Raw genomic sequence first — 144,179 nt, 5'->3', positions numbered from 1 at the left:
TATTTCTCAGGCTGGGATAGAAAACTCTCTCATGAGACTCCGAAGGTAGTTCTGAGAAGTTCACCTAGACAAAATTATTCTACCAAAACTGGCAGGGGATTAGTTAATGTAAAAAATTGCCGTAAGTTCTCTGGTTGCACCAGGTGACATACTTAGGACAGCCAAAATTGAATTTATATTTTAATTCATATAGGCGAATTGTTACTAAGCACCTTTTGTTTGTAAACCTGATTTTGTAATAACTAGTAGTTGGAGAAGCAGATGGTTCTTCTCTGTTAGCGTGAGAACCTTCAGGGAATCGCGTGTTCCGGAATAGCAATAACAATTAAAACCTCGATGCATTTTCTTTAGCCTTCTGCTTTGAAGGATGTTTTTCCTAACAAATTTTCATTGCTTATTTTTGAAGCGGTGGTCAGAGATGATGAATCTTGCAACCTCAGTGACACAGTTAAAAGTAGATACAGCAATTTTCTTAATTAATTTGCAGATTCAGGCACTTGTTTCCAGATGGGTTTCAGGCAACATCTCTGTCCTTGGTCACCTCGGCTTGGGCTGCTCTGTTTTCTCTGATGACCCCGTGGGACAAAGCAGGCAGGGGTGAGGTTGGGGCTGGACAGTCATCGCCCTTCAGAAACAGCAATTCTGTTCTAGACAGCGCTGTCTTTGTACTTTCAGGGAGAGGCAGGAGTTGCAGCTGAGCCTGACACAGCAGGACACCCAAAGCCAGCGTGATTCAGTCTTTCTCTATAATAGAGCTCAATAATTTTGGGCTTGAAGTATGTTTTCCTCTTTCCAGTCTCTGCTTGCAAAGCTGGGTAAGAGCATGTGCTAGTGTTTCCTTCTTGGGAGGTACAATTTCTGAAGCTTTTCCAACTTCCAGGAACTTTGAGTGGGGAAAAAATATAAAGTTTTCTTCTGATAACTGTGTATAATTTGTATTAATTTCTATTTGCTGCCTCAATAATTCATTTGAAAAGCTCACCCTTTACTGTGGCAGAGGATTCATCTCACAAACCCAAATGCGTCCATATGCTTATGTGTGAACCTGACACACTGCAGCGCTCTTGCTATTAACTTTACCATCAGGTGATGGAAGCTGGTACCCTTTAATGCGGCACATCTGACTTTGACTATTATCAAAAATTTAAGGTGGCAGTAAATAATGAAGCAGCTTTGTTTTCTCTCCAGCTCCGAAGAACAAACAAGGCAGGGGTGGGGAGAGGGAAAACAAGAACATTAATTTTTTAAGGTGTTTCTCTTTTTGCTCAGCTTGGAGCGAGGCGAAGAGAAACCCAAAGAGCTCAATGAAGAGATGATGCTTCTGCATCGTTCTCCTGTGGTGTGGTGTGCACAGTGCTCTGCTGAAGCCCAGGGCACTTCTCTGTGCTCACCCAGCCTGCAGCAGGACTTTCACCAGTACTCATTCAGGGCTCTTTAGGGCAGGGGGAAGGAAAAAAAAAAAATAATCTTCATTTTCACATCATATGTCATGTTCTTTCTCAGAGAAAGATGTAAAGCCAAGTTCAATGTACCTTGAGCTGAGATAGCAAGAGGAGACTATCAGTTAGACCTTGTCCCAGGAGTGAAAAACTGAAATTCTTTCAGGCTTTTCCAATGTTTTTCCTCCCCTGACACTGGCAAGTAAGGAAAAACAATGACTCCTGGCCCTCAGAGTTCTGCCTGAGCTGCTGCTTAAAGGGCATGCCTATGGCATTGATTTTCTTTGGATTTGTTTCTATTTAGACCACCTTTGAATCTGAGACTGCATCAGAGGATTGGATATTAGGACAAATATCTTCACAGAAGGGGTTATTGGGCATGGGAACAGGCTGCCAAGGGCAGTGGTGGAGTCACCATCCCTGGAGAGGTCTAAAAGCAGCAGAGACGAGGTTCTCAGGGACATGGATTAATGCCAGTGTTGGGTTGATGGTTGGACTCAATGATCTTGAAGGTCTTTTCCAAGCAAAATTGTTCTAAATAATATAAATAGCAAATAGAGACATCATAAATTGATTTTAAATAAAATCCCAGTACATCCTCAAGGAGGAAAAAAACCCCAAACCCCACACTTTTTTATTATGAATCTGTAATTTGAAATAACGTCCTTGGTCAGTATTTGCTGGATGCTGATTAAGTACAAGCCAACGCTATTGGTATTTGTGTGGATCCACGAATGCCTTATAGCTGGTCGCAGTGAGATGGGTCATAGCTGATGATGTCCAGAGCAGGAATTTACGGTGTGGTACAGGGAACCCGAATTCTTATGGTGCTGTGGTGGCAGAAAGAAGCCATCAGAGGCAGGGCTTGAGTGTGCTCATTGCTTCTACGCGACTGTAAGGTGTCCAGACCTGAGCTGGCCTCGCTCAGCTCTTCTCCAAGCATCCCCTCCATGCTTCCAGCTACGAGAATGGCACAGCAAAGTGCAGAAGTTTCCACCTGGAAAAGTCCTGAATCTGCTTTCTGCCACCAGCGTGGTCAAAAAAAGAGCAAACGATTATAAAACTGGATCCCATCTGTGTGAATGCCATGGAAAATGACTCTAATGGTTTGTTGCTTTCCTTGTTGCTAAACACTTCTTTGCTGTTCAGCAGGAGAAGCGTTTTGTGTGAAGCAGTTTGGATGATGGCTCCGAGCGCCGGGGATGCTCGCTGATGCAGCAGCGGCTGTGCTGTGTCAGGCCGGCTCTCCAGAGCATCTTCCTTTGTGTGGATACAGCACTCTGCCAAATCTGCGCTTTTGTCCTGCTTTAAAAGTTACCCCAGCTCTGCTAGAAAACAGGACTTTTAGAGGAGAAACGACTAGAGTGAAGGATCAGCTGTGGGAGCGATAATGAGTTTCATATTCTGCAGAGATCAAAAATGGAGTGACACTTAAACATCAGATATCTGAACATTTCAGGTGTTTAAAGATGATGCAGCTTTAGTTCAGTCTGGAGACAGTCTCATTTCTTTATAACCAGAACGTCAGTTCCCATTTGAAACGTATTTTCTGGACTATAAATACCTTTACCACTCAGGAAATTTTACATAAGCTGCTGTTTTTATGGCTGGACGTGCTACACATCGCTGCTCTGTAGTTGGAGGCTCCCGTTTCAGTTTGCACAGGCTGCTGTCTGCATTTCCCTCTGCCCAGTAACTCTGCAAATTGCTTTTACCGTAAATCAAAGACAAATTTGAGCAATGTTTTTTTTCCTATTCTGTTTCCGGCATTAAGGTTTGTGGCCTTCTCTGGACATTGTACTTGCAAAGGCTTATTAGTGAAAAATGCAGAGGTACTTGTCTGTCTATATATTCCCTTTCCCATCACTAAGAATAAAGATGAGATGTATTGCAATGGCCATCAGCTCCAAAACTGGCCATTTCTAATTCTGTAGCTACTTAATTTTCATCGTTTTTTCTATATGCTCTGTTCCAAAGTTGGTAGAAATTAGTTAAGTCTTTAGATTTTCTTCCTATTCAAAAGGGGCGAGCATTTGAGAAGCTTTTCTCTTCGTTTTTACAGATATTTAATCAAGGGAAAAAAAAGACCAAGGGGGTGTTATGCATTCATGTTTCAGGGAGAGGAAAAACTGCTCCATACCATTTCAACTGGTATCCTGGTTTTATTTGGAGAAAAGTTGCCAGTTCAACAGCTAATTTTTATCCAAATATAAAGGTGTTTTTAATTGCAAGCAATCCGGCATGATTGCTTTTATTTTAGAGCATCATGATGATGAATCACGCTGAGATAATTGGCTTGAATAAAATGCAAATAAAAGATGGAAAAATTGGATCTATTCGGAACACGTGGTGTTCAGGCAGGACAGAAAAGCTTCCAGTGATACTGAGACTGAAGGCTAAGATTCCTGCTCATCATCTACACTTATTAGTGCTTTAAAAATTTTACTTCAAATGTAAAATGTGTTGGAGTATTTAATTTTTTAAAACAAATCTACAGTGCTGTAAATACCATCATCCCTGTTGAGCACTGAGTAAAATCTAGAATAACTTCTGAATATCGTGCAATTTTCCTGATCTTGTTCAATTGTTGGTAATACGTGTGGGAGAGTTACTGCAGACAAATACCGCTTGGAGCTTTAGTCGATGGTGATTTGTTCTTCAAGATTTTGATTTTGTGGGGGTGTGTTTGTAAGGCTTAAGACCATTTGGAGAAATTTAATCACAAAGAATTAATACAACTTAAAAAAAAATATTTTTTTTTTTTTAGCAGAAAGGGTTGTCAAGGATTTTGCAGACTTATTTTCTTGTCTCTATGATGCTTGTGGCTGTAAAGTATACACTTTTTTTCTTTTTTTCTGGCAACCCCTGTGAATGCATCGAGGCTCTGAACCTATTTCCCAATTGCAACTCACTGCTTCAGTCTGCTGAGAGGTGAATGTGCTCCCAGGCGCACATCTCCTTTCTCTTTCCAGTCAAAAGTAGTTTTATGTCAGACTAGATCATGCAATTTAAGAAAGAAATCTGTTACAGAATGATCATCAGAAATATTAAAGTGTAATTGGAAGTGTGAGACTGGAGTTAAGAACATCAAGATAATTAATTCTTATTGCATAAGCACACAGAAATGGCTGTATATACAACTTTAAAAATCATTTTATCTAAACGGTATCATTAATTTTAGAAATATTTGGCTAGGAGACAGCAAAATTGCTGTATTTAGTATGAAGCTAATGACTTAGTCAGACTTCTATTATACCTAGAAAAAAAAATACTCAGTAAATGACAAATTATTAGTATTAAAGAGAGTGGGTACTTTTTATAATTATTTTTCTTTGCACAATACAGGAGAGTCTAGAGGTTCATAATAGATTTTTCTAACAATAAAGAGAAAATTTGAATCCCTACCAGTAACCAGGTAACACTGCCACATGGTAATGTGAAAAATGAGATCTGAAAGGAGAGCTATCATTCTGAGCCAGCAGCCCCATAAGAGATTAGATTAGAATAGCTTAGATAGAAAACACTAGAAAAAGTCATGACTGTGGACGGATGAAAAAGGATGAGTAAGAGTTACTTGGTAAATGAAATGGGAGAAATAGGAAACGGGATGAATGGCAAAGAATGAGCTGGATTTGGAGCTGATAGACTCATGCGACAGAAATATCACCTGTCCGTGAGCTCGGAGGGGGACAATGAATAACATCCGTCTGTGACAACGTGTTGTCGCAGGTCTCTGGAGAAACGTGGCTGTGGTTGGGTCTGTAAAGAGTCACAATAAACATGTAAATTTGAGTACCAAAGCGTGTTGTGTAACTGTGCTCCGTTTCCCAGAGAAGGTGGCCATGGCTTAGCATTTTGGAGATATTTGGAGTTTGGAAACATTGGCTGCAATGTAACGAATGCAGAGCTTGTATTTATGAGATTACATACCTTTTTGCTTAATATTCCTTTCCGTCCTTTCTTTTTTTCTACTTTTTCATATTAATTTGCCTCCTCTGGTACAGAAAACAGTGATAATACAGTGAGAAGTGGTAAGAGCCTTTAATCTTCTCGGCTTGTGTGATGTTTCTCCCTATGCTCTGAGGCTCTAGAATAAGTTGTCCTTGGGCTGTTAGCAAACCATACGTACTATAGGATTACTTGTCCCTCCAGCAGTGACTCCTGCAGAAACCCAGATTAGCTGAGGGTTTATGAGGCTGTGCCATCTCTTCAGCAGCAACAGCTCGGGGCTGGTGGGATGGAATTGTTATCTTCACGTTCCTCCAGCTTTGTGCTGAAAGACAAGTTCAGTGCAATTAGTTGGCTGGGATCTACCATTAAAATATCTGGGCTGATGGATGCTGAGGGACAGAGCTGTTTGGATATAGGTGGGACTCGCTCCTTTGTTTGGTTTACCCAAATACATAAAGGTTTTTGGTGTCTCTAAGAGTATGGAGGTAGCAGAGTGCAAACTGTGCATGCATTTTGGAAGGGGCTGTGAAGAAAAATGTGAAGTTTGCTGTTTTAGTTCCACTTCAGAGTTCGTGTATTCCTATCAGCTCTCTGTCAGAGTTGCTCACTTTCAATTTATGCCTCAAAGACACAGAATAGCTGTGTGTGGGCTGAGAAGCCTGGCTAGACAATTGTGTGCGTTTGTGACTAAGTGGCATGAGAGGCACTGAAATAACTGATTTTTTAATTTGATGTGCTTATTGTTTGAAATCTGAGAATCATTTTCCGCTTTATTCAGTGGTGAGCTTTTTTCCTTCTTTCTTTTCAGACACCAAATGAATAAAGAGCTATAACAAACATTGAAGGTTTAGAATTCATAAGACAGCTCATGAAAGTATTGCTCTGACTTTATAAATTGTCCATTCAAAAGATTTTGCTCTAATTACTTGAAATAAATCGGAGTCTGAGGTGTATTTCAAGCAGCGTTTCTCTGTGCACAACAAAATAGCTGCACGAAATACCACTGCGTTCTGAAGCAGTTAAATGTACCGAAAGGAACAATTGATCGAGAACCCCAAATGTATGGTGCCCTCGTTGAAATCAATGAAGAAATTGCTGAAGATGTCATAATTAACTTGAAGTGGGCACATCGCTGCTCCAGAAAAGGTGTTTCATGGAGATTGAATTGTTTTGGCGATGCTCTTTTCTTCTAATTGATTTAGCTCTCGCGTGCGTTCTCATCGTTCATTTGAGCTGATGGCAGCACCAGCAGCTCCAGCTGGACATGAGGCAACTGTGTCGTGGGTGCAGCAACAGCACATGTGCTCGCTGCCCATCAAAACGCTCAATAATTCCGTGGTGTGACAGATGACTGAAAGCATGTGAGGGTTTGTTGAGCACAGCACCTATCTCAGTGATATTTTTTCTGTTTATGAAGCTCATGCGCTATTGGAGTGGGGGGGAAAGAATCTAAAGATAATAACCATAAGATTATTCTGCCGGGGATAAAACTGTTCACAGCTCCACAATGTCATGATTCCTGATCATGCAATTTTTTTTTTTTGGTCAGAGAATGAAGCATAAATAAGATCAGCAACCCTGATTTTTGCAGCCACCTGTGTGTCATGAGTTAAGACTTGTTGCAAATGTGGCCTTTTAGTGTTCCCTGATCCATATTCACCTGTGCTAATCTGTGGTTTATTAATGCTGCTTGCCAATCAGACTGTGCACATGTGTTTCCTTCTGTCATCTTCAAGGCAAATTCTCACAGTGCAATCCTTGTGAATGCATTGGAATAGCATTTCAGATACATCTGTCATCTGGGATTAAAGTCTGCGCTATCCATTAATGCAGACGTACCCTTGACCCAGCGCTTTGTTTCTGTCATAAAACTAAGCATAGTGATCAACTGCATTTGCTCCTGATGCATAAAGTTTTTGAGTTAAGTGATACAGTAAAAAAAAAAAAAGGGCAAATTGTTTTAAAATGTGCACTAAGAGCAGACACAGAAAATACTTGATCAGAACCAGACTGAAGCAGCACAATAAGTGAACAAAAGGGTAGATAGGGTTGGCTTCTGAGAGAAGTTTTTTGTTGTTTTTTTTTTTTTAATACAGAGTATGTGCACATTAGAGTTACTTAGCTGTAACAAAGAGAGATTCCTTCATCTTGATTTTGCCAAGTTAGGGAAAAGCACATAAGAGAAGGACATAAAGAAACTTTTTCCCTGCACTCCCTGCTCTGGCTTATGTGCAGTCACGGTCTGTATATCCAGCTGGCATCAGTGCTTAGGGAAAACAAAGCTGAAGATGCCTGCTTTTCTGGTTTGGGTTGTCTCATACTGTTGCTGCTTTTTTGCCGTTTTGTTTTGTTTTTGTAGAGTAGGACAACCAAGTGGTCTTGTGCTTCAATTTCCTGGCTTCCTGTTGAGGGCTTATTTATTGGAAGGATTGTCTCCAATATCGTTATGTTACAGAGGCTTTTCTCTCTAGCAGAGAAAACCACCCCAATATGTAATCCCTGCCACCTGAGGCCTGGAGGGTGCCCGTGCACCATGTCGAGGAGCTTGGTGCCAGCCTCTGGCCAACTGGACCCAACACTTCCAGGTCTCAGGGGGGCTCAGCACAGTATCATTAGAGTGATTTAATTTCAGCACTGCTGATGTGTTTTCTAAAAGCTGCTTCTATCTCTACATGCTTACAGAAGCACAACCTCCTGGCCCCTGGACTTCAGCCCTTGGGACAGCTGATGGCCCTTTGCATGAAGCAGAGCACGGCCTGTGTGTGTGGCTCCGGCCCGGTGGACGCCTCCCTTGTAATTTGAGTCCACCGCTTTAAAGACACAGACTAATCCAGAAAGCAAACATTTAGGGGCTAAGAAAATTGCTTTCTGTGTATTTTGCTGGAGGCATTCAGGGCAAAAGTATCGTATATGGTCTGAGCATCTGGGAATGCTTCAGAGAAGCTCCTCATGGAGCTGGTGTCTTTTCGCTGTTGCGTGTGACTTTTTTCAAAACATGGTGTTTTTCTCACTTGCTTACCTTCAGTATTCAAACCAGGCTGCTGCTCCTGCCAGATCTCTGTAACCTCTCCAGCGAAACAATTTCTTCTTTAATATGTCCCTTCACCTGTTTCCACGGCAAAGAATTGGCACCTTTTCTTACACTGATTCCCTGATGAGTTATTCCCTTTCAGGAATTAACACTAGAGAGATTGGTTTGTGGTACGTGGCAGACTATTCTTTGTCCAGAAGAGCAGTGAATGAATAGATCACCATCAGGATTTAACTGCAGCTTACTCTTAGGCCTGACTCAACAGCTCTTGGGCTTTTGGTTGAAGGTGGAGGTGAGAGGGCATCAGGAAGGCAGACAAATCAAGTCTGCCCATGCAAAGAGGAGAGCGCTCCATAACACTTAGAAAGCAGAAGCTCTACCCAAGGTTTTGGAGTTTTTTGGCGTTTTTTTAGGTTGTCTCGGCACCACTGATAACAAATTAATTTTTTATGTAGATTGCAATTTGGCACTTACAGATGTTAATATTAAGAAACAAAGTCAAAGTAGATCTTGAAGATGGTTTGCTTAACAGTCTTCTAGGTTTTTTTCCACTGTTGCTTGTATTTCCAGTTTTGTTTTTTTGGCTGGCTGCTTCCTTGCTTGTCTAATTTCATGATGAATCAGTGCTTTGGGCCACCACGATGGAAGTAACAAATGTGTTGACCAAGCAGTTCTGCGTGCGCTACTCCCCCGAGTTTTTTGCAAGCCATATGGAAGGAAATCACATGTTGAGAAACAGATCTCCGTAAGCGAGAAGAAGCTATGAACTAAACTAAACTGATGATCATGACTCGGCCAAGAGTCTGTGTTTGGGTCTGTCAGTGTATTTGGCTTTGTTGCTACACAGCGGAAGGAAGCTTGGATAAAAAATATCCTGTAATTTAGCCTAATAATTAAGAGAAAATGATGCCCTGTAGCTTAATGTCTAGTGGGAGATGGAGCTGAGTGACAACCAAACAGGAGCCAATTAGGTCAACCAGCACGTTTTTCATTTACTTGTTTTAGGTAACCTGTAAAAGAGGTTGGGAATGAATATACAGAAATTGCTGCAGGTGGAAGCTGTAATTTGGGGCAATGCAAAAATGTAGTAAACTGAATGCTATCAACAAAATTGTCTCTCATAAGGAGGGGTTTGATGCTCGACTGAAACAGGGTGTTCCATGAGTGATAAACTGGAAGAAAAGAACAAAACACCCCCCCAAAACCAAATGCTTAGGATGGATTATACAGTTATTTCTGGAAGATGTGGAAAAATAGCTAAGCCTGCAATGAAGGAGTGAGTGAGGAGGAATAGAAAAGCAAGTGGGGAAAGAACTGAGTTTATCGCAGTGATAACCATTAAACCAGGGCTGTTTCCCAAGGCCTCCCACTGTAAGGTGGAGCAGAGAGAGTCTTCTGGACCAGGAGATGATGTTCTTGTGTAATTCTACATGGCACCATTGAGCTGCAGGGTTAGAGAAGTGCCCATCAGCGGCCTAAAAGTAGCCAGCATGGAAACACCATGTTATTGCACAGTTGTCATCACTGGGCAAAATCCTGAATAACTATATTAAAGAAAAAAAAAAGTGGCTAATTTTAGCTCTCATTCTGAGATCAACGTGGGACAGAATAAATCCAGCACATTTAGGAGAGCCTGGGGCTTTTTCAGTGCATGAGGAATGCCTGATGCACATTTTTGAAATTCAGCAGATAATGTTTTTCCATTGCTGTTATCACTGTAAAGATAACTCAGCCTCCTCCCTGTCTTTTTCTTGATGTTAGTTCTGATAAGTGTGCATTTCTTTTTATAACCTACAGCAACTTTCAGAAGTATTGGTCTTTTTTTTTTTTTTTTAAATTTATGTATTTTTCAACCACGTAACAGAGCAGCTGCAATCACAGAGGTCTGCACGTGTTCATCGAGTACGGTGTCTACTACATAGAGAACCTACTCAATCAATAAGCCAGGAAGGGATGCTGAGTTTTCTGTACACGGTTTGTGTGCTAGTCATTAAGGAACACTTCATATATAACTTATCAAATCTGGTAGTTAAAATTAGCCACCTTCAGAATGGATAAAGCAGTTGTGCGGAGGAATATGTCCTTGCACAGGACAAAATTGCTGTTTTACAGAGGTAAGAGAAAACTGCGTGTGAGGAGAGAATAACGTCTGAGTTTTAAATGGATGTATTTGTTGGATGTGAGTAGAATCTGCATCCTATGAGTCGCACTAAATGATACACATTTAGCGAAAACCAAAAATACTGCATGAGCCTTCCCTAAAAAACTAGCTTAGCAGCTGTGTTTTTGTATTATGAACCAAGGTTTATTAGTTAAAACAAAACCTCTCTGCCTCCCCTTCCAGCTGTCAGTGGTCCAGGTTATCTCCATCGGCATGAGGCAGTTGGGGTGGCCTTCAGAACAACCTTTTGCTGCAAATCCTCTTCCTGAGACCACATCTCTGTCTTGAAGGTGGTAGACATTTCACTGTTTGTCTTCCCTAAACTATGTCCTTTTTCTGTCTCAAATAAGAGAGTCAAAATTCAAAACCAGACTCTGATGGTCATGAAAGCCTAGAAATGAGACTGGGAAGATGCTGGCAGCAGCTCCTGGGGTTGCACATCCCTTGCAATAACTTGAGGCAATGTCATGTTCTCATTTGAACCGAAGTTTATAAGAACAGGAGATTTTTTTTTTTTTTTTAAATTTTCAGGAGAAAGGTAAAACTGGAGATAGGTAGGGCTGTTCACCGAGACACCTGTTAAAATTCACAATGGGCAGTGAACTAAAACAATCAATTATTCACACAGTTCTAGTCCCAGGGCTTTCTCTTCAAATCTGGGAACACTTTAAATTCACTTGCCTGTGCTGTAGAAGAATATTTTTGGTAAATTTATTTCGCGTATGACAGAAGGTGCTTAACTATAGGATTTATGTGTGAATCCACATTTTATTTTTGTAAAGCAGAGTGTTTCAGCTATTGTTTTTTGCAAAAATAAGTGGCCGAACAAAACTCAACAGCCCTGCTTCTCACATGCATCCATTTGGGAGGAAGATGGTTCATTTGCCATCCAGAAAGAGATGAAAAAGAACCCAAAGTGGCCTCAAGCTGTAGAGCACATGTCACAGAGGGGAAACCTCTGTCCTTCTGGGCCTGAGGAGAGAGATTCTGTGAAGCTGAACCCAAAGCCTTTACACTAGGGATAACCAGCCGTTTAGAATAGACAGCCTCAAAGAAATTAAAGAGCTAGGCTTATCAAAGGAGCTTGGCACCAAAAATATATCCAAGGAAAGTCCATTTCCACGTTGTCTTGGGAGGGAATAGTCTGTCTGGAGACACCAGTCGAGTTTGGCATCGGTTGCTTGGAACATTCCCACCATGGGCACTTTCTCTCCTGATGATTATGAAGGGTGAAGTATCTATTTTATTACAATATACATCACCTTCAGCAATCAAAAACTTTTCTTAGCCCAATCCGCATCAAATAAAATCAGAAAGCTTTCTTTAAGATACTTTAAGAAAATCCTTATGAAGTTGTACTTCATATTATTCCGGTAGGAAAAATACCTTTTTTTGACAAAGCGTTAGAGAAACTAGATGCCTGCTGTGGAAATCTATAGAGAAAGTCAAGATAGCTTATCATCCGCTCTTATAATTCTACCTTTTTAAGGTCATTTTTTAAATCGCAATTCAATTCATGCAAATGCTTGAAGTTTTGGGTACTTCAGTTTCTTGCCTTTCTAGACAGTGTAAGAATATCCGTATATTCCTTGTATTTGCAGGCAGAAGGGGTGTAAGAAGCCAACCATTTATTCTCTGTTGTTCCAATTTAACCGTCAGGACAGCACTTTCCTGAACTATCAGAAGTCGTGAATACATGATTTTTTTTTTTTTTTTTCTTCAGATGCAGCATTGAATAAAACCAAATTTTGCTCAAGCAATGAGGATCAGCACAAAGTATAGTTATTTTCTGGTCAGCTCTAATATTTTATGAGCCACCTTTTTACATCTGGTTAGGATAATGTATAAGATATTAACTTGGAAGGTTAACTTTATGTTGTCGCTAAGCCTGTTGTTTGGCTTTTGTATAACTATCCATAAAAAGTATTAATACAACAAAGAAATCTCATTTCTGTTTGTGCTTTATGATTAATGTGTTGGAAAGTGATTCACGGGTCTCTGAAATCAACACAAAAACGCCACTTACCTTGTTTTCTCCCATTGATTTCAATAGACATTAGATTTAGACCCTTAGACTTTCACATCGGGAAAGCAACTTTCATAATTCTTTCAGACAAAAAGAAACGACCTGTTCTTAAATATTAAGTCAATTTTCTTCTAATATCGTTAGAAAGGGTAGAATATAATGTCCGCCTGCCCGTGCACTCGTCTGTGTGGTCTCCTTTGCTATTTCGGAGGCTGAATGTACTTTCTGAGGGAAGCCTGTCAATTATCTCTGAACCGCTGTGTTGGCTGACTCACAAAATGCCATTGCAGGGGAAAAAAAATACAAAAGCATTGAGGATAATGATATTGATGGGAACCATGACCAAATAATAGTGTCTGGAAAATAAAGCTGTACATTCAAGTCCCCTTAGGAAAGTTTGGTAAAGGACACTGGAACTGGTGAACTACTTTTACAAGAGAGGGACGCACTTTGTTCTTGTACATATTCTTACAAAATGATATTTTTCTTTTTAAGTAACCCTTGAAGTTATTTTGTCTGGATAGCTATTTGTAACCATCTAATATTTCCACATTTGTAGCTGTTTTTTTGTCTTCTATCCATCTTTTGAACTTGATAAGGCACTTCCTTTTGTTCTGATTTTATACTCTTTTACCCAAGAGAGTCGTTATATCTGGTTTCATTTTCTTGTCTATTGTTTTCCTAAGCTAATCTTCTTGGTTTTTTTATGTCTTGTTGATGTCTTTCTTATTTCGGCTCGTTTTTCTACATGTCTTCACTTACAAGGCTGCCTTTATCTCATTTTGCTTGAGAAGAATCGCTCATATTGACTACGGTTGTGAAGCTGGGTCTATTCTTCCTTATGTTTTTTATTACCATGGCATATCTTTTTATTTAATGGTATCTTGTTAATGGAAAGAGCATACTGTTATCTGTTGCTGCATCTTCTGAGTGGGCAGATGCCTCGTCTGCTGAGTTTCCTCGTGCACGTTGTATCGTCCGCTACAAGCATCAACTTGACGTCCTTAAACGACGTGCTGGACGTTTGCTGTGACCAACTGTAATGTTTCTCTCTAATTTTTCTTTTGAAGTATGTGTGTTTTCTGTCTTTGAATTATCTGCTGTAATTGTGGCCATACGGGCATTGAAGGTGCGTTCATTCAGTGTGTAAGGGAGTGTGACACTGTCCCACGTACAGGATGCTGAGTCAGTGCTTGGTAGGCGTTCACACAGTCATGTATGCTAATGACGGTTATTTTCACAAATTATAAGCAAAAATCTATTTTTACATTTGATTGAAAATTCATTCCTAAAGTTACACTTTTCTTAAGGCTGAAAACTTCCCTTTTATGCGTTGGTTTTTTTTCTCAAAAAAATTTCCTTTCTCACTTTTTTTTTTTCTTAATATTGCATTACATGTCTGTTCTTAATTCTCCATACTTTTTTCCTTTATTCTTTTCAAATCTCAGCTGTAGCTGCTTTCAAAAGATAACCAAAGCTAGCATTTCACAGGGAAAGACCCTGGGCCTCATTCATTTTCTATATCGCGAGGAGTGAAGAGACAGTGTAAAAGGGTTAAACCAAGCATTCGATATTGTTAAACTCAGAATTCAGAACCTCCAACATATTCAGAGTATTTCTGGAGAAACTTTGATTAGGCAAAATATGCATTTTGAACTCTGAGCTTCTATAATAGTGTCATTGGTATTATTCCAGAAATATGCTGTAAGATGCAGTTTTGGGGAGTGAGTTATGTATGGTATCTTTATAGATATACTACATAAATCACATGTAAGTAAACTTTATGCTGAAAGTACACAGGGATCTTACTCTGAAGGTGTTGCATATAATTCACAATATTTTAACCAGTGGATGCAATGCATAGATGTCTTATGCACCAAGTTGGGCTTCACAGAAAACCAAGTCAGAAAATTGGGACTTTTATTGTAACAGAAATTGAACTTTATGTCTAAAAGATGCTAAGGCTCTACTGAAAATCTCACTAGACAACTAATGAGTTTCATTCAAACTTCTCAGTAGATTTGGAAAGAAATCCTATAGTCACACAAGTGCTTTTAAGCCTTTAATTCTGTAGGAGAAAATGATGCATCTATGAAATTAATAGGAGTATTGTCATTGATTTTGTGACCAAAGTTTTCCCCTCTATATTTCATGCCATTGGTTATAGCAGCCCTCTGCTATCTGCCCCTCCTGCAGCTCTCTCGTGTGCTCTTATTCCGGCAGTAAGAGGGTCCTGTACAAGCCTGTATGGACCTTCTGCTCCTCCAGACCCCAGCTCAGGTGGAATTTGCCCAGAAATTAGACCCATTTAGCGAGCAGCAGCCTGTGATGTTTTAGGACCAACATAAAATGCGTGAGAGAACACACCCACCTCGACGTTCATAATTTGGAAATTGCTCTTAAGTCATTCCTAGAGTGAACTCCACATTTATTACAGAAACGTGCATGTAAGGGCGATAGTTTCTTAGCGCAGGGCTGCATTACCCACATAGGTACATCTATTTAATATAACATGTCAGCATAGATTAGATATCATTAAAAAGCTATAGCGGGTGATGTGCTGCCAAACCTGAGGGATGCGAACGCTTCTGACAAGATTAACAAGATGGGGAAACTGGAATCTCTGCATTGATCCGCAGGTTGATAGGAAAGCTGCCATGGCAACGGGAGGGCAATATATTGTTTTCATCTATCTATCAGCTCTCTGGGCTTGGCTGGGAGATGTTGAGGCTGCAAAGGTATTTAGACGCTGCTTTAAAGCAGGATGTTCGGCACATGCTTGAAAATGTAATTGTATTGTGCTTTGTCCTTTGAGCTCTTACACATCCCATTGGATGTCTCATTTCAATTCTGCTTTGCTGCCAACGTGTTTTATAAAGGTGCACCAAATAGCTCTTTTATTGATACGTATCTATATCTGTCTATGTTTCAAGAGGTAGCCACCGAGGCTGGAAGTAGGACTCCTACAGACCAAGAGGAGCTGAAGTCTGGGAGTGACTTGTCAGGAGTGAAAAGGTTTTTCTTGTAAAACTGACAGGTAAAGGATCCAGTCAGTAGGATAGTTCCTTCAGAAAAACCCATGAATTAACACTTGTCATCTGTGACAGTCACAGGTAATTCCCACACTGGCAGGTCTTTGCATGTGCCAAATGGGTTCCCCTTATTCCTTTGATAACTGGACCATGTCATCTAATTTTGCCAGGAGAGAACATGGTATCACTGTTTACGCCAGGTTTCAAAAGGCGTCAAAATGAGCAGAATGTTCCTGCAGCCGGAGAAGGGATGAGTGTGTAAAGCACCAGGAGCACACAACTGCCCCTCTAGGACAAGCAGTATTGCACTGACAAGCAGCAATAAGTAATTAATTACAAACAGCAAATTGGTCTTAAGTGTTGAGGTCATAATTAAAAAAAAAAAAACCAAACAACCAACCAAACAAAAAAACCCACAAACAATTTATTGATCGTTACCTGCAATGAGGTAATAAATAAGTGAATGCTTGAAAGGCAACAGAAAACAATAGCTGACTTTCATTCTGTAAAATATTTATGATTAATGAAATTGATGGTGCAATCCTTCACACACAAGTAGTTGAAGCCACTGTCTTAGTAAGAGAAACTACTTGTTCTTAAATGGGAATAGGCTAGGAAGTTTTGTGCAGGTTTGGAATCAACAGTGACATTAGTAATTCAAGAATACTTCCCATTTGCCAGAAGATCAGAATTATCTATTAAAGAGAGATACATAGTACGTGCTTTCCTTAAACACCACAAATGCAAATGTCCCAGCAGCTACTGAGTCAATGTGTACCCCACTGAAGTTGATGAAATTTCTGGGTTTGGGTTCAGTGAATCTATTCCTGTGTGTGTGAGACACACGGGAGCTTCAGGACATCACGAAATAACTACTCCAGTTGACACCATCTTCTCAAGACTTAATTATCTTTGTTGCTTCATACGCACTGACTTTTTCCCCGAGATCGCTTGGTCAGACATGGATTTTGGAATGCCTCCAATCCTCGTTTCAATTCATAATGTGCAACTGAGCATATGCTTTTAAATATCTTAAAGGACAAACATGGCATGAAGGCCGAAATGATGTGTGCACACATGTATTAATTGATTAATTAATTGAGCAGGAAGCTTGAAATGGCCCAAGCATGAGCTCCTTTGCAGCCATGATGGAGCTTACATACACATTTTCATATTTCGGGACTCATGAAGTAAGTCATTGATGCTAATAACATTGGGATATTACGTGATCTTTTAGCAAACAGAGGTAATATTGACTCTAAAAGGAGAGATCTTCACCTCATTTCCAACAGAGCTCTCCAGGGGATTTTTCTGGAGGAAGAGAGCGTAGAGGTTCAGGTGAACTATCCGGGGGAGAAGGAAAATGATGCAGCAGGATGAGAAAATTTTCTTCAAATGTAATTGTAAAGTGACTTTGCTACGCAACTCACCAGTAACTCCCTCTTGTCCATCCTTATCCATTTCTCAGTCTGTGTATCGATACTGGTGCCTTGCAGACTGGTGCTCTGATTCCACATGATGCCTCTGACAAAATTAATGACATAAAGGTGCGTTGCTCCTACAAGGCAGCTGACGCTGGATTCGATATATTTTTTTTCTACTTTATCAGCAAATACCACTCCCATCCCTTCTGTGCCTACCATCTTAGATACAGCATTTCCTCCAATAGATGGTTTCACTGTTCCTTTCCTAGTTGATGATTTCTACGACTATCAAGTTTTGCCAGTGTTAAATTTATCATATTCCGTAAGACAGCAACTTTACACTTTATATTTTAGAGTTTTCTGATGCTGAGGTTATAGTAGCATACATACCTTGTATTTGTCAGTCCTTAACGTACCACTGCCTGCTGTGATTGATGTACTTTTATATCTTGTAATTTGTTGGGTCTTGCCAACCTTCTCCCACCTTCTTTTTCAAGAGCAAGAAAGACTCTCCCATAAAAACAGTTTATATATCAATCAACAGTATATGTGAATTTGGTCTTAACGTTTGTGAAAAGTGCAAGGTGTGATGATGTTCAGAGAATGTATAAAGCTGTAGAAAAATTTGTTCTTACCTCCAGTCCATAAATATCCATTCTACATAAAAAAACAGTGCTGTATCTGTGGCATATAAGTGCTAAAGTTACTCCATAATATTCTTGGAAGGTTTTTCCTTGTCTATGTAACTTGGATTTGTGTGTGTGCGTATATGCATTTAACTTATTTTTGCAGCTACTATTGCTGTTTTAACCTTTTTTAGCTGATTTTATTGTATTGTAAACTTTTCTCTTTTGCTAGAAAGCTGGGTAAGTTCACTTCCCTTTGTATGAGAAACATATGGTAAAAAATGTGACTATTAAGTAAAAAAAAAAAAAAAAAAGTTTTGCGTTTGCCCCCAGCCTGCTTTTCATTTTGCCTTCTGCAAGCCTTTAAAAATATCCGTAATACACTAAGAAGCCATTCGATTTGCAAGGACGGTTTTTCAATTAAGTTTCTTTTCTTGATCGAAGTGTCAGCTGATGTCAGGATTATGATTAATATTATTATCATCATTATACATTACCTTCTGAGCAGGCAACCTGGTCTGTTCAGAAGATCACAATTAGATTCTCTGTCCACTCTCTGTTTTTTCTGCAATTTTTCATTTCCATCTCAAAGTTTTCAGAACAACTTCAGGTATAACATTGAAAGCTGGTCAAGAATGTGGTGGAGAACTGAGATAGTGTTACATTTATCTTTGAGTAAGAATTTGGCCTGGATATGTAATTAATATTTTTTTTGCATTGAGGTAGCTATAATGAAAAAAAGGATAAGGAACATCTAAATACTGTAATACTTAAAAAAGAAATTAAAAAAGAAAAAAATTCAAAATGCTGCCACCACAAACAAAAAATCCAAAATGTATAGGTAATTTTTAGAGATTATTTGCTATGTGAAACCTAGAAAAGGATGACTATCACATTTGGAAAAAAGTAATTGCTACAATAATAGGAATGATTGTTCCGAGAATGGGAAGAAAAAAAAAATTATGTAAGTGTTGAAAAATGGAAAGCTAGAAACATATGTTTTTCAAAACTTAAGTTTATAAATATTATTCAAAAAAATGCAAAGTCGTATGAATTGAACGTATGAATTTGACAGTTCCTACTGGATCTCAGAAGATTTTAGTCTTCTGCCAGAATACAATGTATGAACTAGAAAGTCTGAATGTTTATTTGAATGCAGATGCCCAGAGTGTTTAAATCCAATCAAAACAATGTTTTCTCATGGTAGCTGGTGTCTGGCCAGTGGTGCATTTAAAGTAATTTACCATTTTTATCCTCAAAAAACTTCATTTGAGTCACACCTCAAAATGCCAAATGTTCTAATTTATTTCATAGGAACACTAAATCCAGTTATTTTTATTAAAATATTTCACATTTTTAATATGAAAACCTCCTAATTTAAAAATATTAATAGAAAACATGTGATTCGATTCTCCTTAAATATCCATTTTAGTTGATTATGAAAATAAAAAAATCTTTGAATAGATTTTGTGTAACAACTGTATCCTTTTTACACTTAAAAGTGGGGGCGTTTGTTTTTTTTGTTTTTCTTTGCTGTGTTTCTTTTATTGTATCCAGCCAAGCTTCCAGCTGTTCAATGCAATAAGTCAAAGATGGTTAAAGAAAAATATTGATTAAGAAACTACTAAAAGACAGAACAAGTTAGGAATGAAGTTATCATTTTTCTCCGGTGAAGGTTTCTCAGAGACGTAGCCTCCAGTTTTGTTCTAGGGTGGCTGGGTTTAAATGTGGTTTTTAACGAGCTAAGGGAGAGTGTTAAAGAATAGGAGAAAAAAATAGGCAGATTTTATAAAATGCTTCAGATTTATTTGGCTGAATAGGAAAAAGATGTTGGAGGGATCTAGAAGAGCCAGATGAAATAGTAGGAGGATAAAACATGGAGATGCTTTATTAAGGTTACGAAATGGTTAATGGATTCGGAAAGGGAAAATGATTCAACAGTGCTGGATGCAAAACCAAACAAGGATTTTTGCCTATTTTGGTGCTGCTCAGGAAAATAAAAAAGGGTTAAGTCTTTTTAAATTACAGGAGGCAAACAATATCTCAGTTGTTATAGCAGAACTTATGAATCAATGGCTGGACCTGTTTAAATCAGAAACAACTAAGATAGATGATTTTGGTGGTATTGATGGTACAAAGAAGCGAAGTTTCTCATACTTGCTGTGTTTCATAATTCAGGAGTCAAGTGAGACAGCAGGAAATGTAAAAATGATTAAAGGAGATATTTGTGCTATGGCAGTGGGAAATTTAACAGATTTAGGTCAGAAACAAATTCATAATCCTAGTGCCTAAAACTCACCCTTGAATCTAGGACAAGCAAATATTCTCAGGATCACATGTAACATCACAGATGGTCAGGGAAATACATTTTTCAAATTTTTTTTAGATTTTCTGGCCTCAGCCATCTCTTCCAGGAGACGTTACCACCTCCTGACTTGAGTGACTTCCACCTGCACAGCAGGTCATGTTAGAATGCAGTCAGAAGAGATACTAATTGGATCAAGCTTCTCAATGAAGACACAGTTATATCTGACGGGGTGTGTGTGCGACTATTTCTAACACACCTCAACATCATATTTTGCCAAAAGACCTTTGTTGTGATGAGGATGCAAAGATACCACACCTCCTGAGTTGCTACAAACACTTCTGTTCTCTGGTCCAGTGATGGCAATGGATCTTGAGATACGATTGCTCCTCTAGTGAGGTGGTAAAAATGGATAATGAGATGCTGGGATTTCTGAAGACTTACTAAGAGCTATTGTGGTCAATTGCTCCATATGATCTTGCTTACAAGATTTCTAGACTTAACAATCAATAAGAGTCATGACTCACGTCCTGGTATTTTCCTGACTACTTTCTACTCTCTCAGCACTGTAATTTCTCATACTGCACTTAAAAAATTGGCTTTTTCAAAAGCCATTTCTTGAAGTGGTTGAGGTGAATATTGCTATTCGAGATCAGCCCTTGAAAGAAATAAGGTTTAAACTCCAAGTGAAAAATGCTTTACTGATATACTGCAACTTGAAATTTTAACAATATATTCACCCGCTATTTTCAGGCTGTTCTCGAAGACTTTAGGGTTCATCCTGGAACATCCTTAGAGATTTGGTAAAGCAAATACAGAAAATGCCAGTATGTGCTTTATAAATGTATAGTAGAAGTATGTTTCAAACCAAAAAGTTAATCTGTCACTATGGGGAAAAGCAATATTTAATACACTGGGGATAATTTTTACAATGAGAGCTCTTGATCAGATCATTTTGCTATTAACTTGGACCAGGCTGAGCAGACATTCTTTAATTTTGGTGAAAACTCTGTACAGTTTTACACATTCTCTGGCATCTTTCCTAAGGGGGCAGCTGTTATAAACACCTGATTGCTACTTGAACAGCTACTGTTAGTTGCTTTGTTTGTTATTGCAGAATAAATTGATTTTTAGAAGCAAAACTTCTACCACTCATTATGTCCTCCTTGGCCTGTTGTCATCTCGTTGCTTACCAATAAATTTAACGTACTTTACATCAATGTATTAAACCCCAGTGAAACGTGTAGTCTTGTTCTGTATTCTAGTAGATCTTTCTGGAAAATGAATCAACATGTAGAGTTCTGAATATGGGTATTGAATCAGTGGGTTCATTTTACATCGTTGTAGTAAATCTACAAAAAGTCCAAAGTCTTCCATCATGTTCGAGTATTTGAAAGCAAAAATTTAATACAGACAAGGAAATAATACCAGTCAAGTTTCGCGGGCCCCTTGACCATCCTCACGTTTGGATATGCGTGAATGCCTGACATAAAGAACTGATACTCTTTCCCCTTGAGCTGTCTTTCAAAAGGGATTAATCTAATTTACTTCACTGAATCCTTGAGATCCATTCAAAGACATCATGTGTTTCAGGAGGAATGCAAAATTCTAGAAAAAATTTAATTCTCCTGACTACTCCCAGGTAAATCAACTCAATGAGTTATATTTAGCAGCATGCTATGCTTCGAAAGTGGTGAAACAAATTTGTCTGGGCTTTCAATGGGGCTCAGTAATGATGAAAATTGATGCCTTGAATGCAATTTTTTTTGTTGTTTTGTACTGTGCACTCCGACTTTATGAACTCTTGAAAATTGCTATAAATACACTGGTGCATAATACAGCATAACCAGGGGAAAGCATAAAAGTATTATATGTATTTTGCAGTTATATACGCATTATGTTTGAAATGCTTATTTAAAAATTTGGATTACCCATTGTATCTCTGTAGTGGTCAAAACATGAGAGAGAGAAAAACAGAGACTATGAGGGATTGTCATTCAGATCTGGAATGTCACCAGTCCGAGAGAGGAACCTAACAGGTGAAGACAAATATGCAACTGCATAAAAATAAGCATTTTGACCCCTTCATGTGTCAGTCATTCATCCTGCCTATAGTAAAACGACGCACCTGACAAAATATTGAATTTTATTGTTCTGCGATGTTACTTTCAGATGCTCCTAAATAACCCTTGTTGTTACAGCTGCCAAGACACACCTGATAAAACATGTTTTGATTCAGTTAATCATCCCCTTCTCTGGAGTCATAAAAGTAAGGCAACAATTCGTCTTTTCTGAAGGGTAGAAAATAGAACTTAAAGCCTCTAAGTCTGTTGTGGTGTTAGTTATTGGGAAACTGTTCCATGCCTCATTTGTACAAAATTTGGAAACAGAGAAGAGACAGATACTTTGGGGTGTTCGCTAAACTGTGTAGCCCTAGATCTCTTCTGGAATTGAGCAATTCAATCTAGGAAATAGGGGATAACATTCCCTCTAGATATGTAGCCATGTATCGTGACCTTCTTAAAGATAAAGGTCTACTTCTTTCCTTTGGTGGGCAGAGCAGTCCTGAAACCCTAAGAGAATAAAAGTATTTTTAATACAGTTATGTTTTGGGCACAAATTAGAAATGTCTTGAAACGATGGCTAAAAGTTATTTTTTTTCCCTCTTTTCCATCAATTCCCCCTTTGGATAGCTAGCTTTCTGGTTATTTTCTGAAATTTAAAAATGTTTATGGTCCTGGTCCACATGACTGTTTGCCCTTTGAGGCTACTTCTCCTTGGTGGTTTTGATGTTCAAGGCAAGAATCAGACCTCTCCGAGTATGAGAACATGTCATCTGAATTAGATAGTTTTGTTTGTTTGTTTGTTTTGGGTTTTTTTTATCATCTCGGGCAAGTTTCAGAAGCCCCTTCAATTGGCAGGAGAGGTCAGGATAGACAAACTTTACCTGGGGGTACTGGTGCAATTTCTGTAATGAGGATGAAGGGCGAAATAAATGACCACCTTTGGTTGTCCTCTGGCAACATCAGCAAAGAGCGTTTGCATTTAATACATCATGCAAGACTTGGAAGAAGAAATTAGATTAAGTAAGAACTGCTTATCACATGAGGCTTCTTTCTCGAGAAACTCTTCAATTGTAGTTTCTTTAGTAATTGGATTATCTCTACTGCTGGGGTGGAGTTGTTTTTCACAGAAAGTACAAATGATGATTATTTTTGCTTTTGAATTCCATGCGTTATTTCTAAAAATGTCTTTTGTGACCACCTCCCTTTTTGATCACACATATATCTTTGTGCACTTTTCACCAAAAAGATTCCCAAAATAGTCATTTTACAGGTAGATGATGACAGTAAAAAAACCAAAAGACAAAAAACAAGTCTACTTCAAGGATAGTTTCTGCAAATGCATGAATTCTCCTGGACATGTAGGATGACTGCCACCAGCAGGAATGTCACTATTTAGATGTGAAGTTTGAATGTGCGCGTCCGCCACAGTTTCTCAAAGCCTGCAAACTACACATTTATTTCTCACGTGGTGATTTCCAGTGACGTAAAATACAAGGGGTGTAAGATATTTATGTACGTTTAGTCTTACATGATTAAATTCTGAAATCATAAACTCTTCAAAACAGCAGTTTAATTTTGTATGATTGCCCAAAACTGCTTCTGTTCTTTAAAATGTCTGAAAGAATATAATCAAGTCCTACAAGTGGCCTGAGTAAGAGACAGTGCTTTGCTGGAAAAAATGAGGGAAAACTCATTGGCCAAGCACAAAACTGCCTTGAGGGCTTGTGTCGGACTCGCTGTCGTTTGCGATGTTGTTTCCGTACTTTTCTCTGTGTGAAAGGGGACACCGAGAGTATTTTAATCCTCTCTTTTTTGATCCCTGAGCACAAAGAGATTTCTACAATCCTTTAAAAGGCCGTGTTTTTCCTTGCACAAAATGTGTTCTCTGTATGCTCCCATGTAAAAATCTATTATATTTTAGCATGGATCAGAACAGTGCAGAAACACTGTAATTTGTTTCATTGATCTAAGTAAGCTGTTTTAAACAGCTGATGCTTTGATCTGGCTTGCAGATGAGATAAAAAAGCATTTCCAAGCATTTTGACTCATTCTTACTTGCAAGAATAAGGCATTGTCTGTAAACAGCGGGTCTACTGGTTAGCATAGTATATTTGTATAAATAACACATTAAAAATGACAGTTTGCCTGTTTTCCTCCTCCCCTACTTGAGTCGCAAAACCAGATTGAATTGCAATGCATGCATGAATTAAAAAAAAAATATATTACTAGCAGTTAAAGTAATTAGAGATATTCTTTAGAGTATATGTAGAAATGCTTGTGAATATGGCATAGATATTCACAAATCAGAATATTAAATTAACGATAGCCCGTTTTCTTATATAATGTTCTATTTGTTGTTCTGTATCTGCTGTTATAAATCATGCAGGATGCTCCTCCAGCTTCTAAGATAAACAGGGAGTGGCTTTTGCTAGGTCATGAGTTTAGGAATTTGTTTTTGCGGAAAGCATCTGGTTTACATGCTCACCTTCACCCCAAGTGAGAAATGGCATGAGGAAAACATCATTATCATTGGAATTGTGCTTGGTTATTTGTACAGAAACCATGCCCTTATTGAAAAACATGAATATTGCCAACTGCAGAAATAGCACAGTGAGTTGGAAGCAATGGAATGACATGCTCAGGAAAAAAAAAATAAAGGTTTGTGGAAATGAAAAATTAAAGCTTGACTTCTAAATACTTCCCCCTGTGCAGCAGTCAGAAGGAAGACAAGGGATGAAGTGAGAAGTGTGAGACTATTGCAGTGGAATAATCTGAGGATTGTATTTAAGCGTAAGGCTATATATGTTTAAAAAAAATAATAAAAAATATAGAATACTGGAAAGTGCTGATATTATTGGCAGGAGAAATGAAGCTGCTGCAGCCTGTGGTGTTGCAGCCAAGATGCTCATGTTGCCATGGGCAAGCCCATGGAAATGATCTTGTAGGTAAGTGTTCACAGCGTGAATAAGAGCCATAGTACTGAGCTCTGAGAAACTTGTATTAGAATGCATAAAGTTGTCTTTTCAGGATGGTTCTTGTAAATGTTTTTCTCTCTTTGGTCTGCATTGTGAGCCATTCTTCAGAAAGAGGCAGGAAGTTATTACATTGCAGCAAAACAGAAGAGCTGCCACATATCGTAAAGGGTCCCTTGGTTTCCTTTATGTTCATAAGAATGGCAAATTTCTCTTTCTGGGTTGGCACAGCTGTCCATGCTGATGCAGAGGTGAGGAGGTCACTCTGACCCCCCACATATACACCCCAAATAAGATTTTTTTGGAAACCTGATATTCCCTTCATGCATTGTATCATCCATGACCACAGCCATCCCACACCTATATTCCTTTGTTCTGTCTGGCCTTGGCACTACAAAGCCTCTGTCTTGCAAGAGGATTGACCTGGCTCTGGAGAGTATCTGGACATTTATGAAAACCTCTTTCATTGTGTCGTTGGAAGAAAAGAATGGAGGAGACGATTGGGGCGGGAAGAAGCTTTGGTTGAAAGCAAAGGTGAGGGTTTAATTTCTAGTCGCCGAAATAATTACTTTTGCCTTTTTCAATCACATATTCAAATTCCATTTTGGATCAAGCAAAGTAGCATAGGCTATCAGTAGATTTTATCTTTTAGGCTGCATTTCTTTATATCCTTGTATTTCATATGATTTCAAGAGGCAACGTAGCTGTGGAAAATGGGCTCTTAAATGCAACTTTCATTGAACTTAATGTCTTTGTACTACATTCAATTTTGGATTTACTACATTTTTAGCATTTTGCAACCAGAATCTCGCATTGTAGAAAACTTGTACTGTTGGTAATACAGGTATTTCCCTTGTTAGCTCTAGCTTATGGTTTTTATGTTTTTGATGTAATGAACTAGTTTAAAACCCCAAAAGGTTGTTTTCAGGTTCCCCTTCAGTTGCTGCCTAAGAAATAAAGTTACTGTCACACAAAATGTAAACCAAAAAAATGTAATAGAAAAAGTTTTAATTCTCAAGAGCTTGAAGAAATGTGGCATTGCAGCTGTGCTTAATTTTCACGCATGTCAGATGGAGGGCACAGACTGATTTATACCAAACTCTAAGCAGGAAAAACTCAAAAAATGAACAAAATACTCAGACTGTAAAATTCAAACTACTTTTTAATATGATGTTGGTTGTGCTAGTCTCTGACTTGATACAGACAAGGAACGGGAGGAAATGTGCCAGTCTGCCTTGGACACAATGACCCACCGCAGTTACCAGTTCTGTTTTCCTAAATAGGAATATGCTCTGAAGCTGCAGAAGAGCCCAAATTTGAAACTCATTTTGTGATACTGGGGGAGATTAGTGGGTTCTGCACCCATCCTGCTGCATACCCACGCCAAGAGGTGATAGTCCCGTTTGGATCAAACAGAAAGCTCTTCTGAAGTTCCAATTTACTAAATCAGCATAAGCATATCAAAAGATGTCCTGAAATCTATAGTATATCTCTTACTTGTGCCATAGAATACTTCCTTCAGTTTTGCAACTGTGCTTTTAATTCCAACTGTACCTTTCATGAGTTGACTTGAAGATGACAATTCGTCTCCACTATTTAGGAAAAAAAATTAAAAGCGCATAAACCATGAGAAGTCCGTAATTTGGCAAAGATGAAAACACAAGTTTAGAAAAAATAGATCCAAACTCTCCCCTTCTGTCCTAAAATGTTCCTTACTCTTAAATAAACAAAAACTAGATTAGGAAACGCTGTCTATCTTGTGACTGATTTCAATACCAAGCAGAGTGTAACTTTACCTCCCAATTAATTTTTATTCCGTGGTTAGAAAAATCTTATGGGCTTACTTCCATGTGAATTTTCTCACAGTTCCAGTCTTTACCTCGGTAGCATCCTTTTCAGGATTTCTCTCTGCTCTTTAGCAATGAGTTGGGTTGAAATGAGTCAATGTGTTCACAGTTGTGAGGGTGTGGGCAGAAGGACCTGCAGGCAAATGAGAGATGCTACAGACAGACTAGATGTGAAAACGTACACATTAGGAAAAAGGGCTGCAAAATGACTACAAAACTTAACAGTTGCTCCTCTTAGACTAAAACAGAGATTTTTACACCAAATTTCACCAATATTTGTGCACAAAACAGGTACATAGATGAAGAAATGCAGTCTCTACATTGAATATAATGGCACTGGACGGATGTCGGTCACTGATAAAATCTCTTTTGGGCTGTTGGGTGTTCTGGTGGTAAGGATTTAAAACAGGAACTGGAGTTTAAACATTTTTAAATGGTTTTCAAAAAGACCTTTGAAAACTTCATCATCGGTCTGGGTACAGGGAGGGTTTCAGAGGTGGGAGCAGCCAGGGAGCTATTTGGAACAGTTGGTTCCCATGTGGGTGGTGAACAGTTGTGGAAATAACTTCTTTCTAAAAAAAATATAGTGCAGTATGTGAATTTAGAATACAGTGAAATGTGTTGGTTTTTCTTTTCTCTCTCTCTCTTTTTTTTTTTTTTTTTAAACCAGAAATTTCTACCCATACATTTGAAGAAAAAATATACCTCAGGGAACGTCAGGTACAATGTGCAATAACAATTAATTTTTAAATGGGAAATAATATGAGTAATTCATCATTACCGACTACCAGAGCAAAAGTTTATAGCAGTTTCATTTTTAGCCATTAATAAACAGGCTAATCATTAACATTCATTACCGAGGAATGCATTGGATATTATATTATTGAGTTATTATTGCATTATATTATTGAGCTGTTATTCTGAATACACGGCATGCTAGATGTGGTATTTAATTGTAACTTATTGCTTCATTGCTTTGTATTCTAAAGACATGATACAATATTTCACAGCTTTAGTTGTTTATATCTTATACTTCGATTTTCTACCATGCATTTTTGAAAACTCTCTTTCCGTAGGACCTGTGTTGCTGTTCACTGTTTTACTCCAAATCACCATTTTGATGAAACCTGTAAGAACTGAAGATGGGAGGATAGTACTTTAATGTTTCTTGAAATGACATGTAATACTTGGAAGAATCACAGGACTTGTGTTAGAGCCTTCATGCATGATTTCAGAATATCTTTTCGTATAGAAAAGCTGAGGAAACTAACAGCTTTTTCACTTTTAGGGGCATGAACACATATAACTCTTCACTGCGAAGAGCACAATTTTAACTTGCTAAAAAAAAATTACTGTTATTATTTTACTATTTTATAAATGTATATCTACTTATAAGTGTGGGATATCCATTTAGGATTATGTTAATGGTAAAGTTCAGCTTCACAGGCAACAGGATACTAAAAGTCATTGCATTTCAGACTTGGGTGCAATTTGGGTATATGTAAAACTCGATAAAGTGGGTCACAGGATGACAGCTGAGCGCCTGGAATACAGGCTGCAGATTTGATCCTTGCGCTCTTTGCAATACAGGAAATTTACTCCAGTGTTGGAAGATATTAAATTTCTGAGCTTAAAAATTGATTACGTATCTGCATAAGGGAATATTAAATTCAATATACCACCTGAAAGTCAAGGCTCTTAGCAGCTGTGAAAATCAATATAATATTGTTGCTGTTTAGTTGGGTGTGTGAAATGAGTTTGCGGTCTTGGCCCGGTTCTTCTCTTGACAGGGACCTGGGTTACCAAACCACACATCAGCTCTGTGGTTTTCATCTGGTCTTTCATTTCAACAGGGAAGAAAGTAAATGGAAAGTGAATCCAGGTACTTACATGAGAAGCTGGCATGACCAGCGAGCCAGGTGAGAGATATTAATTTCAACCCCAAAATACTGCATTTTCAAAGTCTAGGAAGTTGACACAGTTGACACTTGAATTTTATCCAAAGAATATTCTCAGCAGTGGGGATCCCAGTAGCAAGAATATTGGGGGCAGCAAGGAGGCGGAGAAGGAGTTTGTGGAGCTCAGACCTGTAAAATTGTCATGCTTTTGCTTCTGTCTTAAGTGACTACAGAGTTGAGGTCACTGGAAGAGCAGAAAGGAATAAAAAGAAGGTTAAAAAGAGATGATGGTTCTAGTCATAAAAGTTGCAGGAGAAGCATGACTTGTTTTACTGATGTAGAATTCCCTGAGTGACTTCACTTCTTAGGAGGAATCTTAGAGCTGTTTCTGAAGGGGGTTATTGTAAGTGAAATCATCTATCTGTGAAGTGCTAAAACCAGATTTCCTCTCCAGTTACTTCTTTAACTTTAAGGTTTCTGGTTTTGGCTTAGGTAAACTATGTTTGACGTTCCTGTCTTCTGTGCCACGTCTATGGGAGGTCTGGTTCTTAAAAATACGTGCTCTTATGAGAAGCAGGAAGATTTTTGTTGGCTTTTCCCTTTTGCATGAGAGTTTGTTCCTGCTGTCCTGCAGCTTCAGGACCTTCTGCCCCTGCATCCCAGGGACACGTACGTGGAAAAGATGTGCTGATAGTTCTGCAAGGAGACCAGACTATTGTTGGAAAAACTTTGGCGTTGTGAGCCTGTTTATTGTACAGAGACACACTGGAAATCTGGGAAAACTTGTATTATCCCTTACAAAGGCCTGTCCCCAGGCAGTACAAGCCAGCCTCAAGGTAGGAGGGAAAAGCAGAATACCCAAAAGATGCTCAGGCATGTTGCCTTTCTGCCTTCCTCTAAACATGATGATATTTTAGTATACACTTTAGTACATAAGCCAACACTGCTTCTCCCCTCCAGACAAACTGAGCTCCTTTTCTTTTCCAAGGTAAGCTCTTAGAAGTCGCCTTGCTTTGATATTCTGTACAGAAAAAATACCCCTATATGCTAATGACACAATCCTTCAACAGAAATGAACTACTGGTACATAAAAGGTTGTTCCTGGCAGTACAGTGCCACTTACAGAAGCTCCTTCTCTTTTCAGAAGGCTCAATTACCTTTCTGAAACCACAGGGACATCACAAGGATAATGCTGCCTTTCAAGAAATCTCTCTCTTCAGGCTTCCTACTGATGGGAACCCTGTGTTGCTGAAAGGTGGCAATTAATCCTTAAACAAAGATATATTGCTTGTCATAGGTTCCTGCTGGTCTCCAGTTACACGAGAGCCATTTCTATCCGCTAAAATCTGACTTTCTTATGTTACTGTCTGTTCCTGTCTTATAAACATCTGACATTTTTTTTCTTCCAAGTAAGAATTTCTTTTTCATTTTAGCATTGTGGCAGCTCTAGGAGGTGTTTTTTATTTCATAGCATCCCTCTGGACAAAGAGTTAATAGTAAGACTAAATTCCCTAAAGCAATTTTCTTTGATATCCACACCCTCTCCTTGTTCTTTTGGTACAATCAGAAGCTTGAGATGGATAAAAGCTAATTGGTTACAAGTTCATCTCCTGTGAGTTCAAAAGTTGCTCTTTATAGCTTATTTCCAGTGTTTTGACCAATCTGTTACTTCAAAGTTTATTGTAGCTGTCCGTTAAGAGAGAGAAGTTTCTCCTGTTATTCTGCAAATAATAAGATGTAGACATTAACACCTCGTGAATACATTTAACTTTCCATTTAGCTATAGCTTTATTCAGCATGACTGTAGATAAGGGTAGCAGCAAATAACCATTGGAGCTTAAAGAACGTTTTTAAAATAAGTACCAAGGCCTCATATTTGTTCTGAAACTGTTTGTTTTATTTTCAGGGAATACTGTTTAGTTTAATTGTTTTGATTTTTTCATTCTCCTTATTTCACCACCTTTTTCCCTCCAACCCCCCCATGTCTGCTTTCTTGCAGTTCGAAAGTAGAGAACCAAACACCATTAATACTTGCAGGAAATAAGTCTTTCTGGCAAGAACGCAACTAATTGTGGAAGTCTCATGTAAAGCGTATAAAATTTGAATTCTTAACCTTTAAGACACAACAGATTTCTTCCTAGGTATGAAACGTGAAGGCTGCTGGAAGAAAAGTGCAGCCTCACGATCCTGTTGTCCCTCAGATTGCTCTAAGGCACTATGTCTGGCTGAGCAACGTGAGACAAATTAATCTGACAACTGTTGTCTTCTCGATAGGTTTTTCAGGGTTCTTCTTTTGTTTGTGCATGATAAACATTTGTGGAGGAGAAATTTAGACAATTCTGCTTGCACTTTTCACTGCCCCTCATAGGGTTAGCAGCTGTCAAGGCCACAAGCAAGTCAGGAATATGTCCTTTTGTTGAAAGGAAATAAAACATTGATGCTTCTGGAAAATGGAGTTGTAGGACATGCCCTCAACCACGAGCTTTCCACTTGAGTCCCTTTTTGAAGGAGCAGAGCTGCCTTCCAGGAGGATTGTCCTCCAGCCCTGGAGGGAAATGGGAGATGGCAGGCAAGTTGTGGCAGGTGGAAAAGCCAAACCTCGTGTGTGGACAGCAGTGTTAGGGAAACGTGGGTGAAATGGCAGGTAGGAGAAGGTTAATAAGCAGTGAGAGATAAAGGAAGAAGAAATCAAAGTACAGAGAAACCTCTTATCTATCTCTTTCAGTCCTTTGGCTTAGAGTCGCTAGCTCTGGTCTGCCTCCCACTTTTCTTTCAAATCTATTCATAGCGATTTATTTAACACTTCTGTTTGCTTTAAAAACTGAAAGTACATCAAGGCTAAATATAAGCATATCTCCAGCTCTTTGTTCTCTCTTACAAAGGCTGTAGCTAAGATTCTTCACTACCTTGCACCTTGAGATACTAATTACACATGTCAAATGAAGTGTGGACTGCTCCCACCAACATCAGAGGAGAGTTTTGTTTGATGTCTTACACCTTCCCTCCACAGACTGAAATCACTGCCAGAGGTGCAAGACATTCTAATACCTACCTGTTTATGTTGATGGAAAGCTCTCTGGTTAAAGCACGGGATAGAAACAGTGCACTTTGGATACACTCCTTACTTTGGACATACTGCTTTTATTAAGTTAGGTAAGTTGATTAACCATTCCTGTTCCAGTCCATCTCTTGTGAAGTGTGGTCAGATGAGCACACGGCATTTACCTGAGGCCAGTTTGCAAGTTTAGTTCCATCACAATTGTCATGTGCCTTTTTATTCTTGTGGTAGATGTGATAGAAAGAGAAAACATTAATATTAAAGGTAAGATTTACACATTTTTTCACTGATGTTTTTTTTTCTTTCCGTAAAACCCCCCTAATGACCTATTTCTTCAGTACCTAAACAGCTGTAATCATCTTGTTGCGCCTCCGTGACACGACGTGTTAGCCAGCGTTCAGCGCTCTAGAGCAGATTTAAATTCCTTCGTGCTCTGCTGATGTCCTTCCCTGCGTTTCTTTCCCGTTTGCTCTTTAACGTGCACCCAGGACCCCATTTCTATGGAGACTCTCTCACTGACCTGTTTGCAGCGGTTAAGGTTAAGCAGAGTCAGGAAACTTGGGACTCCAGCTCATATGTTCCTTTAATTTAGCCGCTCTTTATGTCTGTCTGTTCTTCTGTGTAAATAATAAATAATAACAAAGACAATCCTAAAGAAGACATTTTCCCTTTGAACATAACCTGCAGCGCTGCAGAAGCGAGGATAACAAAAAATACCATTGTGTTTAGAGAAAAGGGACAAAACTACGTGTCTTGATAAAGCGTCGGGGCCATCCGTGTGTGATAAGATTACTGAGGACTGGGTATAAGCCTTTAGGAAATGTGTCTTATAGTAAACAGATTTCAAAGAGACAGTTGTTACAGAGCTGCTGCTATTTCAAATGTGGGCAATAAATACTGCAAATGTAAATTGCTATTATAAAATGCAGTAATTTTGATTTCCAAGAGTTTTACTTTCCTATTTTATCCTGCTGTTTATACCCAGCCTAGAGCTGTAGCAATATAAAAATACACATATTTGTTCAAATGCTCACTAATACACTGTTTAATTCAAATTGCTTTTAAATAGCTTCCTAAATTCTATTTCATTTTGTTATTTTTGGATTTATTACTGCTTTCATTCATAAAACTGCTGCAATTGCAGTCCCTCTATTTTTCTTTACTACAATAAGTTGTGTACAAGTATTCTTGATTACTTTCCTGTAGTTCCTCGTGAAATAATAAAATAACGGCTTTTTATGCTCTATTTAAATTTTGAGTGCCAGCCAAGATTCTTCTCTCCCTGTTTTTAGCATCCATTTAAAGTGAGTTTTCTAATCAGCTATGCCCTCCACATCATAAAGCCTCCTCTCACTATCTTTGCTGATAACTCCAGAGATTTTTCAGGCTAGGAAATTATTGGTTATGCTTCCCTAGTCGTGTTTCCCCCAGGAATCTAGCCCTTAGGAAATTCATGCTCTGTACTCCTATTCTCTGATCTCAAGAAATATACAGATTTCGTGAGCAGATGGTTATATGTAATTTCGAAGGTCAGCGTTCAAGGTTAGAAAACTTTAACTAAATACTTACATGCTCTACAACTTCATTCGCCTTTGTTTTCAGTAAATTTATTTAATTGATCTTAAGCTCATTTTCTCTCTAAGTGGTCTCTCTTACTTTTCAATAAAAGCCCTGAAAGGATAACATTCGATTTTAAGTGCAAACATTAGTTTGAATCAAGACTCCTGTTGATTTAAAAGAGGTTTCAATACCTAACCAGCCCGTGTGTTCGATAAATAACAGGACGACTTTGCACGCTTAAAACTGTGGAAGACAGACAAATATATTCTTGCGTGCATGTGCACATATATGTCAAAAAATTTACAATTTAAACTATGGGTGCTTCTGCCCAAAGCTCCGCTGTGCAGAGGGAAGCAAAGCCCTTTTCACCCTTCTTGTGGCTCCTCGTGGTGCCAGCGTTTGCTCCTCCAGCAACGCTCAACCGCGACTGTGCTGTGCAGTGTCTCTCATTCAAGTCATACGAGGTAAAAATAAGGCAGAGTGACTCTGGAAAATCAGAACATGACTGTGAGGCTTCAAAGGATGGGGAAAAAAATTGCAGAACTTAAAGTAACCCCCTTCAAAACTGCAATGTATCCCCTCAACCATCTTCTCTCGCAACAAATTTCTGAGAAATTACAAGCAAGCAAATAAATTGAGAACTGAAATGCACCTCCACACATCCTATTTTTTGTTATATTCCTTAATCAGCAATGGACTGATGTTACAAATGGAAAACTTGGATTATAACTGTGAAAATAAACTCTGCCGAGAAAACATCAAACTGCAGTCGCATCCAAGAAGTGGTGCTTAACTCAGGCTGTAAAATGAAGAGACAGTCAACGGCAGAGAGAACTCATCATTGTCTGCTGGGTAATTATGTTCATATTTGACCATTCTCAAGCGTTCAGATGCGCAATGTGATTTCCGAAGATGCTCTGAAAAACCGATTCACTTTTAGAAGATGCTACAATGTGTATATCCCCACAAATAGTCAATAGATAATCCCGATCCTTTCTCTCCCACCTTCTTCTTATGGTTAAACAGTATTAAGACCTTTATTCATAAGACCTTTTTTCCTATGTTTTCTGAGATATACCAGAGAAGCCTTTATGTTAAATAGAGTATAAATTTTAGTATTGTAGTTGATATTTGTATTTCATCTTGTTTACAAGAAGCTCTGGTTTTTAAAGAATGGCTCTAAAATTGTTATCTGGCTCACGCAATAAAGTTGAATAGATATGAAAATACTTCTACCCTTCCAGCAGTACCTTTAGCAACCTTCCTTTATTCTACTACTTTCAAGGTCAGATTGCTCCTCATTTATAGAAACAAACTTTGTAAATCTCCTCTTAACAGGTCAGCAACATGGGATTTTGATTGGTTCTCTCTTTGTTCCTGTATGCTTTTGCCTGGGCTTTATAATACATCTACTTGAGGATAAGAACTCTATAAGGCATGACAAGGACAATAGCCCCTCAGGCTTGCGTTGCAGACAGAGGGTTAAAATGTTTTTTGTGCCATGAGTTTCGCTGTAACTTGCAGTTCCCACCGATACTCCGTCGTCGCAATCTTTCACTCTTTCCTCTGCTGCCTACTACAACTCTTTCTCTTGCTTCGGCTGGTTTCATCCTTTTTTTCTTTTGCGTTTGAAGGCAAGGTCAGAGAGCCGCTCGTCGGCATGGGCTCCCAGCAGAGCAGGAGATAGCTGACGTGGAAGCCACTCGGAGCTGTGCGGGGGCACAGAGGATGCTTGAAAGGGAAGTTCTAACAGGAAAGAAGAAAGCTGGAAGGACCCAGAGGTTTAAGGCATAACCCTTTGGAAACTGGAGGTCACCTAAAGGTTTAAAATTATATATAGTTTTTTTCTGCCTTTGAGGGAAAGTTCCTTTAGAGCCCAGCTGGAAGAAAGGACTCAGAGTGATGGGAGGGTTTGCAAGAGCGTTGGTTTTTCTGCCTTATCATCACTATTGCACACTTTGCAATATCCAAAGTCTTTTACTTTGCTGTTCAAAAGTCTATGGAGAGAAGAGTAAATTATACTCTTCAATGACAAATCGACTGTATGAGTAAAGCGCACACACAAAAAATTAATTATAACAACTTTGGCTCTGAAGCTTTCCTCCTTCCTTCCTCCACCCAAAGAACGACCGAGGGAACATTGCCTATAGCAGCTTCCAGCACTGTTAGTTCTCACTTCATGTAGCTACATGTTGTGCTTTGAACGTAGGTCATATAATGTGGAGAGGTGAGGATGCTTTGAGCTGGGTACCCGGGACAGCTCCACAACCCACTGGGCTGAGGGGACCATCAGCCGCTCTGAGTCTTTATGAGTAATACAATGTACTCAAGTGAAACACATCAAATAGTAACTCTTCTTTTCATTTAAAAAAATCTAATCTACAGACTCTTTGTACAAAAGATTGTGCTTTGGCAATTTCTTTAGGTTTTCGCTTTTTCTTTTTTGGCAGCACAGTTGCAAAAGAGTGATACTCTGACATTCTGCAAAGAACTGTAACCTGATTTTCTGGTTCAAAACTAATTTTGGTTTCAAATATGACCCAAACAGACATACAAATCTTACTTAAACTTGTCAAATGCTGGATAAAATATTTCATTTGATAGAGACTGACATTTTTAACCAATATGTTTGATTTGTAAAAGTGTTTTCAATTCCAGTTTTTTCTTACGAACTGTGAAGGGAATAGTTTTAGACATGTCATTGCATATCTCAGTGCCCAGTGATTCACTGAATCACTTTACACGTGTGATATATGACATAACCAAATCATGGGGCTTTAATTGCTTATATTTTGTAAATGCAAGGATGAGATTTTAACTCTTAAAGTTATTAAAAGAGAGCATTTATATTTGCTGGAATCAGCTGAACAAACTCCAGCTGTTTAGATAGAAAACCCAAATATGTGAAATTTGTGGTTTCACCTCTGTCCCTATTCCTGATTACTTCTTAAGAAAGAAAGAAATCCTTCCTTCATGTGAGGTATCCCTGAATACATGGGCAGCTCAATCGACTTCAAAGGGATTAAGTAAAGGTTTGCACATTCAACACCTAAATTATAGTATTTTGAGCCTAAATTACTTGGTCTTTTTTATCATCTGGGTATTTTTTTTGTTTGTTTGTTTTTTAATATATATATTGGTCAGTCTCATTTAGAAAGCAGAATAGATTGCACACCCTTACATTTCTAGAAAAGCTATGTTATAGTGGCTTCAGTGATTTCACCTTTGTACCCATTGTGAGATGCTTTACAATCACCCTATCCAAAACCTGAAATATTTGGCTGTGAAAACCTATACAGCCAGTACTGGTTTTTGCATTGTTTTTGTGAGAATTGCCGAGCAATTATTTATGCACAAAAGGTGGGTGGTGGTCGTTTTGGTTTTTTTTTTTTTTCTTCTGAAGTGTAACTATAAAAAAAGAAAGGGTTGAGAAAGTTGCAGTGGTTTTTTTTGGCCTCTCTACAAAAATGTCTGATAAGATTTAAATCAACTGCATGGAGGAAAAATCCAATGCATTGAAGCAGACAGCTTGGGATGCTCTACAACAAAATATTCCAACCCACTGCAAATGTTTATAATGAAAATGAGAACTGAACTTAAGTTACACCAGAGCAATATGGGAGGTGGAGGTATGAACATACTCTGATAGATAGGTTGGGGTATAGGGCCGTGTGTGCCTTCCCATGTTTTACAAACACTTATGCACAGTCAGAAAGTCCAGTTGGCTCTTAATAGAGAACTAATTTGCTGCTTTTAGATAGTACTACTTAAATTGTTCTTGATACATAAATTATTGGCTGAATCGAGCCCTAAATTTACATATTGTCTGATCCTAAGTTGTGCATTCATTATTCACAAGTGTTTGATGAACAGTTCATGAAAAAAACAAACACTAACTATGAATTTTGTAGGATGATTGACTCACAACCAGTGAGAAAATTGTTTTTCTGTGATTGAATAGCAAAGCTTAAAAAAAAAAAAAAAGCAGCAGCTTAATCATAGCAGTGCTGAACACAGTTATACATAAGTGCATTTGTTCAGACAAATAAAAATATTTATTCTAAGAAAAAACAATTATCAGTCACTAATGGAAGTAAAGAGCTGTGGTAATTGTGGTTATGGAGTTTACGACTTACTTTAGCATGCTCACACTGAACAGTGGCTTGAAGCTGAAATATCAGGCTGGAGCTGATCAAAACATGTAACTGAGCAGCACAGAGAAATTGTAAATAACCATAGCAGAGGGGAAATAAATAATGTATAGACCAAGAACTGATTGCTTTTGAAACAATGTGAGGTAAACAGGACTGTCCTAAGTCTCATCAAACTACTAATCCCGAATTCAGTTCAGTTCTACTGACTTGTGTTTTTCACTTTATCCAAAGACTCAAAGGTCTAAGGCTATGGAGGAGCCATTGATGCATTTTGTAGTGGTTATATGGTCTGCATTGAATTTCTAAATTTTAATTAGTAAGGTATAAAAAGTCTTTTAGCAAGACAAATCTATAATACTACTAAGGCTGACCAATGTCACAAAATATAAATCCATAAGACGGTACTGGAAGTCTTTAGGAAAACTTTGTGTTATTAATGTCTAAAAGGCTCCTAAACATGTGAATAAGCAGCAATGACCTGGTTATATCACAGAATGTCAGGGATTGGAAGGGACCTCAAAAGACCATCTAGTCCAATCCCCCCGCCAGAGCAGGAACACCCAGAAGAGGTTACACAGGAAGGTGTCCAGGCGGGTTGGAATGTCTGCAGAGAAGGAGACTCCACAACCTCCCTGGGCAGCCTGGGCCAGGCTCTGGCACCCTCACTGAGAAGAAGTTTCTTCTCAAATTTAAGTGGAACCTCTTCTCTTGTGTTCCAGTTTGAACCCATTACCCCTTGTCTTACCGTTGGTTGTCACCGAGAAGAGCCTGGCTCCATCCTCCTGACACCCACCCTTTATATATTTATAAATGTTAATGAGGTCACCCCTCAGTCTCTTCCAAACTAAAGAGCCCCAGCTCCTCAGCCTTTCCTCATAAGGGAGATGCTCCACTCCCTTCAGCATCTTTGTTGCCCTACGCTGGACCCTCTCCAGCAGTTCCTTGCGCTTCTGGAACTGAGGGGCCCAGGTTGTGACAGGATTGCTAGCGCAGAAGAAAGATTATTTTTTTCAGATTTATGTTATTGTAAATGTATTAGGGCAATGTCTGTACTTATTTATAGCTCATGTAGTGCCAGTGAATGTAGAAGTACTAAAGAAGTATAGAAATTGGTCTGTTGGGCTTGTGTTGCTCTTCGGACAGCACTCGGTAATCAGAAGTGACATCCAGCTGAGCAATCACAGAGAGCAGTGGAGCCAGAACACGGTGCCTTGGCAAAGGCGTATTCCCTTCGTCGGCACCTGGTTATTGAAGAGGCAGAGAAGTCTGTGTTGCAGAAATAAAAATGTGCATTTGTGTTTGTACATACGTATCTCTGCGTACACGCATGTATGGACATGGATGGTAAAGAGTAGGCAGCTGCTGGATGAGAGGACGAAGCTAAGCACAAAAGAGAAATTAGTAATAATCAGTGATTTTCACACCATTGAATTAATATTTTTATGTTCTTTTTGCTGCAGTTAAGGAAATGCATAGGTTCTACATTGTTTTCTTATTTTATAGGTGCTAAAAATGTCTTGTTGATGTGTATCCCATATTTGGGCCATGGCAGCCCGGTGCTGTGCTCCAGCCCTATTCAAAACCTATTAGAGGAAATCTTTCTTATTGATTCCAGCGGCATGTGAGCTGCACAGAGAGCTGTGCTGAGCAGTCCAACTCATTTGCCCAGGGAAGTGGTGGAGTCACCATCCCTGGAGATATCTAAAAGGCATTTAGATGAGGTTCTTAGGGACATGGTTTAGTGCTGGAGTTAGGTTAGGTTATGATTGGACTCGATGATCCTGAGGGTCTCTTCCAACTGAAACAATTCTATGATCGTTTTGAAGTTATTCACATCCTTGGGAACCTTGTGTAGCTCTTTGATGAAGGGGGAAGGTACAATTCTCAGGTCTAGTGGTTTTGATTAGGGAAGTTGAAGTGTTATTTCTTTGAACTCGGCAAATCTTAATTCTTGGCTATAAAAAAGTGAAGTGGCGTATAGACCCTCTGACAGCATAGCTTGCACTTGGGTGTGTTGCTGAAACCTCAGTCTGAGTCTCTCGGGCTGAAGGGAAGAAACTTCTGTAGGTTATTTCTGATTTTAGATCAATGACTTTTTCAGGCATGGGCAGTTTTAATATTTCTCCAAGATTATCTTGTAGAAACAGCTGAAAAGTGTATTACGGGGCATACAACATCTTAATTTACCATGCAAGGGGAGCTACCACAGATGTAGCTTTTTCTCCTCCTCTAGAAATAGGTCAAAACTGTTTATAAATCTTCAGAAGGTTAATTTACAGTGCTTACTACGACATGACTCTTCTAAAACTATACACCCAGTCTTCGAAGTATATTTGAAGTGTATTTGCTCCTTACACAGACACTCAGAGCAATGAGAGAAGATGTTGCGCACCCGTGTGCAGAATGAGGAACGAGGTGGTGGAATCCACTGCACCAAGAGAGGGACTAGTACAAACTACAAAATAAAGAAATCGAGGGTCCACATTGATAATCAGGTTCCTAAGAGTAAAAAGTGCTCCCAAGCCTTGTAAAATCTTCACCCCTTTGCTTTACAAGAATATTTTGACATGCAGTGTGTACCTGGTTTTGTTTTTATTTCACATGAGGCTACAGTTTATAGACTATGCTCAACCTTACCTTCCCCTGTCACAGCTAAATCCATATTAGAGGCTGCTCAAGGAGAGGTAACAGAATTCCTTAAATGCGATCACCCGAACCCTCATCCCCACAGGCAGCTGGGGAAGAGCTGGGGCAACTTCTCTGGTTGTTCTCACACTGCCTGGGGGTGATGGGTGATGGTCACCAGCTGTGCTCCCCAAGGAACCGCAGTGATGTACCGAATGAGGTGAGTCCCGTGGGCATTTCTGTAAGCTGCAATTTCTAAATGTGATTATTTTTTTTTTTTTAGTGATCTATCTCTCTGCCAATATGTCCTGGAGAAAAACATTTACCTAAGGCTGTCTAACCACTCTGCACCGTACTAGGTGGACTAAAGAGAGGCTGAACTGGAGAGATGGGAAGATACACATATTAGTATCATTTTGCTCATTTAGACAGTGTGAGGGATGCTCATAATTCCCATTTCTAGATTATATATACACACAAAGAAGTTATATATATCCTCGTGTTAACCACACGTGCTTCTCCCACTGCCAGGAAAAGGGGCTGCATCACATTTTGCAAAATAAAAGTGGGAGAAGCTGGTGTGAATGGATGGAATAAAAAGGTTTTGCTGCTCCTGGTTGTCTGCGTTGGTTCTGGCCTCAGGGCTGTGTCTTCATCGCCTGGCTGGCACCCTGTCCCTGCCCCAGGCTCTGTGCTGCACAAACGCTGCTCATTCCTTGTCTTGGCTTAAACTACAGCGTTACTGCTTCGGTGTCACTTTATATTAATTTCCACGAGGCTGGCAGAATTCAAACATAAATCTGTGTTGCCTGTATTGATTTATTCCTTCTCGCAGTTACTGCAAGTTTTCATTGCTTCAGCAGTTTTCCTGGCTGTCTCTATCTTGTTTTAGTTTTGTGCTGCACTGTTGTTCCCTGTAGTTTTAGTATTTTTCTTTTCTCTGCAGTTCCTTGTGTTGAAGGAATCATTGCCTGCTTCTTTGTCACCGCTCACCTGCGCTGAATCAGGCAGAAATAAGGTAAGAAGGTACAAGGATGCAAAACTTCATGCTTATGATACTGACACATACCCCAAAAGCTTGATTTGAAACGTGGATGGTACTTCTATTTTTTTTTTTTTTTTTAATTTTCAAAACAGCAGCTCCCCTGCCAAGCTCACAGCTGACTCTGTAACTATTACTTTCACAAGACCAGTAAATAAAAATGAGAGAACATTGTCAGCATTGTCAGCCTTGACCCACGTACATTTTATCACCATATCTAAAGAAAAAAGCCAAGAGAGATGCTGACCTTTAAGCTAAAAGTGATGTCATTGTAATTCCATGAGTTTGTTTTTCTCAACAGAAAAAATGGTTAAGGAGAAAGAACATTGTGGAGTCAAACAGGGGAACATTCTCCAGCGGTAGAAAAGTAGACTTCAGATTAAATTATTTCCTCAATTTGTTTAGAAGAGAACAAATGAAACCTACCATAGGACACTGGCTGCAAACTGTTTTCTTGGATATGTTTAGGAAAAAATGGAGCAAGAGTATTAAAAAAAGTAAAATTATAAAGCTGTGCTTCTTTTTTAGTGGAGACTGCACAAGTAATAAATATAAATAAGTCTGTTTAAAAAAATTCTAAGCTAGTCATGGTAAATGTTCAAAGATTCAGAAATGGCTGAGCTGCTTTTATATACACATACTTTTATTTAATTCAGCTTTTTCATATGTTCAAATTAAAATAGGCTTAAAGTAGTTGCTCTAGTACAAAGGCTTTTATTCACCTTTAGATCAGTTCTCCACTTTTTGAGGTGTTGATCACCTGTGAAACACTAGCTATAAATGCGAAAATACAGCCCTTTCAATTTTGAACAGGGAAGGTAACATTTGAAATGCTACATTAAGCTTTTGAGCAGGGTATTTCTAAAAAGAAAGATAAATAAAAGAGTTGGGAAGAGTGCAAATAAAAGAGTGAAAGGTTTATAATGTCGGACTGCAGGAAAGCTGAACATACTCAATTTAGATGAAAGGAATGACAATAAAGCAACAGGCTGCAAATCCATAAAGTGATTTCACGGGAAAGAAAGGCACTAATTGCTCTTGTCAGTCTTGAAGGTGAAATGAAGGAGTTATGGGGCTAAATGAGAAAACATAAAACAAGAGGTCTTGATGCTTCCTGCTATAGGACTGTGTCTTTAGTTACTAGAAGTTTAGCTGAATAGTGATGCCATAGGTTAATTCATTTTTTGATGGAATTGTATTGTGCAGGTTCTCTAACCCCCAAATTTCAGTTGAAGTTGCCCACTTACAATAATAAGATTTGGTGAAGTTATAAGGAGTAGAAACTATTTTCAAAAAGCAATGGTTGCCCATGTTAAAATGTTTTGGTTTTGTGCCTTAAAGTTAATTTTTAACATTCTTTCTCTTTAATTAGGAAGGGTAGCAAAATAGGATTTCTTCAGGGGAAAGCAAGAAGATATCTTTCCAGATTTTGAGAGTGCTTGGAAAATTAAGAAGCAGTAATAAAGCAATAAGGCAGAAAAAAAATGTATTCCCTCTACCCCATTTCTCCTCTTTGTCTTTTTCAATTCTGGCATCCTTCAAAGCACCCAGGGAAAGTGTATTGACAATAACCATGGTTTTTTTAGTTACCTTCAGTGCCTCGGTGATAAATCCATGGCCCCTGGAGATCTGCTAATCAGGGTCTGAAAACAGCTATCTAGATAATAAAAGCTGCAGGATAACTCATTTAAAAGTTACTTTGCAGAAATTATGATTACCAAGTCTTGTAGCAATATACATACGAATTGTCTCTTGACTTTGATGGAGTCAATTAAAGCCACTTAATTAGCGCAGTTAGTAATCATCTCCTAAAATTACAGACTTTCTTTTCCGTTATGATTTGTCTATTTTAATACCATTTAAAAAATGAACCTGTGTGGACAAATTTGGTTAAGCATTTTCTCTAGTTTGCACCTTAGTTTTGCACTGAACAGCTATTCATAAACATTTATCAGACCTGCTTTTATCCCTTGTTATCACTCGCTCTTAAACCTTCTTCTGAACTCTGAGACATGTGCATCCATTTCCCTTTGCTTGGTTTTTGGTTTTGTTCGTTTGTTTTTTTAATTGAATTTGTTAATGATGAAAGGCCGGCAATCTTCGCTTACAGGAGACTTGTTTAATGCACTGGATTGCACTTTGATTTTGGAATAAATCTGCTCTCTCAAACAGTTCTGGTACAGGGAAGCCTGATAATTCTACAGTCAACATATATGTTGGGAAAATAAGCAGTGGAAAAAACAGATGTTGTAAATCCCGGCACAGTGCTTGAGAGGCAATGGGCTTATTATTGCCCAGGAGTTTGGCTCACGAAGTAGGGTAGGCGGAAAGGGAATCATAGTAACAAAGCTTTTTGATATTGCTTCCTCTTAACTTCTACAAGCAACCAAAAATGTTTTCACGCTTAGCAAGAATTCTGTTAGTGTACCCAATTTGAATGCTTATGTCTAATGTGTCACCTGTGGCATCCCCAAATGGGCAATTTTTCTCTACCGAGGAAATGATTCTCCAGCACACAAAGCACTCTTACAGAATGTGGCTCATGTTATGTTCTGGAGTGGATTCTGTGATGACAAATCCCTTTAATTTTGACTTGCTTGTATTTATCAAACAAGTGGGAAACCAAAATATTGCAAGAATTATTGTCAAGCGAAGGATTTGTTTTGACAGTATTGAAAAAAAGGAGAGATATTATCCTGTGACAATATATCTTTTTATGCCTGAGAGGCATTGATTTACAGCAGAGGCTTTTACAGCTCTTCACATGCAGCACGCGCCTCAAAAATTGTTTACAAGAACAAGCAACATCTGCCAAACTGACCTGCGAAATTCTGAGTGTTTTTTTTCTAAAACAGTTATTCCATATTCATGCGCCCGTGAAAGGATGGGGTGGAAGATGGCTTTGAACCATCTCTGATTTCTTTCTAGCTCCCTGTTGATATCAGACCGGTTTTAGGTACCAGCTGAATAGCCCAGGAAATTAGGGCTCCTGAAGAAATAAGATCCCAACAAAGGATACAGCCCAAGAGCACCAAGTGCTCATGGGGAGGGAAGCAGAAGGTGCTCCAAAGGTGTCCTGAAGCCAAAGCATCTCCTCGTTTCACTTTTTTTTCTTGTTTTGTTTGGTTTGGGTTTTTTTTCTTTAAATTTTTCTAGTTCTGCATGCTCCTTTCCCACCCCCCACCCCTTCTACATAGATAATAGAAGCGTTTGCGCTTCATTGGAGAGTTTTGGTTCCCAGAGGTCTCATCATACTTAGCCTCAATTTGTTCAAAGTGGAGATCCTTAAATCTTTCACAAAGAAAACTGTGGAGGGAACTGTCTTCACTTGAGCAAATTCTCTTCTCAGTTGCGTGGGTGTATCCAGAGGAGTCAGACTGAAGCCAATAAGATATTTCAGATTTATTGTGGCCTTAAAATCCTAAATCTGAATTTAAATTCAGATTCATAGTATAAACCCAACCCAAACGAAAGGTAATTTAAATAAGTGTATTTGCTCAACACATATTATTTTGGTTTTTAAATATTTCTCAGGTTTGAGTAATATAAACCCATATAGAAAGTTCTTCTTACATTTCATTTGCTTTATCGATGCATGCGCATGATCTTGCCCTTGTGGGAAATGTGTCCAGGCCTCCACTCCGTAAAGCATCACAGCAAAGTCAGTAAACGTGTATTATATCCATGTGACAGACTGAATTGTAAGAATTGTTATAATACAGAGACCAATAACACGTTTGAATGCTGTTATTAAATATAGCAGTGCCAGTAAATGAAAAACCACATCAACTTTCTATGAACCAATGTGTTTTAGAGGCAGAGTAAGCCGTAGATCAAGCTTTGACAAATTCTGCTCCTGTTGAATAGATTAATTTTTTGCTCCAGCCTACATTCCACCTATCGGAGAGAAAGGAAAGTAATTCATCCTATGAAGACAAAGTGATTTCAAATGAAGCAAAGGAACGCACAGCTCTGAGCAGAAAGATTTGATTTAGAAGCAACTTTGCTCAAATATTGATGCATCATAAATTTTAAAATGTGTTCATTTCCACTTAGGGATAATTCCTGTTTTGGAGGAAAAAATGTTCTTTTTTGTATTTGTGACAATCTGGAAAAATAAAAATTAAGTCCTGCTGTCTTTTTGCACACAAAATTGCAATTCTGTGGAATTTTTTTCTTCACAAGAAGAAAATATAATAGTAACATTTTAAATTTTTCAAAATGCAGTATAATTGCCATCTTTTTTTTAGCTAGCTATTCTCATTTCATAATTGCTTTGCCAATGGGAAGTTCTTACAGATCTCATTTCTCAGGATTTTTTTTCGGCTTTTGTTTGTTATTATATGTTGACCTTGAGTCTGAACTCCAGCGTCCATGTCCTCTGTTTCCATTAAGTTCAAGCTTGAAGGTCCTATTTCCTCCTCAAAAGGCGATTGGTCTTGTTTTATAGATTAATTCAAGAAAGAGATCTTGTAACGGCAAATTCGATTGTGAAGGGATCACTGTCAGTTGGACTCGAGTGATCAAGTGGAGCAACTTGGTTCCTTATATTTGTGGACCAGACAAGACTTTTTTTGGCTTTATTTACGGCTGATTTTATGTTACTGATATGTTTCTGCATTGGCAGTCATTATTAAAAGCATTTTGATGTTACTTTCCTTACTGTGCTAATAAGTTCACATTAATAAGGAAGCCACTAAATTGCTGGATATAATAATTAGTGAAATAGTCTATACTTTTGTTAAATACTATTTGGAAACAAAGCATTGGTAGTTCTTATGAGTAAAAAAAATGGTTGTAGCAGCGAAAAGAACTAGAGCAATAATTTTTAATCAGGGTCCTGTTATTCCTTGGACATTTAAGACCAACTTTAAAAGGACCTTTAAAACCCATTGATGGTATGTTTGTGTTCCTTCTAGAGCACTTCTGCTGCAAGAAACCTAAATAGATGGCCTTATTTAAGGAATATTAAAAATCACCAAAGGTGAGTGCTTTTAAAAATTCTGTGTTTTCTGGAAAGACATTATAAATTTGATAAAAACATTAAGAAATTACTTGGTTTGTTGGTGGGGTTTTTTTGTTGTGTGTTTGGGTTTTTTTGTTAGACATTGATATTTGTTTGAAATTCTGCAAGCCTATTTTCACCATGCTCCAAAACTGTTTATCCAAAAAAGGATGCCTTGATTATAATTTTCTGTTTGTAGACTTCCTGAGAGGTCATGTTTTTCTGTTAACATATATTACCAACTTGTTATTATTTGTAGGCATCTTCTCACTTATGGTAACTGCAGGGTAAGCTGAAAACAATTTTTCCAAAAAGGTTTGAAATATTATATCCAGGTAAAAAAAAAAAAAATGTAATGATAGGAAAAGGACCTGCGTTTTTTCAAACACTGTATTAAGAAACAACCCAAAAGAGGAGAAGACAGATAGGAGGAGATATTAGAGAAGATAAGCAGAATACTTAAGGTGATACTAGTAAATAATACTTAGGGATCTTTTTTAAATATCTAAAAGCATTTTCTGAAATATTGGTTTACCTATATATAGTCCTTCATTCCCTGTGTATATATTCATTGCATGTCCCTATAAATCCCCATTATCTCTATTTACTAGTGCTCCATTTTTTCCTGTACTTGTGACTGACAAGCAGAAGAAATATAATCTCAGAAGTGATAAAACCTTACTTGATGGTTCAAGAAGTTGCTCCCGATACATCCCCCAGAAGACATAACAGCTAGATTGCCAGCCTTGCGCTCGGTTATCTTCCTCGCCTCCAAATGATGTGAAACCATTTTAATAAAACCCGATGCAAAATAGATTCGCTTTCAAAAATGTGCATTGCGGCCTAAGATATCAGTGGAGATTTTTTTAATCAAAAGATATTCATTCCTCTATGAGTTTGATATTAAAATGAAAACGAATGCTTTCTTTTTATAAATAAGATCAAGAAATGTAGGCCCTTCCTCCATCGACAGGTCTTTGTGGACACAGGATGTTAACATGTTGATAGTTAACGATGCAATTATAACGGACCTTATCTGCTTTCTCCAGTAAATTGAATATAACAGTATGTAGGTAGTGTCATTTATGCAAAAAATGGAGGAGCACAGGCTGGAATGGAGGCAGGAGCATGGAAGTGAAAGTGCTGCCAACCTCCTTCAGTGATGGACACTCCTCACGGCCCTCAGCAAATTGCACAGGTCATTTTGTGGAGCTCCAAACCATGGTGCTCACCTCCAGATCTGCCCTTGCTTCTACGAACTTGGCCCTTGAGTGCGATGTAGGTTGAGGAGCCACTTTTCTCCATCTGAGCGTGCTGTGCTCCCTGCTCCTCTGCTGGGTCTATTAGCAGTGATGAGGTGGCTCTTGGCAGCTTCCTATGGGTGAAGGTCCTTCATTCTCTCTCTGAATAAATTCCTCAAGCTGACCCTGGCCTGTGGGGACAGCCCATGGGAGTAATGGCGGCCATCTACCAGCTGAACACCTGGGAGATTGATGAGCTGGTACAATTTCAGACCAACTGAATGAGCTGCAAAGTGAGCTGAGCATTGTCCTCTGAGGTCTCTCACATTGAACCCAAACTACCAAAGCCTGGAATTACTCGCCAGTGTCAGTGCAGATGTTCCTCTTCAGTAAGTGGGAGCCCATTGAAGATGGAGATAACTTGCCACCATCAAGGCCTCTTGCGCAGCTGTGGCCCTTCAAGGCAATGAGAAGAAAAGAAGAATTTTAAAACTAAATACGTCCCTAAGCTCTTTTTCAGGCTTCATTTCAAGTTTGTAGGGCACATTTAAACCATGGCAATTTGTTGCTGTGCTACTCTCCCACTAGATGTGTTGGAATTAAAGCTTCCCTCAGGTGGTTTGGCATGGTGCCTTCCTACCCACTTACCAAAAGTGAAAGAAAGGAAGTGTTTTTAAGATGTAAACCTATTAAATGCAATAGCTGCGTAATCTCATACCTGCCAAAAATGATCTCGTATCATAGGACAACACATGCAAAATGATACCTAACCGTAAATTACTTATCCATGCCCGCAGAATTAAATGGCTGTATGTGTCACAGTGAACACTTTCAAAGTGTCCGTAGGCTACAGGACAGCACCAACCAAACTATTCTCTTTATAAGAATATTTCCCTCAACAGTTAAAATAATAAGCCTTTTTCTAGTAGTTTCCCCACTTCTGTAAAAGGAGGTGCCCACATTTTCTCAAATATCAGTAAGTTCGGTTAAAGGTTCTTACATCCCACTGTCCATCAGCAAGGGCTATGGAAAATGCGATTATTTTTGTATATCTCCTTTGAAAGGTTGGTTATCAGTCATAGTTGTTTACATGTCAAATACAACACCTGAAGTCCCCAAAGTCCACCAAATAAGCACATGTAGTCAAAATATCTTTTAAAATGTGAAATATGCTGCTAAGATGCCTCTAGATTATGTCAACAAATATAACACAGAGGATAACTCTTCCTATATAGTAAATATATTATATAAGCAACTATGAAAAACTTTGAAACACAAGATATTTGAAATCTCATTTGATAGAGATGCTTCTCACTAAAGCAATTTCTCTCAAAGAAATATGGATCTATTTTGCCAACTGTGATTTGATAGAAGAAATATATATATTGATTTTTTTTTTTTTTCCCAACACAGGGTAGATTTTACTCCAGAGCAGGGGAAGAGGAAAAGGGATAAAAGTACTCAGTTCTTCTCCCATATTAATACTTCATCGAAGGCTCCCTGTAAGTAGAGACGTTCCCCTCTATAGATGCAACAACTCCATACATCTCCAAATGGTTTATTTTTAAACCGTATGTAATATTGTATGTCATGATCATCTCCTAATAAAACCTGACTGTAGCCAAAGGCTTCTGTAATATCCAGTCATTTAGCTTAATTACAGATTCATTTTAGATTGTCTTTTTAAAGGGAGAGTTTTTAAAATGAGCTGGTAAGAAAATAACATCTTGCCAAATGTTTCACCATTTTTCTCCATATAATGAATATGTTGTAAGATCCAACAGCTGTATTATTCATCTATACAAGATAACATGAGAGGAATACAGCAAATTTTGGTGGGGTGTCATGAGGAGAGGATGCACTGAGAAGTGTCTACATGAGTCCTTCTGTCAGGACCATTAAGACTTACTTTGAATTAACGAAGTGTTAATTTGAAGTACAATGGAAATATGCGACACCATCTTTTTTCTTAATATTTTTTTCCTGTGTTTTCCATTTGCCTGGAGAACTGGAGACAGGCACACTTTTGGAGTGGTGATTCTCAAATTTTAGTGCGAAGCCACCAAAACTAAAAAGTTCAAGCATTTGTCCCAGGTTTTGTGATTCTCTCTGCAGTCAAAAGAAGAGGCATAACTGAAAGTAAGATTTTTCTTTCACGATATTCAAGAGTACAGTTCTCAAGCGTGAATTTTTGAAGAAACTCCTTTGATCAGATATCATTTGGGGCAAGGTGAAGCTGAGCTTTGTCCTTGTAATCTGCTATTTTAACGATGCTACTTTGGAGCCTCACAAGCTTTCCGTTGTCACCAAGTCCAAGGAAGATATGAAAGAGCTGGGTAGGAATGACAGGGAGATTAATGGACCAAGAAACCCATGGGAAATCTCCAGGTGTTTTACTTCAAGGGCTTAAAACTCATTTTGTACGTGGCCTCACCAAAGGAGCTGGTGTTGTCTACCTTACGTCATGGTGTTTTCTTTGTAATTAGGTGCTAAAAAAAAGAAGAGGGAGAAAAAAAGCTTGTTAACCTTAATGACTCATGTGTAGAGCAAAGCACTTAGTATTTATTATTTTTCTTGACTCTAAATTTTATTTATGATACTGTTTTTTCTTCGTCTTACAAAGTCTGCTATTCTCTGTCTAGCTCAGTGCTATAAAAAGAAACAAAATCTTCAGCTTTTCCTACGAAATTCTCTTTCTAGTTTGAGTATTTGCCCTCAGACTGTGTCTGTTATTCCAGCGATGTAAATACTTAATTTTGCTGTTCTTCAACTTGGATATTAAAGTCTCCGCTTTGATATATGCACAAAAACTGGCCTTGTTTGAAAGCAACAGTATGAGAGTAGAGCACTTATATTTTGAATCTAAATCAATTTTTTTTGTTGTTGTTTGCTATGCAAACTCCATGCTGCATTCTGTAGCTAAAGGCAGATCCTCTTTACAGTGATTTTCAGATGCTATGAAGCCAGAATCACACTCTGTACATCCTTCACTGCATTACAGGCCAGATAAACACATGCTGATGGGCCATTCCCATGCCACTTCAGTCGTGGTATTTTTTTCTCTATTTTTTGATTCCATAATATGATATATGAAGCAAAATCAATAATGCTTGCTTTTAAGGTTAAGAGCACAGCTAAATAAATAATTCATGAGTCATTTGATCAATGTGACTTTGGAGAATATCCACCAGCAGAGAACAATTTTCTCAGATATACCCATTATTTGAAATTATCTGACTATTGTCTTGGGTAAATTTTTGAGTCTTTATCTTGACCAGAAAACTATTTTAAATAAGCACTTGCTATTTGTGCACTGCTACTTATTTGTGACCTGCCAGCTCTGAGTCACCTTGTGCTGCCTGGCTGATTGGATCAGCAGCGCAGCTCTTCCCTGCAAATACTTGATGAACAAGCATGAATAAGCTTGAAAAGAAAAGAAAAAAAAATATTGGTTCTGGTTGCAGGCTAAAACTTGGCTGACGTGAACTGATTTCAACAAGAGATTGAGGACTGTTCATCCAGTTCTGGATGAACAGTCCAGTGGCATCACCCCTGGAGCACAACAGCCTCTCCTGGCCACTCGGTCCATGGGACCAGGTTAGAGCTGGATGAAAATAAAGCATCCAAAATAGCACAGGCTGGTTCTGTTCCTGGATCTGCTTCTGACACATTGCAATGCTGCTTACATTTGCATTTCCAAATTTTACTTTCTGGGACTGGTGAGGACAGATTTGTCCCACCTGCTTAAGCGATGCCTTGATGGTAGGACAGCATAAATTATGTATGGCGTGTATAACTGTATCCCTATATTCATCTTGTTCCATACTGGAGTTTCCTAAGCAGTTAAACGATTTTTGTACAAAACAGAAAACCTGGATTCCCGTTGAATAGCATCAGTTAAAGCAGCAGGGCCAAGAGCACGTGAGCTTTCAGACCAGGCTCCAGGGGAGGTTTGAAAGACTCCAACGAGAATTTTGTCTTTCCAATTCCTTCCTCCGATTGTACCCCCATAATAGTATCACTTGGGGATAATTTCTCCCACACTTGTGGAGAGAGTGGACCTATATGGAAGATGTGGTGCCTTCCTACACCTTCTGGAAAGGCAATTAAGCTTATGCGGGGACCTGACGTTTAATTGAGATAGGATGCTCAAAGGCATGAAGAATTGGTCTTGCCATGCTAATCATAACAAGATTCAAGGCAAGAACCACAGAGTACTTTTGCATTTCAGACAGATTGTCAGCTGAAGGTTGATTACGTGTGTGTGTTGAGTCTGAACAGAATTTTTTGAGGAATTTCCATCCAGTGAATTGGTTTTTTTCACCTGCAACCCAATACAACTGCTCTGTGCCAGAACTGCAACACACTGTTTCTTTGCAAACTGAAGTAAGACAAACAGTGAAGCATGCTCGCCAGGGGAGCATGCAATGTAAGATCTTTTGTATCATGGTTTGGAGAAATACGCGTAATCCCTTAAAAATGTTTTTCAAAACTAAGGAAAAAAAAAACTCTGACAGGATTGTTGTAATTCCCTTGTTTGGTCTGTGAAGAATGGGTGCACCCGTTCTCTTACTAAACCCTACCTGACCCCTGACAGGTGGTGACGCTTTACCCAAGGTAGGACCTTCTTCTGCCTTCACCGGGCAGGAAATGGGTGGGTGAAGTGGTAGAGAAATATCCAATTTGTCTACTAAATGCAAATGCGTAATGGCAGAGGAGAATGAAGGCCTGTAATCAAAGTGCTAATAATGCTGCTAATATTTAAATATGCTCCATATCAAGCACTTTACTTTGTCGAGTTACATACTTTCCATTTACGTTAAGAATAGCTGTTTAGGGCATCAGCACATGTTTCTTTTGGGGGTCTTTCAGAGCATGTATGCAATTTCTTGAAACATGCCATAGGAATGGAGAAAATATCCGTGTGACTAAGAATAACACAGCCCTTTTCAAGTGATATATTTTAAGGATATATTGTCTTGGCTAGCAATCTGTCATCCTACTTATTCTTTATAGTTACAAATGTATTAATATTTCTGCACTCTTTTTTTAACAATTCATTCTGGAGTACATAATATGTTCATCTCTCAGTCCCATGGGGCTGATCTGAAGATTATTGAAATCAATGGAACAATTCACGGTGCTTTTGGGGAATAGCGGAAATGCATTAAAAGGATTCTGGGAGACGTTCAAGTTGAAGATATTTCCTGCAACGTAAAATTCAGCAAAATGTCTGTGCTGGTGAATGGCAGAATCCACTTTCAAAAAATTTAAATTCAGAAATTAAATGTAAAGATGGAAGCACAGTAAAAGGAGACATTAATCAAAAGTTATCTAATATTCAGCCTTCACTTGCGTACTTTCTATACTTGGTTTCTAATACACATTTCTGCATGTCAGTCTTGTCCACTTTGTCTTTTGTCCCAATCAGTTATTTTTATCCAGCCTTGACAAGTGCTCTCTTACCCAATAGAAAAACCTGATCATGGTGAATTTCCTACTCCATTTCTTGGAGCATATAATCTATTTCTATGAGTTTTTACCTAGGTTTCCATTTTAAATTGTTTCAAAAATACATTTATTGTTTCTAGTGCTATTAACAGCTTATACATCCCTGAATTTATTATTTCTCATTCAACTTTCCAAGTCTGACTCCTGTCATGATGATACCTGAACAGCAGCTCCAATGAACAGCTAAAAGATATTCAGTCATGAAGTAAGTCGTGCAGTTCTTTGCTTGTCTGAAAATCTACTTCTTTATCTTCTCACAAAACTCTTAAAATTGTTTTCAACTGTTATATTTATATTTATAAAAGCAGAGCCAGGATGCTAATGCACTCTGACCATTTTCTTATTCTTTTGTCCTTTATTTTCCTGTTTTGGTGTATTCCTGTCTTGTCTTTTTGTCTTCTATTCCAACAGCAAATTCCTGGCCTGGGGAACTTCCCTTCCGAGAGATACAATTCCTTGTGTCCCCATTCCATGACCAGAGCTCCAGGCATTGTATTTATGCAGATTATAGATGATCTGTCATATGTCATATATAATGCATTCTAATAGACTTTAACTTGGAGACCATTTTGTAAGTTATGTGTAGGAGCGTCATCATCAAATCCTGTTTGTATTTTGGATTTCTGTTCTAATTCCCACAAATCCCTTGGTAAATGTTCTTTTCTTCACAGAATAATGTCAAACAAATTTTCTGATTGCTGGGTATTGTTTCTCCTGGAACATGATGGATTCCTCTGAGGTAAGATTTGTCAAGTTTTTACTTCTTCTTCTATTATAATGACTGAGAGTATTAGAAATATTTGTAATTTTTGCGTGCTTTCTTTGTCCTGAGTTTCTTTATGAATAAACTCATGGAAGTTTTGTTCAGCAGACTGGGATGTAAGATACCAATTTTGAATGCTAACTTTGAGTTCACTGTGATCTTGAATGTCTCAGACTTGTTCTAATCACAAGAAATTTTGCCAGGTGTCTCAAGGGATAAAATGATTTTTAGGACACTAAGGCACCTGGTGCAAGAGCAAAAAGTTATTTTGCCAGAATAAGTGACTTCCCTGATCAAAAATAATTATTGATTACCAGGATAATTATTGGTATAATCAGTTTGCAGCTACACTAGAAAGACTGTGCTGGTATAAGTGCACAGACAGAGATCTGCACTTTGAATAAGGCTTTAGCATTTCTGTATTTCCATTTCTAGTCTATAAAATGGAAACTTCCTGTGGGGGAATAGCATAGTTATCAAAAGATTCATTTTATATAATACACTGGTGATGCAACAAGAGCTAACCTAAAATACTAACCAATCAGCAGCCTGATAAACCACATAACTGATACTGAAAAACCAAAGTAAATTCTCTATCATTTACATTCAGAAAAGCACCTCTGTTGATGTGGTCAGCACTAAGACAGTATGAAATGCTACCGCACAAAGATGATCCAGATGTCCTGTGATTGAAAATGTTCCTGCTACATTGCTGTACAGGCTGGATTTTTCTCTTACGTTGATGCAAAACCACTAAAACTGGTGAGGTTCCACATCTCTGATCAGTGGGATGCAAGAATTAGATCCATACAGGGCAGCAATCGTAAGTAGTTAGTTAAACTAACTTATTGGATAGCCAGGATTGTTTTGGATTCTGTGAATGAACTATTCTTCCAGTGTGCAGTTTATTACTAGTTCAGGGCTACGTACCTAAACCAGTATAATCCAAATATCACGTGCTATACGTACCCCGGGTTTGCTGACTCAGGTCTCTGCCAGTGTAGACATCTCCATTGCCCAGGATAAACATATCCTAAGATTATGGGGTGCATCCAGACAATTACATCACCTTTTCTTCTCTAGAGTATGCTGTGCCATAAGCCGTCATTTTATCCAGTCCTTTATGTATTTTTAACTCTTTCTTCAAATGCCCCAGTATTTGTCAGACCATTACATCTTACTCCACAACTGTGATTACATTTTGGAGAACAAAACAAGCAACTTACATTTTAGAGTTTATGCTTTTTTCTTTCAGAAAACATGATTAAAACTAAGTTCTCACTGTTCTGATGGCTTAAATTATTTGTCTTTCACAGATAGATTATTTAAAGTCCCTAATATTCAAATGTAAATATTCAAATATAAGTCCTATTTGCTGTAGATCTTAAAATGAAATCTTTGTTTCTTAAATCTTTTTTACAATAGAGAAAAGTATCTTATGCCAAAAAAAAAAAATATAGAAAGAAAAAAGCATTTGTGGTTTATCTTTTGAATAAGACTATTACAAAGCTATTTGAAGCAAAAATCCAACATACGAAAATGCATATTGTGTTGCCTCAGGTATATAAGAATGAATTACAGGATTTGAGTCTTATTTATTTTCCAGAACCTCTTAAGAATGTTAAAGAACAAGTTAAGAAGTAGTCACTTGTTTCTTTGTTTGTGGTTTTGTTGTTGAGGGGCTTGGAGGATTTGTCTGGGTTTTTTTTCTTAAACTTTATCAAACCAGAATATGAAAGTAGGTCACTGCAGCAGAGTAAGGGCTTTGTACAGCAGAAAACAACCCCACAGCTACCGGGGATGGAACCACGTCAGGTGTGTGGTGTCACACTGTGGTTTGGGAGCTGGTTCTGCATGAGCAACACAGTCTAACAGCTCTGCAGTGGGGACTGGACTAGATGACCTTTGAAGGTCCCTTCCAACCCAAACTATTCTATGATTCTATGAGCAGGGACATCTTCCCCCAGCTCAGGTTGCTCAGAGCCCCGTCCAGCCTGGCCTGGGATGTCTCCAGGGATGGTTCATCCACCACCTCTCTGGCCAACCTGGGACAGGCTCTCACCACCCTCAGGCGCAACAATTCCTTCCTCATGTCTAGTCTGAATCTCCCCTCTTTTAGTTTAAAACCATCACCCCTTGTCCTATCACAGCAGGCCCTGCTAGAAAGTCTGACCCATCTTTCTTATGGGCCCCTTTTAAGTATGGAAAGGCTGCAATAACCTCTCCTGGAGCCTTCGCTTCTACAGGCTGAAGAACCGCAGCTCAGGCTGTCCTCCCAGCAGAGCCGTTCCAGCCCTCGGATCATTTCTGTGGCTCCTCTGGCCCCTCTCCAACAGGTCCATGTGTGCCCTGTGCTGAGGGCTCCAGAGCTGGACCAGCGCTGCAGGGGGGTCTCACCAGTGTGGAGTAGAGCTGCAGAATCACCTCCCTCAACCTGCTGACCACAACATATGTTCTTCTCCACCCTAGGCAGTTTTGACCTGAGTATTTAGGGGCTGAGATTGTCAGCTCCCATATGGGTCTAGAAATGGCAGGTCTACATATTGGCCACCATAATGTTTTGGAGAAGGCATTGAAGTACAGTGATGCATGTTTTCCTTCTTGTTATTTTTTTCTTTTTTTTTTTTTTTAAATGTCTGTTACCTACAGAGTGGACAAAAACTCTTGGAGAGGATTAGCACATAGGGTAGTTATTTAACACCGTTTAACCCTGGGGCAACACGTCACTTCTGTTGAAAGCCGCCTCGCCTTTGATGTCTGCAGGAGCTGGGAGTCTGGTGAAAAGAGGAGCAGGTGGGACACTGGAGGAGAGCTGCTTCCTTTGGAAGTCTGGATCCATCAAACAAAACCTTAGGACATTGTTTTAAATGCTAAAAACAACGCAAAACCCTGATAGGGCAGGCTGCTTTATAGAGTTAATTTGTGGAGTTTACAGATTCCCTAGAGGACAAGGGGACTGAGGAACAGAATTGCTTTCTTAAACTATTGCTGTGGAGCCAGACACTTCACTTTATAAGTCCTCCACAGCAGTGGGTTCTTGTCACAAAAATTCACATCCAGGATCTCTGGTAAAAGTAGGGAAGTTGTGAGTATCTATAGAAGAGGCAGCTCCAAAACAATTGTTTTGTGCATATAAATGCAGAGTGCATCATTGCCAGAAGAGGTAAGAAAAGAGTTTGAAATGTAGCTTCAAATCACAGCGATTAAATAATAGTCTGATCACAGACTGAACAAGAGCATGTTGGTGAAATAAGAAGTAAATGCGTGAAACTTTTCAGACTGTGCCAGATATTTGCGCATAGATTCAATGGTCGTCTTCACCGGACTGGGTTACTCGTCCAGACGCCTTCCATAGTTATGGGCATACTGAAGAATTTCACTTGAAATCGTAAATTTACCTCGGATTTTTAACAGTACTGTTAATGACAGCTATAAACTCAAATGGATTTCACCAAGGGCAAGAAGCTTGGCAGCTCTGTTAATTTTCTTTTTATCTAATGCAAAGTAATTTTGGAAATATTCTTAGAAATTCCCTGTCTTGAAGTAGTTCCTGGTGAAGACAAAATAAATGTCTGGTTCTGTTACATTTAACAAGCAGAGAAATCCTTTATAGGGATAGACAAATGATCAGTGAATTTCTTATGTTTTTATTTTAAATGTGTCTACATATTAGGAGGAATAGAGAACAGACTGACAACTTTCTTGCTTATATTAACTTGATATTTATATTAAGTTTTAAAGATGCGTTTTGACACGGAATCAGCTTTAAAATTGTTTTCAGTTCCCAGAGTACAATCATTACTTTATGAACATTTGAATTTAATCACATTGAGTAAGTTATTGCTAAATTATATGTACTTTTCCACAGATGTTCTGTGCTCAGACTCGTTTAACTGCCACACACAGAAGCCCATCCTGCATCAGATGTTATTTTTATTAGCATTGAAGAATGGACATTTCATTTGACCTCTTTTTTATTTTAAGTTTAATATTTAGCTTAATTTTAACTTCAGGTTTGATATTTAGTTTAACTTGAAAGCATACTGCTTTTGTAATGCTCCTTTCTTGTATGGCTGTGAGCTTGTTTGAAATTCAATTTCACAAGTTCAGACATATTTGCAAATAATTATTTTCGGTGTCTTGCTGTTGCATTCAAATTTGTTAGTACAACTGATTCTCAGTTTCTTTAGAACCAGATCACTTCTGCTCAGAGGTGAAGCCTCATTAGGCTTCACAAAACAATATAAAAGGGAAATGTCTGAAATGATATGATTAGAGATGTGTAAAACTGCTTGCGGAAACACAGGCGCTTGACAAGCTTGACAAGCATCATTAAAAATATTCAAAAATTCAATTTCATCTGAAAATGAGAGACTTGTTGTAAAATGCTTAAAATATATTTAAAACCTGTAACATAGCTTGAAAATGTACAGTGAATTTTACTTTCTAATGTGGGCCATTGACTGCCACACTAGCAAAAGAAAAATATCGATACTTAAATCAAGTTGAATGGCAGGCTGTAACTTCTCCCATCCATAGAGGTATTTCATGTGTAAATTGTGCAATGGAAGTATACAAAAATCCCCTTAGGGATACAGTGGTGCGGGGACTGCAGGTCTGCTCATACCAAAGGTACAGCAGTTGTAAAAATGCCGTTTCACCAAATGTATTCAAATAATTTTATTACAGAATTTTGCTCTTAGAAATTAAGAGGAATTCTGTCAGGTTTAAATCAGCTGGAAATTGGAGCCTGGCAAAGAGGTGTCCATCTGCAAGGACAAATTTTAAAACTTGTGACTTATGAATCTCTCTTGTGCCCAGACCGGACAACCCTGTTTAATCCATAAGGATCCAGATCACCTTGGACTGCTGAAGGAAGAGTCTTATCAATCTGGATAAAACCCAAACATTTCATCCAGGTGCTGGCTGTGCATCAGATGCCCCACAAGCGTGGTGGGACGAGTGTGTTTGCATCTGAACTGCTCAGCTGCGGAGAACATAGACATCCCTGGCAAAAACAGTGGCTCCAGCAATGAAATCCTGATTGATGAAGCTCCCGGGGTAATTTGTTGACCTGATCAAACTCTGCCTGAACACCCCATGGAGTGAACCATGCCTGGGTTCTGCAGTTGCTGATCATCGACGTGCCCATGTCAGATGATGCTCCGTGTGCTGCGGAGAGTCAGTGATCGATGGTCCTCACTGCAGATCTCGATGGAGTAAAAGGTGTGGTATGGGCTCCTGTGCACCTGGTCCCCAACCCAAAGGGCAGCGTTCGGTCTCGGAATACGCTGTCTACCTGTTCAACAGACATCTTGCCATAATCTCTCAGCAGACCCTTGCGGCTAATCTCTCTATTGATTTTTGCTTAGAAACACCTAGAGCTATTTGACCACTAATAAAATCTGAAGAGTTCAGTTTAAGACATTTAACTCATTTGGAGGCAAGGCTTATTTATCGTCTGATGGGCAATCGAATAGCTGTGCTCATTTCTAAGTAAAGGCATCATACAGACAACTGAAAACCAACTCAAAATCCAACTACACTGAATTCTAGCCCAGAAACCAGACTGAATTTGGGCTATTAGTGTCCACGTATCTGGCTAATTTCTTCTTTCACTTCTCTTTTGGTCTATTTTCCCAGTTTAAATGGGAAAAATGCATCTATGTATCTTTCTGAACCTCCGTTTCCTTAACAGCTGACACTGCCATCATGAATACCACGTGGCAAATCTCAGTGGACATGATTTGGAAGAAAAAGAAACCTTCTGATTGCCTTTTCATTTGTTTTCCTTGTCTCCCCTTCTGTGATTTTTCTCTGCCCTACTGTGGATCCAGATGACGTTTTGTCCATGGCTCCTTGCAGACTTGCTGAGAAGAATGCAAGGTGAGACAAAGCTGTAGGTGCAAAGTTTGGTGTGGGGAGGATGAGGTGTGAAGATGGGACCGACCGCTGGGGTCACCTTCCTGCATCCAATACCGGCTGCCCTGGCAGCCAGCCCACTTTGGTGCTTATCTTTTCAGGAAAGGTGGAAATTACCAAACAACAAAGGTAGAGTCGACAGGGAAAGAACACCAAGTCACCTCACTCTGGGGCAGAAATCATTACGGGCACAGGGAGAAGGCTAAGGCGTGTAAATGGAAAGAATACAGGGAGATTTCATGTCTTCAGGTACTTTCTTTACCTTTAAATAAGGCCAAGTTTTCGGTAAAAAAAATAATGTCTTATTTAATTGCAAGTCCCTCGGGACCCTTGCAAAAAAAGCTGTAATATTTCATTACATAAATGATATGCCTAAATCGATATCAGATGTCTCAGTTTTCCATTTATTTAAATGATGAAAGATGGTTTATTACGATTAAGATAATTTTCTGACTTCTTTTCTTTTACATTTTCTTAACAGGGATGACATTTAGGCTAGGGGAAAAAGTAAAACGAGTCATCGGTAAGTGATTTTATTGGTTAAATTTTAATGTTATTTTTAAGCAAATAATGAATTATTTTGACAATAACTATAGAGCCAGACGTGATTCATTCTCATAATTACTTTGGCAGCCACCATCAACCCTGTAGTTTTAGTTCATGTGATTATAAAATCTTGTCTCCTTTTCCCATATAACACCTTACCAAATTGCAATCCATGAAATACGACGTGCTTGCTGGGGCTTTGTGCTACAATTCTCCTTTGCTTGGAGATTCCTTGGAATAAGTTTTGCAATTCCAAAGCCGTAGTGGGTCAGTGCCCAGCCCTAAGATTCAGGCTGGAGCCAAAGTGTGGGGAATATTGACAATCTAGAATAGCTTTTGTCCTTTTTAGATCACGGCTAATTTTGCAGAAGAGTTAAACCATGGAAGCTTCAGAAGCAAATCAATCTCTCTCGGAGGAGCTGAGCACAGCCAAAGCACTTGCACTTGTTGAGCATATGCCAGCAGCCCTCGAGGGGACCGAGGCAACATTACACTCCATTTAATTACTGCACATACGTTTGGCAAAAATAAATTACCTAGTACATGGCAAGAGGCTTTCACGTGTTCTGGATAAGACAGGTGGTGATTTCTCAAATGCTGGCCTGTATGACAGTGATTCAAAATAACCATTGCAAAGAAGCTTTCTCTTTTCTTTTCACGAAGACTGCCTACCCAGCAATAATGTTGAATATTTAAGGAAGAGAGATTGGCTTATTATGGAAATTGATTGCAACTATTTTTAATAATTTCCTTGATTAACTTTTGTTTCTAGAAAAATATATCCATGTACGTTGAGACATTGTTACTTCTATAGCTAAAAGTATATTATCGACCTTTGCTCATAGTCCCATCAGGAAGAGGAGTTATTTGAACCTTCCTGGGAGTTCCCACAATAGCTTGCAAAGTGTTTGTCATGTTGATGCGTAGGAAAATAAGCATTTATTTACTATCAAACTATATAGTATTTTTTTTTAAAAGGACTTTTTTGGCACATCTTAATAGTATATAAGCATATCACTTAATCATGAGCTGGTGCTGCTGCTGTTAGGCAGCCAAGTTTCCTTGCTCCCGCTGCAGGAAGAAACATTTCTCTTATAACAACTGGGTCACCTTCTTAACTGTGTTTTTGTACTGTAGTTCACACTTTTGCTTGTTGACAGATTTAGAGCACTTTGTGAAAGCAATAATTGGCCTGGGAATATAGCTGGCACGCTTCCCCAGAAAAAGAGCCTGAATTAGATTGCCTCAGGTCTTTCATTAACTGGTAAAACTAATGCAATGTGCTACCGCAACTGCCATGCTGGTTCAGGATTGCGCTGAAATCCTGCTGCAGGAGCAGGACTTTTTTGGCAGCTGTTGCAAACATTAGTAATTTTTAGCATTTCCGTAGTGGTTCTCTCGTGGGATCTCCCAAGCATCCCCCAGCTGACACGTCCCATGGGAAGGATCCGTAGCTCCTGCTTCGCATGGGGGCTGAGACAGACCTGTAGCACATGGTTCATAACCCTGAGGTGTGTAAAGGCAAAACTACAGAGAGTTTTCACTCATCTAAAGGTGCAGCCCATCATGATCTCAACCTTTGGACTCTTATGAAGGATCTGAGAAGGCTGTGATGTCCTAAAATGCAGGAGGGACCCACAGCTGGGTGCTGGGTTGTCGTGGGTGCTGGGCTAGTTGTGGGTGCTGTCACAATGAGCCCAGAGGTGCTGAGCTGATCCATCTTAAGGAAGGGATGCTGAAGACGGGAAGGGATGCTGAAGACGGGCAACACTCCCCATTCTTTGTCAGAAAAGAAGACAGAGTTGGCCAGCGGTGAAAACATTCCCTTGGGTTTTGGGGTTGGTTTATTTTGGTTTTGGGTTTTTCAGTTGGATTTTTAAAATTTATTTATTTATTTTCAGACCGACTCTATTATTTTTGAAAAAAATAAAACCTCTTTTCATGACTTTCTATAAAGATGCTTCAGGAATTTAATGTGCTAGGTCATATTCTAGCCATTAATATTAATGCCTTAATCCTGGATTTGGAAGTGCCTTCTAGAACAAGACTAGAAAATCGTGCACTTTTTGAAGATTTGCTAATAATATGGCAGGAATAAAATGTATCCTATTTGAGTTATATATATCAAAAGCTCCTATCTGAAGAAGTACTTCTGAGATGATTCAAAGAGTCTGAAAGAAAATCTGTATAGGCAATCTTTAGATTTCTTGTTAATTATTATGGAATCAGTACCTAAGGAGCTAAAAAGCTTTATCTTGTGCAGTCACTGTATCTCTTTTAAATGAAGAGACATTGGATAGAAGGCAGTGGGAGGGTAAAAATAGAAGTATTATGTAAAATTGTTTTGGAAAGAAAAATATAGTACTTTTCCATCTAAGACATCCTAGTTTGTTCCGTTCACTGTAATTCTCTTTCCTCTGGAAAAAAAACCCTCAAGTAATTATATACCTTATGCCTGGTTTCATTCACGGAAGGTAATTTTAAGAAATTAATTTCCCTCATTAGATTGTGTAATGCAATACTAATTTACTGGAATAATCTAGGGAAGGAAAGGTAGACTCATCTGAGGTTATGAAGGTATTTCCATGGCAAGAAACCCTGGAAGTTTATTATTTCTATCAGTCTGGAGAATTTTGTTAATGTATCTGATTTGAAGGATGCTCTATGAAGTTGCTAATAAACAGTTCGGCCTGGAACACTTAAACATTTTAAAGCTGTTATTACTATCATAGATGCGCTACTGAATGAATCAAAACTAAGCACATGCCCTTAGGTTGGGCCATGTCTCTAGCTCAGAAAAGAAGTCTTTATTCAGGAAAATCATATATATGAAATACAAGTTGTCTTGGAGTGCTTCTGAGACCTGTATCCCTGGAAAAAACAACAGCAACAGCAAGTAAAGAAGAAAAAAAAAAATTCAGAACACCTTTCTGGTTATTTAGCATTATTCAGAAGGAAATAAAACAAGAGAAGTATTACTTTTGCTCTTCACAATTGGGAGTGTTATCTATGTTGATAGTAGTTTGCTTAGTAAAGTCATATGTATTAAGTTATAATGTCACCCTTTTAATCATTGTTCTTGGGAAGAATAGATATTTCTATAGGTGGGTCAGGCAGTAAAACTAGAGTAGCAAATTAAAGCAAAAGTAATGATGTCTATTTTATTAAAGGCAGTAATGACACATGTATACCAGTTTTGCCACCAGCCCTCTCTATATACCCAATACCTGATAAGTGCTAAATACTTCAACCCATCATCACAGAAGCAGAGAGAATATGTGAAATAAAAATAAATGATTCAAAATCTTATCTGATATAACAGTTGAGATGGCTTCTGCAATTAGGTCCCTGGAAACTTTATACTCATATTTTTAAATACCCTTCAAAACCAATACAAGCATAAAATAAATATCACTGGCTAGAAAATTGTCACAAGTTAGTGATATCTCCCGGTGGTTTTATTGATATGGAATTTTTCTCCTGAAAGTTATCTACTTGTACAATTACGTTGATTTTGATAAGAGACTTGTGCATGGATATACAGTATTAAATTTTTCCTTAAGTCTTCCCTAAAGATTCTCCTGGTGAGGGTTTTCCACTCCAACAGCTCTTACTGGGACTATAAATTAACAGTGATTAACAGTTACTTTGTTGGTTTTCAGAGAAGGGTGTTAAAAGTCCTTCAGAAGATGATGCTATGGAAGCCACTGAGATGCCAGGTAAGGTTTCCTCATGGATTTAAAACTGACTAAGAAAAATCACATGAAAGAGGAAAAAATTATCATCATGGTAAGAGGCAATGACAAGGTTCCATCATTAATAGTGAGACGACAATATTTGTAGGATACCAATCTCTTAATATTTGACAAAGCTAGACAATCCTAGAGGATTTAAAAATACAAGTAAAATAGTGGCTGATACATCCATTGCTGAAAAATACACTTAAACAGTACGAGCTTTTCATTTAATATGCACCAGTTTTCAAACTAGTAATCAAAGTCCTATTGTGCACAAAATCTAGGCAGTACAATATGGACCAAGGAATAGATGTTGTCGTGCTGGTGAAAGCTAAATGCTCAACCAGAATTTTATGCTGGTAGATAGTAAGGCTGTCAGAAGGAAAAGCTATAGAAAAAAATACGGAGGTGTTTCAGAAATACTGTGGCAGGCACGTGAAGCACTGGATTTCTCGGAAGACTGCTGTAAGGGCTGAGAGTCAAAAGATCGAGATAAAATGCTCAAGACAATAAGCAAATCAAAGGAGATACACTTAGGTTACGTTTTGCAGTAAATAATTAATGATGTACTGAGAGTAAACTAGCTGCTGCTATTTGCTGCTTTAATAATACAATTAGAACAGCAAGTTGTCAAGAACACAATTTGCTACAGGAGAAATACCTGTGTATTAACAAAGAAATATACAATAAGAGTAGAAACCATTGCTATAAGTTCGTGTATCAAGGCCCAAATTTAACTGGGGCAGAAAGTGGTACCTGGATCTGGATCCGTCGTTGGCTCTGCTGAAGAAATATGCAGCAGCATTCTTCTAGGCATATTTCACCCTCTAGCATTGGCTTAGAGGCTAATTTCCTTGGAGTTAAAAAAAAAAACCCAACATTCTTTTGATTTTATTTGCCAATGACAAGGTTTCTTATAATTTTCTGTGATGGATTTGTTGCTGCCTGCTGGCAGGAATGGAGTGAGGTGACCATGAGTCTGCTGGAGTAGGGAAATAATTTTATCCTGTGATATATTTATTGAAAAAGAACTGCAGGTTTGGTTTATTTAACACAGGCTGGCACATCATATTCAATCAACTAATAACCAATATAGACTGGAACAGATAGAACACTGATATTGTGGATAAAGATATGTGTGCATTCAAATGTGCTTTATTTCTTCTTTGCATTCACATTTAGAGACAACTGTAAGTGGTAATCTATCCAAGTGTAAAATTGCCTGGAAAATTTGAACTTGGTGTTTTAAACTTGGATTACAGTCAATCTTTGACTGTAAGGATCTTATTTCCATTAATGTGTTGCCAGCAGTGTGCAGAAGGGCCAGCTGTTAAAACTCTTCCGCTACCTCAGGAAGGAGATGGGAGCAATTTAGATTTCCGTGCTCCTGAATATGGATAAATCCCCCTGTCAACTTCTTTCTTCTAGAAGCATATTTCGTAAGAGCAAGGTTATGGGTTTGTTGTTTGGGTTTGGTTTTTTTGAGAGAACAGGTATTTACTCTTCATCCCTTCTCCAAGTAACATAAGGACCACAATGAGTCACACACAATATGCACGGACCAACATTTTCACAGTTGGATGCTGAAAGGTAGCTACTGGGATCCTAAGGATAAAAGAAAAAAAAAACCATCAAAACCAAACCAACAAAAACCTCACACACTAAAACAAACCAACCACCCACCCCAAACACAAGAAGAAACAAAAAAATGACAAAAAAACCCCAAGCCAAACCAAGACAACCCAAAAAAGAACAAACAAACAAAGAGAACAAAACCAACCCTCCATACCCAAAGTAAATATTTTAGTATAAAACCATACTAGTAAAATTCAGATCATTGATGCAATTGCACTTCATTGCCAGAGATATGCGAGGCTGCACCCATTTTTGCAGTGGGCTTGCAGACACTCGTCTTGGAGAAAGCAAGCCATTCTATCATTAAGCTGATGCCTAAAATCTTAGTAAAGAGCCAGATTTTACATGACAGGAGCATAACAAAACAACTCCCCATAAAAACAGATGCTATCGCCAAGATAAGGTAAGGGGATGACAGATTTGGACTTGAGGTCTAAAAGTCAATACAGAAGGGGAAAAGTTGATTAATGATCTTAAATTACAGTAAGTTATGACAAAGCTTCAAGAAAAACAGGTTTTGCTGAATATGCTTTTCAGAATAGGAAATGAAGACACAAGTTGAGAGTAGAACATTAAATATATATAGATGATGAGACCAGGGAATACAGAAAAGTGAAAAACAAGTTAGCGTGTTACATAAAACATGAATAAACGGTTAGCAACGTTCACAGTTAAAAAGAGAAATTTAGTTTAGCCTGCCCAGGACACCTATGTCTGTGGTATAAACAGAATACACCAGACTTGGAAAAGATGCAAACACTGACATTTTGGGCTTTTAAAAACCCCTGGCTGACTTCAGCTGGACCATGGTTTTAAACAAAGGTTTTATTAGTCACAGCTTGGAGTAGTCTGCATATGTTAAAGTATTCAGACAGATACCTGAGATTGGAGCTAAGAAAACCTTTATGCTCACATTTGAGTGGGACTCTCTCACACCTAAAATAAGAATGACTTTATGGAGTTTATGTTCTATATCATTGCGATATTGTATGAGGTTAAACACATGCGATGAGAAACACATGCATCTGTATAAATGTGTGGTGTTTACTGCAGTTATAACGCTTATCTGAAAATATGCAATTTTTTTCTCTCCTTTGGTTTAAACTTTTTTCTTTTACTTAGTTTTTTTACTCTTTCTACCTTATCTTTAGTCTTGAATCTGGGCTGAAAAATACTGTCTTGCATACTTGCTACTTTGAGTAAAGCATACAGGTTTCTTCTAATCTAGTGCCTTGATTTTGACTGCTTCATAAATAAATAAAACATTGCCTTTAACATTTTAACAGTTGTTAAAGCAGCAAAAGAGATAAAAATCCAAAAGTCAAAGGACATGCAAAGATTGAATTTAAGCATTTCCCAGCATTTTGATGACAAAGTTTGACCATTACAAGGAATAAATCAATTTGCAGTCACTGTGGACAGCTGAGACTGAAGCTGAAAGTGTTCCACTGGGAAATGTGCTAAAAGATAAAAGGAGTCATATTCCTTATTTTCTGTGAAGAAACATAGAAGCGGTTTTTAGAGACCAGGAGATATGCAAAACTTTTCTGGGAAAATGAGATGGGAGGAGATAACTTACACTCCAGTTCTAAAATTTTCTAATTAATATTCTAAAGATATTTCATATTTTTTTAGAATTTAAAGCGAAACACGTACAACAATGATGAAAGTTCAATTATTCAGAAATCAAGCAAGGTTTCAGCTACGTTGCTCTTCTGTATTTTATTCTTAAAGGGATGGAATCAAAAGTCTCAAATCTATGAAAACCTGACCATAGTGGTATTTCTCATTCACAGCTGTTCTCCTGCTGTCTCTGGAATCTAACTCATTTAAAGGTGGGATCCAGATCAGATTCAGAGTTCATACAATGAAATTAATTTGAGATAAAATAGGCGCCTATTCCTATATGGTTGTAATGACTCGAGAAGCAAAGTCCCTTTGTGGAAAGACACATTTGAACGTGCTGAGGACCTTAAATCCCTGAGGAACCTTCCGAGCCTTGATCCTTCAGGCCATGTTTCCCAGCACCTTTAGGCACTCAGAGAAATAGAACTGAGCTTGCATGGGTTTGCCAAGGTGCCTGGGCAATTAAGGGCAACTTCTGGTTTTTTCCAAGCTCTACCTTCTAGACCTGGAGTGTCTTCAGGAACAGATGTTGCCTCCAACTTTACTTGTTCGTTTTTCTACAGTATAAAATTAAAATTATGAGTATTCTGCTCTAGTCTCATCTTTTGTGTTGGTCTCCATCTTTCATAAATGGCTTTTGAAAATCTCCAAATCATCTATCATCCTGTTTAGGGACCATAATGCCTTTTAAGCTTCTGATCCTTTAGTCATTTTGAAAATGGGATTTCTGTTTTTCAGATAAAATACAAAAATATTACCTGTGACATACTACACTTTTTTCCTCCTCGCTTGCAATGAAAAATCTGAGGTCTAACTCATGACCAGAATCCTGTTGTGCTTTGGATTGTTGTTGCTTGTATATATATGCTGCTCTCTGCCCCTTCTTTCTCATGGCCAGATCTAATCCTAAAGGCCAAGGCTGTAAATTGCAAGGTCCAGTTCTTTTATAATTATAATTCATTTTGTTCCTAACTAATTTACTGGGACAACAGCATCTCAAATAAAAGGAAGATACTGTGTAAGACCTTGGGAATATGGTTATGGTCATGTCCATCAATTTTGATGCTCTGAGGAGTCTGTGGTTTTGCACCCATCACAGAACAAAAAAGAAGAAAAATAAAATTCTCCTCAGCCTTAAAGCTGGCCCAGGAATCTGAAATCCCCTTTTACGATACTAGAGGAAACTCCAAGGATGGAGTCACACACTCTTGGTGACCCTCCTCTTCATGTCAGTGTGGGTTTTTAAATTTGAAACATGGTGCTCAGCAAATTAACAAATAAATAAGTAACTTATTTGTTTATCATTAATAATTTATTTATTACTTATTAATAAACAAATAAGTAGCACCATGAGGTGTTGAAGAACGTCTCATATTGCTACTGGAACCAAGAAGACAATGAATGGAATTAACTGCTGTGGAAATTATACACGTGCTCCTCCTTGGTATCTGCATTATCTCTTGGGCTGATATAATTACCCGTGTACTAAATATTCAGCATGAGTTCTGGTTTGCAGGAAGCTGCTCAGGGTTTCACCTTCAAGACCTTGCTTCAATTCTTGGCCCTTCTGTGCCATCTCTTGATTACAGTTTATAGCAGGTTCCCAAAGTGTCACTTGAAAGAGCCTCATGAAAAAGGTTTGTAAATCTGTTGAGTATTTTATAACAGGATTGAAAATTTTCTTTTTTTTTTTTCTCCCATGTTTTCTCATTTCTTTTTTATTCACCAAGCATCCTTAAACAACTGTAGATATTCTGCATTGTTCTCAGAGTCATTTACTGTCCCTATTAAGATTTTGTCACATGAATAAAGAGTTTAATCCCCCATAATCATTTATCAAATGGCAAGCTACTCCATCTCTTCAACCTTTAGAGTGCTCTGTAATTGGATTAACTGGCAGTTGTTGCTCTCCCCTTGTGCAGCCTCAGCAGCCTGCAAGGCAGGGGAATGGCCAGTCGATGAAAATACAACATTTTAAAAGGTTAGTGTGGTTAGTCAGGCTGGGGATTTTGTTCTGCCCACTTGCTAAATCAGGCATGAAGATTTTTTTTTTTCTTCCTGTTGTTTTATCATCATGAATCAAACTTGAAAAAGACCGAACTCAGGAACAGCACAAATCAATTTGTGTGGTTCTGACTGTAACAAGAGAGAGAAATAGCAAGGGGTGCCTTTTTTTTCCTCTGCTTTCTATTTCAGGTGTGTGTGTGCTGCTAATTGGAGCACCTCCCGGGCTCCAGCTGATGGTTTTACAAAAGGGCGGAGGCTCCTGCAGCAGGAGAGCTCGGGTAATGTCTGTTTGAATTTGAAAATGTTTAACCTGCCTCAGACACCAGATGAATTCTTTTGTAGCATATGATCCATGGGAACACTTAAAAATGAATTTCTACACGTCAAAAGGCTTTTTTTTTCAACTTCTTGCAAGAGACTGACTAAGGCACTGATTAAAGCAAACTGGAACGCCCTGGGCACTCCCACCACTCCAGCCTCGGAGCCGTGCAAAGGAGAGCAAACGGGTATGAGACTCCAGCATTTTATCAAACAAGACGTACCAACTGTCCTTTAATGTAGCTAACGAACCTTAGTGATTTCAGCTCGGCTGTATTTTCTGTCCCCATCACTGAAGGAAGGAAAGGCGGTTGCCTTCTGAAGTGGGCAGGGCTGGGGAGATGCTCGGGGTGAGACGAGGGACCAGTGTCCTCACAACTGGTTGAGCAGCTCAGCTTTGCTTGTCTGCTGGGGATATGTCCCTGTCCTCCTCTGACAAAAACGTTTGGTGATTCCTATATCTTAACAAGTATATTTGCATACTTACAAACTAGTGGCTAAAGGCTCCTTTAAAGAACAACGCATGGAAAGAATTAATTAGCTTTATGTATGTGTGTGTATACATATATTTTACAGGTATGATACATATGTTCTCTGTTTCTCTCAGAAAGGAGGTTGTAGTGAGGTGGGTGTTGGTCTTTTCTCCCAAGTCACAAGTGATAGGATTGGAGGAATCAGCCTCAAGTTGCACCAGGGGAGGTTGAGGTTGGATCTTGGGAACAATTTCTTCCTGGAAAGGGCTGTCGGGCGTTGGAACAGGCTGCCCAGGGCAGTGCTGGAGTCACCATCCCTGGAGGGGTTGGACAGACGCGGAGATGAGGTTCTCAGGGACATGGATTAGTGGTGAAGTTGGCAGTGTTGAGTTAATGGTTGGACTCGATGATCTTAAATGTCTTTTCCAACCAAAATAATTCTATGATTCTGTAAGAACTATTTCAACACTGACGCAGATTTCATGGTAAGTCGTGGCACTTGGTGTTAGGGGCCTATACACACTGCTAAACTGATGTCCTCTGGATCTCCGTCTTAATACCAACCGCACAAAACATCCAAGTTATACCAAAAATAAATATCTGGCTGCCATTTCTAAAAACACGTTGAAACATTCTGACTTCAGTACCACAAATATTTCCCTCCTGATCTGTACATGGAGTGTACTAGTGACTGTCTGGGAGTAAAATTTGAATATTTATACATAGCCTAAAGCCCAGTAGTCACATTCAGTGAAATCATCTGCTGAACTGTGTGCTGGTTGTGGTTGCCTGCATAATTGGGAGAGATGGTAAAATACTTAAGTGCTTCTAGGGAGCTTTGTGTCAAAGCTATTTTATAATAAATGTCTTCGGTGTTGTACTATGTGCTGTTATGGACCAGGCTAAAGTCCGTTTTTAGACCAGAGCCCTAATTTCATCACAGATGAGGAAATATCCCTGATGCATATCCCTCCAAGAGTAGGGTGGTTTTTGTGCTAATTGGACAAACATTGGCATTTTGAAAAATTAGAGGTTTTCAATGTTCCAAAAATATTCCTAGTATATTTTTGCTTCCTCCTAACTCAACTTCAACTTGACCTAAAAAGTGCTTAAGTTGCCATGTTACAATGTTATTTCTTTGGGCACATCTAGTGCAGGTGAGTTTGGAGTGCTTCGGACATCTGATTCCAGCTTGCCCTGTCAACGCTCAAGGAGAAGGATATTATCTTGTCTTCCCACACACATTTCAGTTCTATTTAAAAAATAAAATAAGATCCTGCATTTCCAGCGTGAAAACCATCAATACTCAAAGTAGGTGAAATCTTTTCTTCTGTTCATGCTCTGCATGAGACTTTGAGTTTTATTGGAAGCTGCAGTGGTGCAAAATGTGATTCTGTGAAAATGATAATGCTTCCATTTATTCTGGGGTAATTTAAGAAATAGTCCAGTCAGCATATTTTTCCAGACATCCTTTAAAAGAATATGATTTTGTAAATATAACTCTCTCATAGCGAAATATTGTTCAGTGCAAAATCATTCCACTTGGATGAAGTCTTACGGGTGTCTTAGAAGTGTTGCTATTCCAAAGATGAGATGTTTACAATTTTTTATCAGGCAGTTTTAACGTCTGGAAGAGGCATGCGAGTCCTATTTTTAGGTTCTGTCCTTTTCTTCTGTTCCTTCCATCTCCTCCAATATTGGTGTTTCCTGAGAAACCCTGGCTGTCAGGTGACATCATAAAAATATGAAATGACACCGAGCTGTCATTTGGGGGCGGTGATTATTGCACAAACAATGTGTTTTCTACTGCTGGCAAAAATCTTGGGTTTAATCCTTTTCCTGAAAACAGTAATTTCAGCCAAGATTTAGGAGAGGGAGGAGCCCATCTCTGCTTCCCTTTGCATACCTTGTTGAGAACAAAAATTGCTTTGAGGAAAAGATCATTGCTATGCAGAGATACAAGCTTTTTAAGTCCTGAATTTTGTTCCTGATGCTGGATAGATTTGTTGTCATGAAAGCTGTATACCAGGGCTGCATAACTCTTGTGCGGTGTTTACGTACAAGCTCTCCCAAGGGTGATGTTTTATCAAACCTTATTACAGAAACTCTCCTCTCTGCAAGCTATCAAATTCTTATTGAGTGATTAAAATTCAGTATTGTGCCTGGTTGAGGATAAGCCAAGGCTGTCTTTCATATTCATGTAAGATATAGTACCTAGAAATTTCCAGAAGGTTTTGTATGAACCATAGGTATCCTGTGCTGTGATCACCTATAGATTAGGATGAGTTGGGAGGATGTTTTGTTGTTGTGTTGAGAATTTTTTACCTCTTCGTACTGCTTGTTTGGAAGTGTCTTGATTTACCCCTTTTCCTGTCTTCTTTCCCATATGTGTCCTGATAAAACCCCTTTTCTGCATTAAGCCTGGTCTCCTTCACCCAGACAGTTAGTTTGTCTTACTGGGTTGGGAAAATGAATGACGTAAATTGTGCCATCTTTTGTGTTTGAAGATGATGATCCATGACATGAGCCCAGGTAAAATCCATGGGAGTGGCGATGCTGTTGCTTTTGGAGGATTTATTTTGGTGGGATGTGCCCGGGGAACGTGGGACAATTGTTGGAGCACCCACCTAGCTGGGTTTAACCCTAGCAAGCAGCTAATGCATGGTTTACAGGCTACTTAAGCTGTGATTTACAGTGTGATGACTGTCTAGGTACTCAGGAAGGATTCGCATGTCGCAATAACTTATTTTCATAGCGTGGGCTCGCGGTGCTGCTGCTCAGCTGCCCTGAGCCCGTGGTTTGCCAAGCGTCAATCCGGGCGATGGGGCAGAACCGAGCTGCCAGCGCCACCTGCACAGATTCATGGATGCAGTGAAGGTGTGCGGGCTTGTCTCCAAACAGCCCAGGTGTGTGTAAGGACATGCCAGGAGACCTGTGACTGAAGGAGGGAGTGCCCATCCATTTACATTTTCTGTAAGTCTTGGAGCATTGGTCTGTAAACTCTATCAAGTGCTGCCTGATGGCATCTTGGAAGGATGTTCTGCAACACCTATAAGTATTCCCAGGCATACTTTGCCTTTACAGTAAGAGATATGGTTTCTGGGGTTCTTGCATCCATTTGCTATAGATTATTTGCTCGGATAACACTTCATGTAGCCAGTGTAGACTTGCACAACTTGCTGATTTCTTAGGTTTTTTTCCATTTCATTTCGGTCACTTTGCCTCTCAGGCTCTATCCATTCAGTTTTATCCACAGTGACACAAGTCTGCTTTCCCAGCATTTAGTATGTACACCTTGACTTGTCCTTATTACCATATAATTTGTGTGTAACCTCAGTTAAAGTGTCTTGAACGCTGCACTTAAAAAGGTGCCTTGTAATCCAGACTGATATATCTACAGGCTTCTCCTGATTTTTTTTATTATTATTATTTTTTTTTTTTCCTCTGAGTGCTCACCAAAATGAGCTGTTGCATTCAAATCAAAACCCATAAATCCTGCTCTGTCAGCTGAGTTGTACTTATGGAAATTGTTACCAAATGGGAGTGATTACTCTGTTTTAGTACAGCAGGTCTTTTCTATCTTTTTGCTGTTGATCTGTGAATGTCACTTGGAATTTTACATATGCATTGGAAACTTCCTCTGTTGTTGTGCTGCTGCTGCTTAGGCTTATTTTTTTTAAAGGTTTATATCTATACCTGTAAGGCACTTTCTTTCTTTCTAGAGATATATTTGCCGTTGACAGCGTATACATCATAGGTTTTATTCTTTTGTGTATTATTATAGCCCATAAAGGGCTGGATTAACAAGATGTTTCCCAGACTCAAACCCAAAATGAGCCCTGCAAGACATCAAGCGGATACTTGAGACTTCCTTGAGAGAATAAAATCTCACTGGAAATCCTAGCACTGAAAACAACCTGGAAATTCGAAAGCTTTATAGGCAGGAGATGCTGCTAGATCTGTAGGAGAGTGCTCAGGGAAAAAGCATTTAATCACAAACCGTAGTAGCTGCGAACAAGAACTGCGTGAGTGTGTGTGAGACGGCATAAAAATGTGACATGAAAATCAGGGAAACTGAGTCATGAGATGTGGAATTAAAAGGGGATGAATTAAGGGTGTGGAACATCTTTCTACTCTGTCGCCTGAGCAAGGAACTGGGTAGCACAGGTGGTTCCAGGGATGTTCTTATTCCTGCAAATATGTGCCAACAACATTAATTGCATGGAAGTGTGAATTAGGATTTAACAATATGCACTTATGTGGCATAATGATGTAGCCCTGCCTGTAGGGATTTAAAAATAAATTCACTAACAGAAGTACTTTCTCATTTAATATGTACATACGTATAAATACAAATACCAGCAAACCCTATCTATCCAAATCTATATATCAATTGCACAAGTGTTGAAATTAATAAAAAAATACCATGCCTTTGAAACAGAGGAATTGCCATACTGGAGAGGCTGGAAATGTTCTTATTTTAACCTCTGTTTCTGACAGTCGTTCCTTAGGAAGATGTGAGAAACCCATCATGGACAACTGGGGAATGATTATCTCACAGGGAAATGTTTTTTTCCCTTATTCCATCAGTTAGCAGCTGACCCATGGCCTGAAGCACAAGGCTTTGTATCTTTGAAACAATTATTTTTATTGTAGGTAATGCAAGAAACTCAGACCTTCCAAAAACCTAAGAAATCAGATACACCTTTCAATGTTCTCACAGAATAAAAGGGGATGGAAAAGCACATTTCTTTTTCTTTTAGTTCTTCCTCTACAGAAAATTCAGATCAGAAGGAATCAGAGAAAAAGACTCGAGAAAAGGTCACTCTACTGAGCTTCTTTGAAACTCAAATAAAAGAGCAATGATCACCCCATCGTTGAGTAGCATCAGGTGCTTTAATTCAGTCCTATAAAACAGTCTCTCCAAGGGACTTCTCAGCCATGGACCACACAGAGACTTGACTGCCCACCCAAAGTTTCTGTGCTACAAGAGAAGATGCTGGTAGAACCTCGAGCCACCTGTGTTGGGCAGCCGATGCCAATCTGTCACAATGGGGAAAAGCGATGTGATGGTTTTCTTGGATGATGATGGGGAGAAAATTGTGTGAACACGGTAAAACTGAGGAAGAACTGTTCCCTTCCAGGAATGTGATACAAAGTTCATTTTTCTGTGAGTAGACATCAATAGAATAAGGTACAAAGCACTATAAAGTTATCACTTTGAAAATGTCTCTTATAGTGCAAATATTATTAATTGGTTCTTTCTTTCTTCCTTTCTTTTATATATATTTTTTAACTGGCATTAGAAAACACCGAGTGCAGCTATCTCTGGTTCTCTTGTCTGACATGGCTTTGCTCGTCTGTAAATTTTCTTTCAAATTAGTGGACCAAGTTTTCTTATCAACCCTTAGCCAGCTGCAATTACTGTCACTCTTTTCAGCTGAGTTAATAGGTTTGTGCCAACCAAACAGAAAATTTTGTCATAAATTGGGATTTTACTGAGTGCCCTGAACTCGCTGATATTGTTTTAAACGTAAGAGCTGTTTTAGAAGCAGAGGTGCGAGGCACAGCTAAACTTTGTTCTTTGACTTCACAAATTGCACTGGACAATTCAACAAAAGCTGAATGCATAAAGGATTATTCTTTCTCTCATTTTTGTGAGGGATTATATTATTTGTGAATAACAGTTTAAAGTAAAATAAACACAAGACAAACACAGAGGTTTGAAAAACACGCAGTTCAAATGCACACTCTATTGGGAATCAATGTGATGCCATCTAAAATGCCATTGAAAGTGTTAACTAGTCACATATATACAGTACAAAATATAAAGTTTTGATAATTAAGAAATATATAGAACTAGAAGAAAATACATATAAACACCAGGACAGCTAGGTCTCCCTTGCCATTTTTTCTCACTAATATTTGTGGGAAAGGATAACAAATGGGAAAGAATGCTATACAGATATAAATGTAGGTGTGTTCCTCTGAAAAGAAAGATGGTTTCAGCTCTTCTCTGGTGGATGGTTCCACTAAGGACACTTCATATCTCTTCCTGATGTTTCCTGCCAATAAAGAGTTTGGCATTTACCCATCTCAGGGCTTTTGAGATCATAGGAGAGCGATACATAACACACCAGCCACATGTGGGATGCTCAGCAGCTCTGTAACCCATTACAATTTTGGGGTGTCTTGTCAAGATGTCTGAGCCTGCTCTTGCCCATTGCATGGGAATTAAAAGCCTTTTTTAATAGAATGTAAGGGTTTTATAAAGTTTTGCCTTGAAAAAAGAGAAAGTTGTCCTTAAGAAGACCACTATTCTTATGAGGCAGTGGTACAGAAGATGAAGTGGTGGCTCCTCTTCCTCCTTGCTCGTCTTCTGTATTCAATTGTGGGATGGGGGAGCTGGCAGAGAACATTTTCAGCTGAACATATGTGTATATATAACATAGTGAGAGAGAGTCATATGTGTTTTTCACAGAGTTTTCCAGGCTCCTTGCTCAAAATGAGCTAAAGCAGCAATGAGACCTCTCGTGCTCAGCTGCACCAGCCTGTGATGGGGAGTCCCAGCAAAGCAGGAGAACAGCCCTAAGACCATCTGCTCATCGTGTCCTGCCTTTGGCAGTGGCCAGGAGCAGATGCCCAGGGCCAGAATATAAGAACCGGGCAAACACTGAGAGATAATTCCTCTGGATATCCTCTCTCAGCTTCAGTAATCTGCTGTTTAAGGGCTTACTGACCTGGAAGTGGCAACACATCACTGCATCTAATAGTCCTCAGTGGACCTTCCTGCTGCAAAGTTTGCCTAACTAGGCCCTTGCACAACGGGATGCAATGACTTGAGCAAGCAGTCCTAAATCACAAATTTCCTTAATTTAAATGCTGCGTTATGCCACCTCAAAAGCACTCATCTAATATGATATAGAATGTTTTACAGGCTCCCTGAAGTTAAAGTCGTTCTAGTGTTATCTGTGTGATCAATGCATCAAAATACTCAACAAAATACTTCGGTTCTGGAATCCAAAGCTGTGTCTGAAAAGTGTTCATGACCTCAAAGCAAAGTACTGGTTGAGTTCCCTTAGCGTTTCTGTTGTGTGTCAGTAGGAGAGGAAAGGGTTAACATTTTAAAGTCCAGTGGAGGTTTGGAGTTTGTTTGTTTGTTTTTTAATCTATGTGCTTTCTCTCTCTTATGACATATGAATCATATATAGGTATAAAACTTCTGTTTCTTTTGAAAAGAAAAAAGAATAGTTACTGTGAAGGAGGAGCATGAAAATGTGAAGGAACTTCTTCCGCAGGAATTAGCCACAGCAGATTATATTTTGACATTGCTGTATTCTCCGCAGATGTTTTTAGGCATAGGTGCATATAGAATCTCATATAGGTTTTGTTGCCATAGTCACAGATATAAAAGAAAATACTGCTTTTCTCCCACACATTAAGCTCTGGTTTTGTTCTCCTCTTTGCATTGAAGAGCGATGGGTTGATCCAACCTGTGCTGGACTTTGAGGCAAAGTGCATCGAAAACCTGAACCCAGAAGTGACTCCAAGGTGTGTAAGTTGGCTTGCATACAGTAAGCAACATATAGTTGGGATGTGGCTTGTAGGCAGGAGTGGCTTGCTCTTATGTGTGCTAAATCAAAAGGCAAGGCCTGGTTATCTGTTTGAAGAACATTAATCAATATGCTGGTCTCACAAAATTAAGGCATTACAGTCAGACCTACTAACTCCTTACTAGTGGTGTCTTTCTAAATAGGTGTTGTGCTACCAGGGATCTTAGCCTCCAAAGTATAAAGGGCAATAGTTATTATAAAGAAAGATGGTTTAAACTGCTAAAATTACATTGTTCTGGGGTTTTAAGTCACATTCATACTTCCAACAGAGAAATTAATTTGGTTGTCACTGACAGAGCCTTTTCTCCCTGTGGATGGATCTACAGAACCGTTTCTTCAGGGGACAATTAAAACATACAGTGCTGAGAATAAGGGAGAAGAGTATGGACATAGTATAATAATAACAAATAACATATTGTGCCCAAAATGTTCCTTTCATTACTTGCTTCTTTTCAGATCTCTTTCCTGGCTTGTCTCTTTATTTGTGCTTGTTTTGCATCAGCAGGATGCAGTCTCTTCATGAATATATTTCCCCAAGTAATCTCACTAGAAATAACCCACATTTGATCATTCAGAACATGTTTTCATGGGAAACAAAATCCAACTGAGTGAAGAACCTTAGATCCAAAGTATATCTCTCTATATATTTAAAACCAAACCCAAATAAACTGAAAAAACAACCTGGCTCCCCAGCAAACCCAAACTTCAGGAATAAAAGTTTCTGCTGATACTCAATTTCTTCTTCTTCTCTCTTCCTTCACTCTTGGTTGCTTCTAAATGCAAAGCAAAGAGCAATATTGCTTCAATAAATTCTGGATCAGGCTCCCGCTGTTCCCGTGTAACCATCAAGAATATGTTTCAAAAATTTTGCAGAGTTGTTCTAGCTTTCTAGCAAGGAAATCTCATTAAATACTACCAAGTTAATAGAGAGGGAATGAAAGATCTGACCCAGCTCTGTGTAGCTGTAGGCAAGTCCCTGCCTCTCCGAGCCTGGGTACATCAGGATAACGATACGACATCTCCAAATTGCTTTGAGACCCATGAAAAACTATCATATCATCCAGGTTCTGCTGGTGTATTATGGGCCTTCGACTGACTTACAAGAAAGATATATACAAGACTGATTTAACTGAAGTGCTTAAATGTCGTCATCTTCCCATTCATATGTATACATAGTTTAGAGGTGATCTACACCCTGTGGTTATTAAGAATAAAACATGGAAGAAAATGTCTTTAGCAACCTGAGAGGCGTGGGTGGTCACAGGCCGCTGGAGCCAACAGCAGGGAGCTGTCAGGCCTCGGAGAAGGGTTTCCATCTCCCTCTTTGCCACTGAAACTCTTCAAAAACCCCATTCCGTTGTCTTTTTAAATCCTGGTTTAAAGCCAGTCACTGTAGCAAGGCCTTGGCTGAACAACTATTAGGGAAAAACAAGAAATCGCTCTAACTTCAGGCACCAAATATGTTCCTCTTTATTCACCTCACTTAAAACCTGAATGACTTCCCTTCCTGAGCTTTCAGTGGTCCCAAAGACCATTTTTTGGATAAGTCCTCCTCTACATCTCAGCCAAATTAATTACCAGGGTTTGTCACACAGAAACAGCAACCACTCAGTTGTTCAGGTTGCTCTTCAGAGCTTGGTGGCAGCGGTTGCTCAGCACTGGCTGCTTGTCCCTGAACTGGTGTGGCTGTAGGGACCATTAATTTATTATTTTTCTGTTGTTTGCCTTTATAGGTAGAAATTCTTGGGTTTGTGCTGGGTTTTCTTCTCAGTTTTTGTTACCAAAACGCACTGCCAGTGGCTACATAAAATAAAGCTGATTGAGACTAGTAAAATATATTTGGCTTGCTAGCAACTGCCTTTTAAATGGGAATATTCAACATGCAGATGGGCTTAGGGAGAGGTTACCTAAGTTCAAGTGAGAATTTAAATGTAGATTCATAGATTTTTAAGGCCAGATGGCACCACCAGGATCATCTCGTCTGATCTCCTCCATAACACAGGCCATAGAATTGCACCCATTCATTCCCATGTCAAGCACAACGTAACAGAAACGTGTTTCCTGCAGGTGTTTTACTTCTCCTCTGTCAGGCCAACATTTGAACTGGCCTAACATCAGCATTGAAATTAGTGCTCTTAATAACCCAAATTACTGTAATGTCAGAGAGGCCTGCTTTCAAGGTCTCCACTAGAAACTTCTTGTCTTGATTGCATTTTTTTTTTTTTGTAAGATAGATGGAGCTGTACAGTTGTTTTTAAGTACTATTTAGTAAAAACTCTAGAGGAAGGATCTGACAACCTTGCTCCGTGATATATTGGCATGTCAGAACAGCATATGGTGAAAGGAGAAAAAAGACAAGATAGAAACCCAAACCAGAGCTTTTTAGAAACGTCCTGAAAATCGGGTGGGTGACTAAACAACAGTTTCTTGGTACTAAAATTACAGCAACAACTAATTTAACCTGAAAATTATTTCCTCTTCTTGCAGAAAATCATCGTCTTTCCTTGCTCACTTTAGGAGCTTTTAATAGATATTGTTAACTTTTCCAGCAGGATTTCTCACTTTCTTAGAGGAAACAATGAATCTGAGAAACTTTTCCAAAAAGCAAACCCATTTTTGATGAGCGCTTGCGAAAACCTAATGTTGCTGTGTCAGTCAGCCAGTACAAATGTTTCACGAAGTACTGTGAGCCCAGCTCCCTGGTCTTTGTTCACCCAAAACAGCATTTGTTCTTTTGAATACTCTTATTTGGTCTGACAGCAGCTAGGCATGTGAATAAAACATTATGCAACATGAATAATGATTGCAGAATTAGATGGTACGCGTGTAGCTGGTTTTAAGTAGGAATAAAAAAAAAAATGGAAGTATTGTTAGTGTTAATTTTTCAGAATTAGCTGAAGCGAGTTATATTGGATCTGTCTCAGACCTGGGCATTGTAGCCTTTCAGGTATTCCTGCTTGAGACCCCAGGGAGACCTTATCACGGCCTTTCCTTACTTAAAACGGGCTTGTAAGAAAGATGGGGACAGACATTTAAGCAGGGCCTGTTGTGATGGGACAAGAGGTGATAGTTTTAAACTAAAAGAGGGGAGATTCAGGTCTGACATGAGGAAGAAATTTTTGACACTGAGGGTGGTGAGAACCTGTCCCAGGTTGCCCAGAGAGGTGGTGGCTGAACCATCCCTGGAGACATCCCAGGCCAGGCGGGACGGGGCTCTGAGCAACCTGAGCTGGTGCAGATGTCCCGGCAGGGGTGGAACTGGACGAGCTTTGAAGGTCCCTTCCCACCCAAAATATTCTATAGCTTTATGAGATCAGAGTGTTTCAGCACTGCTGCACAGGGTCTTGAAATGAGCAACTGTGGGGTGGTAAATGGTAAGGGACAGAGACGGAACAAGGAGTAGAGGATGATGATTAGCAGGAGAATGGATGTCACAGATGTCAAAAGGCTTTAACGCTTTCAACGCCTTTCCTCATTTCTCCTCTTTGCCATGAGAGCTTACGACCATGTGGTAAAAGATGGCATGGAAAGTGATGTAACCCAGCCAGCTGTGCTGTAGCATCTTGCAGCTTCAGCTTAAGAGGGTATAAACCAAATCTTTTTCTAGCCATGCATCCCGAGTTTCCTTCACGTATACACAACTGCTAGTTGTGGGCTGCCTTGGGTTTTTGCATGGCTTTCAGATAGCAAGTGAAAAATAAAATTCCACAAAACAAAACCAATCCTTAAACATATAAAGTACAGAAGACTTAGTATGGGACAATCTGGGAAGTGGTAGTCTGTTGGTGCAGATCTCCAGAGACAAATGAGAACCCTTTTCTGAGTGCGGCCAGAAATACCTTGGTATTCCTCACTTGCTTCCTGATCAAAATTAATTTAATTTGCAATCCACTGAATAACCTGCACAGCCTATAAGCAGCCTGTGAGCAGAAAGTACATGCCATAGGAAGTAGGAAGAAAATCTTTTGGTGTTAGTCCACATTATTTACAACTCCTGACAGGATGCCTTTTAGAAATGAAGGTTTCAACATGGCTTAGCACATGCACACTGTAATTTGTCTGTCATTTCTCTGAAAGTTCATTGGCATTGTCAAGTCGTGTTTAACTCAGTCAGGAAATATGGAGTTCATCCTTGGTGATTTCATGAAGCATTTTGATAGCCTTAAGGTTTCCTGCTAAAACTGCAACCTTGAATCTCCTTCCCATCTCCTCTCGTATTACCGTACTTCTTCCTATGACTTCGTTATGCAAATGATCAAAAATGAATCACGAATGATTCTCTCAATCTGTGATTGTTGTTTAAAAGGATTAAATGTCCGGTCGTGCTGGACTACCTGTGTACGTGGCACCACTCTGAATTCACACATGATTATGTGTGCCTGGTGCTACAGCCAAAAAATGAGCAATGACAAAAATCAGCTGTTGCGTTGGTACAAGATGGCATCTGCCAAGCATTATGGAGAATGCTACCTGCTGTGTTTGGACATGTCAAGAGCAGTATGACAGCAGTATCTTGGCACTCTTCTTCTCCTCTTTCACTTTTATCGAAGGGTAGGAAACTCTCTTTGCAGCGCTGTACCCCTCGAGCTCAGTCCAAAACCCGTCGATAGAAAGCCTCAATCTCATGTCAACGAGCGGGTTTGCCTTTGAGCAGATGTTGAGACGACTTCAGATCGAGCCCAATAAACCTGGTGTATCTGGAGAACATTTAGTTTCCCATGCTCAACCATTTAGTTGAACATGTTTACAGACTTCATTAACAAAAATAAAAGCTGACAGATTAAAAGGAATATCATTAATTTAGGAGGTGTGCTCCAAGCTAGAAAAATGCTCAGTGCCGATCCCCCAAAGTTCAAACCTGAGTTATGCAAAACACTGTCTGTATCGTCCTTGGATGAGTAAATGTTCCATTGCTATGTCAAAAAAAAAAAAAAAGAATGTTTAAATAAAACTGTACTTTATTTTTCACTCTTCTACTACTTTTAAAAATCTGATTTAATGTGCACACACACTGTTTTTTATGAAGTTCAGAATAGTATCATTTTACCTGATAAAATCAAAGCGTAATTTTTATTAAAAAAAAATCCGCGTAATTAAGAAAACATGCATTTCTTCATGGTACGAGTGAACATAATTGCAGTAAAATCCTGTCTTCAGCTGCAGTCAGTGTGTCTAACATCCGACCGTGAAGCGCTGCAGAATCGGTTCCTCATTGTATTCCTGCAGAAAGACAGGAGACTTGTGTTCTGTTGGTTTTAACTTGAAGACAACTTTTAATCACCAGAACCCAACAGGGTACCATGCTGCCAGTGTCTTTCAAACTGAAGCTTGGTTATCGAGTTGGAGGAGGGAAAGTACGGAGATCACCTTTTCTGCTGACTATGCAAGTTGACTGATTGTTAAACTCCATGAGTAGATTATTATCACATGTTTTTGTCTCTTGCTTAGACTAGACAGAGCTGGCTGTGAGATATGGGATGTGACAGACTGTGTTACTGTTAACTTTCAATCTTGAGTGCTCGTTTCATCTGGAGCACGGAATGCTCTTTAATAGCTGTGCCTCATACTTCCAAACGTCCCCACTCTGCTTTGGTGCACAGTTGAGAGGATCCCACACTGACGTACTGTCAAAGCATCACTGAGGTGGGAGAAGAAAGGGCTGTGTTAATGTGACAGATATGAGGAGAAGCAGGACTCCACATGAAACCGTTGTAGGGCAGAAGCAGATGCCATAGATAGCACATTGTAACTGGATATTTCCTCCTAGACTTCACCACCACCTCAGCAAAGCACACAAGGCTTGTTTGGGAGTACGTTTGTTTTGAGAATTGGTGTGGTTAAAACTATATTACGTATTAATAACCAGATCTGGATATAATGCTGTGAAAATATCAATAGAACAATATTTCTCATTTAATGTGATACATGTCAGTGTACTGAAGTTCTGCTGAAGAACTCGTGTGCCCCTGATCACTAATAAACCACAGTGGAGAGCTCACAAACAGGTAGAGAAGAGCCTTGACAGCTCCACTTCATCCTTCTACTTTTACTACCAGTCCCTTCCAGAATTCAAAGAGTGGAAAGACAGTATCCATCCAAGCAACTCGTAATAATCATTCCGTAGCTGTATTGCTAATACTCCACATAATTAGCATCTGTTCCTACGGATGGAATAACTCCCTGTAATCCATACGTAAGTATTCAATTTTAGATAGACACTTGGATTCCAGTGATGAGTGGTGTAAATTTTAATCACGTTTCGGAAGCATATTTCATTCTTAATCCAGCTTTTTTTCAGATACAAAAAACCATTTCTGCTCATTTTGGATATTTGCTTTTGTCTATTTAAATACAAAAAATGTGAACAAGTAGAGAAAGCCTATTGACTGAGACAAATTAAATATGTACAGACTAATTCATACACAAGATTTAATTTTTTCCCTATTTCTCTGTAAAGATATGATAATTTTCTGAATCAAAATCTTAAGCTTTGTGTCACTATGTTCTTTTCATGAAAACAAATGCTAGTTTCATTTCACAACTATTATTTAAGATATTACATATTACAAAACCTAATCTCTCAGACAAATTTCAGAAATGAAACCTGACAGTCTTATTTTGAAGGTGCATCACTGTGAGTATAAACATCGTTAAACTGTGGCTCATTGAGATGCTCCACCCAAAAATTTAGCTCTTCAGGGCTAAAATCTAAAAGACCAAATCAAGAGTTCAAATTTAAAGTGGGAATAGCAAGTCATTTCTGAAAATAAACTCAATATCTTTTAAAAGTTGCATTTTTTTTGGCGTTTCCAATTTACAGACCCTTTTTCTCTCTATTTGTCGAATATTATTTTTCTCACAATAATACCTGAAGTTTTGTGATGCAGAGGCTTTGGCAGTGTTATTGACTTTAAAAGTTCCTCTCTCCTTCACATTACATTGTATTCAACACTCAAGATAAGTTCATGGATATACTATATAAATCTGATGCAATTTTTTCAAGAATACACTATTGGTTGGAAGAAAGCATATCCTATTATGTCTCTTTAGGAACTGTCTAAATGTGTTAAAACTCCAATCTAACTGTTTTTAAGAGTTAGGCTGATGGAGCTTGATACTGCAATGAAGGAATCAGATGAGAAATACGCCCAGAATAACAAATGACTGGACTTGATATGTCAGGAGGTCCAGTTTTCCTGATAATTATTCTTAATTATGATTTTGGGGGCTTTTTACTCTGGGCTACTTGGTTATATTGGTAGTAAAAATCCCCCTGTCATTGCTTTGATATACCCAACAGCTAAGTAAGTCTCTTCCATCTATTTCTACTCATCCCCAAGGACCCTGCAGTCAAGCTGTCTGCCAAGGTATAATTAATTTATACTTTGTACCCCAAGGAGAAACAGCCGAATGTTCATCAGCTTGCATGCTCTAACACTTGGATGCCTTACTAGATGGGATCTTATTAGTGTTTATTTGAATATCTATAATAAACAAAGTTGTATCCTTTGCCCTTAATTTCCTTCTTGAATGTAATAAATCAAATTCAAGCACTAATCATATTACATCCACTTATTATTATGGTAATTCATACTAATAAAAGGCCTGACCTTGCTGCTCCCTCTCTAGTTAGTTGGGAGGGGAGATGGGTATCATCAATTCAAATGGGAGAATAAAATACCAAACATGCTACCCAAGTACAAAGCATCGTCTGTGATTTAAAAAGCAAATCTCAAATTTGAGTTCCAGCTCCTGTACTTTGAAGTACTGAGTGATGTAGAATTTCTGCACGGGGCAACAGAAGCTGCGTGATTCTTAGTCCAGCTCCTGAATATGCTTAGATGTCGGCTTGGGAGCCTGAACTTCAGCTCCTCATCTCAGAGCTTCAGTCTTTGTGGTGGCTGGCAGAGCGAAACACCCATTTCCGTGGTTCTTATTGACAAGAACCAATCTGCATTATTTTTTAGTAATTTAAAAGCAGGGAGGGGAAGTATTTCAGTAATTTTAATTTTACTGGAATGGAAAAGATATCTTTTTCCAAAAGAGTGAATATGGATACAGTTTTCACCTGGAGGTTTTTATACGTTTGATTACCTTCTAATTCGGTGCTTTATTTTCTCTTCCAGTTCTGTGCTGAGCTGTCAAAAAGCCAGGTTGGTGTATCTAGGGAGTGTGCAGAGAGAAAGAAGAAGAAGAAAGTGTCACGTTTCTATGTTCTTTTATCTCTCTAACTTGCCGGGAGAACTCAGTCTGACCCAAGACTTCAATAGGGAGAAAAATACACCCATAGAATAGCATGCGAAAAGAAAGAAAATAGTAACTAGCTATTAAATGTGTTTAAGGACTTTCTGGAAGTGCTGTTTTCTTATGACTTCTGACCTTCTTGCCCTCTCCCAGTCATGTTTGTAAGTGGCAGAGCCTTCATGTCTCTAAATCTTTTGAAAGTTCCCCTTAAAGAGGAAAACTACTGAAATCATCAGCATAAACTTGATACTTACTTTTTACGATGAAATATTTTCTTATTTTCTGAATACCAGGGAAACTTGTTGTTGTTGCTTGTAATTAATAATGCTTGGCATGTTGTGCTGCACATTTTATTGCATATATTTTTAGAACTTAATTTAACAGCACATTAGGAATACCTATAGAATACTTATATATTAAATCCCCAAGTCATGGTTCTTTTTTTTTCTTTCCTCCTCACATGCATTTAGTAAAAGAAACATTTCCAAAATTCCCATCTGTTCTGCATGTAAAATCAGCTAATTATACACTGATTGACAAGGCTATAAAAGGACATTTTTCTGAGATGATAGGTTTAGCGGCCTGCTGCACTAAAAATTAACATGCGTAGGCATTCTGCAATTTTCCCATGGAAACTATATGTAGGAGTCAGGGAGATACAAATACATACAACAAAATGTGCTCTGACTGTCACCCGTAGAGTATCATAAAGGATTTGGATTTGTTCACACGTTTTCACCCATTCTGGAGCAAATGCACACATTGGGAGGGAACAATAATTCAACAATAAGGACCCAGCTTCAAAAGGAGTAGAAATCAGTCTTATTCACCCTTACCTGAATAAGCACGTTATAAATCTTCAGGCTCTGCTCTTGGCTCGAATGGAAAGTGGAGATAGTCCAGAGGGCACGTACGAGATGGTCAAAGCAGACGAGTTGAATTTCTAACCTCGTTGAAACCCTGAAGTCCATCTGAGTGTATTAAAGCAGTAGGAAGAGTTTTGTCTTTCGAGAGACCATAGAAAACCTGGAATTTTCAACAAAAAGATGTCAAGTGCTTTGTTTTCTTAAAAAAAAATGCATGTGGTGGTAGCAAGATAAAGAACAAAACAGGAAAATATTAAAGTGCCTAGAGAAATGTTGGTCTTTATTCCTACATATATTCCCATGGTTAGTGATTATACATCATCCAAAAGGTTGATTTAGCAGTTGAACACCTTGGATGTACCGCAGCACAATACTGACAGCTGCAATAACTAATATTGGGCATTAGCAAATGCCCTGGAATTGAACTTTAAATGTTAGACTTTTGTCTAAATATAATCATGACGCAAGCTGAGCCACTCAGTCAGTTACTTCGTAATAAACCACGTACATTTTTAAATAATGCATATTTTTTCCTTGTCCTTTCTGGTCTTTGTGTGTGTGGTTTTTTTTTTTTTTTTTTTTTTTGGATTTTATTATCTATGCAGACCACTTTCACTCTAGGCAAGGAAGAGGACAGCTCATATTAGAATCTAACCGTCCTGCGTATTAAACTTAAAATAATCCTTGTTCTAGAACAGCAGGAGTGTTTATGAGCAAATCTGGGCAAAACATTATCAGAAAATTTTGACAGAAATGGAAGGAAATTGGATGCAGAAAAGGTCAGAGAGAAATCAGACAATTTCTTAATTGTGTTCTTAACAAGAGTAATTAAGCATTGAAACAGTCTAATACTGGACGCATTTCATGCACCATCAATGAGGATCTTTAAAATAAGATTGAATCTCTTCCTAAAATGTATGGTCTAATTTGAGCATGATTTTTTGCATTAGATGAAGGGACCAGGAATAAAAAATCCCAATCTATGGCACAGAAGAAATGCTCCGAGTATTTCTGATGCCCCTGAAATTTCTGACTCGGGAAAAATCCACTAGAAGCAAATTCAATTGTTCTACTAATGTGAAAAGATAGTATTAAAAGGTTAGGAAATTAACACCTCGTCTATGAAAGCTGTAATCATATCCATGCTAAGAGAATACCATGCAATATTCATTTTTGTCTGCTCAGTTGGGGTTGCTGGGAGGGGAGGAAGAGCTAATCCTCCCCGACAGCACGTTTAGGAGGAGCAGGGGCAGCAGCAAGTGAGCATCTTGCAGAACGTGCGCGGATCTCGCTGTGAAGGGGACCCAGGTAAGACGTTCCGTACGCACGGCGTGATTCAGTATTCACAGAGCTACGTTCCCAGGCTGCTGCCCTCATTAAAGTTTGAACATACACCTGGTTTACGAGTCTCCCAGCGCCTGTACTCCTGTAAATCTTTTTTGCTAATGTTTTAGCCTAGTACATGGAATAATACTGATTTTGTGGGTTTCTTCCTTTTTTTTTTTCTTTTTTTTGATATTATACATATAAGGATTCTGATGTATTTTTATATTTTTTGCTTGGACATTGCATTAATATAATACTCATTGATCGCATCAAAAGGGGTTCCTGGCCATAGTTCCCAGTAACTTGCGGGGAGTTTTGGGTCTTTCTAAGTTTTGTTTGTGTGGGTTGTTTTGTGTTTGTTTGTTTCCTGTTTTTTATTTGTTTGTTTTCTTTGGTTTGGGTTTTTTTGTTTGTTTTGTTTGTGGGTGGTTTTGTTTGATTTATTTTTTTTCCCCCCAGTTCTTATGTTTAACAAGGTGGGGGAAGGAAACAACAGAGTTGAATTGCTTCTCAGATGCTTAACCACGGAACCATGCCACTGCTATCCTAAATTTCATCCCCTGCTTCAATGAAATCTGTGGGTTGCACAGGATACAGTTCAGGAGCATCATTTTGCCTTTACAGTAGCAACCCCGATGGGAAAAGCTGAACCTGGCAATGAGATGTTTTAGAAAATGAAGTGCCTTTTTATGAATCAAATGCTTCATCCCTCAGCAGGCGGCAACTCAAAACTCTGCTCCAGATGGAGAACGTCAAACTCCTCATATCGTAATTAATCTAAGCCAAACTTTGAGCTAATTTAATGAGTCATAGTTCACTGAAAAACGTCCATAAGGACCAAAACATCGGCTGGGATCTGCAGGGAACCTTAAATCAGAGAAAACTAATAACATTAGCACCTCAATAGCACTTCTACAGAGAAGATCAGCAGTAACAGCTCCTGGAAGTCAATCCAAAGCAACTATCAGATTCTCTCATCTTGCGATTAACAAGACAATACGTTGTACTTGCTGGCTACAAATGTGGGTAATGCCATGTTCGCAACTCCACAGAATTTGGTGACATGAAGAACAATCCAAAGGATTGTGATTCAGTAGAAGAAGAGGAAAAAAAACCAAGCACACAACAAAAAAAACCAACCCAAAGCATTAAATTTTTGCAAATAGTGAAACCAATGGGAAGTTTATAATAGATTTTAGAAACAGTCAAAAAATGTTGAAATTAAGGATTGATATGGACTGTTGAAAGGAGTGATCCACGCATTTGTAAAAAAAACCTTCTGCCTAATGCAGATATTTTCCCACTTCTACATATAAACTTCTTTTAGTTTGTAAATTTTAGCTGTTGTATTTCAAGTAGCGCATAAAATAAACTTTAACCAAGAAGGAGGTTCCAAGATCCTCTCCATAATGGAAACAACCACCTTTTCAGTGCTGTTTAAAGCTGTAACACAGAAAAACGATGCAGGATTGGCACAAACAATAGCTGTCTCTTTGGCAACTGTCACTTCAATTTGTTGGTAGCAATTCGCATCAGTTTGGGGATAGTGATTTACAATAACTTCCCCCTTCGCAACTGAATACATCTCAAATGATTCCATGACAAATAAAGTGTAATGCTTGTTTCTTTACAGTAAGCTTGTTAGAATATTGAACCATCTAGCCATCAAAGCAGCATCCAAAGTATAGGGCAGTCAAACCACGCATTAGAGGGAAAGAACAAAATACATAGCAAAACTGTCAAAGAGCGCGCTAGACGCTGGGGACTGAGCAATGAGATAGATGGAGGGAAAAGGATTTTTTCAAGTTATTTTATTTATTTTTAAAGTTTTCTTTATTTTTAAATTATTTTAAATATATTTATTTTAGTTATTTATTTTTTTTAAATTTAATTAGTAGGGGTTCAGCCCTGTTTTTTACTCAGTTGCTTGGCAACTTTTACTTCAGAAGGACAGAATCCTTCCCAAGAAAATTTTGGGTAGCTGAGACTAAGGCCCCACCCAATGCAGGCCTAACTTCAAAATTTGACATCATCATCATCACCTTAGTTAAGGAGGGGATGGAGATCACGAGAGTGAGGATTTTGTGGCCCCCGCCTCTCGTCCTTTCACATCCCAGAGCTGGACTCATCAGTTGAGATGGGATCTCCTGGCTCCACATAGAGGGGAATAACTTCCCCGCTCGCCTTGGTGCTGGTGATGTGCACCAAGGGTGACCGGATGCTCGTGAACTTGGCAATGGCTGTGGGCAGAGACACGTGGGGCAGGAGGAGCAGGGTGCCTGTTTCAGGGCTCTTTATGTTTGTTTCTATTGTCTCAAGGAACTATAGTTTCTTAAGTTTTGGGGTTTTGACTCTATGAAAGCAGGGAATTGATAATTGCATTTCAACCTGGGTGTTCACCATCCCTGGCTCCATGTCAACACCTGGTTATTTCCTGCTGAGGGTCTCAGTGCAATAAGAACATGTTTCAAAAGAATACAACTTCCATGTTAATGAAACTTTAATTTATTTTGGCTTTCTCGTAACAAGGGGTACAAAAATATTTGTGGTTTTGTTGTTTTTTTTTTTTCTTTTTGCTTTTAATTTACATCAGAACCCTTAGTAAACACTGCTTAGTCACCAGGAGGCTAAATTTATTTAAATCAATATCTAATTAGGTTCCTTAATACATTACCTTTCACTTCAGAAATTTAAGAAATCTAAGCAATTAAGTTTGTGCACTGATATCCTACTGTTTTCTTTTTGTTTCTGCTTGAATAACTTTTGCATGTAATTGATCATTTCTAGACCCCAGTATCAATTGATTTCTTTAGCTGATTACTTGGATATTTTTAAGGAATGAAATCATTACATTTTGAGATGGAAGAATCTTTCATGTTAACTTTCATTTCTCCAGAAAGTGGAACATAAAATTAAAGGGTAAGAAGCATGATATTATTAAGCCATCAGGCAATGCAAAGGTGTGTCTTCCTCTTACTTGTACCTTGAAATTTCTTTGATTAAAAGAAAATAAATGCTTCCATGAAAAGGAATATAGAAATATAGAAACCCCTATTCAGAGGCAAAGCAGAACATTTTAGGAACTTTCTACTGTGGTGGGGCCAGGTAAACCCACTGTACGTTATTTCACGTGGTACTACATTTGATACAAAATACTTAATGCAACCTCTCTTTTTAATTTAAAACCATTTCATAAGTTAAAGTCTATCATTTTTTACAAGAAGGATAGTAAATATGAAAAAAATGAGTGTTCCCCCTCGATATCAGATAAACGAATTAATTTGTTACTATAGAGCAACAACGTCCCCCCTCTCCACCCCAGTGTAATTGCAGTTGAGGGAAATTCTAAATATTAAAAATATATAAAAATCAGAGCTAGACCAGTAAAGACTACATTTTCCTTTGTAAAGTACCAGAAATGCTTCACAGTCACAGCAATACCCTCCTATACCCATAAAAAAGATGATTCTCTACATCGTAATATGTATGAATTATAACTCTTCCAGGAAAAATGGAAGCGTTGCTGTTTTTAAAAAATATATGAAAAAATGAGCAACCATTTGGGGAGGAACAAGTAAAGTTGATACATGCCTGCTAGTCTTATTTCTTTATATAAGTGATTTACTTACGTATGTGTATGTATGCAAATCCTTGACATTGAAAATACCCTGTAAGGAATGTAATTTACAGTAACTGAAATAAGCTCTATAGCTATCAAAGAAAATTACTCTGTAGAAACAGACATTTCCATTGCATGAAGCTCATGTTTTGGAGTTTTGGGATTGTTTTAAGTGTTTTCAACTTTTGATATCGAAAATTGTCGAAAACAAATGAGCACTAATTTAATTAGACTTGCTGAACAAAGCGGTTTACCAAACTATCCCAAAGATTTTATCGCAAAACTAATCATCACTGTGGCGAACAAATTTCATCTCTTCATACTGCCATTAGCAAACTTTCTCTAATTCAGAGGACTGGGGAGGGAATACATTGTTATTAACTATTTTAATCTTACTAAACCAGACTGGAGAACCAAAACATTCAGCAGAAATAGCTTCAAGCTCACTCAGTGAGTGAAATGAAGCTTTGGGTAGAGCTGTCATCAGTCTAATGCTGTCTCAGACCTAATTTACAGATTTAAGTGTCTTAAGCAGTGCTTGGAAATGTCCAAATTAAAGTAAATATTTGCTGAAATATCTTCCTGGACCAGAGGCAAAGTAGGTTTTTTTTTTCCTGTGTTGTTTTGTTTTGTTTTTCTATTAGTCTAGGCGTTGTTAAAACCAGGTTGAAACTCTGGTCTTGGGGAATTCCAAGGCTCATGACTTTCACCCTAGATAAACCTGAATACTCTAGTCATGGCTTAATCCCTAAATATCATCGTGAGTGTGAAACAATCATATCTATAAGTTATAATTATCTTACGGTATGCCAGTCTCAGTAACCTGCTTACTCTTCTGCACTCTGGATGTATCCCTGTGTGGGACGTATATAATATTCAGCACATATATTGCCGTGCAGATTTATCTTCTGCAAGTTTTCTGGAACTTTTCTTAAATAAGGCCAGTACAGAAATGGTACATTATGGAGGATGAATACAATTAGATTTAATTTTCACCCTTAACAGGAAAAGTGGCTGTCTAGGGTATTATAGGACAGAGTTTGAGAATGTTAGGGAATAAGGGTAAGCAGCCCAAAAGGTATTTCTAGTTATTCCAGTGCTGTCAACCTGAAATTGTACTTTCTAGTACTTGGAAATCACATTCACACAGAGACATATCAATTGTAACAAATAGTCTGCTAACTCATTTTATTTGTATTCACCTTATCTAGATACAGTATTTAGGAAAAAAACCCAGAATAACAAAAAAAAACCCCAAACAAACAAAACAACAAACCCTTCCTGAATTTTTCTGGATATGTATCTGTCACTTATGTCAGTAGAAAAAATTGCTAGATTGTTCTTTGCAGTTGTTGTTTTGGTGTGGGGTTTTTTTATTTGGTTTTGTTTGTTCGTTTTCCCCCAACGACTTGGGAACAGCTTTCTGAGCCGTCTAAAACAGAGTTGCGTCAGAGATGCCATTTCAAAGATACTACCCAACAAGTAAGGTTATTGTGCCCGTTCCCTGCATTTCTAAGCAGACTAAGCTTATTTTTAGAAACAACAGCCCAATAATTGTGGCTGTTTATGACATTATTTAAGTAATGCTATGCAAAGCTTTGATTTTTGTAATCTTTTCTGCATATGAATAGTCTGAAGTTCAATATAGTCTAATGATTAGGACCCACTTGAAGCATTTGATTCTGCAAGATGCTGTTTTGCGCTGCAGCTCTCAGCTCCCTTTGACTGACAAGTGGCTGGAACGTTACGAATCACAAGTACAAGTGCAGCTAAAAATGGAAAAAGAAGTAAATAGATAAAAACATAAAGGAGTACTTGGGCTCTTGCTCCTGCTACCGCAACTTTGCACTTAATAGCAACACTTAACTTGAAGAACTAGAGAGAAAAATGTTGGAGTTTCCAATGAGCTGGGGCTTGTTTAAATGTTGCACATTTGCACCATACAAAAGCAGAATTGCCACTCACTGGTACATGGTTTTTGCATGGTCTGTGCTCAGATTTTTGGGGTATTTGGTGCAGAGTAGGACCCTAACATCCTCATCTACAGATACACCCTCTGCTTATACCCCTAATTTCATAGCCTATTTAAGTACAGCACAGTACAGTCATGCAGGACAAGGAGGAGTGGGATGACCTTAAAGAACGGTGGGTGCGCATGCTGATAAAAAAAAAAAAAAAAAGAGAAAAGTCTGCTACTAATCAATTCCACACACCACAATTTCATATATTGTTCTCTTTTCTGTCTGTGGTTTAATGGCAGTCTGCAACAGCAGCTTATCCTATTAAAGTATTTTTAATAAGGGCATGCTACAGTAAGCCAAATCAAATGTAAGCAACTTTTTTTTTTAGTCTAATCTGCCTCAAGAGAAATGACAGATTTATCTCCAATGCTAATAAATGAATCTATTGCAGCCTTGCTGTATTTTCTAACAGCTTACTGTAAGACAAATGTACCATATATCGTATATACAAATACACAGGAGTTGGACTCGATGATCCTTTTACGTCCCTTCCAACTTGAGATGTTCTATGATTCGATGAAATAAAGGCTGCAGGTAAAAACTGAATTAAAAAAAAATGCTGCTACTGGATAAGTCTTTTAAGAATCACTGCATGTATTTTCTGTCTTGTATGGGACTAGAAGAACAAGATTGATAAAATTTGGTCCATAGTCTGGCAGTTCCTGGTGGCTTCTCTTGATTCCTGAGTTTTAGCTGTACATACCACAGGGACCTTCCATGCCATACTGAGAAAAAGATTTGATGAAGGAAAAAGCAGAGGGATAAGGTGGTGATAATTATCACCGTCCTTTTGAATCCCATCTCCCAGGCAGGTCGATTTGTTCCAGGTTCCCCAGGCAAAGTTAAAACTTAGAGGAATAGGAAGGACAAGTATGTCCTGGTGATGGAGCTTCTGGAAGGTGCTGGGACAGAGACAGAGGTTCCTTCTGGACTGTGGGGACACCAAGTTAAGAGTCTCAGGTTTTCTGAATGGTCTCAGGTCTGAGTTCGCTTGTCGTTGTTCTTTAATAATGAAAACGTGTAAACGTCCCATTTTTGATTGGAAAAACATCCCTTCTTTCCAAATTGGTCTCCTTCCTGAAAGTGTTTTCCCCAAAATATTTCTGAAGTTCAGCTTTTCATCTCAATTTTGAGATGAAAATTAATATTAAAGTTTTGGAATTGTCCCACAGGCTGGAGAAATCTATTTTTGAACCAGCTTTGTACTCAACATCTGCAAAATAAGAGAGAGCAGCGTAGAGATTTCATCCCCTACCTGGAGGATAAAGCCCAGCTGTCGTTCCACGGTTCAGAGCCATGAAGAATATCAGAATTAAACCACATTGACAGAGGCATCTCAGATGGCACAATCAACTCACCTGTAACTTACCTATACACTTAGCAAACAGATTTTAATGAAAATAATAGTTAAAATTAGTGATAACACATGTAGCTCCATCTCAAGAAGGAAATACATCCTATTTGCTGCACAAATTCTCCCTTTTTAGCTTTGTTTTCATTTACAACTGTGCAAGCCAAGTGTAAAACCCAGCTTTTCTCACTTGGTAGTATTTTATGTCTAGTTTGAGCAGTTGTAAAAGAGTGATGTAAGGCAGCCAAGAATTGGACCTTTTCTATCTTCTGCTTGTTCCGTGGTGCTTGGTTTTATGTGGTACCTTTCCCACTAAACCAAAGTCACAGAGGAGGCTAAACAGTAAAATAAAAGCCTGACAAGCTCTACTAAATCTTATTCCCCAGACCAGAATAATTTTAATGTCTAAAAGTTTTATCCTTCGCGTCCTCATGGGAGGAAACTGTTGGATTTGCAGCAGATTTATTTTCTCTGAATTTCAATCAGGTTTGATCTAATAACTGTCAGCTGACCTGATTAAAGCATACCTCTCTCTTCTAGCTGATTTAAATCAACTTGGCTGCTACACAGGAAGCTAAAATACATGCTATTTTAGATGGCCATCTGGTACACTAAATTCATTTATTTTGGAGAACTTTGCTTTAATTCAATTACCAGGACCATATAAAGAACAGTTGGGGAGGGGACCATTTTTTTACAAACATAGGTTGTAAGAACTGAAATAAATAACTGCCTTTACCTTGTTTTTCAGTGTGCGTGTGGGCGGAATGGTTTTTCATATTCTTATTTTTTGGGGAGAGAAATGTTTGGTTTGGAGTATAAGCTGAGCAATGGGTTTAGACTTAAAGGGATCAGATCACACATGCGTCATTTAAAAGGAGCAAAATGAAGGCTCTGGCATGTTACTGACTTAGCACATTGTTCCATGTATCCTCAGCTTCATGAGGAATGCCAGCAATGTGTGCCACACAACATCAGGGTACAGGGAGCGACAAAGCCCAAAATAAAGTGAAGAGAAAGGAGACACGTACCCCCATGGGACTATTCAGCCTTTAGTCATGTCCACAGAATTAAATGGGCCGAATTTAATCCTCAGCAGTACATTCTTCGGGAAGTGAAATTTTTCAGAAATCAGAAAAACATTAAGCTGTTCCCCAGTCTTCAAAATAACACATTAACAAAGTAATTTTGAGAGAGAAAAGCCCACTTAAAAATGGATTTTCATCTATTTTGTTCCTATTACTCATAGGAGACAGAGCTTCATGAAAATGACGGAAACCATTGATAAAAAATACTAATTAGCATATACTGTTGACACTTCTTTTATAATTCAACTCTTATTGCAAATAAAGGAGTCTCTTTCTAAAAAACCTATATTAGATCCGGTAGCAAGAGCTCCTGTTGCTTGCTGTTCCCATCTCATCGCTATCTAGTGAGCCACATCTCAGGTAGGATCCTCTCTACCAGCACCTTTTTGCTGCATATCTATGACTCTGTCACACAAACGAGCTCTCCAGTGGAAATTTGTTGGCCGCTCATTTAATCAAATGAGTGAAAAAGTATAAAAGCTTGGGACTGAACATGGGCATACCATAAAAAAGAAGATACTTATGGATGCATCGGTTGGCATAGGACACGTACAAGTTGGTCGTGTCTTCCAGATTTGCTGTGCTGCAGGTGTAGGAGACAAATTGGTATTTCAGGTTCTTAGGTGGGATATGGTGTAGGCAAGTGAGGTGTGAGAGGAGGAGTTGAATAATATAAAGACAATAAGAAAGGATTTCCCTGAAAGTTTTAATTACGGTTTTAAAGCAGAAAACTTAAACAGGCTTTAGAATAAGAAATGTTTTAAAGAAATATATTGTGACCTTGCAAATTACTGCTAGTGTTACGCACAATGCAAAATCACGATATAAATTATATCAATACTGTAACTTGGTTAACATTTTAAGCATCTGACTCATCCATTATCATAAAAATGGTGCATATTTTAGGATCCAATGAGGTCTTTACCCGTTGCTTGGCTTCGGGTTGCAGATCTGGAAGGCAGAGCATCACGTCTGGCATCTGCATGATGTTCGGAACCCTCTCGTTGCATCTGTCAGCTGTTGGGCAGGAGCTGCGCTTGATAGATGTGCTGGCGTGGGGATCGATGGAATGTATGTGGATGCTCTTGTCTAATGGGACAATGTAGAGTAGTTGTTTAAAAGTGCAACAGCTCCTGGTCTGCTCTTGGGGTCACAATAACAATTGTGGCTATGCCTTATGAGTAACATGAAGGTCAAATCTGACCCAATGTTCATGTTAAGAAAAAGAAGTAGTTTTGGAAAATTATTAAAATTTATCTTAATGATTCTTTCGATTTGTGTTGCATGAAAACTCAGTTATTATGTATCAATGAAGATGAAAACCAAAAAACTCAACACTGAATCAATTTTGAAGATAGTGGAAGAAAATATTTTACCAGACTTGGTATAAGACGGTTTATTGATTACAATTTTTCAATAAATTGATAGATTTTTCATTTTAATTGTAATTTGGGAGGAAAAACATGCGAGGTCCCAAATACCAGCACAAGAAACCTATTTCTTGCCCTGCTACACTGAAACTGGAGATTCATTTAACTGTAAACAGGTTACCTGCTACTGAAAGGTCAAAATATAAATGGTCTTTTATTACTGGCCTGACATACTTTTATTTTATTTTGTTTTAGGTTTTTTTATTGTATATAGGTAGAGGAGTGTTGATGTGGGAGAGGACGAGACAGGACACCTCTGCCACCCTTGGGTGTCCCGCACCAGAGCTGAGCTTCCTTCATTGCAACACCGTAGTAAATACTTTGCTTACCTTAGTAGTTACTGCAACAACCCTGGTTTTATTAAGGCAATGCTATCAGAATTAAAGTAAGAGTTAGTGCCTACTTTAAGGCCCTATAATCAGAATTTATGGGTTTCATCTCTTAAAACCATTAGATGGTTAATCAGAACATACGTAGTTAAATAAACATCATTGACAAAGATTTACTGTGTTACTGAAATAGAAAAGAAGAAGAGGAAAGAAAGGAAAAAATACTGGTGGAGTTTCACATGTTTGCTACCACTTTAGTAAAAAACCAAAACAAAGCAAAACCCACAACCAACCAAACAAAACAAACCATAAATCCATCACTACCATATGGGCAGAGCAGGATTCATTTCTACTGGTTTCATATTTCTGATTAATTAGCTCATATTCTGGTGAACAGAGGTGGTGAAATGCATTCATTTTTTTCATCCCTTATTTAGATTTACTCAAGTTTTAAATAGATTTGTGGTGGTTGGACTTTGCCCTGTTTTCTTCAGTTGAAGCTGATGGCACTGTTGTGACGAAGCAAATGTAGAAGCTGTAGAAACGTAAAAATGCATTAATTATATGTTTTTACCAAAAAACCCCTCTATAATCTGAATAAAACATTCAGACAAACCAGTACTGCACTAGTACCTCCAATATACTTAATTGAAATTTATCCTGTATCCCTTGTGAACCTTCTGCTTAGGGACTTGGTTTAAAGGTGGATTTGACAGTGTTGGGTTAATGATTGGGCTCGAGGATCTTAAAGGTCTTTTCCAATCAAAATTATTCTATGATTCTGTGTAAAAAAAAGTATATCCTTTTGGTAAGAATGATCAAATTTTAAACAGAGGAAATGAATACACAGCGCTAAAATAATCTTCAGGCTGCTAAACTGTAGAAGTAAGCATTTGAACACAACTTGGCAGCTGTACAGAGCTGAAACTATTGTAATTTTTAAGTTTTCATTTAAACTGTTGTGCATGGAGAGATAATCCTAACGGGAGCAAACCACATGCACTGCAAACAAAAATCCCAAGATTTACCTTTGAAAAAGTATGTGGTAAACCATATCTTCATTTTAAATTGGAATAGATGGTTTGGATCTGTTTGGAGATACCCACAGGTGTTGGTAGGCATCTACACATGGACTGGAGTGGTTGGGTGGAATCCTCATTCCTTCAATTAGCTGCCAACCATCGTTAAACATTCCTTTGGCCAGTTCATCCCTGTTTCATAGAGCAACAGTGTTCACTTTAAAGACATGGGCAGTTTAAGCAAATTATAAAAAATGGGAAATTTTCTAGAGGCTAAAAGGAATTTTGTCATTGCAAAGTATTCACAAACTCCCATTAAATATTTCCTCTTTTTAATTGCAAATGTCATCTTGGAATGGCTTTGTTTTTAGTGCAGTTAGTAGCATATTCATTTTTTTCCTCCAGGGGAAGAAAGGAATTTTCCCCCACCCATCAAAAGCCAATATAGAGCATTAAAATAATTTCTTTAACGAACACATTTTTCTGTTCCACCTATGAATGAAAACAGAGATTTACTCTTTGTGCTTGATTTGTAGGTTTTTTCGACTACAATTCTGAATTTATGTTTCTAAAATATGAATGAGCTGATTTCTCAACGCAATTTTAAAATTCCTGTTTTCAGAGTAGTTTTCTGACTAATCTCTATACATTTATTTGGAACAGGGGAATACAGAACTGACTGAGGGCATTTGCAGTGATATGTATTCAACTTATTTCTGACTGATTGATATAATTGTAGCTCTCCAAGTGCTATTGTGATTGCAGGATTAGATACGTATACTTTTATTTCAGTTTAGTGTTTTGGAGCAATGCCTTGTGAGGAAGAAAGAAACTAATAATTTCTTGTCACTAGCAAGCTGTAATTACATGTATTTGTATTTAACCTTTCCAGATACTACTCATTAACATTTACTTGGCAGAGGCACAGTTTACACTTTGATATACTGCTTTTGTGTAAAGGTTATAATGACTGTGGTAATCTTTGACTTGCTACAGTTCCCTCGCCTCAAGGTGCTGGGGCTATGTCAAAACACGAACTTGGGAGAGCAAGGGTTGGAGTATGGATTTTAGTTTAGTCTGTTAAAGAGTCTCATTATGGTAGTCATAGTAATAGTAATTAAAAAAAAAAAAAGCAACCCCCCCCTCCCCAAAACCGCAAACACCACCGCAAAAAACCAACCAACCAACCAACCAACCCACAATAAATCCAACAAAAAAACCCAAAGCAAGCCAGTTCTAGTCTTAATGCCAAGACACTGGCAACTACTCCTAGATACAGGGGCTAACTTTAGTTCTAAGGGCATTTGGTCAAACCTTATGATCAAGCTTCAAAGTCAGATTGAACTTCAACCTCAGGACCTTGGTCGCACAAATTTTGAACGGCTGGAAATACTGTCCTGTGCTGAATTCTCTACCTTTCTGATCTTCCCCACAGGCATCCACAGGAAAAAAAAAATGTCATGCACAATTTTAGGTAGCAATAAAAATAAATCTATTGTCATGACAGTGACTATTTGAATTATGGTCTAATTAGAATGAAAGCAACAGGGGTGCTTTGAAAGATATTGTTTCTCAAAAGGGAGAAATTTTATTTTCTTGATTTTTTCCTTCTTCTCAGCACCTCCATCCTCTTTTGTTTGAAGCTGCAAAGAAAAACAGTTTAGGAAAAAAGGAATTATTTAAGTGCATGTCGGCATTTATTTCTAACCACTGTAAGGCTATTTTAATCTTATCAAGGTGGATTTCTTCAGTGAGATCTGTTAGTGGAATTGGATATAATTAATAGTTCACCATGTATGGTACATTTGGAATTGTATATTAGCAGTATGCCCTTTCCCATGCCTTTCTTGTCCAGGTTTCCTTTTTTTTGATTTTTTTTTCTTTTGTTTGAAAAGTAAGGAAGCTGCTGTTTTTAAAAATATTTGGTAAAGTTTATGTACGTTTGCTGCAGACTGATCTTTGCTTCTAATGAAGAGGAGAAATTTTCTTCTCCATTTATGCTCCTGGTGGACTCATCCAAAGACTAAATATTTTTGGGGCTACCTGGTGTTACGATTTGATGGTTTCAAAGACTTTCTCAGAAAATGCACTGGACACAATTCCCACAGCTTGTCTAAATAAAGACCTTCATTAAAACACTGAACAAAGAAAAGGTATGTTGCCCCAAATTATGTTGAGCTCTCCTTGGATGATGCTTTTCAAAAAATTCTTATGTGATCAGCAGTCATGTCATTGCAGGTGGCTGATATTTCTAATTGCTACAGGCTTTACTACCACCTAATTGTCTGTTGAAAGCCAGTTGTGTAAAGCAGGTGAGGTAATTGTCCATGAGACATTACAGGTGACCAATATAAATAAAGTTCCTTGAAAGACAGAGGCACCAACTGACTGAAAGTAATTTCTTCGCTAAAATTTCAGTAGTTCAGGAGGACCAGAAGGTATTATCAAGAAAATTAAAAGTGAGGTGGCTAAGCTACTCAGCATGTTAAAAAAAAATGGCATGTAACCCACCCCCCCCCCCAAAAAAAAAATCTCCTCTGGATTATATTTGATCAAATAAACAGACAAATTGACAGTTGAACAGCTGATAGTGAATGAGGGTAAGATGCAGTGTGAATATTTCAGAATTAATTGCTGGAAAACTAGGAGAAGGGAATGTACATTTGGCAGTGTTATTGACCTGGGATTTTTTCATACATGATCTCAGCAGCTTAGAAATACCCAACTTGTTGAATAAAACAGTGGCTATTAGGGGAAAAAGAAAAAAAAAAATCACATTAAATCAAAATTTACTTAAATTCTGGCCAGAGGATAGCTACGTGATCATACATTAATGTTTCATAGAGAAATTTGCTTAAAAGCATATAAACTTAAAAAAGAGTAAGTGTAGCTTCTGAAAAGGCTATAAAAATATTATAGTAAAAAAACCTCTTAGTGTAAATTATTAAAAACATATAGAAATTATAGAACAATGCAGCTTTTTAGTAACTACTTTGTGGCACCATTATCCACCAAGCCTCAGATTTTTACGGACTAGAACGGACTTTATTTCCAATGAGAATTTATTAATAAAACAAGAGACAAGTCTTAGAAGCATTAATCCCCATGTCAGCATCTCCATATCTGCCAACCTCCAACTTTTGTGGAAGATTGGGTTGGGCATTTTATTGAAAAGTGGGGTTTTTTGAGCGAAACTATGGTGTGATATAAACCAGGATAGCTCCAGCCTAGTCTTTTAAATTCTAGAGGGTTTATGTTTAGAGAAATGCTTTGTGTCAGCAGGTAAATACTGAAATAGTTGTTCTCTAGGGGGTGAAAAACACCGGTTAAAATGCAGACACACATCCAGTTCCAGATTTTTAGAGCATACTAAAAGTTTGATAGGTGAGGGACTGGCAAATTGATCAGGGAATCTGTAGGTTGTACAACAAACATTTGCCTGTTTCTCTGTCCACACTATTTGAAACCAAGTTTTTAGGTAATTATCATTCAATGTGAGAAAGTGTTATGATTCACTTCTATCTTACAACATCACCTTATGGTGAAAAGGTTACAGTGGAGAAATAAGATGATCCTTTGTGAAATTTCCAACTTCATCTAAGTGTAAGTAACCTCACGGAGGCCTCAGAGAAATACCTTGGAGGAATGATTGAGAATATATTATTATCATCTTTATTATCGTTATTTCTGCTGGAATTTTCTTTTCTCTGGCCACCTACTTAAAACTGCGCAAAAATAGACACAAGTTACATCAACTAAGACGCTGCCCCTTTGTCCCTTCAGGAGCGCGAGACTGTTTTGGTGCATACATGATGGGTTGTGGGGGTTTTTTTTGGCACAGCTGAAGTTTCCAAAAACGTAAGAAAAATGATGCCTGGTGCTGGGCTAAACCAGCCCTGGTGTGGCTTTAAGGGCCAGAGCGGGAGGGCCAGTCATTAGGGTCAGCTGGGTTTAAATTTAGGCTAAGGATTAAGAGAGGGGAGGACAAAGGGTTTTGCTTTCGGTTCTGGAGGTGTGTTTGGTTGTAGTAGCCACGTTGTCTAAGGTAATGTTTGTTATGGCTTCTTTTACTTGTTTGTATTTGTGTTAAGAAACATTTGTTCCATTTTTTGATACCAAGACTCTTTGATAATGCATTAGGTGCCCTTTAAGGTGTTAAAAATAAGCAGAATTTATGTTTTAAACGGCATTTTGGCACAAGCATCTTGAGACAAAGAGCTGTTTGCTGGGTACTCTGGTTAATGAAGTGCCCTTTGATAATTAATCATTTTATTTTTTTATGATTTTGAAAATAAAAAGAAAAAATGTTGAAAGTCTGCCTTAAGTGCAAAACTTGGGCTTGGGGGGTGTTCAAGCAAAACCGTTAATAGTAAAAATGAGTCCCTGTGCTTTGGTGTTAGGGGTTTCAGCCTGAACCTGCTGCAATCAATGAATGTCTTGATATGGAGTTCAGCGGTGTGGGAGGTGAGCTGTGCTGTAACAGTTTACAATATCCGAGTGTGAGACCTATTTCTCTTTATGTAAGTTTGCTTTGGGGTAATTCCACCTTAGGGCTGGACCTTGCCTTGTACACAGCCTCAGTAAGTCAGTGGGTTTTTCTTTGTAGGGGAAGAGTTTATGTTTTTGTTCCTTAGCCTCAAATATTTTGGAAAAATCAGATGATTTGCAGGGAAACTCCTCTTAGGGACAGAGAGAGGTTTGTGCTGCTGTAGGGACTTGAGCTTTGGTGGCCTGGAGCCAATATGGGGAAAAAGTGAAACACCAGGGCAGCTAAGCAGCAACCTGTGGTTTCTGGAGTTTGTAGCATGGTGGTGAAAATACTGATAATCTGCGAGTTTTCGTATTTTTTTCTGATATTCAGCCAATGCAATGGAGTCGTGAGAGCTTGGTGTGCAGAACTCAAGTAACTAAAGCTTTTTCCCCATTCTCCCTGTATATGCTGTTTTGGGGAGCGTTAATCAGAGGTTAACTAATATGAAAGTTTATACTTTCCTATTTTTTGGTACTTCCCATCTAAGGCTTCTCTCTGGTGATGTGGCTATTAATAAGCCACTGCTCGGTTATTAGTTGCTATGACACTTTTAATAATGATAGTCTGTTTCTATGGTAGAATTTCTTCTGTGTATAGATTTTTCAAAGGGAAAAAAACCCCAACACACACCATATTTTCTGTTGATAATAGTACCCGTGAAAGTTGTGATTAGAAGCTTCTTAAAGCTTTATGGATATATTCTTCTTGCTGTTTGAGGCTGAAGACATTTAGGTCCATGCAGTTTAAAAAATGTTTGCTAGCTGAAAATTTCCAGCTTGGTTTAGGGCCATTCCTTAGACTCATCCAGGGCATCATTCCTCGCCATATGAAAGAGCTGGTCCTTGTTGATACACAAGAAGAAGCGGATTAGTTTAGGCTGCTGCTGAAGACTAACCTGGACTGTCTGAACCCCTGGTGGGGTATGTTGGAGATGGGATGGGTTGCAATCACCTCGGTGCTTTGGAATACTGCAATTTTCTGCAAAAAATGGAAAGTGCTGGCTACTGTGTATGACTTCAGGGAATTGTCAACCACATGAGAATTAAAATGCATATATCCACATCATTTTAATGTCCTCTAGGAGACTTGTTTTCCCACATACTCCATCTTCCAGCGCTCTTCAGGAGCGTAGTCGCTACTGACGCTGCACTGGCTGTGTCGTGTTGTGTGCAAAGTACAAAGCCTGAGGGTGGCCTTCAGTGTTTCGTTATGTTTGTCATTAAATTTCATTAGGGTGATATACAAGAAAATAATTGTCATGAGTTTAGTTTCGGTTTATTTTTTTTCCCTGCATGCATTTATGTCTTTGTCATCCATTTTTAATAACCACAGCAATCTGCCTGGAGGAGATGCTGCATGTCCTTGGCGTGCTGCTTTTTTTTATAGGGTCAATATGTAAGAAAACGACTAAATATTTTATTGGGCTCCTGAATGTTCCTTCGGACTCCTTTGTGAAGAGGAAAGCTGAAAGAAGTCTGGAAACATTTCAGAGGGTTCTGAGGCTGTGCTCTCATTTTTTCCATCACTAGATGGCACGCTGTGTGCAGGAATGTGCTCCAGCCTTGGCTGGAGCTTGGAGATGCTGATGCCAAGCGCTGAGTTAATTTGTGGAGACGCAGAAGCAACTGAGCAATGACAGGCAGCTCACTTGGAGAAAACCTGGGTGAAAGGGACACAAAAGCTGAGCAGGCAATTAACTCCGAGGAGATGTCTGTGGCACACGCTGAATGGGCAGACAGCAGGGAACGGGTACAGATGACGGGAGTCAGAGCGACAGCTCTCGTTTGGGTGTATGACACCGACAGCAGTGGATGTTTGCTGTTAAAACATGAGTGCTTTGATTTTTTTTTTTTAATATTATTTATTTTAAATGTAGAGCTACAGGTACAAAATACTTATGAAAACAGCAAATCCCAATTTTTGTTCAATATTCCAAGTGACTGTTACCAAATGTGTTCCCTGAACCACAATCAAGAGGCATCGGAGGCAGCTTATGCACGTATTTAGAATTAAATGTATAAGCAGAAACAAAACCAGCGCTTAGGAAGGTTCAACTTGCAGCAGCCAAGTTCCCCTCCTTGTCTCCGGGGGCAAGTGCAGACCTGTTCTGCCTTGGTTCAAGGGAGAGTTGCTGCTTGTTCAACATTTACTTGAAAAAAAAAAAAATCCTACTGCTGTTCTGGGCCCTTATATTCAAGCAGATGCTGTCGCCGACTTTTTGGGCAGCGCTGCTGACCGAGTACCTTGTACTCTGATGCTTCTGCTTCAGACAGTACCTTCTGTCACTGGGAAGAAGGCAAATAATAATAAGAAAAAGAGATGGGGGGGAATCCCCAGCCCCAAATAAAGCAAACGCTCCTTACCTCCCAACCCTCACTTATTCACACACAGTCCGGTATCTTGCTTAATCTTCCATTTACTATTAAACATGGTATAATTCTGCTGAGATTTTCTGCAGGGAACGAGGGTGTGACACTGATGGAATGAGAGTAATGGGCACTTCAGTGAGCCAGGACCTCGTCATTTAAGTCCGATATGTAAATGCTATCAAAGAGTAACCTCTAACTACTATAATGTTGTCCATGATACTCTTCCCACCTGCATTTGATGAAATATTTCGCCCTCACCGATACCACATCTTGTGGTTTTGGGTTCAAACTCCTCCAAGAGCAAGAGACAACTCTACTTGGCATCCCCTAATTGCAATGCTGTTGTAGGGGAGACATGGAGATCTTGGCTAATTGCTGTTGAGAGGAGCAAGTTGGGTAATGAAAGGAGTATTGATCTGTGTACTGGTGAACATTGCTGCTTTGAATCGAGGAGATTGATTCGTGATACTCAAGTCTCTTCAGTTTAAAAGCGATGAAGGAGTTGGTACGTTATTCCAAGGAATGTGGCAAATCCCAGTTTTGTCAAATATCTGCCATTCCTCTAATGTAATTCAAAGGCAAAGAGAAATCTTTGATGGAGGCCCTAGTTCATAGATATTTTATACCTTCCCTCTACTGGATACATTTTTGGCAACTTAATGACAATCCTAAAGTTAAATATCATGGGAAGATCAACCGACTACAGAAGACTTTTGATTTTGACTGTTTCTGTGCATGCTTCTCATGAAAACAGCGTGATATACTTGATTTCAGATGCCATTAAGAGCTCTAAAAAGGCATTGCATATTGTCTCCATTCCAGGCAGCTGGATCAACAACATCTTTGAAAAAACACAGTTGCAGTATTAGTGGGACTTCTAACAGGCTTCAATAGTTTTATCACCTTTTGAAGAAAACTCTAGCACTGTAGTTAATAAAGGAACAAGCAAAGCCCCAGATTAACTTAAATGCAACAAAATCCAGTTTCCAATATAAAGAACTAAAACCAAACCTATTTGTATAAACATGATGCTCCTCTGAAGCATGACTTCTTCTAAGATAGCTAGTTAATCAAAATTCTCCAGGAAATAGGGGAATGTAGCTTTGGTAGAAGTGCAAAGTGACAAAAAAACCCCAGTAAACTCTAGAAAGAGAGTGCAGAATGAATATTTTCAAATTACATGGCACTTGCAGAGGAACAGACAGTTTCCATAGGAAGAAGTTGAGAATCAGCTCTCCTTCCTGCCACAGTGGTCAGGTTCCTATTAATGTTATACGTTTTGATGGGGGGTGATTTTAAAGGAAAAATACTCAACTGATACACGTGTTCAGACGTGTTAATTATGGATTTATCTTCTTTTTAATAGCATCACATCATCAGACAAACTAACAATGTAATCCGTTGTATGCACATGCACTGTCCACCTGAGGTCTATTTATCCTAGAAAGAATTAGAACTTCTGTTTTCTCATGTATGTTGACACATCAACTCCTTAGTCTTGCTGCTTCTCCTGAATGAGAACTACTGAGCTGCAGCAGCCAGGAGATTATTCCTTAAAGGAGAGACTTCATTATTTTCCTGGCAATTCAAAAGGCTGCTCAACTGGGTGTACTGGAAAATTTCAACTGCAATCAATCACTATTACTTTAATCTTATGCATATGATTTTTAAATGTTAACACCTAATAGGGTTATGAAGCTATTGCTTCCTCTGGTTATGAAACCTCTCAAGTGAGGTCAGGCACGTTTGTTTAATGATTAATTTTAAATCTGGTCATTGATGTGATTGAGTCTGGCTGCTGTGCTAACCAGTTATTTTTGTTTGGCATGCACTACTGTACTGTTTTACTTTCAGGTCCATAATCCTTGGAGGTGGGGCTGGGCGGGATAGGAAGGGAATAATGAAAAAGAATATTAATTAAAATTTGAATTTGTTCAGCAGAGCTTTGGGAAACACACACTTTCGCTCACAATATATTCAGCAGAAGCAATGCATGTCTCTAAATATGGCTGCTGCGGTGTTGCATGCTGTTATTAGTCATCGCACATAGAAACTAGAATAAAGACAGTGTAATGAAATTATTTTTCTCATTCCTTTCTCACGAAGATGTGCATCCCAACAGAAAAGGAGCCTCTGTGTGCATCCATCACAACACACTGCGCATTCTTTAGCTTTCCATGTGTAAAGTTTCTGAAAAATGAGAATCGATGTGTGGCGGTTTTTTTCCATATGTATCTGTTCTATACTTGGGTGGAACGTGTGAGAAAAATACCATATGTTGCTTTCAGCAAGGACTTGAATACTTTATTCTGACTGTAAGAGTATAACTTAGTGTATATTGCCATACGTATCTGTGTAACTATCCGACAGTTATGCAGTTTTAGTAGTAGTAGATCTTGCACAGAGTATAAATGGCAGTTCTGGTGTTAGAAATCCAGGAGATGTTAATTTTCAGGTACTGGACTCTTGGATAATGATGCATAGTACAAGGTCAGGAGGCTCATCAATTAAGCACTCATCGAAGCTCAGTCTTAAAGCCTGAATAGTTATTTCCATAAAGTGGGATCACTGCAACTATGAGATATTTCAATAGAACAAGTTTTGGTGTAAATAAGTAAGTCTAAATGGGATGCAAAATAGCAGATTAGGCATGTTTTAGGTCTGTGACATAGAGAGAATTTTTTTTCATGGAATGATGCATATATTTAAAAGAGGAAGAACAAAAAGCCAAATAAATGGATATTCTAACTTGGAGACTAATGTGATGGTGAAAAAACAGCTCGAAGATTTAATGTGTGTATGAAACCTAGAAATTGACTGAGTGATGTATCATCCAGGATGTTTGAAATACGATGTTGAATAGCATAGGTGGTGATGGTATCAATATTTACAGTAGCCCTATCTCTAGAAGAAATGACTGTTAATACCATGTATTATTTCTCAATTTCCAGCCTAAGAACAGACCCTCATCCATTGATTGTTGAAGTCAATGGTATGGGCTGGGAGGTGTGTTGGAAAGGAGGTAGAAATGAAGCAGATTTTACTGGAATAAACAGATCTGGAGTTGGAAAAGCAGGGCAACGCTTGCTCAAATACTTTTACCTGTTTTGATTCCCCATCTGCCTAAAATCAGGTCATGTGAAAGGTCTGAGGTAATAGAATGAGGCTGAAGGAGCTGCTGGAAGAGGCAGAAAGTCCCTGTAATCTTAGCAAAAAGAGTTGCTGTGTATATCATCCAAAATTCAATTCTAAAGTCTGCTTCTTTACAGCCTTTCTAATAGGAGCAATAAGTCCTTGCAGTAAATCCCACACTGGACCTGTGTGAGATGATGGGGTGTGGTATATTTATGCTAAGGCAGTTTATAATGAAGTTCATTTATTTGAGAGAATATGCTGTAGATTGCAATGAAAGACATTTCTCAGTAGCAAAAACCTGTACTGTGCTTTGCTCTAAACTTAAACATTCCCCAAAGAATCAAATGAAGTAATATCACATAATTTATGTCCTTATTTGAAGCTGTATCATCAGGTATATAACTCCTATGAGCAGCTCTTTTATTGAGAAGTATTGCTGCTATCAGTGCCCCTTTTATTGTAGAATCTTTTTATGCAAGCATACAATGCAAAGTTGGAAAGAAAAAATGTACTATTTCTTTCAGTCATTCATCCCTGTAAACCCCAAAGACAAACATGTGAAATTCCTGGGGGTGAGGCAGAAGCATTTATCACTCCAAATTCTGGTACATAAAGCCCAGGAGATCAGGCTGGTTTCTGAATGCTGAAAGACAACTGACATTATACTTGAGGAAAAAAAGAGGTGAAGAGTAGAATTTACTTGAGAGCTTTCACGGTGGAAAACCAGAGTGAAAAACATCATGTTACAGAAACAGAGAAAAGATGAGATTTATCTGGGATTACTCTTTCTAAAATCCTAGGTGAACTGGAATCTTCCTCAAGAAATGGGTTAGGTCCTGTTACGTTTTTTTTAATAACTCTCAGTATAATACCCGGCTCTGATACAGCAGCTCATATATAGGGACCTCAAGGCAACGATATGTTGGTTTTTTACCTGTGTTTTATAGATAAGAGAATTAAGGGAAGAAAAGGTGGAGGTAGGTGGCAGCAAGTGTCAGAAACGGAGCCCTGCGGGCTTTCGGGTGTAGGTAGAAATTTCAGAGTTCCCTGGTTTTATATAATTAGACTAGGCCAGTATATCTTGTAGCTAATAATTTATTTCATTCTGGAATAGTTGTTTTTAGCATAGAAGTGCTGAGTGGTCGATGCTGTTACTCGCACGGATGAATTCCCTGTCCCTCGTTGCGTGCGCTGGTTTTTGGGTGAATAAATGGTTTGGCAAGCGGAGGTTCAACCTTTGCGGCTGTTCCTTCATCGCCTCTTCCGGGCATCCCTTGGGTCCGCGGTGCTGAGCAGAGATGCTGAGGCCCGTGTTGGTGCCGAACAGGCTCACTGGACATGCGGGATGGTTTAAATAGTCCTATATCTGCAGCCTGTCCAAATAATAAATCCTTAAATTTTAATCTCCAGTATTTTACAGCTTGATTGGGTATCTTTGGATGCTCGTGGTTTATTTTCCTTACAGTTCCCGTGCACTCCAAATGCTCCCTTAAGCGCTGTAACTTGGGGCACAGAGTGCTCTTGTTCTGGTTTTAACTGGAGAAAGATCAAGGGAGCTGCATGGTGTCTGTTTGTCCTCTTAAAAGTGTAATGCTGTTCGTTCATGTCTGCACCTCTTACTAAAAGTTATTTTTAGTTTGTGGTGGTGTTTTTTTAATGGCATTTTAAGACACATACCTTTTCAGTTGATTTTCCTTTCTAAAGGTATTACCTGCGATCTCTGGGTACTGGACAATGCAGTATGTACCCCAAAGCAGATGCTAAAGTGATCAGCATCACATCTGTACCTGGTAATTCCTGAGTCCAATGCCAGTATTGACAAAAGCAAAATATGCTGGTTTTGTGGTCCTTTAGGGTTCTGTGTTGAACTTTGTTAGTGGTGACCTGGAATATCTGACTTGTTTAGAGACAGGAATGAAACGTTTATCTCTCTAACGTTACCTTCCAGTGGACTGGTTTGTTTTTCGGTCTTAGACATCAGATTCTCTCTTGTGCGCGTACCTGTTTCCCCTGGATGTCAAAAACCTGCAAGACTTTACAGATACTTGAGATTCTCGCCTTCTTCAGCAAATATTGAGACAAATGTCCTGGGGGGTGGATGGATGTATATATTTCTCTTTAGTTACAGGATAAACCCATCTCTGCTGTATGGCTGGAAGATCAGGTATTACCACTGTGGTGAAGTGTAATAGTTTGGGGTGAGGAAAAATGGGATATTTATACACTGGGAATTGTGAAACAATTAGTAAATACCTGCTTCAGCCAAAACAATCTTTTTAACAGCCATACAAGTTTCTTAGAAACTGCATGAGTGTATCCTTGCTGAAAGGAGTGGCAAACCGTGAAAAGACATTTAACAGAATAACTCAAGTCTTCAGAGCTATCATAATTCAAGTGAAAATATGGTCAGCTTTTCATGACAAGACAGTCTGACTATTCACATTTCTCGACATACTTGATCACAACAGGGAATTTAACTTTTTAACTCCAATGAATGTTTGAAAGCTGCACATACATCTCCAGGAAAGTGGAAGCAAACAGATCCTTGTTAGATGGGTTTGGACCAGGCTTTTCTTACGCAGTTTCAGTTCTTGAGTTGACACGGTCCTTACTGACTTTTTTCCTTGGCACTAACCCACGTCCTCATACCATGCGTCTGCCTGACTGCAGAGACACTAGACTTACAGAATTAAATTGTATTAACTCAAAACACAGTGTCAAGATATTCTGTGTTTGGCTCCTCTTAATTGCAAGATCTTGCAGCTGCTTATTTTTAAAGCTGTTCTTTTCAATTCTCTGAGATGCAAGTATTGCACTTGGGGAGGATTTTTAGAAACTGCTTTTGTTTCATAACACAAGTTGCGAATTATTAAGTGCTTTGGCCTTCCTGCACCAGTGGACCTTTCTTTGATATGGTTAAACACCTGAGAGGTGAGCCTTGGGGCTTCCCTCACTGTGGGGTATAAAATATGGATTATTTCTTAAGGTGAAAAACCCCTCTATCTTTGAAATGTGTTCAGTGAGAAAAGTGTGCAGAGTTACTGCAGCCCTAGGGCGACAGTAATGTATGCTCCACAACCTACACAAGTTTGACATTGTGGTTTTTTGTTTGTTAGGTGTTTTGTTGTTGTGTTTTTTTTAATAAAAAGCTGCTGCAGAACAGAGCACTGTGCGGCACTTATCAGCGGGCAGCTCTTGTCAAGATCTCAGAGATACCATGAGCTTCATGAATCAATGCATCAAAATTAATACGCCACTAAGGAGTCTGAATTGGTGGAGTCATTCAGAGAACTTTATTTTCATCTGAGAAGGGGTAGGGACAACATTTTGAAGGGATGGGGTCTGATATTTCTTCTCAGATGTACCGCAGGGACCGTGAAGGTGCAGGGTGGGTTGTGATTATTTTTGGGTAGCTCCAGTGGAGCTGCCCTGTTCAGGAGTCTGATCATGGTTTGTCTTCCCTGCATGTGGCCAATACAGTGCCAGACAATTACAAAACAACGCTGTATTTTTTCATTATTTATGTATCACTGATAAAAAAGCAGGATTTGTTTTACTCGTGTCATCCTGTTGAGTATGAAATCCTTAACTTGCTCTACCGAAAACCACTAAACTTCTTAAAAAATGAAACACGTTCTGTTTGTTGCCGTGTTGATCTATCCTAGGAGATCAGATGTTTATCCAAGGTAAAGTATAGCTATGTAAAGCAAGCAAAACTTTGCAAACTGTGTAGCTCTGCTTTGTTAACAGCCCCAAATGAACCCAGGGACAAGGGGATGCTGCAGCGTCCCTTTGGCGTGCAGCACAGAAAGGCTGTCCTGTGAAGCTGTACCTCTAAAGGTAAATAAACCCAACTTCCACAGAGCTTTTCCTGACTCTAAAATCTCCACAACAATCGAAATTTATCCTGTTGGTTGCTGGAGGGACCCATAAGCCTGTGGGGAGCGTTTCTCACGTGGGTGGGGAAATGGCTCCTCTCTAAGCTACGTGGTGGGTTCCCACGTAGGAGATGATGCCAAGTGAATCCAGTTCTTTACTTTGGAAGTTCTGCCTGGTCTCAAATTAGGAAAAACAACAGAAGGTTGTCCCGCTATAATTTTTTTTTTCTTCCATGGGAATTGCATTGTTTCATCTAGTTTCTCTCTTTATTACTATTTTTAAGCAAAGAATAAAGGTTAATATTCAAGTGATTCCTCTATTAGATTCCCTTATTCTCTCTTACCTTGCTGTTTTCTGCCTTACCAAATTCCTGCTGCTCAGTAGAACAAAGCTGTGTTGGATGTGTTGTGATCATGAACAGCATCATTTTCAGTGTTTGTCTCTGAGATAATCGTTACCACTGGACAGTCCCTGAAAAGAATGACTTTTCCCATTGTTGGGGATACCTGGATTTTTATCAGTTGAAAATGGCTTTTTTGGAACTGCAGCTTAGTCACAAATCAACCTTCCCTGAACTTGTTTCCAATTGATTTGGTGTTATTTTTCTGACTTTCATGGCATTTGTAATAAACTGAAAATTACTGGTGTATTGGGAAGCTCTCTGTATTACTGGTAATTTTCTAGCTTTACTCTTGAACTTTCTGCCTCCCAATGTCCTGGTCTCAGAAGTGTCCTCAAGACCAATTCCTAAACAGTGAGTCAATGTAATTTACTGATTGAAGAAAGATAATTTGTATCCTTGACCTGTATTTTAGTGATGCCAGTGGCATTTTTGTATCCAAGGCCAATATCTCAAGATACAAGATATACAAGACATTTACCTTCCTCCTCCTACTTCCACATATGTTAAGCATTGTGAACCCATCATAGCTGTGGTTGTGACCCAAAATTCCTTCTTCTGAACCCTCTGATGAATTGCTACCTTGCTGGGGGAGACTATGGTACTATAAATTACACACAAGAATATACATTATATATCCTCAGGTCCCTGGGCTGGCTTTGGAGAGCAAATGTTTATGGGCAGGTAGCTGTGGAGCCAGTTACTGTTGATAAATTAAGTGCCAGATCTTTAATCATAATCTTTAATCGCATGTCCAGCTTCAGTTTAATTATTCATAGCTGCTGGAAGCAATCTTGAAATGATGTGCGCTTTCAGGAAAACACTTAAATGCGGTCCAGGACTATACATGTGTATTCAAATGCATTATTAAGTGTTGGTTCTTCAGAAATATTCTGCATATTCTTGGGGTCATGTGCCTAATTGAATGGAGGGGCTGTTGGGAGAGAAAGAGGAGGAAAAAATTAGGGCATTACTACAGGAGGGAATCTTAGTCCTGTGGTAGTTGAACTGAACAGAACTTGGTCAAAATTTTTGAACCAAGATGATAAATTTACTTATTTTAGGTATTCTTGAAAGCAGTCCTTGGTGACAGGGGTGAGTGGTTCGGTTTTTGAGGCTGGTTGTTTGTATGGGGTGGTAGCATTTTTCTTGTTGTGGGTTGTTTTTTGTGTTGGAATAAATGGTGGTTTGTTTTGGAATGAACCACTTCTGAGTCATATTAAACAGTCTCCTGCCAGTCCCTGGAGCGTTTCTCCCACAGCCGATGGTAAATGGAAACTGCAGCCCAGAGATGTAATTTAAAACTTTTGAGACAGAGTGATTTTTTTTTTTATTTTTCCCCTAAGAATGACCCAAAACATGAACAACTAAAACCGTCACTCTGGATGGATGGTGGAGAGGTTGAAGTACGCTTCCCATAACCATGAAAACATAAAATTCTGTTCTGTGTTGGGAAAATAAGTATGTTTAGGTCTTTATTTGAATGGTTGTATCCTACAGGTGCGTGGATGCTTGTGGTCATGTTGGTATTATTTTAACCTCATATGTATACAGAGCTGTGTCTATGGTGTTTGATTCCATCCCAAGAAGACAACTGCATGTAGTAGCACACTTTAACAAAGCAGCAGCAAGGTAGGGAAATTAGGTCTCTTTTAATTCTCTAGCAGAGCTATGACACTCTTTTTTTTGATATTTGAATTTGATAACTTTTCTATAGGTTTCTATTTTTTTATTTGCTGTTGCGTTTGTGGAAAAATCCCGAGGGAATTTATTAAACTGAGTTCGGAGAGGAATGTCATCTCTTTGTAGAATGCACTTGTGGTTTTGTCAGCAAACAGGGTTATTTTGACAGTGGAATAATGGAGATAACTGTGATTTAAAGAACGAGAAGAATTCATGACAGGAGTGGAGATCTGTCCTTGCTGGGAGCCTGCACAGTGTACTTGATCATGGATATTGATTCAGCCCATCAAAATGTGTTGGAGGAAATGTAATTTATGCTCTGACCTTGAGCCAGCTCTCAGCTGGAATGGAAAAACACAGTACAGATAGTTACAGATGGGTCTACTTATCACTTGCTCCAAGGAAATGCAGGAGAAATGTATGAATTCAAGCAGCCATGCAGTCTGTGTGTGGCGAGGTGGAGGAGGCAGAGAGGACTTCACAGTAGAAAGAAACCCGACCAATGAAACAAAAAAACCCAACATACAGACATACCTGTTCTGTAGACATTAATGCGGATAAAAATTGGTCATAAAACCCCTCAGATTAAAAAAAAATATATATATTAGAAGTTCCAGAAAACAACTTTCCCTTGCTCCCCTTTTTGGTTCCATGGTGACTTTTTTTTTTTTTCCATTATTAGATCCTAGGTCTTATATTGATATATAGAGATGTATAAAATATATATATAAAATTCTTTTTCGGGAAACTCTTCAGTCTGGGGACTTCTGTAGCCACTTGCAGAAGGAACATGGAGTGAGAATGGTAATTTCTATCTGTTGCAAAGGTTAAGGATACACCTAAAGGAACAGAGTAATGACAAAGATGATTGGGAGATGGATAAGTGTCACTGAAAGAGAAGAAAGCAGTAGTTTGTGACAAGGAGCCCTTATTTAGTATTAGTTATGAGTTATAGTTAAAATTAGTTATTCAGAAATTAAGCCGTTACCCAACCTTTTATCAGGATGACTTAAAGCAGGGTGGGGGATGTCTATGAAGAGTTTTCACCCTTCAACTCAGTTACAATTACAGTACGAAAATGTATCATATAAACAAGCCAACTATATATTAAAGTGCATAACGGCAAGTGTAGCTTGTGTGAGCACTGACAAGATTCGGCGCCTGTAGTTTTGTGTATAACCGTGTTGTATACCGATCTATGTAAATTCAAGTCAAGTGTCGGTGTATCATTTGACTATACGATCCCCTGATATGTTGTAGTGGTAAGAATTTAGATTGGCCTTGTGTGTTTGAGGATGGCAAGACTGTAAATTACTGATGTTGGACACCTTTTGTGTTTGATTAAAACACTCCTCATTCTCTGGTGGCACGCTGGCTATGAAAACTTAACAAATCTTTCAAAAGAGGTGGTAAAAAACCCAGAATTTTAATCAGAGCTTTCTACCTTTAAGCCAGGCTCCCCTATGTAATTAATTCAGTTGCAGACTGATGCAACTATATCTTGTTAGCAAGGTGTGGGGGGAAAATAAAGTAAAATACAAATGTAGTGGTGAGAAATGACAGCTTCTTGCTGTAGTGATACAGTCTGGATGTTGTAAGGGTCTTTGGTGCCATGGTGCAAGAGGCTGGTGTAAGAAATCTTATGTTTTGAGGTGGAAAAAAAGACAAACACCTATAAGATCAAGTTCTTGACTCAAATGACCAGAGGTTCAGCGCGTTAAAGTGCAGTGACCTCGGGACCCAGCTCCATTTACACAAGGACCTTTAAGTGGTGCGAAGAGCAGGTGGAGTGGTGACCCAAGGTTTGCCCTGCCCAAATGTGAACATTTATGAGAGTGGTTTGAGATGTTGTGTCCGCAGAGGAATAGTTGCAAACCCTACAGCACATTGTAGGGATCTTGTTTGTTCTTCTGTAGGAAAGAGTAGGCAAAACTGTAAAAACAGGGAGAGTGAGAATGCGGAGAAAATGGCATTGTCTTGTAGCCTGCAAATCTAAATACTGTGTGTGCTTGTGGTGGTTTTTCCTTTAAGTATCAAAACCAAACAAACCAAAAACAACAACGAAAAAAACCCAAACCGAAACCCAACCCCAAACAAACAACAAAAACCCCACAAATGAATGAAAACAAACAATACAAGCAATACAAAAAATACCCAAACAAACCCAACCAAAGGAAAACAACGCCCAAAATAAACAGCTCCCCCAAACTAAAACAGACAAAAACCACCAAGAAACCCCAGCTGTTTTGGAAGCAAAAATGCAAATCCAGTCTCGTGGCAAGAACAGAAAACGGCATATCAATTATTTGCCCTGACAAAAGAACAAGAATAGGGAAAGGTACAATCTCATTACCAACTTAATCTTCTGACGCTTCTTGGATGCAGTACAAGTGATTCGGTCAATCTAGAAACAAAAGGATTATTTTGGGGCCAATTATTCAAGCTCACACACTCTCGACACATGAAGTGGGTTGATCTAAAAAACCCACAGCACCAAAGCTGTTGAAGGCGGACGGTATTCTGTTGGCAATGTGTAATTTGTTTCTTTAATGAGATTATTTGTCATGCGAGTATGCAGAACACTCTGCCAGGTGCATGTGCCTTTACTGCTGCCATGTAGTATTTGCACCATCTTGTCTGCTACAGAAACCGGCTGAACTTTAGGGAACTGTTCCTATGGATTTACTTTTTCCCTAGATCCCAGCACTCCGGGCGATGCTGTGGAAATGAGGGTGCAGTGGATTCCTCCGCAGCCCAGATGTTGCACAGCTGTAATTCCCCACCCGGCTTGAAAAAATCGTGCCTGGTGCTGTTTCCCTACATTTCCCTTGCTCAGGCTGCAAGTCCTGATGCAATGTAGCTGGGATTGATTAGCAGAGGCAATGGGTACTTAAGATGATGTTGCTTTTTTCTTTGTGCAGAAAACTTAAGCGTTTGCTTGATTTAAAGACTCTGTTATGGGAAGCCTATAAATAGATATCATCTCATTTATCCTGGCAAAGGTATGATGTAAACTGCGGTGAGTGTATGAGTAAATTTGAGGCGTTTACATTTATTTTTTTGGGGAGGGGATGTATTTTTAAAAAGCTAAACGGAACTCTGGTTTTGGGCTTATCTGTCTTTTTGGAGCTGTGTGGCCTGAGAGCAGCTCAAGAAAGTGATGCTCTGCTGTGGATTCAGCGAGACACCATGGTGACCAGCTGTGATGGCACCTTTTGTCTCCATCACCTGCTGCTTGATTTGGTGGGATACTGTCTCCTGGTCTCTCTGCTCACAGCCCTGCCCTTGCTGGAGGGCAAAACAAAACAAAAAACCACCACAACCACAAAAAATGATATTGGCATCTTTCATAAGAAAAGAGAAAAATTCATGAAAATCTAAATTAAGAGTTGAATTATTTTTTTAATAAAGTCTGTGTAAACACTTTCTGAAACACCACCATGAGCTTTAAATTTCAGTGTATTTGAAGACCTTACAGACAGGGTGCTGCTTTGCCAAATGTGAAAATGATCATTAGATTAGTTCCAGGCACAATTATTTTTTCATTTTCTTCCTTTTTGCGCAATAGTTTCTGAAAACCATCAAAAATATACATGCTGGGAATACATAATGTTGACAGTGAGTGACTGTACAGTCTTATTAGCGTAAAATTTATTTGTGCTAATTAACTCTAGTGAGGAGGAGGATGTGTTGTTGGCCATGGGGGTTGACATCAGTGTTAGCTGTGGTACCCAAGTCGGCCCTGTCATTATTACCTTAAGTGACTGAGAAGCCATCGCTCAGTATCTGAGCCTCCAAAAGCTCCTATTTGTATACTTTATACATGTATGTAAGAAATACATTCCACAAGAAATATGTAAGTGTATAAACCACAAAATAATGGTTTAGGCTTTTTGGAAAGGCTTGAGCTCCCAGCTAAATCCTGATCTGGTGACATCCTTTGTCTCCTTCTGAATAATTCACTGGATGATGTATGTTGTGGGGTATTCTCTGGATCAGCCTGTATTTGTGTGTTGTATTTTATTTTTATTTGCTAGGATTGTTGTGGATGGAGGGAAGTGTAAGTCACTTTTCTGCTCCGAGACACGCTGATGCAGATTAAGAACATCCCACTTAGAGCTCACATCTCCTCACTGGCATTGAATTTTGGATCCTTGCATTTGAATATTTTGGTATTTGTCAGTGTTTGCTTTAACACCAGTGTTACACAGAGGTTTTGTGCTTAAGTTAAATAAATATTTATTGTGATAGTCCTGCATACTCAGTCAGTGCTGCATCTCATTTGTCCTATCACTAATCTGATGAAGGGAGAGTGGGAAGGTCCTGGACATGGGAGATCCATTAATTGCAATAAACCACCTGCCTGGTTTGTCTTTGGCTTGGGAGACAAATAGCATATTCCACTGCGAAGAAAGTTTCCTTCTTTTTCTTAACTTAACGTTAAAAATATGGCCATGCTTAATATCTGACTTTTTTTTTTTTCCTGGATTGTATCAACTGCTTTCAAACTAATTGGATTGGGTGCAAATTAGCAGCTGGCTAAAATACAGTCCCAAAGCAGAACGTTTCTTTTCCTGACAAAGCAAATTCTACCGAATAAACATTAATTTTCTATGTTAAAAGCCTTGTCCTGTAGGTTAGGTGGGTTTTTAAGAAGTCCTTAGACAGTCACTTCACTGGTACCAGCATATCAATCATACAGCATATCCATACTGTAAAATATCACTTAGGATTAAGTCCAGTACAAATGCAGAGACTTCATCTATTTGCTCACTTTTTTAATATTATAAGGTAATGCTGAGATCTTGTCCACACTGCTACCCAAAACACAGATATGTCATGGTTGGAAGGGACCTGTAATCAATGGCAATGGAACTCAAGCAAATGGCAGAAATCTAATTGCTGGGGTTTTCTACAGGGGTGGAAGGTGAGGTAACAAACCAGGTTAAAATAGATACATGGATGTTTGTTTGAATATTATCATCAGGCAAATATTATTTGATGCCATGACAGTAGCATCAATTAGTGCATCTGTGAAGAAAGCAATGTGTGAAATGATGTAGTGATTTAGGTGACAACAGTAATGTGGGTTTCATGAGGGGCAGAGCTCAGTTTTTCATTAAAAAAAAAAACTCAGCTGCTTCAAAAAAAGCAAAGGAAAGGGAGTGAGAATGCAGTAAAAATAAAATAAGCCCCAAAAGATCCTTCTGTTCCCCTACACCCCAAAGACCGTGAACAAGAAAGGGCCCAAAACCCTAGGACTCTAAATCCATTTTATGAGACTGATGCACAATACGAATGGTCCCTCAGGAATATGTTTACAACATCCTTCCGAAAGGCATTTGAAAAGCACGATGCAGTTAAATGGCTGCATATCCCTCTTCTCCAGCTGTTGGGATATCAGTGCATCTGCTGGTGCAAAGGAACAGCCTGTGTTCAAATAAGCTTTCTTGGGATCTCCAGAGCCACCGTGACAGTGATCTGAACCTAAAATGTGCCTTTCTTGAGGCAAGAGGTAGTTCAGATAGAAGAAGCTGAGTGTGATCACCTCTCTCTTGCATTATAGTTGCTGCTCGGTTGCTTCCCCTCTGGAAGGTTTTTAGTTTTCTACCCTCAACGTTACGACTGAGGCAGCTTTGCAAATCTCTTGCAAGCAGAGAAAGAACGCTTACTGATGGTGTTTGCTCTACGACTGCTTTAAAGTACCTGCTCTTAAAATCCTGAGCCAAGTTAAGATCCTTGGATAGCCTGCGAAAACTTTAGTTCTCGGAGACTTTGTATGCAGTCAGGAATAGCAGTCGATTTGTTGCCTGAGCAGTCAATAAGGATCATGGCTCAGACTTGCCTAATGACAGAGATGAAATGGCCTGAAATATTTTGCTGTTGTCTGCAGTGACACAACCAAGCATGAGAAGTCAACCTTATACTCCGTCCCTCTGGAATTGCAGGTGCTGCAGCATCCCAAGGTGACCTATGCCAAGCTTTAGCTTTATTAGGCACGTGTTATGCCACATCTGGAACACCCTGCCCAGTTTTGATCCCTTTCTGTTCAAGAGAATGGGAAACTCTTGAGAAGGGCCACCAAGATGATTAGAGGGTTTGGGAAGTTGGCACATGAAGAAAGGCTTAAGAAATTGGGCTTTTTCAGTCTAGAGGTGAGAAGGCTCAGGCATATCTAGTCTTCCAGTACCAGAAAGGTAGCTGTAGGGAAGACGGAGTGTGTCCTTTTGTGAGGATGCGATGTGGTAGGAACAGAGGCACCAGGCACAAGTTCCTTCAGAGAATTTGTTTTGGTTAGAAGAAAACAGAGAAAGAAAAGGATGGGGAGGGGGGAAGAGAGGGAAATTAAACACTGGAATAAATTGCTCGGAGAAATGGAAGTGTGTCACTTGCTGGAAATGTTCAAGAGTTGGCTGGTCGTGGACCTCTATGTAACCTGTGGTGGTGCCTTCAGCAGAAAGGTGGACAAAGGGATCTCCACAGGTCCCTCCAGTTTAGCCTGTTCTGCAGTCACAGTTCTTTACTCTGCAGCCATCCAGAGGGATGTTTTACAGCACAAGAAGTTTTTCTCTCCTTTTACCCCTCTTCACAGTCAAATATTTTTATAAGCCTTGGGTTAAAAGCAGTTCAGAGTGTGGTAGCCCATTGGTTGGGAGGTGGTTTTCTGTGCATTAAAATGTTTTAAAAAATTAAAATACTGTGCATAGTTTTCCAAAACCAGACACCCTTAGGCTTCTGCTTGAGGAATTTGATACAGAAATCCCGTTTTGAAGTTGCTCCAGCTGAATTATGGATGTATCATCAGAAAACGACTCTTCCCCCATCTAGCTGGCTGTGGTGAACAGCAGCCCCATGGACCCGAGGGGCTGAGAGCCTCCAGGCTTTTTCTGTTCGATTTGGAACAGGCACACTTAAAATCAAGCAAAGTAATTTATTTGTTTTTAATGTATGAGACTGTGACGTCTGGAAACCCAAGAGTTGTTATTAATTGAGACATATTTTGTCCTTTGCTCATGGTAGGAATATAGATGCTGTTTTCAGTTTTGCAGGACTTGAAATCCCTTTTTTTTTTTTTTTTTTCTCCCCCTCCACCCCCCCCAAGCACCCCGGGTAATCAGTGCTGTGCATTTGAATTACACTGGAATTAAGTTTCAAGTGGAACAGCACGGTAGCTATTTCATTATCTCTCAATTTATTCCAGAATTACGAAAAACATTTTCAAATTTCATTTTTTTGTGTAGCTTCTTGAGATAGCACTTGTATATGACAGGCTGAGATATTATGTGAACTGTTTTAATGTATTAATTTGAGGAAGCAGGCATTGAAAGGTTCTGCGTTTGGTCATGAATACATATATATTTGCATACTTTAACTAGAACAAATGGATGTCAGAACTTAATCTTGTATTTTCAAAGGAGCTCAAGAAGTTACTTTGAATATCCTAAACTTCAGAGGAAATATCAATCTTTTTTCAGTGACTCTGTAGTTTCATAACAATCAAGAAGAAATATTGATTATGTGGTAACTGCAGTTCAGTGACTATCTGTCCTTTTTTAGCCCATCTCCTTGTAGTTATCTTGACGACTTTGTTCTCCACTATTGTGTCCTAAGCTTGTCACTTCTTCTTAAGTAATATTTCTGAAACTGTCCTTTCTAAACAAATGGTCAGCATCTTATCTACTATCTGGACTGTGGTGACTTCACTCCTCCTTTATCTCTTAGACTTCCTTCTAGTCCTTTGAAGCTGCTGAGGTTGTTGCTGTTGTCTCTGGCACTGACAGCGCCATCAATTTTGTATCCTTTCACCTGTCCCCTTTCTTCCTACTGCATGAAGACAAACCTTGGTTTTCATTTCTGAAGATTTTTATCTTTATTTTCTATCTGGTGTTGGCTCTTAACACTTTGCCCTCTTGCTGTTGGCTCCAGCTGCTTTAGCATTTTCTTAACATAGATGATTGCAGATCTGCAGTGCCGTCTGTTGTGTCCCTTTCTCCCTCATCGAAAGCACAGGGCTTCCTGCCATTCGCACTTCCCCGTTCTGCAGGGCCGTATCTTGTGTATATAATCAGAAAAACACAATAATTAAGATGATTCACCAGGCTGAGTTCAGTGAATCACAGGATGGCTGGGGTTGGAAGGGACCTCTGGAGACCATCCAGTCCAACCCACCTGCTAAGGCAGGGTCATCAGAGCAGATCACACAGGGTCGTGTCCAGGTGGGCTTGAATGTCTCCAGAGGAGGAGACTCCACAGCCTCTCTGGGCAGCCTGGTCCAGGCTCTGGCACCTCAAAGGAAAGAAGTTTCTCCTCATATTCAGATGGAACCTCCTGTGCTTCAGTCTGTGCCCATTGCCCCTCATCCTGTCACTGGGCACCTCTGAAAATAGTCTGGTCCATCCTCTTGACACCGACCCTTGACATATTTATCAGCATTTATAAGATCCCCTCTCAGCCTTCTCCAGGCTGAACAGACTCAGCTCTCTCAGCCTTTCCTCATAAGAAAGATGCTCCAGACTCCTCCTCATCTTCATAACCCTCCACTGGATTAGTTAGTTAGTGAGTTAGTGCTCAGGAAGGTGAGCGCAGTCAGCCACCCGCGTTTCCAGCCAGATGCTGTGTGCTGGGGAACTGCAGAGTCCTGTCGCGCCTCTTTGACATGCTGAGAACGTGCTGTTCTCCGCAAGAGTGCGGAAGATCCTGGGGAACACTTGGTGGCAGAGGTAGTCCTGCCCTCGGGGCCGTGTTCCGGGTGAGGCGCCCACGTCCTCCTCGCTGGAGAGCGACGTTTGCAGAAAACTGGACAAAGGGGCCAGTCTATTCAGTGAACCTTGAGTATGTGAGGTCAAGGTTGATCATCCCGTCCCTAATTTTCTGCTGTTTTTGTTGAAACACTTCTATGCACCAGCATGGTTCTTTTATTCCTGATGAGTTTGCTGTGACCACATGCCCGTTAATGGTTTCTTCAGCTTCTCATCTCAATTATTCCAAACCAGCTGTTTGTTCCAATAGAGCCATTAGTTTAATCTCTGCTATATGAGAATGATGCCAGCTCTTGTGAGTGGTGTGGGGTTTGAAAACTTAAGTCTTATGAAACACTGAACTTTTTTGGAGATGTGACTCACTTGCTTTAGGCACAGCATAAAGTCTCTTCAAGTGAAAGAATCTACCTCTCTTATTTTTACCGCTCGCACTAAAGGCACCTATTGCTCTTTCCAGCACAGCACACGGCCTTCTCCACAGCCTGGGGGACATGTTTAATCAACATGTGCTTGCTTTGAATTCTTAAACTGTTTCCAAGGACAAACAGTTGCTTGCAATGTCTGAGTAACACTTAAGTGAGCAATCTGATTTGTCCAAATATCCACAATGTAACTTTTTCAAAAGTTGCATGACCTAAAATAAAATGTAGTTATTGCAAGATAATTAACATCACTTGAACATTATGATGTGCAAAGGTGCATTTGATCCTTTTCCTATAAAGCCCTGATTATATTATGGTAATGAGAGTCTTCTGAGACGCACTGTTGTTACGAGAACTTCTTTTGAATTCATCACAGAAATAATTCACTTCCTTTGATCAGAAGAAATGTCAATTACTTTCATATTTGAGCTCTGAGATCATATAAACAAGTCTAGTCCTTTCAATACTGAATGGTTAACACAAAAAAGTAATTAAAGTACTTCAATAGCATTTATCACAAAGCAAATGTAGAGGCTAACAACAAAGTACAGAATCCTACGCAGCTTCTTGTTATTCTCTAGGTTAATAAAAGATATTTTTATATCAGCTTGATAGTAGTATGCACACTCAAAACACTTTCCTCCTTGGAAATGTTGGATATTATTTCTTTTCCACTCTGTCTGAAAGGAGAAAGGCATCTCTCTGGAATTTAGCCAGTGGCAAATCTGCTAAACCAAATGTCTAGGCAGCTTAAGAGGGGCTCCATGTGAAGAGATCTCTTATAAGTTGTCTTCAACTTGATAAGGAAACTGGGCAGAAAGGTCGATTGGAGTGTTATAGAATTGAATGCAAAATAGTAAGAATTTGTCATCAATTGTATCCCATAAGCTCAGACTGCTATGAACTGGACTATCAAGACCTCATTAGAACTATCTGCTAAAGGACGGAAAGATTTTACAGCTGCTTATGCTGGCCTAGAGCGATGTTCTCGTGTAGCTTAAGAACTATTGGGTGTTGTGTGGATAGAGGAACAGCTTAATTAGGGAAGAGGGAGGACCTGCTTGCTCTCTGTTCCTCAGTCCCACCACCAGAGAAGGGGTACAGGAAAGATGGGTTTAGATTTTCTCGGCTGCGACCTTCATGGGCAAAGGTCCCCAGCTCCATTCACTAAATCGCTGTTGGTGTCGCAGCAGCGAAAGTGGCTAAAATGAGCCTTTCAGCCAGAGAAGCTACTGCAGAAACAAGGGGACAGGGAATTACTCTGCAGTGGATTGGTACCAAATATGCATAAGTTCACCTGCAATGTAGTAACTAAGGAAAGTCCTTCCTAAAAAGAATTAATTTAAATGCTAGTAGCTAACTGCTTTTGAGACAAGTTTGTAATTCAGGAGGTGTGCATATGCTGATTAAAATTTTGTCTCTGACCAAAGCTGAATGTCAAGAAAACAGTGGAAATATTCACTTTTCTCCCTTGCAAAGCATAAGATGTGGCTCAGTGCCAGAGTTGCACTGAAGTACTGCATATTGTTTTCATTCAAGCCATAGCCATATGTAGGGATTTTTTTTAATGCTTAGTACACAAGTACAGGGACAGACGTGGCAAACTGGGCTCTAGTGGGAAGGATGCTGGTACAAGATATCCATGGTGCCACATTGCAGAAAGGAGGATTCTGCTGTGATTCTACTGCTATTGTTTTAGTGCTGTGCAACATGGGGTTTGCAGAGGGCATCTATCTCAGTAAGCACACGTTCCTTTGTGTCACTAGCCAAAATGCTCATGGTCTGCTTCAACAGACATGCTTACGGAATAATAAACAAGCTTTTTGTATGTGTGACTGCAGCAAATACTCGTTGAAGGTAACTGCTGTATTTCTTTCAGAAGTCCTGCCAACTTTAATTAACTAAGGTTTATTCTGAAATGCAGCGAGATTAGGAACTTGTTTGCAATCTGTTTGCATTGTAATACACAAATCAGAACACAGTTCTCCTCGTGTCTTACTGACTGCAAAACCTGTCAGCTGGCTTTCCACAAGCGAATTTGAACTCTGGCCATATTCTCTGCTTCATTTAGCTTCTGCTTTTTTATCATAGGTTTGGGGACACTCACCGTTTTTGAACAGTTGGGGAGATGAGGATCGCCTGCCAGGCTGCATGTGCTTGTCAGATCTAACAGCCATCGAGTTCCCAGTGTTTCTTTTCGGATATGCTTGTATCATATTTAAAGTTTTTCCACGTCACCACCTTCTCATACCTTCTGTCTGCGAACACTTGGTGTCTCTGATTCAAGGACTAAGCTCCGATCTCCTTGAGGTTGAAGTTGCCTCTGACCATCTCTGTGCTGTACTTTAAATCGTAGAATCATTTTTGTTGGAAAAGAACCTCAAGATCAATGAATTCAGCCCAACGCTGGCACTAACCCATGTCCCTAAGAACCTCATCTACGCATCTTTTAAAACCTTCCAGGGATGGTGACTCTGCCAATGCCCTGGGCAACCTGTTCTCATGTTTGACTTGGAGCAGGAGGGATTGCTCCTGGGCTGTGTGCATGCATATTGGGTGTGTGGACTCTGGTGTAGTTACACATGAGTTGTATAAACACATGTACGTGCCCTTGGCAGGTCTTCCATAAAGCTCTAGAGCAAACTCTCCCAGTATTTCCCTGTTGGTCATTGTATCTGCAGACCTGAAACATGCTAGGACAGGCAGCAAGGCTTTGGCAGAGGTGCTGCTGCACCTTTTCCTCCTCTTTCAACCTTTACTCACTTTGCCTTCCGCGCTCTGCTTAAAAATCTAAGTCTCAGGTTAATGAAACGGAGCAAAGCATGTTGGCACTGGCAGCACAACTGGCCAAAATTATAGGTCCTGCTCTGGCTGGGATAGAGGTTAATAGCTTTTTTCTACTATAGCACAAAAACTTCGTAGTGGTGAGGAGAGGAGGAAAACTCTGTGATAATGGACATGAAGGTTGAATACTACTATTAAGTTCATTAGATGATTGTGTTGAATTGTGATGTGCTTTTTTAGGGGAAGGTAGAAGCAAAGTTCTTCATGCCACTGCCATAAAATGCCTTGTGTAGTTTTTTGTGGTAGTAAAACTGGTTTCTAATGTCGGTGTATTTTGACTCATCACTTCAGGCTTCAGTGCCATGTGTATTACTGAAAACCATCATTATCTTTATGAAAATGCTTTCATAACAACAGGCCAGTCTCTTGTAATACAGAGGAAGAAAAAACCATAATGTGCTGTCACAATCTCTCCATTGGTACCGAGTGCTGCATTTATTTGTTCTGTGTTCACATCATGGCAAAAGGGAATTTTACCTAGTGCCCCTTGAATCAAGTCTTTATCCCTTTGCTGACCTTCTGGTACCTCGCTACCATCCTCCCACCCTTGGGAAGGGCAGAGCTGCCCTGTGCAATGCGCAATCTGCTGGGAGGAGGCAAATTGTGGCTGAAATAGCGCTGGAAAGGTGGCCTCTGGCCCCGAGTTTGCAGGAGGGCTCTTTCGTTTCTTCTGCTACTGGAGGTGGCCCAGGTCAAGTGAACCACTTAACCAGTGAGAGCTTTGCTGGCTGGGAATGCGTCTGCAGCCGGAGGACTCGGTCCTGCTGAAGCAATGAAAGCTCTCAGAGTCTGGTTACTCAGTGTAGATCTTGAAATTAATTTAAAAACAAACGCTTTTTACCCAGGAAGGCAATAAGGCAGACTAACAAAGTCGCCTTATGCTCTTGTTTGAAATATTGCTTAGGTATCCTCTCATGTCATGAATGTTTTGAGTTACTATCAGCTATTAAATACTAATATTTTGTATAATGAGGTCCTTTATGCTCCTCTGAAGGACCAGCAGAGATGTAACCATTGCCTGAAGGGTTTTAAAATTTCAAGTATTTTTGCTCGATAGTCCTGTGAGGTTTTTCTTTGAAAGAAGTCCTGCCACAGGGAGCCTGCTCTCCTTTGGATAGGCGGGTGTACGGTAACTCCTCACACAGAAAGGAGCTGTGCCTGCGTGAGGACCTGATAATACATTCTGTATAACAAAGCTCAGCCTCAAGAATATGAAATGCCATGAGAAAAAGATAAAAATCACAGAAGGCCTGATTTTGTTCTTACCCAATATCAATTTTAAAGTGATGGAAAGTCATAGTTTCCTGCAGACTCACCCCTGCAAGTGTGAGGCTAATGTTAAAAGCTGTTTCTTGGACTTCTTTCTCTGCTGTAGTCAGTCTTCCTCACTCTGTGCGGGTCCCTCTGGTTCATCAACCAAAGGCGAGTCAGGGCAGGCTGCCATCACCTCCGTAGCTTCTCTGTCCGCTCCTGCTCGGGCACCATCCATCAAGCAAACAGGCTGGAGGAAACACGGTGGCTGTCTGAGCTGCCAACCCGAAATAAATCACAGCACCGAACGAGACTGGCTTCTCACTCCCATTTTTTCTGCCTCGTTACGAAGTCAAAGTTTGCCATCTATTTGCATGGCGCTGGAAGAGGTGGGCTTTAGCACCGTGACTTTCTGTGCCAAAGAGGCTGGAAATAGTGAGGACTGTAAGATCTGAGTCTGCTCAAGCCTTGGGAGAAAATATCTAGTGTTGCCCAGTCATCCCTGAGCTGTCTATTCTAGGTGGATATCACACATTCAGGGTTGGAAGATGCTCATCTAGAGGCACCTGGAAAAAATTTTGTGTGGGGGGTTTTTTTGTGTGTGTGTTGTTTTTTTTTAGATTAACTACTAATTCAAAGTTATAAAGCTGCCTGTACTTCACTGTATGTGATCCACATACTCCGAAGCATGTGAATGCTGCCCTTTTCCCTGATTAAGGGACGGCAACGCTTCTGTGTTGTGGTGGCGCTGCCATTTGCGTGTGATTGATTTGGGATAAAATTTAGAGGTCTTAATTTGTAGTTTAGTCACAGCTGAGACACACACTCTGGGGAAAGCTGATTAGTGTATTTATGAAAGGTAGAAGACAAAAACATGAAAAAAAATGAAGAAGCCAACTTTGTTGGTAGCTCTTTTGCAGCTGTTGAACATCAGAAAGTCAATGGTACAAAACCTACAGAAACTTAAGGATGTAAGGGGAACTGTTTCCCCCCTACTCTTGCTAAGGGAAAAAAAAAAAGTAACAGGAAAAACACTACTTACTCTTTGAATTCTGAAAATATGCCGTATATGATGAAGCATCACCGATTTATCTTGAGTGACATTAAGTAAAGGTACCAGTGCATTCAAAGTTGCATTTATGTAGTTTGAAAGGTGTGCGGACCTTTCTTGAAGCTGTTCTGCTTCAAGGAACAGTCAGTGATTCTGGACAAGACAAAATGAATTGATGAATAGTTCTGTAAATATCCCCGATCATGCTGCACAAACGTGAAAACACTCCTGGATTGCCTTGATGGAGGAGAAACATGAGCTCTTGAGAGCTGGGGCTTAGAAAATGCTGCATCCAGGCTGCATGCCATGGGGGAGCAAAGCTCCTGTCAAGAAAAAGACAATTAATTACCAGTAATTATTTTTCAAAAAAGTTTTGAGTCGCTACCCCTGACTTTTAGGCATCTAAATTAAAAATGAGCCCGCTTGGTTCCTTTTTTATGTGTTTATTTGCTTTATGGGAGTTCATATTGCTCATTCATTTTTTTATACTGCTTAAAGGTGAACTCATGTGGATACCTTTAATTTTCTTCTTTTTTTCCTTTTGATAGCATGCCTTGAGACACTTCTTTGCTACAAACCTTAATTTTAATCGTGTTTTGACAACTGCCTTTATTCAAGCAACCTTGGCGGAATCAAAAATAGAAATTGAGATTTGTCCTTAATGGCTCTGTTTCCTGCGGAGACTCTTAGCGATATAGAACACGCTAGGCTTTGCTTCTCGGCTTCTAAACCAAGACTTCCAGGTGTGTCAGGATTACACATGGAGTATTAGAGGATTTAATACGTTTCTACTGTCAAGATATGAAGTCGCGGTAATGTAGGTGTTTGATGTAACACACCATACTCTGCGCGCTCTAATAGAGGTCGTTATAATGCATGTTTTGAAAGTAGTGTTATTGATGAGCAGCTGCTCCGCAGAACCCAGATTGCCTTTCCAGTGTGCTTTCTGCTCATAAGTTGTTTTCTCTGTGGGAAATAAATTGTTTTCACTGTGGGAAATGTTGGTTGTTTACTAATAAGTTGTTTTCTCTGTGGGAATAGATTTTGAATGTTAAGATAGAAGGTGGTACTTGTCTTTGTGCCGTCGAAGGAAATACAATATGCCTCAAGTTCTTGAGCTATCGGGACTTCTTAAAGAGAAGACTTACAATGTCTTGTGTCAATCTTGCACCTAGCATGCTTTTAAGAAGACATGGAGAGCTGTGTCTTAACAGCTAGGGGTTTGTGTTGGGGTCAAGGATCAGAAGCGCTGGCTGCCTGAATGAGGTCTACTGTGATGGAAGGTGAGGGTGGCTTTCACTCAAACTTGTGCTGATCTGCGTCTTTTGGAGGGTAATAATCTGTTTGCCTTTGTAGGTTGTGCACAGGCCTGAGATACCCAAGCAGCACAGTTAAATACAGTGTTGCGTGTATTTACTTCCTTCCCAATGAGCCCATTTGTATTCATTTAAAAAACTTTCCGTGTGGTGGTGTGGACAGCCATTGACTTCTCGTGGTACATTTCGCACTGACCACCAGAACAGACATTGGCTGAAATGTATTCAGTCAAACAAGTATTTCCTATCTAGAAAAAGTAATTGAAGGGAAAAATATGCAGAAATAAAATTTGAAGGAAAAGCCTGGAAATAAATTAACTTTAGTTAGTCAAAGTAACTTTTTCATGGTGCTTTTTTAGTGAGCACAAAATCATCCCAGAGTTTCTCAGTCTTTAATTAGACAAGAGTGTGTTTCTCTTCTGCCACCAGAGGCAAGCATGCAGCTTACTTGTTCAGAAATTAAAACTCAGTGTAACGGACCTGGGGCGGAGACACATGCTCAAGAGAAGATGGGTGCTGTCGTGGGGCTATGAAATGAAGGTCACCTCTTCTCTGAGGGAGTCCATCTAGCCCTAAGCGTGCTAAGTGAATGTTCACCTTCTGTCCTCAGTATCCTACAATCTTATATCTTTTAATACTTTAAAATGTGCGTTACTGAGCTGTAAGGTTGTTCCGACAGCTTTACTTGGATCTGCAGTAGCAGATTATGTAGAAGTTCTCATTCATGAGACTCTTTTCAGGTGACTTGGTTTGGCTGCAGGTTGCATGGACAATGTCCCTCCTCCACTGGCTCAGGAATGAAGGGTTGTAGGTGGGTGCCTGTATGGACAACAGTGATGGGATGGAGTGGTACATACAATGAGGGACCGATCACTTCGCTCTGGATTCGTACTGTTGTGATTGCCTATCAGCTCTATGCTCTTCCTCTCTGTAGAGTGTTGATATGTCTCCAACTTCTGGCAAATCAAAATGACGGTCCTGTCAAAGGTGACAGATGAAAGCTACCTGTCTATGCATTGTTTCTGCAACTTTGTAAGACTTATCAATGCCAGCTGTAGCTTGCAAAATGATTTGGTGCCTCCTGAAGTGTCTTTAGGGAAGCATCAGATCTCACGTTGGTCATTCAGGTTTCCCAGACCATGTCTGTCCCAAGCCTGGTGCTGTATACAAGAAGTTTCCTAACTTCCGTCAGTACTTTCGTGACTGTCCCTTCATGTGCAAAGAAACAACTTATATGGCTTGAAACTTGCTCTAGACTGATAAGATGGTTAAACCAACAGCAGAGCATTTAAGATTTGACTGTCTGCCAGATCCTACTGCCGAGAAAAATACAATGATTGCACTGAATGATCTTCAGAGAGGTGGTAGCAGCGAAGTTAGGGTCAAATGAGATTTGTTTTGTCTCCATATAGCTTGCAATGTTAAACATAGATTGAAAGGAGAGCTGCCAGCCTCAGCAAAGCCAAGCCTATAATTGTGCATCGCTGGTGAAATACAAGTGGAGAGAGTTTGGGCGACTTCACTCAAGTAAATTTGCCCAGGCTGACGTACATGGTGAGTGAGCTGAATAAAACCCATCTCATTGAGGCGAATTAGAAATATGTTCCTCTCCAATGTATGAGTGGAACAGATGGCATGTGAGTGATGAAGACAACTCAAAAAAAAAAAAAAAAAAAGAAAAAAGAAAAAAAGAAAGTTATGTGAATGGCCTCGCTAAGGTTCATATAGAGGAGATATGAGGCAGTAGATCAAGGAGGAGTGAGCAAGACAAAGTCCAAAAATAGAAAAGGTTAGGTCACAGACAATTTAATTAGCACAAAAAAGGATGATGTGATTAAAAAATAAATTTGAGGAGTGAGCTAGAAGTGAAGTTAAAAAGAAACCCAAATCATACAAGTAACAGTTTGAAAACTTTCTTCTCTTCCTTTGTTGAATAAATCAGGCTTGAAGGAATAAACCCCTAACCCAAGCAAGAAATCAGTGCAGAAATAACTCCTTGCTATACAGAAGGTCAGTGACAGCACTGGTGCGAACAACCGTAGCTTTGGTGGAAGTTAGGTCCATCAAAACCTCGGGCAGGATCTACAGGCACAGAAACGCAGGACCCAAAAGCAGAAATGCTGCGTAGGTCATACTGGTGCTGGCCGGTTTGGCTGGGGCTATAGATCAGAGTTTTGGTAAAAAGAAGTTGACAGACAACAATAACTAAAATCTTGTTATAGTTAGAACTGGAAGGCTTCAATTTAATCTGTTATAAAAAAAAAAAGTATTCTATAGTTATGGTGGAAAACCATACTTTGAACAGTTTTTGAACCATCTATTGGTCACTTAAGGGAAATTTTGAGAGATAACAGGGCTATGGAGTGGCTGTGAAGAAGCAGTAAAGAGGAATTGCTGTCATTGGGGGCAGTCTGGCTGGTCAGCTCTGCATGGTCCTGAAGCTGTAATTATGAGAAGGAACATAATTAAATTTGGGGAGACATTTTTATGACAAGCTGCTACGCTAATTTTCACAGCTGAGCATCCATGACTGAGCACCTCTAAGAATGGAGATTTTTGCCTAATAGCACTTATATCAAAGCCTCCTAAAATCATTGGCTTTAATGGCAAAATAATAGTAATTACAGGAGCAATAGAAAAGAAAAAAAATAAGTTATGCCAGCTTTTCACACGGAAACTCCAGATGCAACTTTGCCTTGTAGTTCTATGCTGAATAAACCAGGTTCAGGATAAGTACCTGGATTCCTTGTCTTCCACAGATTCATCCCATTCCACATTTCTCTTGGCCCGGGGAGGTGGTGGTGGTGGAATCTTTGGCCGTCACCTGCCTCCGCATGGAAAGCAGACCTAGTGTAATTTATATAAACTACAGGTCTTGTCCAAGACCTTATCCCATTGAAGGAATGCGTCTTTTATTGAGGGATATATCAAGTTAATGTGGAAGAAAAAGAAAAAGGAGGATCTTAACCCTACCACTGGTGTTTCAGTAGTTGCAGTAAGAATGTTACCAATCTACAAATCACAAACTTGTATTTTTAGGAAGAAGCCACTACATAAACTGCCTTGTGAAAATTCCTGCATCTGGAGGGTTATTGCTCTTATTCTCGCTATTAGCTATACAAAAGTAATCTGCATTCTGGGGAATTTTAAAGAAAGTTTGGTGTACATTTCATGTAACACTTTTACTCGTGTAAAATATGAGATTTATGTGCTTTCAGGAGTTTTTGAACATGCTAATCGTTTTATGTTAATTAAATAGAATGAAACTACTGGAGAGGAGTTTTCTGGGGGGAAAATGAATATTTTGGTCTTGTAAATGGGTATTTCAACAAGGAGGACAACTGAGATGTGTAAATACACTTTGTACTTGGAGATGTGTGGCACAAAGATGTTATGGGTAGGGAAAGGGTACCAGGCAATTTGACTGGGAGGTGGAACCTGGATGACTGAGTAGAGTTTATACTCCAAACAAATTAGGTATGTGGTCCTTCACCCAGCTTGCTTCCTGTAGCACTTCCAGGAGACTCAAATAAAAGCAGCAAGAACTTGAGAATTTGCATGTAACAGAGAATCTGCATATGATAACTGCAGTTCCTGTTGTAATTCATTGGGTGCTGGGACACACAGCCTTATGTCAGCACAGATGCGAACTACTGGTGCTACCAATAAATTAAAAGAATGACTGAAAAAGGACAAATCTTTAAAAATAAAGCCGAGGAAACCAGGGAAAAAATTGGGGAGGGAGGGAAAGTGTCAGATATGCAGAAGAAGAATTACAGTAATGAAAGTAGACAGCCCAGAAGTTTCTTACGATGTACTTGAAAATAAATTCCGTTAAATAATAAAAAATAAATAAATGTTTTGATGAGGGTTTTTTTTTTTAAGTGAAATTATGTGGTGATTCAGAATGGAAACAGAAAATAGTCCTGAGTTTCTTTCCCTAAAGCTTGGGACCTACTTCTGCTCGCAACTTTCTTCTGGGTATGGGCAGCCTTGTCTCTTTATTACTATTTTCTTCTGGAAGGAAAGCAGAGAATGGTGGAAGTGGAGCTTGAGAGGGAAAGACAGAAGTGCCTGAGCAGAGAGGAGAGAGTTACTGGCATTTGATATAGTAGAGCAAGGAGGGAAATCCTGTCAGTCAAGGTAGACTTTGGCAAAATCAGTCTGGATTTTGCTGCAGGGGAAAAATAGGTTGGAATATACCATATTGCTTAGTACTTATACCTGTTCTTGTATCAGCTGCTGTATAGTGATTTAAGGGAGATGGTGTAACCCCCTGATAGGGCAGGAAAATTACCGCACAGCTTTGTCCAGCCCCTGGCACTGGGGAAGCACCAGGCCATTGCACACATAGGCATCGAATAGTCATTAGAATTAAGTTCTTTCTCCAAGCAGTGATTATGGTGATCCAGTGAAATGCACAGATGTGATATCGAGTCATTTGGGATTGGGCAAAAGAAGGAGCAGGTGAATTATAGGCAGGAAAGTTCAAAAAAAGGATGCCCTCCTTTTGGATTTCTCTGCTTCAGCCCGCCTCATCAATAACAAATAGAAATCATAAAATTAAGCAAGTTTGACTCCAAATTCAATGAAATACTTTATAGTTGGCGTGTAATTGCTTCAGGTGAGCATCCAGACCCCTGCTGCCACCAGAGGCAGGCAGAAGGGTCAGCTCAGAATATTGCCAACCCTGAGAATGCCTTCAAACGATACAGGAAAATAAGAAGAGTTGCATTTTATTTTAATAAGACCTGAAAAATGTAAATCAAGAATCTCTCTTGCAAGCCTTTTTCAGCAGTGAGTGGGTAATAGCCTTTTGCAGTTGTTACATTTGACTGCTTCCAGGGTGCTAATGGTAAGCCAGAAAGCAAATTACTTCTTTGTACACCTGAGTTGATAAACAGATTTTTTTTTTTTCTGCAATGAGTTTTCCGCCAGTAACTTTTTACTTTAGTTAAGTTAGGGAACAGCCTTCAGTTATATCTGCCTTGCATCAGACTAGAAAATTGACATGATTAGTTGTTTGCTATTCAGACTAAAATGATACTATATTTCTGAGATTGCTAATCAAATGTGTCTCAAACCAATTGGAAAGTTCAAGTTCTGTGTACAGAAAACAGCTTTTCTAAGAAACTTAGCACAGGAAAGAGAGATAGAACTTGGAGCAAACAAATAAAATCACTTGGTAAGACTAAGAGAAGTCCGTCGGTGTGTTGCTGCAGGAGCTCTAACAAACCCTTTAATTAACCCTGCAGGCATTTCTAGAGTCCCATTTTCAGCAGCTTATGTGTTTCCAGAGCATTCACCTTTTTGGCCCGAGATTTTCACTGCTTGATCTATCATCCAAAGTAAAGGTATTTGGAGAAAAGAGAGAATAGTTTCTTATCAGCAGCTGAGGAACAAATAGCAGTAAGTTTTTATGTGAAACAATATTACACATAAGGATTTTCTTTTCATAGGGGAAGCTTTTTCTGAAGCCTTAAAGCTTGGTATCTCTGGACAGAATCCTGCTTTGTAGTAATTGAGTAGCTTATGTAGAACCATTTGTAGGATTGGGACTTGCAAAATATGTCACTGAGGAAGGGTCTGGTAGTTAGGAATAATGATTTAGTTTCAAGCTGAGAAGTGGGTGAGGGTCAGCACAAGGTGCTCAGCCAGGAATATGTTTGTCTTGGTGGAAACTGATCTGGATTCATCCTACGGAGGGATGTGGCCAAAAGCTGTGCAGGGGGAAGGGGCTGCCCTGATTGCAAATTGTGATTCAAACGCCTGCTCCTCCCGGCGTGTCAGAATTACATTTCTCTTAAACACATTCCTTGGATGCTAAGTGTCCTCGGCATTATGGTCACCCGAGGAAGAATTGGATTAGTTTTATTCAAAAACAGTTGGAAATTACGTTTTATGGAAACTCACAAAGTTGTGCTGTTAACTTGTGTTGCTATTTTTTTCCTCCAAGAGTCAAAACTGTTACTGCTTTGTAGATGCCATGAATTACAGCTGCCTTCCCCCTATGCTGGCCTGTATGATACCTCAAATGTGATCAGGTGTCATTCCACGTCTGAAAGGTTAAAAAAAAAGTTTCGGCAACCCAGTGTTTTGCCCATTAAAATGCCTGACCCATTTTTTTACACACTCGGAAGGACAAACAGAAGCACCTTTATGCTCAGGTTACGTGTTTGTTTTCCCCTAGGGTGTGTCTGGTTGAATTTTCTAGGATGGGAAGTGTATTCAAAAAGCGATAAAAGTCACTGTTTAGGAACTAATCATCCCCCTGACAGAGATGGGGCTTCTCGTGTTGCTGGGCAACAGGTACCAGCTGATGGCAACTGTGAGATGCAGCAAATCAGAGGCCTTGGTCCAGTCCGTACATCCAGGTTACAAGAGACTCGTGGCTTTTCCATCTTGGAATCCGTCTTGCAGTTTCCGTGGCTGTGGCCAAGCTTGGGCGAGCAGCGTTCAGTCATCTGCAAAGGGGCTTGGAAGGAGGACAGAGACAGGTTTTGCTTACGAGGCTGCAGAGAAGCCCTAGCAGAGGGACAAGAGCAGCCCTGTCCATCTGCCTCCGAAAGATCATGTTATTTCTCAACCCAGAAAGGACCATTCTCTTTCTTTTGTGGTGCTGAACAGCTGAGTTTGAGGGGGTTCATCCGTTTTCTGGATCTTCTCAGGATTGCCCATTTGCCTGTTCCTCAGAGATCACCGCACAACTGATGACAACCTGCTACTCTCATAACTCCATGAGCTGGCTCCATGTTTTTCTAAAGCAAACCCTGTTTCAAGGACCAGCTCAGCTGCCTCCGGAGCATTGACCTTCACCCATGGCTTGGAGAGCAAAGGTGTATCTGCAGGATACGGGCAATATCAGAGCAGGACCACAGTTGTGGGACTGACCTGATGAGATCTGAAATGGCCAGATCCATTTCAGTTGGATTTCGATGCAACTTTGATTATATTTTTAAAATTTCTATTATTATATGAAGATTTCACCTCCTCTACATCTTCTTTGGGCAGATGTGCTAAGAACTGAGCAATGTAGTATGAAGTAGACTTGTCTCAAATTTTGGATTCCTTTAACCTGGGAAGCAGGAGGTACCTGCCCGGCATCTCCTGAAGGCAGAACAGCAAATGTGCCGATGTTGGGCACACACAGTAAATTGCACTGGCGGGGACGTGTCCCTGGTGGAGGACCTGCTCATCTCAAAGAGCAGCTCTGAGCTATATTGTGTGGATAATGCTGTTCATGACATAAATGTAGAGCATCCTAGAAAAGTGAGACTGGAAAGGGCTTCACAAGACAGGATAATCCAAACTCTACCCCAAAGCATCATTCTTGGAAAGTGTTTCTCTAGTATATAGAAATTGCCTATAATGGCGAGTCCAGTATCTCTTTTTTTTTTTAAGGCAATCCCTTTACTACTTTTTTCTTTAAATGTTCCATGGTGAATTTGCAAATATGTGTGTGTGTGTGTATGTGTGTGTATATATATGCATACGTATACGTGTGTGTATGTGTGTGTATATATATATGCATACGTATACGTGTGTGTATGTGTGTGTATATATATATGCATACGTATACGTGTGTGTATGTGTGTGTATATAAAATCCTGTGTAGAAAACAATTTATTCTCTCCATCCTTGCCCTTTTTGCTGTTTTGGAAACATATGTTTCTACTCAGTTGTTTGTTGAGTTGCTGCTTGTTCCATCTGTCTCTGCAGGTTGTTTCCTACCCAGTTTTGGTGGCTTTTCTCAGGACTTTCTCCATCCACTCTTTCTCTTCAATAAAGTGTGATGCCCAAAATGGAGCACAGTGTTCCAGATGATGTCGTCTCAATGACAGAGAGGAAACCTGTTTATCTCTTCTTCCGCTATACTCCTTGTTTCAACGTCGATCTGCATTTTTCTAATAAAAAGCTGTAACTGTTTAAAGTTACCATACTGGGGCTGGTGAGAGGAGTTCACATTTTTATTTGGCTGCCAGTAAATAAGGAGGAAGGCAAAAGGCTAAAACTGGGATTTTCATGGTGTTGGAGCAGATGGATGGCTGCTACGGTTTCAATTAGGTTGAGTTCAAGGGAAACCTAATTAACAGCCCATTACAGCAGTTGAAACTGGTAGTAGTGCTATATTAACAATAATGATTTTTTTTTTTTTAAAGAAGGGTGATTATCTGCTACTGTGGACCAGCAGAGGAGACACAGAAGAGCTGACAGAGGGCATTTGGCATACTTCACCATGAAACTCATTGCTAAATCTAATGATGATATATGCGTGTTGTTGGTGATGGTGAGACTGAGGAGTCAGGAGGAGATCGCTCTCGAAATGCAAGGCACTAATCACTTCAGCCTCTGTGGGCAGTAACTCTGCAGAAGCGACGTGGTAATTCCGATTTAGCAGCCTGCCAAAGAACTTGTCAGGTTCTCTTAGGCTGCTGCCTTGTTTTGTGAACACAATAGCGAAAAATAATCCAAGTGGACTCCTTTAACTGCATCTTGAATTGTGGACAGCCAGACACTTAGAATTCGAGTGGTCTTCAATTTGCCTTAGGAACAAATTAAGCCGTACTGAAATAAGGCTGTGTTAATTCTGAATGTCTGAAAAGCCTCATAGTTGTTAAGGCAGTTTCAGCTAATCCCCTTTAACTTCATATTTTTAGTTAATTTGGATTACGTCTTACTGTCCCTGTGCTGGCAAACCCTGAGATCGAAAACTGTATTAAAATTAGCTTTTTGGTAGGGATAAAGCAGAATATTGTTGTGCATTTCGGTGGAATGGTGCCACTTTATCGCACTGAGGTTTTTGCTTTGCTAAAATCTAGGGGGCTTTCCCTCGTGCTGGGTTTGTGACAAGACAAATATCTGGGGTTTGGATGTATACTTTTCCTTTAATTGTTTAGAATGTGTTTCTAACGAATGAATTTTGGGGGGCTGATTTACAAAAGGTTTATTTTCTCAGGAATAAACCTGACCTTTGGCAGGTGATATTAAAAACTACTTTATTTTTTATTGGGGCATCGAACATTTATTTCCAAATATGGCATATACATTCAACCATAGGGTTGCGAGCTGCTATAAAATGGGTTAAATTGTTAATTAAAACAGCAGAAACAGGGAGACCGTAGTTGTTTCAACTCACATCACATTCCAAGTTAATATTGCTCATGCAGGTGCGAAAGCAAGTGTTGGAAGGATAATCAGAAGTATGTTGGATCCAGTAATAAGACAACTGAATGTGGAAATGGTTTCTGTCAGCTTTTAGAAAGCTATTGACTCAATCGAATAAAATAGCAAGTCTGTTGTTGCCATGTTGTCTGTATGAGACACAAGGTAAATATTTAGCTGCTTATGAGTAACTGGAACCGCTTATAGGCCTGATTATAATTTCTGAATCACCGTGCTGAAATGCATTGCTGCTCATTTCCATTTTTTTAATTATTATTTTTTTTCATATATCTAAAAATTTGGTTGCTAGGATTACGATTTTTTTGGTCACATTCCAGTTTAGAGGAACTCTTTGCAGCTTAGTTACCATATAAATCCCTGGAAAGAGAAGCTTAATTGAGATGCTGATACTTTTTTAATTGAAGAAGCACTTATAGGTAAAATTTCTTTTTTTTGAGGAATTTTTATTTTGGTTTTTAGAGAGCTCAAATAATCACCATTTATTCTCTCCTCGTGTGGCAATTATTTGTTAGTGGCTTTCTTAGCTTTCCATGTCAAGTCTGTACAAAATTACTGTCATTTGAAGGATGTAAAAGGCAACTCAGTTGTTCAGACAATGATTAAATAGCTATTTAGGCTTCTTAAAATATGCTTACATATTCTTGCATCTTTATTTTTATCTAGCAAAACTTTTATTTGCATGGATTATGTTGGAAGACAAGTCTTGCATGGTGAGCGTGCCAGATGAAAGCAAATATTTCTCCATGCAACTGCAGCATTGCCAAAACAAGGGAATATCTGTTTGCATGATAAGCTGCCATCTGCAACTCTTTTTTTTGTTTGACAAACAAAATGGGGAAAACCAAGGGAAAGGAAAAGAAAAGGTGTTTTATTCTGTGAAAATAAGTGTTTAAATCTTAAATAAAATGGAAACAGAATTTAAGGGTGTACCTCCTTTAAATATTATTTCACAAGAAAAAAAAATTAAAACGTGATGTGCGGTTCACAATATATTCCTAGAAGTGATCTTACATTCTTCTCAATACAAATGATGCATTAAATGACTGGTCTGGAAATGCCTTTGTCCTGTTTAATTCTCTACACAAAGAAATTATATTGCATTTTAAATTTATATGCCACATCGATTTAAAAAAAATGACATTAGAGGCTGTTATAATTTGCTTTTTTTCTTTTTGATCCTATTCAGTGTGTTTCATTGTATTCCATTTATACATATGTTTCTTAATCCCATTCTCTCTAGCAAAAGCAGTTTGCTTCATGTGCAGAACTTCACGAATAATATACCTTGAGAAACAGTTACTACGCAAACACTCTCGAATGTGAATTGAGTATCGTGGTAGTAAGCCATAAAAAGCTTGAGAAAAGAGCAGCTGGTGTCTGTGCAGGGTTCGGGATGCTCTTCTGTGCTACTGCTGGTTCTGTGCTTGGTTAGAAAGAAGGCAATAGCGTCCTGGGTGGCATTTAATAGGCTTTGTCATTGTTTTGACATTGCTGTCAAAATTATGTATTTATCAAAGATACCTCAGGCAGAGGAGCTCTTTGGGAGCTGGAAAAATCCTGATGTGCAAAGGTCTCCCAGGAACAGATTTCAAGCGAGGTCGGTGTCGTGGGCTTGCTGGGCTTCGTGACAAAGTATGATCTATAGGTATGATCTTAGCCGTTTATATTGCTGTGTCTACGGGCGAGGTGATGGAATTAGCTCAGAAATATGTGTGATGGCTCATCAGGGATCTAAAGACCTTTTGAGCTTAAAGATTTTTCAGTTCATTAAGAAATCAAAGTAAGTAAAAGGTAACTACTAAATAATCACTGACTTCTGAAGACAATTTGCCATCAAATTAGGTCTAATATTCAGAGGGAAGGACACTTAAACTTGGACTCCTATAAAGGTACATCTGAGAGAGATTTTTCCTCCCACTACAAACATCACGTTCTGTTTTAACTGTGCAGCGTTTCCTCCCGGTAATATCGGCTGGATGCCCTAGAAAATTCTGCCAATCTTCCCACTTTATCTTTTGGGATAGGTTGGGAAGCCATTTTTATATATATATATATATATATTTTTTTTTTTTTTTTTTTTTCCTTCCATCTTTAACACAGAAGGGACATAAAAGAGTTTGAAGGTATAAGGGGTGGCTCCTATGGAAAGGGAGTGGGTTAGACTGGTTCTCATTTATTCCTCTGAAAATCCACCTGATTCTCTTCAGTGGAAGACTTTGTGTGGCCTGTTCGGTCACATACAGAGCATGTTAACACTGCTTTGTTTTATGGTGATGACCTGGAGAAAATAGACAATTTAGGGCTATATGTTTTTGTTACCTGTGACAAGCTCGTAGCAAGTTCTGGATGGAGCTGGTTGACTTCAGCATTGTCTTGTACGTCCTCTTCTGGTGTGTTCAGTTGGTGTGGTCCTGCTTTCTGTAGGAAATTCCAGTGGTTTATGCTGATAATGTCCCGTGAATGCTACCATGGAAGAGTCCCTGGGTAGCTGAGGTGGTGAAATCCTCCATCTCCACCAAGAAATTGTTGCCTGCAAGAGGGAGAAAGCTGGGCAACGCACGGGACTGTGCTTTGAATGACCAAGCTATGGGAGGCTCTTCTGTTTTCCTTTCCAAACATTAAGTATATCATGACCTCTTGAAATCAGCAGTCCAACTGCTGACCCATATTCTCAGCAATGTACACGTAACTTCATAAAGCCTTATGAATAAAGATGATTATTTTATTTTGCAGATGAGAACATCATGAGCCATTTTTTCCCAGTACATAGGTGGGGTCAGGCATCTTGAATTAGACTGAAAATTGTTCTCCTTTTTTTCTCACTTTTGGCAATTTTCTTAAATTTCTTGTAGACTAACATGACTTCAATGTCTTAGGGTAAATTCCACTTCTTGGATATTTACGGTTGCGCTTACCATCTGAGTTACTGAGCTGTTACTGCCTGAACAGAATTAAATGTCAGATAAAATAAGTGCCAGTGTTTAAAGGCATGAAATAAACTTAACTATGGCTCAAGAATTTCTTGGTATTAATATTCTGGCTGTAAGAGATTGAATTCAAATTCCCTTCTAATTTTAATTCCTGTAATTACTTTAATTTTCTAAGACATTTACTGGTTAGCAGTGAGGAACATGAAGTTAAAATAAATCAAGTAAAAAAAGTATATTTATTGGGTTTTAATGTTTTTTTGTGCTCCTTAATTTTTGTCTTTCTTGAAGTTATCGAAACAGTCAAATTATTTTCCACACTCGGCAATGGTATTGTGATAAGACTTGTAACAACTGTTTTAAAAGATTTATATATGTTAACTTCTTAACGTCCTCATTGCTAATTTACTAGAGCATTTGTATGTACGTTTTTACTATATTAATCTTTCTGCCTGACAGTGCACATCAACTCAGATGGACTGTTAATACTGATAGTTAATAACTTTCATTAGTAATTTCCCAGGAAGATAACTCTCTGCTTACTCATGTTTCCAATCACATACTCAATGCATTAATTGTTCCAAGGATAGCAAGGTTTATTTTTATTTTGGTATGCCATGCTCTAGCTGAAATGCTGCTCCTTAAACCTGAAGAAAAATATTGTTTGTACCGTATCTTTGCTTGGGAGAGAGTTGTCTTGGGTCTTGGTGATGCTTTGCCATGGTACGTGTTCAGGAGCTGGAGTCCGTCAGCAATGCTTCCCGCTCAAAGCGCCAAATCTGTACCAAGCTATAAAAATACACCCAGTTTAAATCAAAATCTTGGAAATCAGAAACCTGAGGAAAAATGGGAGGAAGAAAATCAGGCTCTTTCAAAATGTTTCTAATAACTTTACATATTCTGACTCAGAGAAGTGGACAACTTTTGGGAAAAATATTTAGAAAATGCCGATTTTTTAAAACTTCTAGAAATACTTTTTTCTAAACTCTTGTAGAAATGATTTCCAGCATTGCAGCCTCACACTCCATGCAGACATTGCTGAACCCTTTAGGACCACATCACCTAGGACCACATAATTTGATTTTTTTTAAAATTTTTTTTCATATTCTACCCATGCTGGATGGGACCCTGGCAGGTGATTTCCAGGGAACTGTACCCAGTTGTCCCTGGGATGCTTCAGAGAAATTAGACAGAAGGAAGAGTTTTGAGAAATAATGAGATAATGATATATGAACTCTTTCCTCATTGATTTTTTTTTTTTTTTTTTCAACCAAGATGTGGCCGTTTGGGAATGGCAGTGATGTAGAGTTGAGCCTACGTTTTATTCACTTTGAGCGGTTCCATCTGCCCAGGTGAACATAGTTCAAACTCAGCCTCTTTATTTCATCTCCCTTATCTATCTGTCACCATATAGAAAGAGAGATATACTTATTTGGGGATAATCCTTGTGTTCGCTTAAGGAAAATGCCTTGCGGCGTATCTGAGCATTTCAAGTGCGACTTGACAGCTTGTCTCCATTTAA

The sequence above is a fragment of the Caloenas nicobarica genome, chromosome 8 (assembly GCF_036013445.1).
Source record: "Caloenas nicobarica isolate bCalNic1 chromosome 8, bCalNic1.hap1, whole genome shotgun sequence".
In the NCBI taxonomy this organism is placed as follows: domain Eukaryota; kingdom Metazoa; phylum Chordata; class Aves; order Columbiformes; family Columbidae; genus Caloenas; species Caloenas nicobarica.
This window is presented reverse-complemented; position numbering follows the sequence as displayed.